This window comes from Cetorhinus maximus, chromosome 10, assembly GCF_964194155.1.
Source record: "Cetorhinus maximus chromosome 10, sCetMax3.hap1.1, whole genome shotgun sequence".
NCBI classification, from domain to species: Eukaryota; Metazoa; Chordata; class Chondrichthyes; order Lamniformes; family Cetorhinidae; genus Cetorhinus; species Cetorhinus maximus.
Window position 1 is genome coordinate 81,939,660 of NC_135888.1, and position 144,179 is coordinate 82,083,838.

Consider the following 144,179-nt stretch of genomic DNA (forward strand, 5'->3'; position numbering starts at 1 on the left):
TTAAAAAACATTTTTTAATGTCCCTCTGATTCTTCTCCAGGGCTGCACAGAGCAGAATCCTGGAGACACCAGGTCAATCCTGGAGGGTTGGTAACCCGATTTAGCACCTGCGCACGGGAGATAGTGTGTAAAAGACGCACTTAAACACACAGCCCCCAAAACACGACAGTAAAATAAAACCCAAATAATGCCAGAAACAAACGAAGTAAAAATAGCTCGAAAGACCGAGATGTGAATGAACAAGAACAAAAACAAAAACTGCTGGAAAAACTCAGCAGGTCTGACAGCATCTGTGGAGATGAAGACAGAGTTAACATTCCCAACCCGTCTTACCCTTCATCAGAACAACACGGCGCTGCGTGTGACGTAGCGCAAGGAGCTCGTGCGGGAGGGAGCGGGGCCTGGAGGGGGCGTGTCCACACAGGGATGGGGCGGGGCAGCTAATAGAGGATCCGTGAACGGGCACGCGGCACCGGGTATGGGGTGTGGCATAAGGGGAGGGGGCGGGGCCGCGGCCGCTAATGGAGGAGGAGTCGGGAGCGGGCGGCTCAGGGAAGGGGCGTGGCCTGGAGGGGGCGTGTACACGGGGTGGTGGATGGGGGCGGGGGCGTGTACACGGGGTGGTGGATGGGGGCGGGGCCGTTCATGGAGGAGAGGGGAGCCGTAGCCGGCGGCTCACGGAAAGGGGGGGGGGCCAAAGAAAGAGGAGGCGGGGCCGCCGTGTGGAGAGGGTGGGCCGGGCCCGTGTGGGGTGGGGAGGCACGGCGGGAGCGCGCGGACGTCTGAGTAAGTGAGTGCCGGCCGCGGGGACGCGCGGCTGAGTGTGAATGCCTGTGGGGGCGCGTCCGGAGGCGGGGACGCGCGGCTGAGCGAGCGAGTGCCTGCGGGGGCGCGCCCGAGTGAGTGAGTGAGTGCCTGCGAGGGCGCGCCCGGAGGCGGGGACGTGCGGCTGAGCGAGCGAATGCCTGCAGGGGCGCGCCCGGAGGCGGGGACGCGCAGCTGAGCGAGTGAGTGCCGGCCGGGGCTGCGGGCCGGGTCAGTTGGTTTGTTGTAAAAGTGACAGGCGCTCACCCATGGGAGGGTGTGTGGGCACTCAGCATGATTCCTCAGGCAGTTTAAACGAGAATTCAGACGGCACAGGGGGTAAGAGAAACCGCTGTCGTTTATTGAAGATCTCTCTTTCTCGCTTCTTCCTTACGGTTTTCAAGTTTTTTTTAATTATGTAATTGAGTTGGCTCGATGTTTCTGTCTGGCGGTGAGTGTTAAAGTCTGAGTGTGGGCCTCTCACTCACTCACTCACTCCAACCCCCCCGGGCCGGATGGCCGCCGAGCCCGGGGAGAATGCTGACTCGCATCATGGTGCCATTGCTGGGATGTCTCCTGTCTCTCATCCTCCCCGGCCTGTCTCCAGCTTGGTGTAAGAGCTGCAGCTGATGCTGGCAGGCAGAGGGATGCTTTCCTCCATCGAGGATGGGATGGCATTGGGTTCTGTCTCTGCAAGTCCAGGAGCTGCTGCTGCCTTTGTCTCTCACCGGCCCATATCTGAGCACTACTTTTCCTTGCCTCATTTGACCTAAACTCGACACATCTAAATAGCCGATCGAGATGTTGTCGCAGTATTTTAGAGATTGAGTTGAAGGTTTCATGATTTGGTGTAAAATTAACATGAGACGCCAGTCTTGATTTTTAAAAAAATACTGTATTCCCTTTGTTCTCCTTTGTTCCTTTCTATTAATTTTGATGTGTCTTGCAATGTTTACAGTTTGGTATGGATTTTAATTTCTTTAATTCTTGGTAACATATTTTCAAGCATGCGTATTGTTGTTAAATGCATTGTAAACAGTAAAGTTCGGTCGTAGAACCCCTGAGCAATCCAAACATTCTTCCAGCCCAAGCCTGACTTGATGATTTGGGCATCTTGTGAACTATATAATTCAACAGTGTAGCATGTGTCTTGAAGTTTGGAAACAAAAACAGGATTACTCTTTAATGGACGAGTACAAGAAAATTATTAAATAATGTAGAGGAGCCAGTATTGCATATAACTTAACCATCTTTACATTGTATATGTCTTTTGACTTAGTCAAGTTATCAGTCACCCAAAAAATGTCTGAAAATTCAGTTTATGTTGGTTGGGGGGCGGGGGGGGGGGGAGTGGTTATTAGTTGAAATGTCACCAGGATGACAAGACTATATTTTTCTTATTTTAAAGAAAGAAAGAATGGCAAACTATTTTTCATGAGTAGCAAAACTAGTCTGTAAATTTACCCTGAGAAGGGACTGTTTTGGTATGCTGCACAACTAACTGGAATTTTTAAATTGCAGACTTTTGATTTTAAAGGAAAGAAAAATATGATGAATAATTTTTAATGAAAGAGGCAATGGTGTACAGCTGCATTATTTTTACTCTTGTTTTCTAGGAAATAATATGCATATTGTAATAGTTTTCTATCATCTTTTACCACCAAACTAACCCCGCCCCCCCAAAAAAAAATCATTCTGGCACTCAGTGTAGCTTTAGCTGTAAGTGTGGCCTATTTTCTGTGAGGCTTGTTGATACTTTTCAGTGATGCACAGAATTGACCCAGGTTATTTTCCTCCTTACCTTCATGATTAAGAGTTCCACACTATAAAATGCTTCACCTCACAGCCTCGGTGAGAATTGGTCAAGCTTGTCTCACAAAAGTAACAGATCTTATATGAAAAGCATTGAGATCTGAACTCAATAGGGCCATGAATGAGAGCGCAGGCTGATATATTTGAATTGAATACAGAACCATTCCTAGTGCATATTTTTCTTTAGTGGTAATTAAAACTAATGTAGTGCGGTCATGTCACAGGTTCCTTTTGTTTAAAATGTTATTTCTGAAAAAGATACTTTTGCACTTGCAACTCCATTTGGTGAAGATTCTTATTTGGATGGATGAGAACTTCCATTATAAAAACTCATGCTGTAGTCAAGGCTTACATTCAGTGCAACATTGTCACATATTCTGTAACTCGTCAGGTGGAGCAGATGTTGAAGAAAGTTCATTATTCTAACTGCATGTGTGAAAGGCCAGAATTCCCACATAACCACCTTCTTAGTGGATAGATGGACAAAAATGACATTCAGCTTTTTTCTGGTGGTTAAGTTTCCATGCTTATTCTTCTTCTGACAGTAACAGAGCATTCCCATTTATGTACACCCAAAAAGGTCTAACATGTGTAGATGTTTTTGAAGAAAGACACACTTTGAAGAAATTCAAATGTCTTTCTTCAAAAAAGAATGTTATGGTAAGTGCTGTTAACATAGCTAGATTTAAATTATTGCTGTTACTGTGTTTGAATATAGCCGCAGGGAAGTATGAAGATGTAAGATGGGAGAGGAAGGAATTTTTGATTGACTGGAAGCTTGTCATAAAATCAGATGCTGAAGGCTTTATGGATGTGGTAGTTATTTTTTGTCATATTCAAATAAGGATTTCTACCTGTAATTATTAGGTTTGTTTTTGGAGACTTGATACAGCAAGTGAACACATTTAGTTTCAAAATAAATGTTTTATTCATTCATTAATTGAATTGAAATGTTGAGGAAGCATTTCCTGCATCTAAGGTATAATAAATTGAAGGGGATTGCTCTTTTTCCCCTTAAATGCAACAATTTATGGAGCAAGCACCTTAACTTTAACAATATCGTTTCTTATCCTGAGAGATTTTGATTTAGCAGTTCATTGATTGTGAAGGACTTCAAGATGTTATGAGGTATAACAGATGTTATGGACAAGCTGTATAAATGCAGCTTTCTTCTCTTGTCACTTTTGTTTCATCATGCTTATTGTTTGGTCATGTTGCCTGTAGTCCTACAGACTTAATTTTAAATGTTGATGATTCCATGCATGGGGAGGTAAATACAAATTTCAAATCCAGCATTCCAGTGACTTAGATTTGACTGTGCCACTTGACATTCTGATTGGATATTTTACTAAAGAGTTGAGGAGAATTTGGATTAGCACAGCTAAGCATATTGAATGTAGATGCAGTGGCAGACATGTCAATATTAATGCTGCAGACAATATAACAAACTAATTATAAAAAAAGTTAATATAATACAGTAGTGTAGTGCTAAAACAGTAAATATAAGTGCACATTAATCTACTGCAGCCAACTTAAATACAATGTTGTTTTGCTAACAATGTCTTTATTATCATACGGATATGTGTTTTGTGGGTGTGAAGTCGTGCCAACTTTAATAATGTGGAAGACTGACGCATTCGCAACCATCTTAAACCATAAATGTCAAGTGGATGATCCATTTAGCTTCCCCCTTGAGATCACCAGCATCCCAGATATAAGTTGTTGGCCAATTTGATTCAGTCTGTGTGATATCAAAAAACAGCTGAGCGCAGTAGGTACAGCAAGGGCCATGGGTCCCAACAACAGCTTGGCTGTAGCACAGAAGATTTGTACTCCAGAGCTTACCATATCTTGAGCCAAGCTGTTCCAGGACTGCGACAATACCGGCATTTTATCCAACAAAGCAGAAAATTTCCTGGGATAAATCTAATCCAGCCAGTCACCTCCACACCAGCCTAGTTGCAATCATCAGCAAAGTGATGGAAGGATTAAGTGCTGTCAAGCAACACTTACTCACCAATAACCTGCTCACGCTTGCATCTCATCTGGTCCTGGTGACTTACCAACTTCAGTACAGCCAATCTTTCTAATATATTCTGCCTATCAATTTTAGCTCATCCATTGTTTCAACAACCTTCTCTTTCACTATGACTTTGGCAACATCTCCTTTGGTAAAGACCGATGCCAAGTATTCATTTAGTACCTCTGCCTTTGTAAGTAAATTCCCTTTTTGGTACCTAATCACCCACTCCTCCTTTTATTACCCTGTTACAGCTTGCATGCCTGTCGAAGATTTTTGGATTCCCTTTTATATTAGCTGCCAGCCTCTTCCCATACTCTCATTTTGTTTCTCTTTTTTTTTCACTTCACCTCTGGACTTTCTATATTTAGCCTGATTCTCCCTTGTATTATCAACATGACATCTGTCATATGCAGCCTTTTTCTATGTCATCTTACTCTCTATCTCTTTCATCATACAGGGAGCTCTTGTTTTGTTTGTCCTACCTTTTTCCCTTATGGAGGATGTGCTGACCCATCTCCTATTTAAAAGCCATTCATTGTTCTGTTACAGTTTTGCTTGCCATTCTATGATTCCAATTTACCTGAGCCAGATTTGTTCTCACCCCATTGAAATTGATTCTTCCCCAGCTCAATATTTTTGCTTTGGATTGCTCTTTGTCCTTTTCCACTGCCAACCTAAATCTTATGATACTATGATCACTGTTTCCTCAATGTTTCCCTACAGACACTTGATCCACTTGACCCACCTCATTCCCCAGAACCAGATTTCCAGCAATGCTCCATTGCTCGTTGGACTGGAAACGTACTAATGTAGGAAATTCTCCTGTATGCAGTTCATAAACCGTTCCTTCTCCCTGCCTTTGCACTATTATTATCCCAATCTACATTAGGATAACTAAAGCCCCCATTATAACTGTTCTATAGCTTTTGCACCTCTTTGTAGTTTCCTTGCAAATTTGTTCCTCTATATCTTTCCCACTAGTTGGCTTATAGAATGACCCTAGTGTAATCATACCTATTGTTTCCTAGCTCTAACCAAATAGCTTCTGTTCGTGACCCCTATAGGACATCTTCTCCAACGTTTAATATCCTCCTTAATCAATATTTCCAATCCTCTTCCTTTCTTTCCTTCCCTATGTTTCCTGAGCACCTTGGGCAGGATTTTTCACTTGGCATGCGGCCGTGCGCCTGACACGCCCGTGCGTAAAATAGCACACAGTGACGTCATTGGGCACTCACGCGATATTTTGGTTGGCAGACACGCACGAGAGTTGGCAGCGTGTCCGTCCCCGTCTCTCTCCCCCCCCCCGCCTCACCGACAATTAAGAAGTCTTTTAAAGCCATTAATGTATTAACTAACCTCGATTTTTCACTGCCTGTTACAGTAAATTGGCCAGGCAGCCTTTGGATTTTTGAGGAAACCTCATCCAAGGGAGGAATGAAATTTCAGATATTAATTTAAAAAATTAAAATGTTTGGACAGAATTTTTATAATCTATATGTTTAGGTGAGTGAGTCTGACAAGTGGACAATTTTTTTGCATTTTAAAATCTTTATTTGATAGTTTTAAAATCTTCAGCTCCCTGAGGCAGCTCTTTGTCTTCAGGGAGCTATCAATGCTTGCTCCCTCACACCCGCGCTGACTTCAGCGCTCGCCCTTCTCCCCATCCCCACCCTGGAAGTGCTGAGCCTTTCAACGTGCCTTTCACGCTGGCTGGCCGTTAATTGGCCAGCTAGCATGACATCGTGATCGGGGTTTGATCGTGGGTGGTGGGCTGTATCCCAGCCACTCCCAGGCCTGTCCACCGCGCCCGCCCAGCGACCTCAAAATTCTGTCCCTTGTACCCAAGAACAAGTACCCAGGCCTGCTCTTTTATGAGCAAGGTTTCCATTAAGACTGCAATATGATATTCACACTTGGCTATATGCACCTGCAGCTCACCAAGTTTATTTACCATGCTCTGCATACATGCACTGTAAACCTAATTTAGACCTTATTGAATTCCCTCTTACTCTGACCCCACCTAACACCTTACTATTTCTTACTCTAGTGCTTTCTGTCTCTCCCAATTCTTTGTCCACCTTGTTTCTCCTCTCTTATGTTTCACCTTGTTTCCCATTGCCGCCCCCTCCCACCATCAACTTAGTTTATTGTGTATATCAATATGTATGATTAAATAATGCACTACATACACGTTAATCATATGGACACATGATAATTTGAATGTTGGTCCTGGTTAAATAATGAATTATTGCATGACAATAGTTGGAGGACTAAGATTTTCAGTGCAAAAACATACGTATTGCATGTCTTGTGACATAGGAACAGGAGTAGAGTAGGCCTTGAACCTATCACCTGCCATTCAATGAGGTCATGGCTGGTCTGCAGCCTAGCTCCATATACTTATCTTTGCCCATCTCCTTTATCACATTTGTCCAACAAAATGTATCAATCTCAGTTTTTAAATTAACAATTGATCTGGTATCGTTTGCCGTTGCAGAAGAGATGTCCAAGCTTTTAATGCTGTTTGCATGGCGAAGTGCTTCCTAATTTACCTCCTGAAAGGCCTAGCTCTAATTTTTTGAATAAGCCGCCTAGACCTAGGTTCATCTTGAAAACTTGTAACCTCTCCTGGTAACATTGGACTTATTAACACCTCCATAGAATGTGGTTTAATCTAAATGGGAAACCAAATTTAAAATGAATCAATTTTAAGTATTTTTTTTTTGTTGTTTGTTCATTGGCCTGCTGATAAATGTGCATGGCAGAATTACAAAGCGGAAGTCAAATGTTTCTTGTCATCATGAAATAGTTTGGTTAAAATACGCTGAGCCTATTTTGGGGTTCCAGCAATTCTTTTTACACAGGTCATATTGGTATTGTTGCCTTGTCCTGTTTTTAAAATTGATTCTTTGAAGGAAACTGCAGTCAAGATATATTTCTCAGAATGACATGTCCGTCATGTCTTAAAAAAAAGTTTTATTTGAAGGGTTGCAAATTAACATAATTAGTGGAAACTTGCCATGGTAATTAATTTTATCTATGTGGGGCCTAGTTCCAGCATAATGTTTTTAAACCATTGCAAAAGATCGCAGAAACTTGATTTGCACTACAGGAAGTCTGCACTTGAAACTCTACTCCAGGTTCTAAATGAGGTCTACTAAAGATTGCTACAAAGACAGGATAGTATTTGCTCTTTTGTACTTAATTGTCCTTGTGATACCCCCTAGCGTTCTTTGTTTTAGCAGTAGCCTCACGGCTAGTTCTCAGTCATTCATGTTCTATCATACCTACGTCTTTCTACTGCCTTAGGATTGCAACCCTTACTGAACATGGCGATTTGGCCAGTGCGTGTGCTCAAACTGCTGAACTCATGACATTGCATCATGATGTTGCTTCCAGGATGTGAGCTCCAGGCGCCTGATTAACACATGCTGGCAGCTGTTGAGAACATGCATTTAATTTTTAAAAATGATGACTTCTGGATTGCCAGAAAAGAAGGGAATTGGGCAAGTTTATGTTGCCACCAGCTGCACAATATGTATACTGCTGAATCAATGACTGCAGAGTAATATAAAAGTAGCTATTATAAGGAGAGCTTGTAAATATACAATGGAGTACAGCAAGGTGCATCTCCAACTCATTAATGCCTCTTGTAAATGTTGCTGTTGTAAGATGTTTGCTGTCTGCCTGTGTATGAGGTCAGTTATATGAAATTAGAAGCCATGGTATAAAGTCTTACTAAAGCCATCTTAATTTAAAGCGCACATAGCAGCTGAAAATCTGTGGGAGTGCATATTAATTGCAATCTGCATTTATCTGTACAAGGCCTTACAGCCATAGTTCAGGCCTTTTTTTCCCAAAACTATGGCGAGACATTGTTGTGTTCATAAACACATGGGTTCAAATTTACCCCTGCACTAAACTTAATAAATCCTAATTACAATATATCACTCATTGAGAATATATAAAATGTTTGCCACATTGTTTTATTCTATATGCAATTGGACAATGTGTTCACTTACAGGTGATATAATATACAGAAGCAAAATAGACAGCAAGGTAATAAAAGGTGCCATGACTAATCTTGCACAGTTTTGAAGTGGCCTGAATTTGATGATCAGGGGAGACCATCACTCTGCTTACTTGTGCTCCGCATTAAGATGGCATAGAAGAGTAATATAATCTGAGTAAGTCTGAGCATGATAAGTATTTTCATTTTGAAGATCAAATAATTTCATATCAGTTAAGCAGTTAAAATGTTAACCCTTTTTAAGCTCTTTGGAGGGGAAGTGATAGCTCAGGCTTCTAGGCATAGTAATGGTTTATTGTTGGTACCTGACAGCATTAAAAAGCACAACCCCCTATAGAACTGAAATAAGTGACATCAAATTTTGCTTTATAATGCTCCTGTGAAGTGCCTTGGAAGGTTTTATTACGTTAAGGGTGCTATATAAATACAACTCTAGATATTTTTAAATTCCCTCATTATAACTGTGTCATTTCACTGTTTCTATATTTAATTTTCAATTTCTAACAAGTGTACGCACTCAAACAGGTTACAATTTACAGGTTCTGTAAATTTTCAACCCTTAAGCTGAGCTGCATGTATGTGGAAAAATGTGTGTTGTTCCTTTTTAATTCTTCCAGTCAGCCTGTCTGCCAACTTGCCCTTGTGGCTTAACCCTGGATGTTTCCCCTGTTACCACCATGCAATATCTTTAGTTGGCACAATAAAGGCTTGCAAACTCTTTCCTAAATATTGGTTGGAAATTGAGTAATTTATTGAATCTCTTGGATTATTTTTCACTTGAAAGTGGTGATTTTTATCACTACTTCAAGCTCTGTTTGTATCTTTACTTGTTAGAGACCACTTATCTAATTAAGACTGTTGAGCAACTGATGAAGCTGGCAGTCTTTACACAATTTGGGAAAGCACTTCTCTTAATTCTTTCTTAGCTCTTATACTGTCTTTTAATCTTGATCCCAGGAGTCCACAACTGATAACTGGTTTCCAGTGTTTTTCCTGTTAAATCCATTTTCTGTATATTGGTGGGAGAGTTGTCGATCCAGTTATCTGGTCTACAAGTCTGCTGCCACCATGGAAAACTAACTTAACAGCATGAGTTCAAGAACAGTATCAAAGCAACTTCAGATATTTATGAATCTAGTGTAGTACCCCTGCACTAGAGCAGCATGTAGGGTAGATCTTAACATTAATGTTAGCCGAGAACAGTGCCTGGCCACTTTCATGTTGTCAGTTAATCACTGAAGGAGAACCATACAGAAACTTACCACCAAATTTGTTACACGCCTGTCTGTTTTAGGAACTTTTCTGCCTGTTAACTAGCTGAAGGCTGAAAACATTTTGGCCAGCCCCTATAAACTTTTTCAGTTGTTCACAAATTTATTTATAGTGGGTTTTGTTTACTGATTGGGTCAAGACTATTACTGGCATTGCAATTGATTTTGATTCTCTATACTGTCTCTTGGATTACCCAAGGGAGATAGACTTTGATCATATGATCTATATGTGGTTTACAAATGAGACCTGCTTGCACTAGCACTAGATAGGTTTGCCAGTGCAATTTTGAGTGATAGGGAGAATTCTTTAATGACCATGTCACTTTTTTTGAATATAATAGGTATTGTACACCATGGCTACTGATTCATCTTTGGGGTAGAATTTGCTTTTCCCTAGCCTCTTGAATATTACTTTGGAGATCTAACAGGAAAAATAGCGAATATTGAATTTGAGATTTCTTTTTACATTTCTTCGTACTCTTCCCCAACTCTTTGCTGGACTAGGGTTCCACTGAGAGGAGACTTGATAGAGGTATTCAAGATCCTGAGGGTGATTAGTGAGAAACTTTTCCCACTCGAGAGCTTCAAGAACTAGGGGGCACAGATTCAAAATAATTGGCAAAAGGCATAAAAGTGATGTGAGGAAAACTTTTTTCACCCAGAGAGAACGAACTTCCTGAGAGGGTGGTGGAGGCAGGTTCGATCGAGGTATTCGAAAGGGAACTGGATTGCTAAAGAAAAATGTGCAAGGTTACGAGGATAAGGCAGGGGAGTAGGACTAGATAGAATGCTCTTTCAGAGAACCAGTGCAGACTCGATGAGCCAAATGGTCATCTCCTGCATTGTAAAGATTCTGTGATTCTGTAACTGTGGCTGTACAGCCCAAATGGCTGTTAGTTGAGCCTCCACAACAATTTTTTTGATAGGCTATTTGACCAGGAAGTGACTTCAGAAGCTTGATCCTGATCTTCCAAAGACATACACACACTTGCAGCTTTACCGTGAGACACATGACAGCAGTTGGCAACAGGTCTGTCTTTCATTTTCTCTTTATCCTTCCTTCTCTCTCTCTCTCTCTCTCTCTCTCCGCCCCCCACCCCCCAAACCACCACCACCACCACACACACACACACAGACACAACTAACTCAGGGGTGCAAAATCTTACTGTGATCAGCTAACTCATCGTTGGATGTCAGTCATTTTCTCTTTGGGCAGTAGGCTAGCAAAATGTAACTTACTTAATTACCATTTCCACTGATTTCAAGCTGAAGGTATAAATTATCCCTATCGAATCTAAAACCTTCTAAGTGTATATTGCCTCACTGAAACTCTTTGTTCCTAATGTCCGTTGCTTAACTTTTTTTTGTAGGTAACTTCAATAAAGCAACTTTATTTTGAAAAGGTTTTGCTCTGACCCACATTATAATATTGCTTCTGTGTAATAAATGGATTTGTAAAATTGCTACAGTATTCATTGGGAGGGAAAAAATAAATGCTCTTACTTAAAAGATCATTTCAAAATGATCATGTTTCTACAATTCAGTCCTTTTTGTTCTCTCTTGCCCTTTTCTCTCTCTATCTCCCTCTCCCTCTGCCTCTCTCACACAGGGAGGGAGACTTGCATGAATGGAACAACTTCCTCACAAGACTTATTGACAGCATCTGAGACAACCCATGCAATTGTTCCTTTTTATGCTGTTAGCCATAAGCCCTGTCGCTGAAGAACTAATTCATTTGTCCCAAAATTTGAGCTTGAATTTGCCAACCTCTATAACTAACATCTATCAATTTACATGGTCTTATGTGTGATTACATTTTTTTTCTCCTGTAAATGACTTCTAATCTATTTCAAAAGTTTGCTTTTCTCCATTTTTGTTGCTTTCATTCAAAATACCTTGACACTATTCCAGGGTTTTGAGTAGATCTACCATGCTTGCTGTGTCATTGTGATGCAGAGGAATGAAACTTATAAACAGGAAGTCATGGTATTCTCTGTGAATAGTAATTCTTGTTATTTAGTCATTTAGGGAAAAAAAAACTTTTTTTTTTTGCCTTCCCTGAAAATGTTTTGCATACCTCAAAAAAAATTGATTATTCAAGAACTTCTGCAGCAGGAGGCTATAATTGCGGTAAGACTGCCGCTCTTGGAGCACGCCAAGATTTTTTTGTTTATAACTCCCATTACCACGTCTGCTAGAATAAGTAGAAATTGTTGCCCTGAGCTGTATGCTGAGAGTTGTACTCCACTACCTGATTGAGCTTGTTCATTCAGGGAATATTTAAGTACCATAATACTTTCTCTGGGAACTAAAGAAAAGTTCCAGCTTTCATAGAGAGAAGCTATCCTGTGTAGGGAATACTTCTTGTTTTATTGTACAATGGCTAGGTTCAGTTTTGTGCTTCAAAAAATAAGTCTTAGACGTTATGTGATAAGTTAATTTTTCCATGGTGCCCAGTGGAGGGGGAGGGAGAAAATAAAAAAATTTATGCTAAAAGCAGCATGTAAAATTGTATGGTTAATTGGTGACTTTGTGGTTGCTGCTTATTCATTTGACTTCTTTTAAATTTTATGTTAAATCTTTCAAAATATAGTTGATATTACCATTATCTATTTAATCAATAGTGACTGCAAACAAAATGGTGGGTATGTGGAATTTAATTAGAGTTCGCAGCAGAATATAACATCCTAGGTATACAGCAAAAACATATGACCATGACAAGTAACGAGTAACGGTCCAGATCAGGCAGGATGGCTGGCATGCGCAAACAGCTCTTTCCTTCTAATTTTTTCTTCTTTTCTTGGTGCCTCATGTCTTCACAACTTCTCAAACTACTCAAGATCTTAAGCAAGGATCTACCCATAAGAATTTCTCTCCACCGGTAACTACACTGAGGTCTCACAAAGTATCCTACTTTATACCCTTTTTCACAGGTGGACCTGGATGGACTATTGGCAAGGCCTATTTACCTTAGAAAGATTTATTTAATTTTGAAATATCCCTTCAAACGAGCTTGTCCAACCTATGACCACGGGCCACTATCCCAGCCCACCGACTCTCTGTTCAAACTACGGGTAAATTCAATGAAAGGTTCTACAAGGAACTGCTCCTTCAATTACAGGTCATTTCTGTCCCTTGTTTGCTACTGATTGGCTCACTGGTGAGTCCATCAGCAGGAAATTCAGGAGAGAAACAGCCTCAGATTGGAGGAGCAGATGGCAATGTGAAGATGAGTGGCTTCTCTTTTGTTTTCATAGTGCGCAATCTCGCTGCCTTTAGCCATGCTCTCTCTCTTGCGCCCTCCCACACAGGCCCCCTAAAGAAGCACAGGACACAAGATTGCAGAGTGGTGGAGGCCACGAGAATCAGCAGGGTTACAGCAATAGCATCCACCAGCCCCCACTCTCACCTGGGGCAGTTGGAGTCCCAAACAGGACATGTGAGGAAGTGCGTCCTTTCACAGCATCCTGAATACCTCCTTGGTAAGATGTCCAAACCTGGACCCAGATGGGGATTGAGTGAGTTTGTGTGAGTGGGTGAGAGCAAGAACCTGCTCTCAACCCCCACATTTGTGCCAACTCTGACTGTGTGTCACTAGAATCAAATGCAAGGTCAATGTTAGTTAAACCCAAACTGCTTAGCTCAGTCCCAGTCCTCACCCCTTCCCTGGTGACGAGGACTTGGGGCCTGGTCTGTCTCTCCAGCTCTAAGCGAAAATACAAAAAAGGTTTCACTGGTTAACTCTGCTGCTTGGCACTTTTTAATGGTCATTTTTATTATTTTTTAATTATCAATTTATTGCTTTGACATTTTTAAAAAATTCATGTTTAACGTTGGACTGCACCTTGCCGAAATTTGCTCATTGGCCCCTTGAATGAAAAAAAAAATTGAAATTTGGACCCCACGCGAAAATATTGGACAAGCCTGCTGTAAAATATTACATTCTTTGGCAAAACCTTGGGTTGAAAAGCCTACCTTTAACGTTATTCACCTGCTATTAACTTCTTGAATTTTTGCATGTACCTTCTGGCCTTGATCAATCCAACCTAAGCCTTGCATCATCCTTTCCTTATCACACCTCAAGCTGTCTATCTGACCAGTTTCATCCTTCCAAGAAATATTCCACCTCTGGTGTCAAACTAACTCACAAAAGTTTCATCCGTATTAATTCGACTATCAGTTTATGTCTAAGCTGTTCATAAAGCCTGTTAACAGGCTGTTATAATGCCATTCAGTGCAGATGGTCTTATTCCTTATTGAATAATAAGATTATTGAACCATGGGATTGTTCACCAAAGTAATGTCTATTCTACTTTCACACACTAGTGAACTTGGATATTTCAGCAAGGATCTTAATTTGAAAGGTGGACTGAAAAGCCTAACACAGCTTTGTATGATTGTTAGTTTTAAGTAGCTGCCAGTTGCTCTCTCACTAGGCCTTGTCTGACCATGGGCTCCTTTCTGAGCTGGGTTTGGCTGTCATTACCTAAGTGTAATCATTCCAGTAGTTTGTTTCTAGAGAAACAAAAATTTAGGCAGTTTCCAAGAAAATAGAATTTACAGCACTACTCTATCGTTTTCTTTATTCGTTCATGGGACGAGGGTATCATTGCCTAGGCCAGCATTTATTGCCCATCCCTATTTGCCTTTGAGAAGTTGGTGGTGAGCCACCTTCTTGAACTACTGCAGTCCTTGTGGTGTAGGTACACCCAGAGTGCTGTTAGGGAGGGAGTTCTGGGATTTTGACCCATTTCAAGCCCATTTTATTACAAATACACATATACATATATAACTTATTTCTAATTTCTAACTTTTTGATTGGTTCACTCAAATGTTCTATCCACTAAATATTTAACACATAGGCCTTGATTTTACAAAAATGGATTGGGCAGGCCCATGCTGCACATTTGCCTGTGATGGCAGCTTGCAAGGTGGAATGGACTACCAGATTTTCTGACAGGAATCATTTTTACTTGAACAGACTAATGGCACATGAAAAGTTTGCCCAGAGATCTCTTTAATGCACTTGTCTGTGAGCTCAAGACCTGAAAAGGCTGCGATTGTCATTAACAGGAAAGTAATGGTAGTGAGAGAAAAGTGGACTAATTGTTCAGTGGCTCAACTAAGGCTCCCGAAGAATTGGAGGTGCTGCTGCAGAAGTGTACCAAAAGATGCTGACCATATTTGGAACTGAAGCCCAACCCTTCCAATACAAGGATGGGTGCAAGCTTAAAAGAGGCAGGTTGCTGTCCAAGGTATTTTAGCCAGCCAGGTTCCTCACATCTGGCTGTGAATGGGGCAGAAACATGCTGGTATCAGGAGGGAGATGAAGCACTGTTTCCTATTGCACAGATTTCTTTTGGGATCTCTTACTGATGTCACTGATAACTCCCACATCTCTAGGAAATTACAAGTACCATTACAAACATTGTACACAAGCATTCCTTTTTACACACGCTGTACCAAAGCAGATTGAGATACTAGGCCAGATTGAGATACTATTTTGGAATAGCAAACAGATGGTCAGCCATCCAGCCTAGAGTTCTCTTCTTGCAGGGCGAGGCGAGCAGAGTTACTCAGTGGTATCATGGATGCAGAGATTAACTCAGCCACCTACCCGAAAAAAAATTCCAGAAATGTGAGCACCATGGAGTGCCACAATGTGGCTGCTTCCGGATAATGTCCATCGAGGAACGTAATGATGCTTTTATTATGAAACAAAAACTGAAAATGCTGGAAAAGCTCAGCAGGCCTAACAGCATCTACAGAGAGAAAAACAGAGTTAATGTTTCGAATCCATATGACTTCGTTTTTTTTTTTATGGAAACATCTGAAAATTACTTGTTAAAATCTTTCCTATCTTAGATTGATATGAGAAGCATTAACGCTCACATCTGCAACGTTCAGGGGAACTGTGCCGTTTAATGAAAGCTCAGCATCCAGTACAACTGATGTTTCTTTTCATAAGGAAAACAGAGTTTAACTGGGGCCGTCTGAGCGGCATGTGGAGGCTGGACACCCTTGATGTGTGTGGCCAGGAGCATTTTAACCTGCAGATCTCATCACCCTGTTACAACAAGGACTCCCACCTGTGAATGTGATCTAGCGCGGCAGGAGGTTGGTGCCAGAGACCCGAGGGAATGCTTCCCAGCATTAAGATAAGTAGTAGTTTGGTGGGGTGGGGGGAGATGGGGGGTAGTGGTGCTCCAGAGTCTAGGGCAGAGGAGGCTTAAGGTAGCTCTGTGGGTCTCGGAGGAACAGTCCTGCTCCCCCTGGTCCACAAGGAAACCGTGAAAAAAAATGTTGATCATAACTGGTTTCTTCTGGCCATGATCATGCCTGCCCCAGGCTTCAATAATAAATCTGACGCTGTGCGTCATGTTGCAGTTGGCAGTAAAATCATGTTGAGGTTTGAATGATGTCATCAAATACTGACTTTTAAGTATTTTCAACACCCCCCTACCTCCCGCCCCCCTTACTCAGGGTGGGTGATGCTGCTGAAAAACTAGCAATTAAAATATCAGTAGATGGAAACTTGGCTGGAATTAGCGCCCGGCCCCCCAGTTCTCACTGTGCAGGCAAGGTTAAAACATGCCTTTAAAGTTTGTCTCTTTTTTGATAGATATGCGCACTATATGTGTGATGCCTCCTCTGGGTAGCTTGAAAGCTGTGCTTTGGTAACTTTCACTTCCACAGGAAGAGCCATCTCCAGGACATTCACAGGTGATTGGTGCAGACAAACAGATTTGGGTGTCATTTGGCCTGTATTTGTTGGCACCTCATGAACTTCTGTTCCTCACATAAATCATGCAGCACATTCAGAAGCACCAAAGGAACCCCCATTGTCATCCAATAAAAGATCTGTTGAAAATTATTTAAAGTTTTTTAAGCTTAGCATCAAATTAAACTGTTTGTGCTTCACATTGGTTGCTTTCATGGTTCAAGTTCCAAATGGGATATTTTCCAATTGAACTGTATTTCAAAAATATGATTTACTGAGGTGCTTTTTATTTTTCACAATATGGTTTAGTTTTATAATTAGAATTGTTTTCAAATCCCTCCATGTTCTCACCCCTCCCTATCCCTGTAATCCCTCTGAGATATGTGCATTATCTTGAGCATCCCCAATTTTAATCACTTCATCATAGGTGGCTGTGCCTTCAGTTGCCAAAGCCCTAAGTTCTGGAATTCTGTCCCTTAAACCCTTCTATGCCTCTACCTCTCTTTTCTCCCTTATGCTGTTTAAAACCTACCTCCTTGACCAAGCTTTTGATCACTGATATCTCCTTATGTGACCCAGTGTCAAATGTTGTTTTATAATATTCTTGTGAAGCAACTTGGGACACTTTATTGCATTAAAGATGCTATATAGATAAAAGTTGTCATTTAATATGGAAGTATAGCAATGATTGTTTTAAAACAATAGGCCTGATTTTGCAGGGGTGGTGGGGTACGTGCTGGTGGCGAACTTTCGGTGTTCATCATCATTAACCCTCTAACTGTCGGTATCATCACTACTTCTCTGATACTGACCACAACTTGAGGACATCAGGCATGTGCACGGAAATGCTGCAGGCTGCATGTGGCCTCCCCTAGAGCCAACAATGGCTGAAATCAGTGAGAATTTCAACTCCCCTGTAACTACGTCGCCTTTTGATACCCCTTTAAAAGTTACGCCTTGTTCAGTCAAGTTTAACTGGATTTTTAATGGCAATGTGATTAATAAAATTTGAGTAGCAACAGAGCTGACCCTGAGAAACAATATAATTGTGGAGTGCTGTTAAGTGATTTAGATTATATAAGCTATTTTTTTCATATTTTTAATGTTTTTCAGAATATTTTTACTTCTATCTTCACCCATGGTTATGTGCCAGTCTTTAATTTGCTCTACGAAAAATATATTCAATGATTTTCTTTTTGTGAAAGGCCTTTAATTGGCTGTTTGGACAGCCAGATGACATCACTCTAGCTCCACGTTGTAGATGCTGAGTAAAAATGGTGCAGTCGATTCCACTGCATAACCCTAGAGCTAATTCTGCCCAGAGAGATCTCTTGGCAAAATTTACTTAATGGTCAGGAGCAAGTGCCCTTACTTCACTGCTAACTGAAAATCTGGTCCGATGTATGAGAGAAAGTGTTCCCCACGAAGTATCACTGATTTTATGGCAGTTATTATAGAGCCTGCTGTCTGTACATGGTAATTGTCATCAGAACGCTTCCATAGTGTTAAGATGTGCTCTGAAGTTACTGCAAAAAGCTTGCAAAATGCAGAATTGGTGAATGATTGACTGCTTTAAAGTCTGATTTATAGTGCTAAGACATATTGTAAGTACTAGGCTGCTTGCAGCAAAATCTTCCCCTTAATTTGATAGCTATATATAACTGTCATCTTTTCAAATACTTCAGGTCATGAAAAATTGGGATTAGCTAGCGAGACACAAAAAAGTCCTCTTGTTCCAGGTGACAGAGAAGCTCAAACAACAGATCAAGGACAGTGCAGTGCAGCTTTATTGAGGAAAGAAGTAAGCTCCAATTACCATAGAGTTGATAAAAGCAAAAAACTGCGGATGCTGAAGTTGTGTTCTACCAAGGCACTGTGATGCTTGTATCATCAAACAAACTGAAAGACTTATATAGCCTGTGAATTTACATTTTGAACAGTCCTTGCTGCTGAAACACAATGTTACCAAGATTGCCATCGACAGGGACTTCAACAGTGCATCCTGAGAAGGATCAGAGAATCATTGACAGTAACTTTTGGATTTCTGCATTTGTGCAGACACCAGGGGCAGAATTTTCTGCCTTCCGGGCGGGCAGGCCCGACCCAATCTCCGGCGGGCGAGGAGCCGATCCTCGCCGGAGAAGCGGGCCCTGCCGCCATTTTAAGTGGGTGGGCCAATTAAGGCCCGCCCAGCGTGACGTCCAGCAGGAAGCACTGTGCGCTTCCTGTGCGGGCGGTGGGGTGGGATTCCCCAAAAGCGAGAGTGCGCTCTTTCGCGCATGTGCACGAAAGAGCGCACATCTCTCTGAGGCTAAGTGCTGCCTCAGGGAGATCGCTAACAGTTCTAAAAACATTAAAAATAGAAAAAAAAAATCTTTAACATGTCCCCCACATGTGACAATGTCACATGAGATGGGACATGTTCATAATTTACACTAAAACTTTATCAAACTGTTTAAATCCCTACATGAAACCTCATCCCGCCGGTGGATGAGGTTTCATGTTTTTTCTATTCCTCCCGCCCCCCTGGGGCTCCTGGCCTGCCCACCAACTTTAAGGTTGGACAGGCAGGTCCTTTAATTGTTTTAATGATCCTGTCAATGACCTCAATTGGCCATTGACAGGTTGGCGGGCCCGCAGCTGGTCTCGCTGTGCCCCCGCCTTCCTGAAGACTTAAATGGGGCGAGATGACGTCGGGGATCCCTCCCCCCCCCGACGTCATCCTGCTTCATTTTACGCGTCGGCGAGCGGGCCCCGCCCCCTGCTCACCGACGGCAAAATTCAGTCCTAGAAGTTGTTGTCAGTTTCACAGCGTAATGCTGCAAATGCTGTAATTACATCTGCAAAATCCAGGCCAATATGTTTTCCGTTTTATCTATTCCACTTGTCAGTTAAAGCACAAAAGTTAGCAAATTGCCACTGCCTTCAGACATTTAAATTCTGGACATAACAAATATCAAAGTGTACAATTTTCGTTTAGCCCAAAAAAACAATTCACACTGATCTCTGTTCCTTTTTAAGAAAGCATGGTGCATACGGAAAGCATTTTACAAGATTAAAATCTTTATCCATGTCAGTTATCCCTGTTGTTCCTAGATAAAAACATCATGTGATTTACATTTACTGATCAGAGAGAGTGAAAAAGGTGCATATGACTCTTGACATTGGTGTGAAGCAATATCCTAATTGAATCAGGAGATTAAAATCATTTTTTTTAAAAGGCGAGGTTAAGTGGCTGTTCATTTTGTAAGTTGGAAAGGGCAGTTATGTAAATTTTGTTAGAATGAAGGATTATTTATTTTCTGGGGCAACCAGTTTGATTACTGCATACATATTCAATCTAATATTTTTGTAATTTCAAAAGACACGAGGAGACAACATAGTAAGCACTAAAACAAAAACAAAAAATGCTGGAAAATCTCAGCAGGCCTGATAGCATCTGTGGAGAGAAAGACAAAGTTAATGTTTCGAGTCCGTATGACTCATCTTCAGTCTTACGGACTGGAGACGTTAACTCTGTCTTTCTCTCCACAGATGCTGTCAGACCTTTTGAGTTTTTCCAGCATTTTTTGTTTTTGTTTCAGATTTCCAGCATACACAGTATTTTGCCTTTATCATAGTAAGCACTAATTTATGCTACTTTAATGTTAGTGGAAATATTGCTTTTATGCACCATGGTTAGACTTGTAGTGTAAAATTTGTGGCAAATCCTACCCTGGAACGAGACTCCCTGAAGTGAGCATACTCACCATAAGTTTATTTGGCATCACACAGAGTACAAGTCCAGTGTACTATAGAACTGGAAGCAAAAAATATCCTGGGTACTTTTAAGCCTGCCCATAATTAAATGTTTAGACAATGTAAATGCTGCTTATTCGGTCCACGCATTTAAAATTTAACTGCTTGGAGAGGGGTTCGCCTAGTCAGCAAGATCAAAGTTTCAGTCAACCAGTTTTGCTTGGCTGAAAATCAAACTCTATTTGCTGCTTCGACTGGTAGCTGCTATCTAAATGCACCTTTCAATACCATCCATCCTTGCTGTTTTTAGTTGCAAAATAGTTATAAATCTATGTCAGACTAGAGATAAAATGTCTGAATTTCTGCTTTGTTCACACAGCTGTTCAGGGTCATGGCTGAAGCTGGTTCTATTATTTTGAAGCTGGTTGATATTCCCAGGCTTGAACTGGTTGAGCTGCTGTAGTTTATATCTAGCCTGCTTTATGTCGTAGAGCAGATTCATTTTGGAAATAAAAATGAATTATTTGTAGAATTTGCACTATTTCCGACAGCAAGCTGGCATTACGTGTTCATAATGTATCATTTTAAAAATCTACAAAGCCAAATGGTTCGGTTGAAGTAGAAAAAAGTTAGCCATTTGAAGGGGCATTTATCTTAAATGAATTTTATTAACTTTTCTGCAAATTTTAATTTTAAAAATCAGATTTGTCATCGTGTCAAGAGCCTAGCATGAGTTAGCTTTGTGTGTTTCTGATGGTTTCTGTACAATATATGAACATTCTGAATTACTTCTCCCTTCCCAAAGAAGATTCCGATTTGACATTAAGACCATTTTAGAGCAGTTTTCCATGTTCTGTCAATGCATTGTTAAAAATTAGCTTTTTTGTTCTCAACAATCTTGCATTCATAGAAAAATGAGCCACAAATTAAAATGAACTGAAACTAGCAAACATCCTGAGTTGTTAATGAGATAGCATCTTATAGGGCAATTAACATTTTTGATATTCCACAACAGAGACTGCCGAAAGCAGATAGATTTGATTCAGGCGAGAGGTTAAAATTTTAAAAAACTGAAACAGGAATCTGTCCAGGAACCCATTCTTTTCTGGTTTTAACCTAGACCGATTGAGTGGCAGGTGATCAACCCATTCTTAGGAGGCGGGTTGGTCGTTGAAATCTTAAGCTTCGTGCCTCCATTTTTAACCGCTGTCACCCAGTTTTCCCAAACCTTGGGAAAACCATCAGGTAAAAGCAGGCGCAAAGGCATCATGTAAGTGCCTTTATAGCACTGCTTGTGGGCCAGGAAGTGTTTCTTCCAGGCCCAATCAACAAGCTAATCCTGATTGAAATTTTGCACACTTCTGCTAGTCTAAGAATCCCGTAGCAGGCAGTTAAGCCCTTCAGCTTGCTTTGGTTTTGAAATGAGCTTGCAGAAATGAAAAGACAAATATCCTTCCAATGCTGCAATGTGGAGCTCTGCTGATACCTAAACAATAGGAAAACTAATTATTTTCTCTTGCTAGCTTTGTAGAAAATTCAGATGTTTTCAATGAAAATTGCATTATTTAATGGGGCCAAAAGAAACTGATAGCTAACGGCATCTGAGCTATGAGGGGATGTGAAGAACCTCAGAACCTTCACTCTGGAGAAGAGAAAGCTTAGGGGTCGAGATGAAATTTAAGTATTTAAGATTGTTCATGGAATAGATGAATTAAATTCCGATAATATGTTTGAGATTGACACACACTCTGAAACCTGAGGAACACGATCTCCGTTTATAGAAGAGAGATGATGCTATGGCATTAGAGTTATTGCTATTTCTTTCTTATGGCTGATGTAGGTGTAGAGCAACAGCTATAATTTTATATTCAGGTGGGTAAGCCAGATAATTGCATCATGAGTAGCCGTGTGTATAGCTGTACATTGTGAATTGGGCATTGAGTAGTTATATTTTCCATGATCTGTTCCGGGTAATCGCAGTCTCCCACTGGAGGGTTTTTAATTTTCCATTTATGCATCAAGTATTCACATCTGCTATGGTTTTTGATAATATAGTTTAGTTTAGCATTAGCTTCGAAGAATACCAAAGCAAGGGATCTTCTGCATCAGGTGTTTCATAAGGTGTTTGCGACTTCTTTTGAACTCCATTCAGTTTTTCCAGTTTCATCAGTTTTGAAATCGCATTTTCTAAGGCTAAAGGGGAGTTTGTTTCCTTGATTTATTGGACTTCCCGGAGGGCTGTAGCATTGTGGTGACTGGATAAGGAAGTGATCTGCAACAACATGGTAGTAGGGGACAGTATAGTCAGGGGGATAGACACAGTTCTCTGCAGCCAAGAGCGTGAGCCCAGGAGGCTGTGTTGTCTGCCCAGTGCCAGGGTTCAGGGACATCTACTCTGGGCTGGAGAGGAACTTGCAGTGGGAAGGGGAGGACCCAGTTATCATGGTCCAAGTACCAATAACACGTGGAATTAGGAAGGGGGTTCTACTGAGGGAGTATGAGCACCTCGGGGCTAAATTAAAAAGCAGAACCTCAAAAGTAATTACCTCTGCATTACTACCTGAGCTACGAGCAAATTGGTGAAGGATAAATAAGATTAGAGAGTTAAATGTATGACTCAAAATTTGGTGTGTGAGAAATGGATTTCGATTCATGACACACTGACACCAGTACTGGAGAAAATGGGAGCTGTACGATTGGGACAGTCTTCACTTGATTTGTGCTGGAACCAATATTCTGGTGAGTCATATAACTAGGTCAGTAGAGAGGGCCTGAAACTAAATAGTGGGGATGAGGGATCAAGTTCAGGAAGATGTGATAAAAAAAAATTTCACTCGTGGGATGTGGGCATCACTGGCTAGGCCAACATTTATTGTCCATTCCTAATTGACCTTGAGAAGGTGGTGGTGAGCTGCCTTTTTGAACCACTGTAGCCCATGTGGTGTAGGTGCACCTACAGTGCTGTTAGGGAGGCAATTCCAGAATTTTGACCCACTGACAATGAAGGAATAACGATATATTTCCAAGTCAGGATGGTGTGGCTTGAAGGGGAACTTCCAGGTGGTGGTGTTCCCATGCATCTGCTGTCCTTGTCCTTCGAGATGGTAGTGGTCATGGGTTTGAATGGTGGTGTCTAAAGAGTCTTGAGTTCCTGCAGTGCTTCTGGTAGATAGTACACACTGTTGCCACTGCGCATCGGTGGCGGAGAGAGTGAATGTTTGTGGATAAGGTGCCAATCAAGCAGGCTGCTTTTCCTGGATGGTATCAAGCTTCGGATGTTGTTGGAGCTGCACTCATCCAGGCAAGTGGAGAGTATTCCATCACACTCCTGACTTGTGCCTTGTAGATGGTGGACAGAGGTGAGTTAATCACTGCTGGATTCCTAACCTCTGACCTGCACTTGTAGCCACAGTATTTGTATGGCTAGTCCAGTTCAGTTTCTGGTCAACAGTAACCAGGATGTTGATTGTGGGGATTCAGTGATGGCAATGCCATTGAATGTCAAGGGATGGTGGTTAGATTCTCTCTTGTTAGAGATGGTTATTGCCTGGCATTTGTGTGGCAAGAATGTTACTTATCACTTGTCAGCCCAATCCTGGATATTGTCAAGGTCTTGCTACATTTGGACATGGACTGCTTCAGTATCTGAGAAGTCACGAACTGTGTGGAACATTGTGCAATCATCAGTGAACATCCCCACTTCTGACCTTATCATGGAAGGAAGGTCATTGATGAAACAGCTGAACATGCCCTGCGGTGATGTCCTGGAAGTGAGTTGATTGACCTCCAACAACCATGACCATCTTCCTTTGTGCTGGGTATGACTCCAACCAGTGGAGAGTTTCCCCCTGATTCCTATTGACTCCAGTTTTGCTAGGGCTCCTTGATGCCGCACTCGGTCAAATGCTGCCTTGATGTCAAGGATAGTCACCCTCACCTCCCTTCCGGAGTTCAGCCCTTTTGTCCATGTTTGAACCAAGCCTGTAATGAGGTCTGGAGCTGAGTGACCCAGGGGGACCTAAACTGATGATCAGTGAGCAGGTTATTGCTAGGCAAGTGCTGCTTGATAGCATAGTTGATGACGCCTTCCTTTACTGATGATCGAGAGCAATTGGCTGGGTTGGATTTGTCCTGCTTTTTGTGTACAAGACATACCTGGGCAATTTTCCACATTGCTGGGTAGGTGCCAATGTTGTAGCTGTACTGGACCATCTTGGCTAGCGGCGTGGCAAGTTCTGTAGCACAATTGCTGGAATATTGTCTGGGCTTCACAGCCTTTTCAGTTTCCGGTGCCTTCAGCCATTTCCTGATATCACTTGGAGTGAATCGAATTGGCTGAAGACTGGCATCTGTGATGCTGGGGACCTCCGCTGGAGGCCGAGATGGATCATCCATTCGGCACTTCTGGCTGAAGATTGTTGCAAATGCTTCAACCTTATCTTTTGCACTGATGAGCTGGGCTCCCCCATCATTGAAGTTGGGGATATTTGTGGAGCCTACCCTTCTAGTGAGTTATTTAATTGTCCACCACCATTCACGACTGGATGTGGCAGGACTGCAGAGCTTAGATCTGATTTGTTGTTTGTGGGATCGCTTAGCTCTGCCTATCGCGTACTGCTTACGCTGTTTGTTGCGCAAGTTGTCCTGAGTTGTAGCTTCACCAGATTGACACCTAATTTTTAGGTATGCCTGCTGCTGCTCCAGGCATGCCCTCCTACACTCTTCATTGGACCAGGTTTGATCCCCTGGCTTGGTGGTAAGGGTAGAGTGGGGGAATATGCCGAGCCATGAGGTTACAGATTGTGGTTGAGTACAATTCTGCTGCTGCTGATGACCCACAACGCCTCGTGGATGCCTAGTCTTGAGTTATTAGATTTGTTTGACGTCTACAGCATTTAGCACAGTGGTAGTGCCACACAACACAATGGAAGATACCCTCAATGTGAAGACGGGACTTCATTTCCACAAGGAATCACAGAATCACAGAATTTTAACTGCATAGAAGGAGGCCATTCGGCCCATTGTGTCTGCACCAGCTCTCCAAATAAGCATTATGACCTTGTGCCATTGCCCTGCCTGTTCCCCGTACCCTTGCACATTGTTTCTATTCAAATATCATCCAATGCCCTATTGAATGCTTCGATTGAACTTGCATCCACCACACTTCCAGGCAGTGCATTCCAGACACGAAACACTCGTTGTGTGAAAAAGTTTTTCCTTGCATTACATTTGCTTCTTTTGCAAATCACTTTAAATCTGTGCCCACTCGTTCTTGATCCTTTTATGAGTGGAATCAGCTTCTCCCTATCTAGTCTATCCAGCCACCTCATGATGTTGAACATTTCTATTAACTCTCCTCTTAGCCTTCTCTCCAAGCCAAACAGTCCCACCCTCGCCAGTCTATCCTCATAGCTGAAGTTTCTCATCCCTGGAACCATTCTTGTAAAGCTCTTCTGCACTCTCTCCAATGTGTTCACATCCTTCCTAAAATGTGGCACCTAGAACTGTACACAATATTCCAGCTGAGGTCGAACGAGTGTCTTGTATAAATTCATCATAACCTCCCTGTTCTTGTACTCTATGTCCCTATTAATAAAGCCCAGGATACTATATGACTTATTAACTGCTGTCTCCACCTGTCCTGCCACCTTCAATGATCTATGCACATATACACTCAAGTCTTTCTGCTCCTGCACCCTCTTCAAAATTGCACCCCTTATTTTATATTGCCTGTCCATGTTCTTCCTACCAAAATACATCACCTCACACTTCTCCACATTGAACTTCATCTGCCACCTGTCTGCCTACTCCACCAAAATGTCTGCCCTTTTCAGGTTCTACACCATCGTCCTCGCAGTTCACAACACTCCCAAGCTTCGTATCATCCACAAACTTTGAAATTGTCCCCTGCACATCAAGATCAAGATCATTAATATATATCCGGAAATGCAAGGACCCCAATACTGACCCCTGGAGAACTCCACTACAAACCTTCCTCCAAGCCTGAAAAATATCCATTGACCATTACTCTCTGCTTCCTATTTTTCAATTTTGTAACCACGTTGCTACTGTCCCTTTTATTCCATGAGCAATAACTTTTCTCTCAGGTCTGTTGTGCCATTGTGTAAAATGCCTTTTGAAAGTCCATGTACACCACATCAACAGCACTACCCTCATCCACCTTTCCTGTTACCGCTTCAAAAACTCCAGCAAGTTAGTTAAACACGATTTCCTCTTGAGAAATCTGTGCTGGCTCTGCCTTATCAACCCATATTTTTCCACGTGACTGCTAATTCTATCCCGAATAATTGTTTCTAGAACCTTTCCCACCATTGAAGTTAAACTGACAGCTCTGTAATTGCTGGGCTTATCCTTTCAACCTTATTTGAACAATGCGTAATGTTTGCAATTCTCCAGTCCTCTGGCACCACCCCTGAATCTAAGGAAAACTGAGATTATGGCCAGTGCCCCTGCAATTTCTACTGTCACTTTCTTCAATATTCTTGGATGCACCTCATCCGGTCCAGGTGCTTTGTCAACTTTTAAGTACCGACGGTCTATTCAACAATTCCTCTTTGTCAATTTTGAACCCTTCTAGTGACAGAGTGTCCTCGTCTGTCACCATGGCCTGGGTAGCATTTACCTCCTTGGTAAAGATGGATGGAAGTATTCATTTAATACCTCAGCCATGGCCCGTTCATCCATATGTAAATTCCCTTTTAGGTTCTTAATCGGCTCTACTCCTCCTTTAACCACCCTTTTACTATTTATATATCTATAGAAGACTTTGGGATTCCCTTTTATGTTGGCTGCCAGTCTTTTCTCATAATCCCTCTTCGCTTCTCTAATATGCATTTTTACCTCCCCTCTGAACCTTCTTTATTCCTCTTGGTTCTCAGTTGTCTTTTCTACCTGACACTTGTCATAAGCGCACTTTTTCTCCTTTACCTTAATTTAAATTTCTTTTTTTCAACGAGGGAGCTCTGGATTTGTTTGCCCTACCTTTTCCTTTCGATGGAATATACCTTGACTGTGCTCAAACCAGTTCTTGTTTGAACGTAGCCCATTGTTTAGCTACAGTTTTTCCTGCCAATTTTTCGTTCCAGTCTATCTTGCCCCATCAAAATCAGCTCTTGTCCAGTTAATTATCCTTACTCCGGATTGCCTATCGTCCTTTTCTATCATCATCCTAAAACATACAATACAGTGATTACTGTATTCTAAATGTTCCCCCAATGACACTTGATCTACTTGGGCCACCTCATTTCCAAGGACTGTGCGGTGGTCACATTAACTAGAGAAGACAAGGCAGGAAAGCAAAGTACCAATAAGGGAAATGATGATCAGAGTGTGGCAGGAAGGGATTCATACAATTCTAAGAGTGTACCAGCAGATAAGGCTAGAAATACAGAAATAGTGAAAAAACAGAACTAAAGGCTTTGTGTCCGAATGTATGTAGCATTCTTAACAAAATAGATGAATTGACAGTGCTGATAGAAATAAATGTGTATGACCTGAAAGCCTTTACAGAAAACATGGCTGTAGGATGCAGTTATGAGCCAAATGCTGTGTTAGTGTATTGTAAGAGTGGGAACTATGGCAGTTATTATGTTTCAGTGGGTCACTGGTTGACACAGGCATCTTGATTGTATTGGTCACTGCACTGACAACTCTTCCAACATGTTTACCTGCCACTTGGTTATATTTTACTAATTTTGTTATATTGCGTACAATGTTAGTACAAAGCAACCCTTCGAAAATGTGTGACTTGGCCATTAGATTGGGCTAATTTTGTTTTTGCATTGAGTTGTGTGAGAATAAACAGTAAGTGCCTTGGGTTTCTGAATTAAATGAGTATGATGAAGGATATATGGATATAGTTAATTTTTTTGCTATTGAAATGGTGGATTGATGGTATTTTCAATATGTAGGCAGGTAATTTAATGATGTTAGCGGTTGGGAGGAGAATGGAAGAGCGTGATGTGTGAGGTAAGAACAAGACCTATGGGTACATTATCCTGGTACATAATCAGTTGATAATTAGAACTACTGATTTCTAGTTGCACGTTGCTCTTGGAATGTGGGAGCTTTGGGGTTGTGAAGTGTATGTCACTTCACTGACAGATTTACTGCATTGATCACAGGAAAGATGTGAAGGCATTGATCGCAGGAAAGATGTGAAGGCATTGGAGAGAGTGCAGAAAAGATCCATGTGAATGGTTCCAGGGATGAGGAGCTTCACATTTTGTTATGACGTGGCAGATGATGTGTGCCAGATGGATAAAATCCACGAGGGAAACTTGATCACACAGTCACAACTGTTTTGCAATTTGTATTTTTTTTTAGATGTGTGCCCTGAATTCAGAAGTAATAAGACTACCACGACTTCAGAAGTTTTTAGAAAACTAAATTAAACATTTATTAACAAAAGAAAAGATTTCAAGCATATACATAGGTCTACAAATTACTACTGTAATAACTCCTGAAACCCCTAATTAATCTGGCTCCCAGTTACACCTCCGTTAAGGCAACAGTAGAAAAACAAATAGATTAAAACAGACCCAGGACAAGCAACACGATACCCTGGACAGTGATATTCAAAGTGAGTTTTCTCAGCTTCGGTTCCTGTAGTCAGCAACTTGATGCACAGAGGCTGGAGGCTTTTCACACTTGTGTTAGATCTTAGTATGCCTTCTCCCCTGACACAGCCTCATCTCCTTTATACATGTATCTCCCTTTGTAATGCAAATTTCATTGTTCTGATATACCTTTGGAACTTTACCTTTCTCATAATATAAATCTTTTCATAGTGTTCATATTATCAGTAACTTTTGGGGAAAATAAACACACTGTTTGGCTTAGCTTCCTCTGGCTAGGTGTAACAGCTTGCCATCTCTTTGAAACTCAAACTACTCTGGTTTATCTAAAAGTGCAAATTTTCCTTATACCTCATTCTAAAACCAGCCATATTTACTTATTTAGCATTTCAAACCTATCTTCTTTTTGATAACTCAAAGCCTCCAAACCAGCTGTCTCAAATTCAATTAAATCCCACACACGCACACATACACACAGAGAAACTATCCAAACCCCACTATTAACCTACCGTTACAATAAATCGCAATACTATTATGAAAATTATTGTATTTTCATGACTGTTATGAAGATAGATTGTAGAAATTGAAACTGTTTTCCTTGGAGAAGAAAAAGCTGATAGAGGTATTCAAGATCATGAGGGGCCAGGACAGATTTGATAAGGAGAAACTATTCCCTCTCCCGAAAAGATCAAGAACGAAAGGACACAGATTTAATGTAATTAGCAAAAAAAGCAAAGGCAACATGAGGAAAATCTTTCTCGCACAGCAAGTGGTTAAGGTCTGGTATGCACTGCTTGAGAGTGTGGTTCAATCAAGACATTCAAAAGGATACAGTGGGCTGAATGGCCTCCTTCTGCACTGTAATGATTCTGTGAAGGATGGCATGGACTGGGACTTGAATATTCAATGGTACATAACATTTAGGAAGGTCAGGAAGCTAGGAAAAAGTGGAGGGGTATCTCTGTTCATTAGGGATGATATTGGTACAATAGCGAGAGTTAGAATTAGTTTGGCTGAAGATAAGTTGCTTTTGGAAGTGGTTTATAGTACCCCTATAGGTAACCACACTGTAGCGCAGGCTATACACGATGAAATAACGGGGGCTTGTGAGAAAGGTATGGCAATAATCATGGGTGATTTTAATCTCCATATGGATTGAACGAACCAGATTGGTAAAGGTAGCCTGGATGATGAATTCATAGTGTTTTCGGGGCAGTTTCTTAGAGCAGCGCATTCTAGAGCCAACCAGAGAGCCAGCTATACTAGATTTGGTATTGTACAATAAAATATGATTAATTAATGACCTCGTAGTGAAGGCACCCCTAAGTAGCAGTGATCATAATATAATTGAATTTCACATTCAATTTGAAGGAGAGAAGAATGGATCTAAGACTAGTGTTTTAAACTTAACTAAGAGCAATTATTACGGCATGAATCCAGCTGGTGAAAATGAACTGAGAAATTAGGTTAAGGGGTAGGTCGATAGCGATGCAGTGGCAGACATTCAAAGACATATTTCAGGATATTCAAAAGATATATTCCAGTGAGAAAGAAAGAATCTAAGGGAAGGATGCACCATCCATGGCTAACTAAGGAAACTAAATATGATAGCAAATTGAAAGATAATGCATGTAATTCCATAAAGATGAGGGGCAAGTCAGAAGATTGGACAGAATATAAAGAACAGCAACAAATGACTAAAAGATTAATAAGAAGGGAGAAATTAGCATATGAGAGAAATCTAGCTAGAAATATAAAACAGAATAAGAGTTTCTACAGGTATTTAAAAAGAAATAAAAAGTAAGTGAAGTGAGCGTTGTCTTCTAGGAGAGAATCTGGGGAATTAATAACGGAAAATAAGGAAATGGCAGATGAATTGATATTTTGCATTTGCCTTCACTATGGAGGATACAAATACCATCCCAGATATAATTATGAATCAGGAAGTGAAAGAGGGAACAATTACAGTCACCAGGGAAAGGATACTGAGAAAATTATTAGAACTGAAAGCTGACAAATACCCAGTTCCTGATGGACTTCATCCTAGGGTCTTAAAAGAAGTGGCTGCTGAGATAGTAGATGTATTTTTAATTTTTAATTTTAATTTTCAAAAATTCACTAGATTCTGGAAAGGTCCCATTAGGGATTGGAAAATAACGAATGTGACTTCTGTATTCAAGGAAGCTGGTTGACAAAAAACAGGAAATTACAGGCCAGTTAGCTTAACATCTGTCAAAGGGAAAATGCTGAAATCTATTATTAAGGAGGTTATAGCAGAGCACTGAAAAAAATCTCAATGCAATCAAGCAGAGTCAGCATGGTTTTGTGAAGGGGAAATCATGTTTGACTCATTTATTGGAGTTCCTTGAGGAAGTAACAAGCAACATGGATAAAGGGGAACCTGTGGACGTGCTGTACTTCGATTTCTAGAAGATATTTGACACATTCCCACATCAAAGGTTATTCCGCAAAATAAGAGCTCTCAGTGTAGTGGGTAACATATGAGCATGGATAGAGGATTGGTTAGATAACAAGAAATGAGAGTAGGCATAAATGGGTCATTTTCGGGTAGGCATGTGATGAGTGGAGTGCCACAGTGCTGAGTGCCTCAAATATTTACGATTTATATCAATGGCTTGGATGAAGGAACCGAATGTATGGTTACTAAATTTGCTGATGATACAAAGGTAGGTAGGAAATTAAGTTGTAAAGAGGACAAAAGGAGCCTGCAAAGGGATATTGAGAGGTTAAATGAGTGGGCAAAGATCTGGCAAATGAGGTATAATGTGGGAAAATGCGAACTTGTCCATTTTGGCAGGAAGAATAGAGAAGCAACATTTTATCTAAATGGAGAGAGATTGCAGAACTCCTGAGGTACAGAGGGATCTGGGTGTCCTTGCCCATTTCTGGACCAGGTTAACCCTTAGCTGTCTTTTTAAAAATTCTTTTGTGGAATGTTGACATCGCTGGCTACGCCAGCATTTATTGCCCATCGCTAATTGCTCTTGTGAAGCTGGTGATGCTGCAGGCCATGTGGTGTAGGTACGCCAACAATGCTGTTCAGAAGAGAGATCCAGGATTTTGACCCAGTGACTGTGAAGCAACAGTGATAGGATGATCTGTGGCTTGGAGGGAGCTGGCAGATGGTGGAGTTCCCATGCATCTGCTGCTCTTGTCCTTCTAGTTGATACATGTTGCAGGTTTGGAAGGTGCTGTCAAGGGGGCCTTCTTTCATCCCTCTTAGCAAAATAGGTCCTTCAATGTAGAGAACCACAAGTTGCTACCATACCAGTTTTTCAATAGTTAAAAATATGGTGAATGGTGCTGAGATGTGTTAAAGCTGTACTAGCTTTTCTGGAAACCATGGAAAGAAAATTGAATGAGCAAAACAATGTGCGACACTAGTAGAGGAAATAATTTGGAATTGCTATTTTATTTAGATACAGATTAGACAATATTTTATGTTAGTATTAAACATAGAAAGATTTATTGTGCAGAAGGAGACCATTCGACCTATCGCATCCACACTGGTCAAAAAGGAACTATCCAGCTTAATCTCACCTTCCAGCTCTTGGTCCATAGCACTGTAGGTTACAGCATAATCTAACTATTTATTATTCTGATTAGGGTTTCTGCATCTGCTACTCACACAGAGAGTGAGTTTGCTGACCTTCCCACCCTCAGGGTGAAGAAACTTCTCCTCTATTCTGCTCTAATCCTTCTACCAATTACTTTAAAATTATATCCCCTGGTTGAAGAGTCATACGGACTCAAAACGTTAACTGTGTTCCTCTCCGCAGATTCTGTCAGACCTGCTGAGTTTTTCCAGCTATTTTTGTTTTTGTTTCAGATTTCCAGCATCCACAGTATTTTTCTTTTATCCCTTGGTTATTGACTATCTGCTAACGAAACAGGTCTATCCTGTCCACTATGTCTAGGCCGCTCATAATTTTACATGCCTCAATTAAATCTCCCCTCAACCTGCTCTGTTTCAAAGAAAACAATCCCAGCCTTCTTCACCTTATCTACTACCTTCAGGGATCTGCAGACATAAACTTCAAGATCCCTCTGTTCCTTTCTACTTCTCAATAACCTGCTATTCATTGCGTACTGCCTTGCTTTGTTTGTTCCCCCAAATGAATTATCTCATACTTTTCTGACTGAATTCCATTTGCCACTCCTCTGCCCACCTGACCAGTCCATTAACATCAGCCTACAGTCCATAGCCTTCTTTCTCACTGTCAACCATATAGCCAATCTTCTGTCCATCATACCCCCCTATATTTGAGTCTAAATCATTGATATATGCCACAAACAGCAAGGGCTCCCATGGAAACCATGTTCCACCATTACCCTTTGCTTCCTGCCACTGAGCCAATTTTTGACCCAACTTGCCACTTTCTCTTGGGTCCCAAAAGCTTTTAATTTACGAACCAAAGTGCTGTGTAGGACCTTTTCAAAAGTCTTGTGAAAATTCATGTAGACTACGTCACAGGCCTTCCCTCATCGACCCACCTTGTTACTTCCTCAAATAATTCTATAAGTCAGCCAGATACAACCTTCCCTTAGCAATTTCATGCTGACTGTCCTTGATGAGTATGTGCCCCTCTAAATGATGCTTTAGATTTTGTCTCAATATTTTCCAATAATTTTCCCCCTCAAGGGTAAACTGACTGGCCTGTACTTATTCGGGCTATCCCTCCCTCTCTTTTTAAATGACAGTACAATGTTAGCAGCCCTCCTGTCTTCTGCCACCATGCCTGTAGCCAGAGAGGATTAGAAAATGATGGTCAGAGCCACATCATTGCTTTAAAAGAATGTGCATTTTGATGTGAAATAGCTCATACTTCAAAAGGACTCATTTCCCTCCCCCCCACCCCTTTCCCCCTTTATTTTTCTGTGCAAAAATGACCTTTCCGTTTACCACACCTGCCAACCTGAGATTTCCCTAAACATCTTGTTTGGGAGCACACAAGCCTTCACACAACACATCTACCCAACCCTTCGAGCACCACATGCCCCATATGTGGCAGAATCTGCAGATCGCGCATGGGACTTATCAGCCATTTTAGAACCCATCAAATCAGAGTGGAAGCAAGTCACCCTCGATTCTGAGGCATTGCCTACAAAGAAGGAGAACATCTTGTCTTAAATGTGAGCAGTTTTGTGTTTTGAATCCCTACCCACAAAATAATGAGTTGAAATTGCCTTTGGGATTGATTTTGAGTCAAGATCTTAGAACTGAAATTTGCGCATATCCACTGCAAAGTTAATCGCTTGTGACAACATGATCAATCGATAAACCATGCAAGTCAATGTGAGCCTGCATATAGGGCATTTAACATAGAACACACTAATGTGCTTCAAAGGCAAAAAATACTGCCTAAAAGTTATAAGAGGTTAAAAAAGCTAAGTTTTGAGAAGGCTTTTGAGGTTTGTGAGAGTAATAGCAAGTTTAGAAACAGTTGTTCAACCATCGGACAAGATAGCTGAAGGTTATGCAACTGAAGATGGAGAGAGGAATGCAAAGGAGACTAGAATTGGAAGAGCCAAGAACACCCTGGTGTATAGGGCTTGAGGTTATGGAGATAGAGGAAAGGAGAGTTCAGAGGGGTGTCAAGACATAGAGGCATTTGCCAGTGAGGATGAGGGTATTGAATTTAATACACTGAAGACAACAAACCACTCAAGGTGAACGAGGGTAATGTGCAGGATATAATGGCAAGTAATTGGTGATTTTATATGATGGAATCCAAGAGGGTGGCATGGTCAACGCTGGGGAAATCGAGCGTGGAGATGAAGAAGCTGTGGAAGAGAGTTTCAGTCACTATGGACAGAAAAGGGTGATCTAGACATGGAAATAATTCATTTTGGTGACGGATAATATATGTGGCTTAGAGCTGAGCTCAATGTCACAAGTGATATTGTGTTAAATTTGTGTCATTGAGTTAAATTTGAGAGGGCAGGCATGCAGATGGCATCGAGGCCTGGAGGGATCCAAACAGAATGGCCTCATTCAAAGTGACATTGAGCTGGGGGAAGGTTTTGCTAATGCAGAACTTGTTTTACAGCGAACAGTTGGACACTCAGTGCTGGGGGTAGTGACAATGAAGGAGAATTGACTGTCAGCTGCATACATGTGAAGACGGAATCTATAGGTACTGATGATGTTGTAAAGAGACCGAACACCGTTGACGGGATTTGGGGCACTCACGAGTTGACCTTACTAGGGATGGGGTAGGAGGTGAAGCCATTGCATGATGTATGCTGACTATATTGGAACAGGTGGCAGTGGAACCAAGCAAAGGTGGCGCTACAGAGGTAAACATATCTTGATCACAATCACAAAGGATATCATTGGTGATTTTGTCCTGAGTGGTCTAGGTGCTGCTGCATGCAGGAAAACCAAATTCAAACAGAATAGTGTAAGAGCATTGAATTAGTCAGAATGACAACCCAAGAACTCCATAGACTTGAACACATCCAAAACTCTATTGCCAAATCTTAACTTGCACCTAGTCCTGTTCACAATTGCCACTGCGTTTGCTGACTTACACTGGCTCTCAATCGTTTCAATTTGAAAATTCTCATCATTGAGTTCAAATCCCTCCATCGGTCCATCTGGTCCCTATCCCTGTAACCTCCTCCAACCCGACAACCTCTCCATGGGGGGTGGTGATGGTGTAGTGGTATTGTCGCTGGACTAGTAACCCAGAGACCCAGGGTAATGCTCTGGGAGCCTGGGTTCAAATCCTGCCATGGCACATGGTGGAATTTTAATTCAATAAAAATCTGGAATTAAAAGTCTAATGATGACCATGAAACCATTGTCGACTGTTGTAAAAACCCATTCGAGGAAATTTGCTGCCCTTACCTGATCTGGCCTACATGTGACTCCAGACCCACAGCAATGTGGTTGTCACTTAAATGCCTTCTGAAATGGCCTACCAAGCCACTCAGTTACAACAAGCCACTACAAAGTCACAAAAAATGAATGAAACCAGATGGACCACCCGGGTGGGCATCAACCTATGCACCGGAAATGACAACAACAATGGCAATCGCAGCCCTGTCGACCCTGCAAAGTCTTCCTCAGTAACATCTGGGGGCTAGTGCCAAAATTGGAAGAGCTGTCTCACAGACTAGTCAAGCAACATCCTGACATAATCATCCTCACGGAATTGTACCTTAAAGATAATGTCCCAGACACCACCAATACCATTCCTGGGTATGTCCTGTCCCACCAGTAGGACAGACCCAGCAGAAGTGGCAGCCCTCACAGTCGGGAGGGAGTTGCCCTGGGAGTCCTCAGCATCAACTCCGGACGCCATGAATTGTCATGGCATCAGGTCAAACATGGGCAAGGAAACCTCCTGCTGTATTCTACATACCGCCCTCCCTCCAGCTGATGAATCAGTGCTTCTCCATGTTGACCATCACTTGACAAGGGTGGCAAGGGCACAGAATGTACTCTGGGTGGGGGACTTCAATGTCCATCACCAAGACTGGCTCGGTAGCACCACTACTGACTGAGCTGGCCAAGTCCGAAATGACATAGCTGCTAGACTGGATCTGCGGCAGGTGGTGAGGGAACCAACAAGAGGGAAAAACATACTTGACCTCATCCTCACCAACCTGCCTCCGCAGACTCATTTGTCCATGACAGCATTGGAAGGAGTGACCACCGTACAGTCATTGTGGGGACGAAGTCCCGCCTTTACATTGAGGATACCCTCTATCGTGTTGTGTGGCACTATCACCATGCTAAATGGGATAGATTTCGAACAGCAACTCAAGACTGAGCATCCATGAGGCGCTGTGGGCTATCAGCAGCAGAATTGTACTCGAACACAACCCGTAGCCTCATGGCCTGGCATGTCCCCCACTCTACCATTACCATCAAGCCAGGGGAGCAACCCTGGTTCAATGAAGAGTGCAGGAGTGCACGCCAGGAGCAGCACCAGGAACACCTAAAAATGAGGTGTCGACCTGGTGAAGCTATAACACAGGACTACTTGCGTGCCAAACAGCATAAGCAGCAAGTGATAGACAGAGCTAAGCGATCCCACAACCAATGGATCAGATCTAAACTCTGCAGTCCTGCCACATCCAGTCGTGAATGGTGGTGGACAATTAAACAACTCACTGGAGGAGGAGGTTCCACAAATACCCGCATCCTCAATGATGGAGGAGCCCAGCATATCATTGCAAAAAATAAGTCTGAAGCACTCGCAACAATCTTCAGCCAGAATTGCCAAGTGGATGATCCATCTCAGCCTTCTCTGCAGGTCCTCCGTATCACAGGTGCCAGTATTCAGCCAATTCAATTCACTCCACGTGATATAAAGAAATGGCTGAAGGCTCTGGATACTACAAAGGCTATGGGGCCTGACAATATTCCGGCAATAGTACTGAAGAACTTGTGCTCCAGAACTTGCCGTGCCCCTAGCCAAGCTGTTCCAGTACAGCTACAACACTGGCATCTACCCGGCTATGTGGAAAAATGCCCAAGTATGTCCTGTACACAAAGCAGGACAGATCCAACCCAGTAATTACTGCCCCATCAGCCTACTCTCGATCATCAGTAAAGTAATGGAAGGGTTCATCAACAGTTCTATCAAGTAGCACTTGCTTAGCAATAACCTGCTCACTGATGCCCAGTTTGGGTTCCGCCAGGGCCCCTCAGCTTCTGACCTCATTACAGCCTTGGTTCAAACATGGACAAAAGAGCTGAACTCCTGCGGTGAGGTGTGAGTGACTGCCCTTGACATCAAGGCAGCATTTGATCGAGTGTGGCATCAAGGAGCCTGAGCAAAACTGGAGTCAATGGGAATCAGGGGGAAAACTCTCCACTGGTTGGAGTCATATCTAGCACAAAGGAAGATGGTTGTGGTTGTTGGAGGTCAGTCATCTCAGCTCCAGGACATCACTGCAAGAGTTCCTCAGGGTAGTGTCCTCGGCCCAACCATCTTCAGCTGCAACATCAATGACCTTCCATCATAAGGTAAGAGGTGGGGATGTTTGCTGATGATTGCACAATGTTCAGCACCATTTGCGACTCCTCAGATACTGAAGCAGTCCATGTCCAAATGCAGCAAGACCAGGCTTGGGTTGACAAGTGGCAAGTGACATTCGCGCTACACAAGTGTCAGGCAATGACCATCTCCAACAAGAGAGAATCCAACCATCGCCCCTTGATGTTCAATGCCATTACCATCACTGAATCCCCCACTACCAACATCCTGGGGGTTACCAATGACAAGGAACTAAACTGGACTAGCCATATAAATACTGTGGCTACAAGAGGAGGTCAGAGGCTAGGAATCCTGCGATAAGTAACTCACCTCTTGACTCCCCAAAGCCTGTCCACCATCTACAAGGCACAAGTCAGGAGTGTGATGGAATACTCCCCACTTGCCTGGATGAGTGTAGCTTCCACGATACTCAAGAAGCTTGACACCATCCAGGACAAAGCAGCCCGCTTGATTGGCACCACATCCACAAACACTCACTCCTTCCACCACCGACGCACAGTAGCAGCAGTGTGTACCATCTACAAGATGCACTGTAGAAATTCACCAAGGCTCCTTCGACAGCACCTTCCAAGCTCACGACCATTACCACTTAGAAGGACAAGGGCAGCAGATAGATGGGAACACTACCACCTGCAGGTTCCCTTTCAAGTAACGCACCATCCTGACTTGGAAATATATCACCATTCCTTCACTGTTGCTGGGTCAAAATCCTGGAACTCCCTTCCTACCAGCACTGTGGGTGTACCTACACCACATGAACTGCAGCGGTTCAAGAAGGTAGCTCACCAGCACCTTCTTAAGGGCAACTAGGGATGGGCAATAAATGCTGGCTAAGCCAGCGAAGTGCACATCTTGTGAATGAATAAAAAAACTCTGACCCCCTTCTTCATTCCATCATTGGCAGCCATGCCTTCAGCTGCCTGGACCCTAAACCTCTTCACCTCTCTAACTCTCCTCCTTTAATTCACTCCTGTTTGACCAAGCTTTTTGTCACCTAGCCTAATATCTCTTTGTGTCTTGGTAGCAATTTTTTGTCTGCTAACTTTCGCATGAAATGCCTTGGATCATTTAATATATAACTGTATATAAATGCAAGTTGTTAAGAAAGAAATTTGAGATTGGGATCATAATGAGGGAAAACAACGGCTGCAAATAGGTTTAGAAGGGGAATGGTCGGCAGTTGGCAGAATATGAAGAAAGGTAATTGTTGACTATGTTGCTGCCTATTTTATGGATGGTACCTTCTCAGCAACATCAAATTTAAACCTACGTGTGGAAGGTATTGATTAGATAATTCTAGTTCCATTGCAACCTCCCAAAAAGCACCTTGTAGAATTCTGAACTTCACATTTTAAAAAAACCTAAATATGTAGGTTACAATGACCTAATGATGCATGAAGTTACGATATTATGCATTGCAGTTAGACTTATGGATTATTCTCCCTTTTTAAAAATTGACACCATTCTTTCAAATTTTGTTTTATTAACTTTTTTGATTTTTCAATACAATACCCTGCAAAGAACAGGAGATGGTCTAATCTGGAGAAATTAGAAGACAGCCAGCTCCACTAGATTTCTCACTAACTGGCGGTATGACAGCCTTTTGAAGAATCCAAAATGCTTCTACTGTCCTTCACAAACATTAATTAGTGTAGAATTGGGAAGCAGCCAAGTTCCAAAGGACAATATAAATGGAGCTTAAATGTGCCAGCACACCTGAATTTTCATTTGGATTTGTGTGTCATTGGGGTGGGAATTGCTTTCTTTCTTTTGACACTGGAAATTTAAATAGTCTGTACGACAGTTAAATAAAACATAGAAACATAAAAAATAGGAACAGGAGTAGGTCACTTGGCCCTTCGAGCCTGCTCCGCCATTCAGTATATTGACGGCTGATCCTCTATCTCAACGCCATACTCCCATCTCTCCCTAATACCCATTGACGCCTTTAGAGTCTAGAAATCTATCTATTTCCTTCTTAAATATATTCAGTGACTTGCCCTCCACAGCCTTCTGTGGCAAAGAAGTTCATCTTAACCTGAAAATTTATAAATTTTGGAATCCTATTTCTTCCCCTCCCCTCTCCAAATAGCTAAGCTTTATCTTGTTCGCTTCCACTAAGCAGCACAGATCATGAAGCTCTTACTATGATACATGGGCAGTAATTTGCGGTAAGAGTGTTTTAAATGGTGCCTGTCATTAGTTAGGCTTGCAAGTTTAGGTTTTTAATTTTTTTTGCGTAGCAAGTCAATGAAAGTACGAGCTGATAATGTCACAACAAGGGAGAACAGAGTTTGGGACTGGGCAAGCAACTGCCTGTTTTCTTAACCAATGAGATTGAAGGATTATAAAATTAACAAGGAGACTGTGACAAAAGCGTAAATTAAAGTGGGTGAGTTAAATGCCAAATCAGACACAGAAAGAGAAAAAAAGAGAGGGAAAGGAAAAGTTTTTCCGAAAAAGGTTTTAATTTTACATTTATAAAATCCCCAACAGTTAAAACCTGAAGGAACAAGACCCCACACTTGAAATATTTAATTTCTAGTGCTAGAGAAGTTGGCTGGCAGTAATGGATACTTATCACATTAAGTGATACTTAGACTGAAATAGACAAGATTTAACATCCTGTGGCAAGTTTATTTCAGATCTACCATGCACATACAACAACTTCAAGCAATGTAATGCATTCCAAAGATGAGGCGGCCAGAGAAATGCTGATTTTTGTGAAGCTAACGCCAGATCGACACTAATCAGACAGCAACTGCAGTGTTTAGCAACCCTCTCTGCCTGAAGTTGCTGTAACATTGGTTTGCAAATAATGGCAAACACCATTAGTCTCAGGATTATTTTGACATTGAATTATGTGCTGTTATCTCTGCTGATTCAACCAATATAGTTGGGTACCACAATGACCTCTGTGCACCTGAACTGAGTAGGAGAAAACTGCCTCCAGCTTCTACTCCTTTTTGCTGTTTACTTATTCCTGTGGTTGTGGATGTCTGAGGGCTCAATCATTTAGTTGTAGCACTGCCACTCTTGCAAAGTCTGAGGTAGGTCACTTAAGATATTGTTTGACCTCTGGCTACCTGTGGAACTGTACTGAACTTAGACTCGTGCTGGAGAGGAAGAGTTAAGGGAAAACTCTGGAGTTATTTTACCCGTTTGCTGACCAATTTGTTGACATGAAGCAGGTGATCAAGCATAGACCCATGATCAGTGTAGCTGCATTAAAGGGGGTTTTCTTAAAATAGACAAACCTTGTTGAGTGAAAGTGACAGCACTGAATTAAGACTGGTTATAAAACAGGGGGAAGTTTAAGACTCTCTTGATGCTCGCTGTTAGATCATAATACGAAATACTAACTACTGTAATATTTGTTTGCCACTGAAGTTTTCAGTGTTTATTTTAGCTTCTGACATTTTATTTTCTGATAGTTCCAATTTTTTGTCTGTTTTCATCTAAAAGAGCAAAAAGCAGAGAATGTTTTAACTGTATTCACTTCCCTGAACTAACTGTCCATAATCCACTATAATTATCTGCCTTTGATTCTGGTGATTACAAATACTGGGATCAAAAGCAAGTAACTGTTATCCAGTTATATGTTTTAATCCCTTGTACTAGAGAACATAATGGGAGGGGAGAAGAAAAATCCTTTAATATCCATATTTACAAAAAAAATTACTGGAGAAGAAGATTGCTTGCAAACCCCTAGTTCAAAATTTGGAGAAATTTACCGTTGTTTAAAACTTCAAGTCTTAAGGTGATATAAAATTCTGACACATAAAAATTATATGTTGTCAGTTAGTGTCGATCAGAAGGCTGAATCAACAGCCTTTCTTGGGCTTTACATATAAGTTATCTCATCTGGCATGAGGACGGTTTAGTGTTCAAACTGTATCCAAGTTCCTTGCATGAAATGGTGTCTGAATGCCATCTGGCTCAAATCACCATTTTGTCTGCTCTGTTCCACGTGAATACAAAATGATTTGCAAGAAGTCACTTCTTTTGCTATGCTTATTTCATTAGATCATAAAATCTACTTAGTGTGTGCCTTAGGGAAGAATGGTTTTGGCTAAGGAAGGAGTGTAGATTTTTTTGATAAAATGATGAACCAGTTGGGAAGTAATTATATTTTCAGTATTTTGGTTAGTGGACCCACACTTTAAATTGCCATTGTTCAATGAATCAGGTACACCAAGCCACAAGAAATCCTTACCTATTTTTATTTTGACGATGACTGCCACAATTATATATTCTCATGAAATGCAACATGGTACTCTTAGAGCTGTCTTATTTTATCTATAAGTTAAGTTTAAATAAATGCAGATTTATTTTGATCAGTTGGAAAGATTCCACCGCTTGTCAGTTCTTTGTAAGGCACCCTCTATATTTAACTTCCCTTTCTTTCCCCCTTTACATGAACTTTCCAGCATCCACGCTGCCATCTGCCTAAATCATTTGCTCTGCATGTTTGTCCATGCAATGTCTTCTATAAATTTCTATTAGAAATATACTTCAGTTTATTTGTTGTGACTTCCCTTACCTTTTCTATTTTTTTTAAAAATCCCTCAGTCTTATTTATCTTGCTAACCTTGTTTTTTTAACACCCCCTCATGCAAGCATGAGTAACTGAAGGAAAAGAAAACTTCTGACCAAAGCATTAGAAACAAGCCAACACAAAAGTGCTATTCTTGGTCACAGGAACTAGAAACTAATTATAGTAGCTATTGGAATCCTCCCCTCTCCCAAAAACACTGGATTCCGTGATAGTATTGCTTTTCACATCCAGTTTTGCAGCTTTTAACAAATCTGAAGTAGCATTTCAGCAGAGCAGTGAAATTGGGAAAATGTCACTTTGGCATAATTAAATCTACCCGAAGTGCACCATCTGGGCTTCAAATGGAAAGTTCTAAATTCGGAGGAACTGTCAGAGCTAGTAATAGGTCTTTGCATGCAGCTGCTGCTGCCAACTTAAAACTGTACACAAATGCAGTCATAAGATTGTAGGAGCATATCAAATCCCATTCACAATGAGTAAGCTTGGGGGTGGGGAAGTGGACTATAGTGACTGTTGAATTTAAGTCTTTGTTGCAGCTGCCAAATCTGTACTAGAGTACTGACTTCTTTCATAAAATAGGTTGCATAGTTAAATATTTGATCATGATGAAAATGAGAGGGGACAGAATGTTGTACATTTTCTACGAGAAGGGAAACTTTAATGCTGGCAGATGTCAAACGCCCATAAAAACATGTGCTATTTCAATTTGTTTTATAAACCTGAAATAGTTGATTGACAGACCATGAGAAAGTTGTTATTTTGGTTAATGTTTGTTTCAGTGGCATTTGAAATCTATTTAATTAGAAGTATGGGTGACACCTAGAAGCATAGGAGAGGCTTATCTGTCTTTAACTAACATATAGCAATAGGTAAGAAGTCAAGGTTTCAATCAAGCCTTTATTATCAAATGGTACACTGTTTTGTGGTGGGATAACAGTACCAGATTTTAGTGGAATGTGAGTGATGACCCTGAGGCTGATAGTGACTACATACATTGTTCCAAACTGTCTTAAATTGTCTCAAGTTTTTTTCTTTATTCTTTCATGGGATGTGAGCGTCACTGGCAAGGCCAGCATTTGTTGCTCATCCCTAATTGCCCAGAACTGATTGCCTTGTTAGGCCATTGCAGAGGACAGTTAAGAATCAACCACATTGCTATGGATCTGGAGTCACATGTAGGCCAGACCAAGTAAGGAAGGCAGATCTTCCTCCCAAAAGGACATTTCTGAACCAGATGGGTTTTTGCAACAATCGATGATAGTTGTCATCGTCACAATTATTGAGATTAGCTTTATATTCCAGACTTGTTAATGTTATTTGCATTCCACCACCTGTCATGGCAAGGTTTGAACCCTTGTCCCCAGAGCCTCTGGATTACTAGTCCAATGACATTAACATTACACCATTGACTCCCTCAAGGTGTGGCATGGGGTTGCTTGATAGGGACTGATTTTTCTCTCTTTTATACAAATATTGTCAAAGCACTAGAGTCTGGTGCTATGTACTTTGTCCCAAAAGAATCAAAATAGAATTAATATGTTTTATGTCAGTAGCTGTCATGGAAAGGGCAGAATAGATTTATGCGAAATAAAAACCCACCTGTTTACAGTTAAAAATTGAGAGTGTTTTTTTGTTAATTTGTATAAGACATGACAATTTACAATACAGGCTGTAGTTTTCCAAAGTGGCCAATAGATGTTTACCATTGATATCCCAATAGCTTTTTATTTGGTAATCGGTAGAAATAATCACTGGCATTTCTCTGTTTCCTTTTGTTTTAAAGCCAGGTAGGTTTACTTAAGAATATTGTATTTTGACTTCAGTTGAAAGTTTTCTCCTTTATGCTGTTCTTGTACTTGCTCACTTTCTGCTAAATGTATATGTCGTGTTTCCTCCTGTCAAATGCTGATCAGAAGCTAAAGATAAGCTTTGTGTTGGAAGTTCTCTGAAACACATTTCAGAAATTATTCCCCCTCCTTTCCCTTTAATCTAACATTATCCCAACTGATATTTTAGTAATTAAAAGTCCCCTAATATCACCATTCAAAAGTTCTTAGGCATGTCATTACATTCCAAATAATGTACAGAATCAAAACAAAGAGACAGAAAGATGGGATTAAGCAAGATAAATTTAAAAAGACACAGAAAAGGTTTTTTAAAAATATTCTTTTCGTTAAAAATCTCCAATAATTAAAACTAGGAATGAGTGTTGGAATGAGACTCCACACTTGTAAAAGTTCATTTTCAATGGCAGACAGATTGTTTGGCAGTAATAAAGACTTATCACATGATTCAAAAATTGCTTACACTGAATAATTTACTAACAGGACTACCCCAAACCTTTTTTGGAGTACTAAGTGAGTGTCTATCCCCTAAGTATAGCAATTTCATGCAGCTCCATGTATTTTAATATTGAGTCTCTTGGTGAGATACCTGTTACAGTGAAGCTCGTGGAGGAACAGGACAATTTGGACAGAAACTTACTGATTTCCACATTTAACTGCACATTTGCAATCCTGTAAAATTTACATCTTAATAACGTTGACTGCTCATAGCCTTACTGTTAATTTTACAGCAAAATCTGAGCCAGTGAATTGAGAACATCTTCATCATATTAAGCAGGCAAAACAAAGTTCGCCATGTTTTATTGTAGGAATCCCAAAACATGGTTCCTCACTTATGCCAATATTAAACATTAAGCCAACCTGAAATAATGCCAACAAAACCAAAAATTGCTGGAAAAACTCAGCAGGTCTGACAGCATCTGTGGAGGGAAAGACAGAGTTAACGTTTCAAATCCGTATGACTCTTCATCAGAACAAAAGAGAAGTAAAAATGTGGTGAAATATATACTGTTTAAGGAGGGTGGGACAGGTGAAGCTGGATAGAAGGCCAGCGATAGGTGGAAGCAAAGGAGAGATTGCAAAAGATGTCACAAACAAAAGGTCAAAAGGGTGGTTCGTGGTGGTGATACTGGCTAAAGGAGGTGCTAATGGTGACATTAAGAGTAGAAAGCAGAATGAGCAAGTGTCAGATGGCCCCAGTGGGGTGGGGCGGGGGGGAGGGGACAGTGTGGGGGAAAAAAGATTGAAATAGACTAAAAGGTGGGGATAAAACAAGGAATGGAAATAAATTTTAAAAATAATAATAAAAATAGGTGGGAAAAAGAAGTATATATATAAAAATTTTAAAATAAATATTGGGGAAAAGGGGATCAAAAAGGGGTGAGGATGGAGGAGAGAGTTCATGATCTGAAATTGTTGAACTCAGTGTTAAGTTCGGAAGACTGTAAAGTGCCTAATCGGAAGGTGAGGTGCTGTTCCTGCAGTTTGCGTTGAGCTTCACTGGATCATTGCAGCAGACTAAGGACAGACATGTGGGCATGAGAGCAGGGTGGCATGTTGAAATGGCAAGCGACAGGAAGGTCTGGATCATGCTTGCAAACAGACCGAAGGTGTTCCGCAAAGCAGTCACCCAGTCTGCGTTTGGTCTCTCCAATGGAGAGGAGACTGCATTGGGAGCAGCGAATGCAAGGGAAGTGCAAGTGAAGCGCTGCTTGACTTGAAAGGAGTTTTGGGCCCTTGGACGGTGAGCAGGGGGCAAGTAAAGGGGCAGGTGCTGCACCTTCTGCATGGGAAAGTGCCATGGGATGGGGTTGAAGTGTAGGGGCTGATGGAGGAATGGACTAGGGTGTCCCGGAGGGAACGGTCCCTATGGAATGCTAAAGGGGGTGGGAGGGAAGGGAAGGGAAGATGTGTTTGGTGGTGGCATCATGCTGGATTTGGCGGAAATGGCGGAGGATGATCCTTGGAATGCGGAGGCTGGTGGGGTGAAAAGTGAGGACAGGGTGGTCCCTATCATGGTTCTGGGAAGGAGAGGAAGGTGTGAGGGCAGAGGCACGGGAGATGGGTCGGACAGGGTTGAGGGCCCGATCAACCACCGTGGGTGGGAAACCTCAGTTAAGGAAGAACAAAGACACATCAGAAGCATTGTTTTGGAAAGTCGTATCATCAGCACAGATGTGACGGAGGCAAAGGAACTGATAGAAAGGGATGGAGTCCTTACAGGAAGCAGGGTGTGAGAAGTTGTAGTCGAGGTAGCTGTGGGAGTCGGTGGGCTTGTAATGAAAATTGGTGGACAGTCTATCACCAGAAATTGAGACAGAGAGGTCAAGGTGGGGAAGTGTCAGTGATGGACTATGTAAAAGTGATGGAGGAGTGGAAGTTGGAAGCAAAATTAATAAATTTTTCCAGATCCAGGCAAGAGAATGAAGTGGCACCGAAACAGTCATCGATGTACCGGAGAAAGAGCTGTGGGAAGGGGCCCGAGTAGGACTGGAACAAGGAATGTTCCACATACCCCATAAAGAGACAGGCATAACTGGGGCCCATGCGGGTTATCATAGCCACACCTTTTATTTGGAGGAAGTGAGACGAGTTTAAGGAGAAATTGTTCAGTGAGAGAACAAGTTCAGCCAGACAGAGGAGAGTGGTGGTGGATGGGGATTGTTTGGGCCTCTGTTCAAGGAAGAAGCGGAGAGCCCTCAGACCATCCTGGTGGGGGATGGAGGTGTAGAGGGATTGGACGTCCATGGTGAAGAGGAAGCGGTTGGGGCCAGGGAACTGGAACATGTAGGGCATTGGAGGAATCGCGGATGTAGGTGGGAAGGGACTGGACAAGGGGAGAGAGAACGGAGTCAAGATAGAAAGAAATGAGTTTCATGGGGCAGGAACAGGCTGACATGCTCAGTCTACCAGGACAGTCCTGTTTGTGGATTTTGGGGAGGAGGTAGAAGTGGGCTGTCCTGTGTTGGGAGACTGAGGTTGGAAGCTGTGGAGGGAAGATCTCCCAAGGAGATGAGGTCAGTGACAGTCCTGGAAACAATGGCTTGATGTTTGGCGGTGGGGTCATGGTCCAGGGGGAGGTAGTAGGCAGTGTCTGCGAGTTGGCGCCCAGCCTCTGCGAGGTAGAGGTCAGCACATCAGACAACAACAGTACTGCACTTGTCGGCTGGTTTGATAACAAAGTCAGGGTTGGACCTGAGAGAACAGAGTGCGGCAAGTTCAGAAGGAGACAGGTTAGAGTGGGTGAGAGGAGCAGAGAAATTGAGACGGCCGATGTCACACCGACAGTTCTCAATGAAAAGATCAAGGGCAGGTAAGAGGCCAGAGGGAGGGGTCCAGGTGGAGGAAGAATACTGGGTGAAAGGATCCGTTGAACGGAGGACTCCTGCCCAAAGAAGTGAGCACGGAAACGAAGGTGACTGAAGAAGAGTCCAGCATCGTGCCAAGCCCAGAATTCATTGAGGTGAGGGCGTAAGGGTATGAAACTGAGTCCTTTGCTGAGTACTGAACGTTCAGCATCAGAGAGGGGAAGGTCAAGGGGCTATGGTGAATACACAGCCAGGGCTGGGATTAGAAGACAGGATGAGGTCAGAGGGATGGGAAGGGGTGGTGGGTCCTAGATGGGCATTGGTATCAATAAGTTGTTGGAGCTTGCGTTCCTTAGCACCTGAAAGAAAGATAAAGTTTCTTGTTAAGGTGTCAGATGAGATGAATAATAAAATTAAACTGAGGGCAAGGACAGCTTTGAGTTAGGGTGAGTCGGTGCTGCTGGAGGGAAAGGTCGAGTGTGTTCATATGGCGGCGCATGGCACTGAGTGTAGATCTCAAGATGCGGCAAGAACAGCTGCCTGCGGAGCATTGTATGTCCTGGAGATACCTGGAATCCTGGATGGATTCGAAACATGAGGGATGGAACTTCAGTTGGAATCCACATGGGGTAAGTCGGAGACGGAGACAGTCACTGAGGAAGAAAATTATGTCTGTGAAGGACTCCATCCCATGCTCTCAGTTGCTTCATCTCCGTCGCATCTGTCCCAATGATGCTGCTTTCCAAAACAGTGTTTCTGATATGTCTTCCTTCTTCCTTAACCGAGGTTTCCCACCCACGCTTGTTGACAGGGCCCTCAACCCTGTCCGACCCATCTCCCGTGCCTCTGCCCTCGCACCTTCCTTTCCTCCCAGAGCCATGATAGGGTCCCCCTTGTCCTCACTTTTCAACCCACCAGCCTCCGCATTCAAAGGATCATCCTCCGCCATTTCTGCCAACTCCAGCATGATGCCACCACCAAACACATCTTCCATTCATACCCCTCCCCCCGACAGCATTCCGTAGGGACCATTCCCTCCGGGACATCCTGATCCACTCCTCCATCACCCTAACACCTCAACCCCCTCCCACAGCACCTTCCCATGCAATCGCAGAAGGTGCAACACCTGCCCCTTTACTTGCCCCCTGCTCACCGTCCAAAGGCCCAAACACTCCTTTCAAGCCAAGCAGCGCTTCACTTGCACTTCCCTCAATTTAGTCTACTGCATTTGCTGCTCCCAATGCGGTTTCCTCTCCATTGGGGAGACCAAATGCAGACTCGGTGACTGCTTTGCGGAATACCTTCGGTCTGTCCGCAATCATGACCCAGACCTTCCTGTCGCTTGCCATTTCAACACAACACCCTGCTCTAATGTCCACATGTCTGTTCTTGGCCTGCTGCAATGTTCCAGTGAAGCTCAACGCAAACTGGAGGAACGGCACCTCATCTTCCAATTAGGCACTTTATAGCCTTCCGGACTTAACATTGAGTTCAACAGCATCAGATCATGAACTCTCTCCTCCATCCTCACCCCTTTTTTATCCCCCTTTTCAAGTATTTATTTTTTAATTTTTTTACATATTTTTCCCACCTATTTTCATTATAATTATTTTTTAAAATTTATTTCCATTCATTGTTTTATCCTTGCCTTTTAGCCTATTTCGATCATTTTACCCCACACCGTCCCCTCCCCCCACCCCACCCCCACTAGGGCCATCTGACACTTGCTAATTCTGCTTTCTACTCTTAATGTCACCATTGGCATTCCTTTAGCCAGTATCGCCACCATCAACACCCCTTCAACCTTTTGTTTATGACATCTTTTGCAATCTCTCCTTTGCCTCCACCTATCACTGGCCGCCTATCCAGCTTCACCTGTCCCACCCTCCCTTAAACAGTATATATTTCACCACATTTTTACTTCTCTTTAGTTCTGAAGAAGCGTCATACGGACTCGAAACGTTAACTCTATCTTTCTCTTCACAGATGCTGTCAGACCTGCTGAGTTTTTCCAGCAATTTTTGTTTTTGTTTCAGATTTCCAGCATCTGCAGTATCTTGCTTTTATCTGAAATAATGCCATCCTCCCATTTGATTTTTATCCACTGTTGCCTGGAATTACTTATTTATTGTATCCAGTTATTTTTGAAGACAAATTGACAAGGTTTATTGAAGGTAAAAAATTGAATATATGTCATTAAGAGCATTACAGGATATACAGATGGTCAATAAGTTTATTCACTGAGTAGAAAGGAAGGGTCAGCTTTGACTTTACTTTTATTCCCTCCAACCCCTTACCCCACTGGCCTTTTTTAATCTCTTGTTAATTGATTTCAACCAGAGCAGCAGTTGGGATGCAGGTTGTAGGTTTCAAGGCCCTGGATTATGGTGAAGAAAATCTGCGTTTCCTGCTGTTGTTTATCATCTAGCGACTTCTGTGCGAAGTATGTGTAATAGGTTTTGCATATATGTATGCATTGATGACAGATGTGTTGAAGACAGGATTGGACTGAGCTCTGATGCTCTACCCCAATGTTTCGATAGCTCACAATTTATCTGTTGTAATTTGACCAAAAATAACAGTCACTTGAGCAAGATACTAAAGGGTGACTGGTTCCATAATTCAGCTGAAGATTGTGCCTTTCAAGGAAGAGAATGGAGGAAAAGGGAGATGGGGAACTCCATGTACTGACTGCTCCCCAGTACCCTTGTGGAACATAAAATCAGGAGGAGGCCATTTAGCCCCATAAGTTTGTTCTGCCACTCGGTGATCATGGCTGATCAGCAACTTAATTCGATATACCCACCTTTGCTCTATATCCATTTAACACCTGTGGGTAACAGCAATGTATCAGTCTCAGGTTTGAAATTTACTATTTATCTCTCATCAATTGCCACTGATCCAGCTATTTATGGGTAAATCTGCAAGGTGGTATTGAGCTATTTAATCCAGATAGAACCCAAATTTGCATAATTTTAAGAGAGCCACCCTTTTAGGGTTGCTAATTGGAATCCAGTGAACCCTACTGGAAAGTGTACCTTGTGTGAGAACAAGATTGAGCTCAGTTGTGATGCCCTCTCCCCTGTGACCCACACCACCATCGCCCTCACCCAACTCACCTTGGTTGTCGCTTGTCAACATTCAGAATTGTACATAATGAAGGCCAGTTGAATATGCTATTGCATTTCTGCCCAGTATAGAGGTTTTCAAACTTGTTATCATGGGGAATCTTCCAAATATTAACACACTACAGGAGACTTCCTGCAAATAGTGATACCCTACCAGCTCTCAAAGAGTCTGTGATCTAAAAAAAGCAGCTAACTTTGCAGCTAATGCTTTATTATTGTACAGCAGAGATTCCCTCGCAGTCTCCTAGGATTTAACCACCAATGTTTGAATAGGTCGTGTGTGTTGTTGCCTTAGGAGAGGGAACGGCAGAAAATGCAGGATGCCAATCTTTGAATTATTTACAGATATAAAATGTCCTAATTTTCTTGAAGTATGATTAATTAATGAGAAATTTAATTACATACGAAAGGAACTAAATTGTGAGTTTTGAGACTTGATAGTGAAAGTTGCAAGTTTTGTAGTGTAATAAGTTAATAGAATAGATTTGCTAATAAGTGATGTAGATAATGGAACAATAACATCAGGCAGTCATGTGCTTGACTCTCGAGAGAGGATGGAACACACTGTACATTAGGAGCAACATACCTACTCTGTAATCTGATTATATACAGTATTAATAAACTAGTTTAAAGCAAATACCCAGAATAAGACTACAGTCTGTCTAGGGAAGATAGGTCATGCATACCAAGTACCACGCCAAGAGTCCACAGATCACGGTAGCAATACAAAGCATGGCAGCAGCAGCGGTGACACCAACCTAGCTAGAGGTTGGTGCCATCAACCTAACTGCAGCAAGAGTGAAGAAAAACTTGGTAGCACCTCGTACTTAAAACTCTAAAGAAGGAGGAGGCAGACTGGAGAGAGGTAACGATGTCTGTACCCGGTGAGCAGTCTCTGCCTCTACGCCACCTGTTAAAACGTCTCAAGGGCCCGCAGATGGGCCAAAAATGTGAGTTATGGAGGAAGCACTTCCTCCAATATCGAGCAGCATCGGGCCTTCATGCAAAGGAGCAGAAGTACCAAGTCAGTTTGTTTCTTTATGCTGTCGGCTCAATAGCAGACGACATTCTCATGAGGCAGAGGGTAGAGAAATCTACTGCGGACTTTAACACTGTTCTCAAAGCCTTTGATACATATTTTAGCCCAAAGCGAAACTCAGTGATTGAGCAAGCACATTTTAATCAAAGGTCCCAATGACCTGGGAAATCAGTTGAATTATTTCTCACCGACCTATATCGCCTAGCTAGTACTTGCAGATAAGGGGTGCTGAAGGATAGGCTCACCCACAACCACAAAGTCATGGGTGTCCAAGATGAAAAACTCTGACTTTCTACAGACCAAGGACAACCTCACTTTAGACCGAGAGGTTCAATACACGAGGTAGGCTAAACTCGGAGAAATAAACTGGGCGATAATTTAAGATGACTCTGCCAACAGGGTAGGCCCACAGGTATGGCCCCACCCACACAAATGCCTGTCAAAACTCGAGAAAGGCTGGGAAACACCAATGCAGCAGCCATTTTGAGATGCTTATGTTGTGCTGCAAAGAAACAACAGACAGCAGGACTGCCCAGCCAAGGGCACGGAATACTTCCAGTGTGGGAAGACTGGACATTTCAAGTGTTTCTACAAATCCAACAACTTTAATTGAGGTAGAAGACAAGAGAATATTTATGAAACACACTCCAGTCAAGTAATTGAAAATCAAGACAAAGACAAAGTTAGAGTTTCTAGGGGAAGTAAATGGTCTTAACCAAGACTGCTGGTCAGTTACAGTGCAAGTTAAAGGCTTCGATGCTACCTTTAAAATTGATACTGGGGCTAGCATTAACATACTAGCAGACTGTCTAGACTGGCTTCAGTCAGTATCCCTTCATCCATCAGATTGCAAGATGCAGGTGGCACAAACCTTCTAATAAAAGGCAGGATAATTGTTCCTGTTTGTTACAAGGGGCGACAGGTTGTTAATGCTATGTTGTTCACAATCAATGCACATCCTTATTGAGTGAAGATGTTAACGTACTTCTGGAAATTCTTGAAAAAACAGATGATGACCAGCATTTGAACAACTCGATGCCATTCGTGGAACAATCTTCCAAGTTTTATGTAGATCCAGTGGAACTTCAGTTTATTTGAGAGAAATGACTTGCTTGGCTCCATGCCAGAGTCCATAGAGGATAACACTGCCAAAGAGTTGGTAGCATCTACTTCCAGGGGATGAAAGTCAATGGATGCCATACTTCAGTCTCAGGTGCAAAATTTCTTCATACTAGAGCTGTTCTTCAGCACAGAAGCTGAGGCAGAATCTTCATTGCTTCTAAAACTGCAGAATCCTGCACAGAAAACTCCCCTACAGGAAACCCATTCATAGGATACCCATCCACAAAAAATTCACCTTCATATAATTTTAGAGATTCATCCCATTGTAAAAAAATAGTGTTGCCTTTATATCCTCAAAAATTCTTCCCATTGCCCACAGTAGAGCAGTCTCACACAGAGAATAGCGTGTCAATGTTACCACTGCCTACAGAAAGAGATTATTCTTTCTGAAATACCATCAGGACGTCATCTCTTTCTTTTCCTGACCTTGCCGAAAGGAACTGTTGTTTTTCTTGAAGTTCCGATTCGATAGAATCTCAGATCTCCAATACTCTTTTCATCTTCGATGCGGCTGTGAATGATATGGCAGTGGCAGTCTTCATTGAAGTAGGAGATGATTCATCTTCTCAGGTCTTTCCTCGGAGTGCTTCAAGGGAACAGAACATTCTGAAGAGTCCTAATTTCGTCTCTTCTAGTTCAAGAATGTCCAAAGGTTGATGTTCTTCAGTCTTCTCCCTTGCATCAGTCGTTGGTTGTGAAGGATCTATTGTTCTTGCAGTTCAGCAGTCCTGAAGTCTTAATTACCAGCACTGCTGCAAAGTTACTGTCCCATTTTGCTAATGATGATGTCCTCCAAGGAAAAGAAGAGAGCCCTGATGTCTCCAAGACATCCTCCCTTCAAGCCGAGAACACTGTGGGAGACTGAATCCCTCATAACAGTAACTTGGGGAGAGGGAAGATTAGGAGTTGGATAGAATCTGTAGCTGTGAAAGGGAGTTACAGAAATGCAAGGTAAACAATTAAAACATAGGGCGGAATCGTCCCACATTTACACTAAGGTACGGTAGTGGATGGGGAAAACTTTTTACCCGCCGGCCGCAATGGTGGCTTCCCATGTTGTATCGTCCCAAACCTGGCGCATTAATTATGCATTCCCTGAAAACACAGCGTTTAGATGGTGGGTGGGCTCTCATTCACCTGCCACGCCATCACCTTGCCACTTCATCACGCTGGGCACCATATTTAAAGTGCAGCCGCGCGCACACCTCTCAGTGCTTCAGCCTGGAACTGCTGCACAGAAGACAGGATAGCCCTGAAAGGCAGCTCCCTGGTTTAGTGACGTGCCTCTCGAGCGCCTTGGAGGCCAGCCGTGATGTCCTCTACGCCTCTCTGACCACAGGAGGGGCAGCGGCATCACCAATCTGGCATGGGAGGCAGTGGTTGCCTTGGTCAGTGCCAAGGTCCTGCAAAAGAGGATAGCCAGCTAGTGGTGCAAGAGAATGAATGATGATCTTCATTCCGCCAGGGTAAGTCACTCTTCTCACCACTGTCAACTCACACACTCTCAAACCCATCACACATCCACAGGGTCCTCACTGCCAGTTCAAGAGACATCTCCATTCACTCTCTCACCCACACCTTCATTGTCCTCATCCCATCCTTGGGACCACTTACCACCCACACATGCCAGACATACTTATCTTCTGGCCTAGCAGGTGTCCTGCTTACACTCTTTCCATCTCTATTTATGCAGGACAAACAGGCACAAAAGAGGGAGATGTCGCAGACTGAAGGAAGAACGCCTGAAATCAAGGTCCTCACGGACTTTGAAAATTGGCCGGTGAGAATCTGGATGGTTCCTGTGCTGACAACGATTGTGCTCTACCAAGTGAGGATCCAGCAGTGAAACATCTATCGGACAACCATGCTGTGTCCTGTTCCACAGTCCCCTTCCATGCACTAATTATCTCTCCTGGCTTTTGCAGGCACATCTGGGAAACAGCCAATGGAATCCACAACCCAGAGCCTCTAATCGAGCCCCGAAGAAACCACAGAAGAGGAATCTGAAGGCACCCTCATTGAAGATCTGTCACAGCGTGCAGAGATACACACCTTGGTAGGACCTAGCCTTAGAGTAGCCTCGGGATCACAGTCTGGTGAGCACGTCACACTGTCTGATCTACAGCAGGTGGCAACAGGGTCTTCCCAGGTCCCGAGTATCCGGAGGACTGCTGGATGCTAGAAATTTGCTAAGTCCGAGTCAGACGATGAGCCTCTGGACTTGGTCATGTCTCAGTTGCTGGAGCTGCAAAGGCAAGCTCGAGAACATCAGGAAGGGATGTCCACTGCACTCCTCATATTGCAGGACACAATGGAGAAGTCTGTCTGCCTTCGGGCTGTGGTGATGGTGCCAGCATTGCAATGCACTGAGGTCAACACTGGTAGGATGGCAGCCGCCATGGAGACCTTGGTCACTCCTACACTGCTGCGTGGGCTGTACTCCATCACTGATGCCATAGTTGGCCTCCAACTGTGTGTACGTGAGAGGGGTGCAGGGCGGCTCAATCTCACTCCAGCTTCCCCTTCTCCTCAAGGAGTTAGCCAGGGGCCTTTGGGCACCTATAGGAAGGAGGATCAGCAGATACACACCCGGGGACATCCAAGTGACTCCAGGAGTGTCCAGCCCATCTAAATCCCCTCTTCCTGTGACCCCAGCTGCTCCAGCTCCACAGGTCGCGGAGGGTGCCACTGCCACACAACAGGACCCAGAAAGCAGGCCAGAGCCCCCCAGGTCTTGGCCCTCCAGAGGACGCCTGTCAGGGTTGTCCCAGACGGGGCATAGCAGTCAGCAGGCTACATCCTCCTCCACTGTGGATGTCCGGGGAGCACCAAGACCTAGTGGCAGGGTTAGGAAAGTTAAGAAGATATAGTTGGGCACGGGTGTTAATCACTTGTGCATAATGTTCACTAATTTAAATAAACTCTCAAAATGTCTCCCTGCCTATGGCTCCTTGTTCCGATGAGCAGTGTTCGTGCCACTCAGATGTGAAACCTTTCTGCACAAGAGAAAGGCAGGTGTCTCAGCCCAGGGCCTCTTCGCTGTGCTTTGTGCAGCCTTGAGACCAAAGCGATGATCCGGCCTCACTCCCTGAACACATTAGTGATGCCTGCACCTTGATGGTACTTGTCATTGCTGCTAGAATGTCATGTGCAGGTGTCACCAAGTTCCATCATTCTCTGTGTGACCAGTGATGCTGTGCTCCTGAAGGGTTCGGGTGCTGAAGGCGGACAATGGATCAGGTGCTTTTAAAGTTTCATGGCTGCGTCTACATGATACGACCCTGACCACAGCGCAAGCGAGCTGCACTCGGCCAGGCAGGAGTCAGACATTCTCAGAGGCTTTGTGAAGATCTATGGAGTGTCCTCACTGCATGTCGTCATCATCCTCCTGCAATCAAGTGACGATCAGGGTCTCCACTGCGTCTCCGTAGCAGGAGCATTATCTCTGTACACCACAAGGCATAAAGCCAGTTCACCAGGCTCCATGCTCCTGATGTACTCCTGCAGGATGAAAGAGAGAGACGCATGGGTTAGCTTGGGTGTTCCAAGCACCTCTCTTGGCTAAGTCTGAAAGCCCATTAATGCATCCCAGAGAATGCTGGCCACTACTTGGATGACCAGAGTTTAGTGCACTGCATGTCTGCCCAAAACCCCACCCTCCCCCACACCAGTCCACCTGACTGATTGATGGCAGTTTTGCCCAGTGGACTGCATGCTGTGCTTTCAGCTCAGGTGCAGGCATTCTCCTAATCCACACTGCAAGGCTGCGCTGTCAGCTTGAACCATGGCAGGAGACCAGTCCAAACTGTGATGATGACTTTGCAAGGGGCTGTGAGCACCTCCACCAGTGACTGCTCCATGGTCAGCTTTCATAAGGAGATTGTACAATGTGCCCAGTCGTCCAACTGTTCTGCAGTCCACTAAAATGCTCATTAGTTTGCAGTCTGTGCCCGAGGGGTGAAAAGCTCTGGAGTGCTTGGTAGGCAGATAAGCTGGAGGCCCGACTCCAGACATGTCAATGTGGCTGCATCTGAACAGTCTCGGCTGCGGAGGAATGGTCACTTTATACAATATTTCCCTCATGCTTGGCCGCTTCCCTCCCCTCCACCCCGCACGTGCTTGTGCACTACCTTTAACTGCAGGGCAGCCCTTGCCACCTCCCCAAGTCGCCTCAACCGTAAGGTCCAAAAGGCAGCCCTTGCGAGCACTGTGCAACGTTACTGTGCACTCACCTCCATGCTCCCCTCCAAGTGCAGGCCACCAAGTGCACGCCTTATATATGCTGTTGTGAAGCACGCCGGCGTGTTTTCCTGCTGACGTCGGAGGACGATCCGGGTGTTGGCGGAGGGGGGATGGTTCCAGCAGGTTGGCCTTATAATGATATGCAGATGTATTACAATGAGGTTTCCGTAGTCCAATGGCGGGAAATGCAGCCAACATCAACTGACTGAGCGGACAATTGCAAACTGGTTTCACAGCCACAGAATTAGCCCAACTCCAGCGGGCATGGAAAATTCCACCCGTAGTTTCAGTTTTGTTAAGTTGATAGAGTACATGTTGGGGAGGTGTGGGGTAATGGATTAATGGAGTAGATATGCTAATGAGTGATGTAGATGATATATTAATGACATCAGGTAGTCATATGCTAGACTCGGCGAGAGAGAGGATGGAATGCACTGTACTCAGGTGCAACATACCTGTTCTGTAACCTGTTTATACACAGTGTTAATAAACTAGTTTAAAGCAAGTACCAGAGTAAGACTACAGTCTGTCTCGGGAAGATCGGTCATGCATACCACACCAAGAGATCACAGCTCATGTGGCAGTACAAAGCAAATTCCTTACCCCAGTTTTCTACACTTACCCACTGAAGGTTGCTGATTTAGATTGTGATTCATTGCCAGCAGTACAATGCTTCATTTAAACTGGGTTGGTCAGTGTTGGCAGGCTATTCAACATGGTTTGGAGAATACCAACAAGGGCCACTGGATAATGATTAAGAGTGGTGGGAGTCCTTGCATTTTTTTATGGCATTCACCACCATGGAATTACTGGAATAAAATGCTGTGCCCTACCAGTCACCTCAGTTAAAACTCGCTAACTCAGCAGTGGCCATAAATCCAATAAGGGACTTTTCTGATCAGTATGGCTCATGTTGAGCATTTTTTCCAGTGAGGAAATACAAAACAATTCAACCAGAAGCATTACTGTATAGCTTCAATTGTTCTTCAGCTGATGAGTGCAAGTTGTACAGCTAAATATTAAAAAATTTCCTTCGATATTACTCCTTATGTTAGAAATTATACTGTTGTAAAGGGGGTGCAGGTTATGGGGTGTGGAAGTGGGGGAGGCAAGTACACCTCCACTGAAAGCATTTGGAAAGGCATTGAATATATCTCCCTATCTATATTAATTTATATAGCATTTCACGTCTTGAGGATACCTCAAAATGTTGTACAGCCAATTACTTATTTGGGAAGTACAGTCACTGTTGTTTTGTAGGCAGCCAATTTACGCACAGCAAGTTTCCACAAACAACAGTGAGATGAAGAATGAGTTAATCATATATGTCACCCTTTTTACTGGGGAAAACGTTTGAATTTCTTAATCTTAAATTTGCAGATCTTTTAAGTTGAAACAATGGCCTCCTATTCTTAAATGTTCATGTATGAAAATCCTGTGTGAATTCACATATCTTAGCCCTTCATTATCTCATATACTCCTGTCACATAACTCCTTAGTGTTTTCAGGAGACCAAAATCTCAGGACAGCTAACCTTTACTCATAGATCTTGGCTCTTAGTTCTAGGTTAAATCTGGTAATCCTGTTTAGTTTTCCTTCAAATAACTTTATCTTTATTCAAAAGGGGAATTAAAACTCCACTTATGGTGGTCCCACCAAGTACAGATACAATTTTAGCATATTCCAGCTACGTATCGGAAATTATGTTTAATTTCTTTCTGCCTGTGAATTCTATACCAACTTGTCCACCGAAACCCCAATATCTTTTCCCCAGAGTGATAACGCAGTCATGTTTCCATGAGTACATAATTTGCACTATCCTTGTCTGTGCCAAGTTACATTAAAGCTTTCTGTATTAAGTTCCATCTGGCACTTCTCTGATCAATGTTCTACCTTGGCTAGATCTTATAGGATTTGTTCACATTGATTTTGTTCATTTGCTACTACTCCTATTGTTGCACCATCTGCAAATTCCACCACCTTAATCATTGCAAAAATTAGAAATATTAGTTGTCCAAACAGTAACCAACTCACCACTGTCTACCAAACCTCTAATCCAATCCAGTATATTCCCGAGAGCCAAACCCGGTGCATTATAATACATCACAATTATGTCAGACAGTGTGAAATATCTTTGCGAAATTTAATGATGAAACATCTACTATTTCTAGTCAAGTCAACATTAATTTAATTTTTTTGACTTTTCGCCTAATTTCATTTGAGAATACAGTTACAAAATAGTCGGATAGTATTTCAACATCTTTCCAATCCTTAGAGTTCACCTTTGCATTGTAATTCTGAGTACCCTGATGCTTCTTTGTACTCTTTGTTTGCTTCCGATTTGTTTGAAGAAGTCTTTGTTGTTATTTTGCAAGTATATTTTCATATTCACTCTTGCGGTCTCTTTAATTTCTTTATTTCTCAGTTTGTTGTAATTAATTTTCCTATCCTGTTCCTTTTACCAACATTTCAGGTTTTGAATGCTTTCCCTTTCTTTCCAAAGTCTTACCTTACTTTGGCTGCCCATGTTGGTTTCTTTTATTTTCCATGACGTTTTTCAAGGATAAATTGTTGTCTGCATCTTAAAATATCCCTTTTAAATTTTTAATATTAGATTTTCTGGCCTTGTTATTCTTGTACGTAAGTTCTATTACTTCAGTTTGTTCACGGCACCTTGAGCCACTGCTTTAATCTGTTCTGAAGTAACAGAATTAATCGTGCATTACACTGAAGAGCTCAATATTTTTAACCACTTGAAGTTTCTAGTATCTGTTGAGTTGGTTGAAGCTCCCCCATTTCTCACCCTTTCAATGTTATCATTAGTTAAACGGTTGTTTGGCCTAGCAATTCCTAGCAAAGTGTGAAGGTTGTGACCTGTTTTTCATTCATCATACCTAACTACAGAATTTCCCTGTGATTAACTGTGATAATTTTCCAGTCACCTTCACAAAAAAGGCAACATCTCCGGCCTTTATGTTTCCCACACACCAATCTTTCCTAAATGTCCTGTGTCTTTGTAACTTTTATTAATTTCTATTATCCTAGAGATGAGGTATTTTTATATTTTTTACTGTATTTTTAATTTTAAAGAATTACTTCATTTAAGTTAAAAATATTAATTGACAGTACACAAAGTAATATTTAGGGAGTCGTTTTCCAAGCACATTTGATGGCCAGTTCCTTGCCTGTAGCCAGTGCTTATCATAAATCATACTCAAAATTATTTCCCACTCCATATCTACAATGTACTACAAACCAAGGCCAAATCTGTCCAATGGTGAGAGCTGAATCTCAATACTCTTTGAAAAGTACTATAGTATGATGTTTTGATTGATATATAAATTGTATATTTTCACCAAAAATAGGAACATAGGACTTGGGAGTAGACGTAGGCAATTCGGCCCTTCGAGCCTGCTTTGCCATTTAAAAGATCATTGCTGATCTAGAAATAGGATAATGGAGAAAATGGTAATTTATCATGTGTTTTCACAAGCATTAGTTTCAGAGTCCAGATCAGAATATTAAGGCTACCTATATATTACAGTAGTGTCTGTATGGCTAAAGTGCAATTTGCCTCAAAACTGTTTACATACAAACTAGGAGCAGGAGTAGGCCACTCAGCCCTTCGAGCCTGCTCTGCCATTCAATAAGATAGTGGCTGATCTGACTGTAACCTCCCGCCTGCCTCCAGTGACCCTTCACCCCCTTGTTTATCAAGAATCTATCTACTTCTGCCTTGAAAACATTCAAACACTCTGCTTCCACTGCCTTTTGAGGAAGGGAGCTCCAAAAACACTCTACCCTCTGAGAGAAAAAAATTCTCTTCATCTCTGTCTTAAATGGGCAACCTCTTATGTTTAAACAGTGACCCTTAGTTCTAGATTCCCCCACAAGAGGGAACACCCCTTCCACATTAACCCTGTTAAGACCCCTCAGGATCTTATATGTTTCAGTCAAATCACCTCTTACTCTTCTGAATTCCAACGGATACAAGCCTAGCCTGTCCAGTCTTTCCTCGTGGGGTAACCTGCCCATTCCTGGTATTAGTTTAGTAAACTTTCTCCAAAATGCTTCTAATGCATTTATATCCTTCCTTAAGTAAGGAGACCAATACTATACACAGTATTCCAGATGTGGTATCACCTGTGTCCTGTACGACTGAAGCATAATCTCCCCACTTTTGTATTCAATTCCCCTTGCAATAAACAATAACATTCTATGAGCTCTCCTAATTACTTGCTGTAGCTGCATACTAGCCTTTTATGATTCATGCACTAGGACACCCAGATCCCTCTGAACCTCAGAACTCTGCAATTTCTCACCATTTAGATAATATGCTTTTTTATTCTCCCTGCCAAGATGGAGAATTTCACATTTTCCCACGTTATACCATTTGCCAGATTTTTTAAAAGTTGAGGGCCCAGCACTGATCCCTGTGGCACACTACTAGTTACATGCTGCCAATCAGAAAAAGACCCATTTATGGCTACCCTCAGTTTCCTGTTAGCTAGCCAATCTTCTATCCATGTCAATATGTTACCCCCTACACCATGAGCTTTTATTTTCCGCAGTAATCTTTGATGTGGTACCTTATCAAATGCCTTCTGGAAATCTAAGTACAGTACATTCACTGGATCCCCTTTATCCACAACGCATGTAACTCCTTCAAAAAAACTCCAATAAATTGGTTAAACACGATTTCCCTTTCACAAAACCATGTTGACTCTGCCTGATTGCCTTGAATTTTCCTACGTGCCCTGCCATAATATCTTTAATAATAGCTTCCAACATTTCCCCTATGACAGATATTAAGCTAACTGGCCAGCCGTTTCCTGCTTTCTGTCTCCCCGCCTTTTTGAATAGTAGAGTTACATTTGCTATTTTCCAATCTAATAGCACCTTCCCCAAATCCTGGGAATTTTGGAAAAGAAAAGTAACGCATCAACTATCTCACTAGTAGCCCCTCAGTTCTGATGTGAACAACCTGTTACTCCAGGCTGTTGCTGCCATCAGGACTTTGATGCTATGTGGACACGTTTATCAAAAACCATCTGGTTTAAACATTGCAATGAAGTGATTGAGAGAACTGAGGGGATAGTGCGCTGCAATATCAAGCCCCACTGCTTCCTGAGCCATGATAAATGTGAAAAGTTTGATCAACCCACCTAACTGTTTATTTTAGGTTAACAGAATACAAGCACCAAGTTTGTAAACTTAATAAGTAAATAACTGTTTATTGAGCAAATTACCTTTAACCAGTGGCAAAAGAAAGAAATATGAACTGTTAATTTCTAACTCTGTAACCTAAACTCTATCTCTTCTCAAATCCCTATACACACACATACAAGACACACAAAATACACAAAAACATGGATTTTAAGGGTGGGATAGAACAGTTCAATAGCACAAATTCCGGAGTACAGGATTCGATGGGTTGATTTTGATCGATGTCTTCCAAGTTCCTTTCAGTTCTTGATGACACAAGGTGGTTTTCCAGCACTTTCAGTCTTTAGTTCACTGGTTGAACACTTGTGTTTCAATGTCTCTAACAGTGATTTTCTCCTTTTCCTCTTGACAGGAGTTTTCAGAGAGAGAGCAGGTTATAGAGATATGAGGGAAAGAAGCCAGCTGGCTATTAATGTAGGATTACTGGAATGTTACACACATAGCAGACGCAGGTTTTTCCTTTCAGGCTAGGAGCTATTCTGCTGCACTGCTCTCACACAAACCCTGGTCACCTGGTCAGGAGCCAATTAAAACGATGTTGCCAGGCAGTTCCCCATTAGACCAGACTCCTCCTCAACACCATCCTGTCTTTCATGGCACACACTGTTCCGGGACAGCAACATTGTATATATATCCCTCATACTGTTCCAGTAAATATGTCCTACAAACTGCAGCCATTATAATTTTAACCCACAGCCCAACAGAAATAAAAAGGTATGTTCTTTACACTAGCCACTTCCTTTCGGCCCCTAGGATGAAATCCATCAGGACCTGGGGATTTGTCAGCTCGCAGCTCCAACAGTTTTCTAAGCACCACTTCCCTGGTGATTGTAATTTTCCTGAATTCCTCCCTCCCTTCCAGTTCCTGATTTACATGAATTTCTGGGGTGTTACTTGTATCCTCTGTAGTGAAGACCAGTGCAAAATACCTGTTCAATTCATCTGCCATCTCCTTATTTTCCATTATTAATTCCCCAGGCTCACTTTCTATAGGAGCAACGCTCATTTTGTTAAAACTCTTTTCTTATTTAAGTATCTGTAGAATTTCTAACTATCTATCTTTATGTTTCTAGCTAGCTTTCTCTCATACTCTAATTTTCCCCTCCTTATTGATCTTTTTATCATTCTTTGCTGTTCGTTATATTCTGTCCAATCTTCTAACCTGCCACCTGTCTTTGCACAATTATATGCTTTTTCTTTAAATTTGATGCTATCTTTAATTTTTTTTAGTTAACCAATATATTGTTTGTTTTGTTACAGTGGCTTTGGGTCGCAATCAGCCCCTGAAGAAAGAAAAACCAAAATGGAAGAGTGATTACCCAATGACAGATGGACAGTTACGCAGTAAGAGAGATGAATTCTGGGACACTGCACCTGCTTTTGAAGGTCGGAAGGAGATTTGGGATGCCCTCAAGGCTGCAGCACATGCTTTTGAAAGTAATGATCATGAACTTGCCCAGGCAATCATTGATGGTGCAAGTATTACATTACCACATGGTAGGTTGCCTCATATTGTATATGTTGCACACATCTAACTTAACTCTGGCTTGGAATTGGCTCCTATCTTAATTACTGTTCAGATTAGATTATATTGTTTTTACACGTGAACCAGAAATTTGTCTACTAAATCTTTGAGCTTCCTTATGAAAGTATTGCATGTTATGGTCTCATATGGCATCTTCTATGTGGTTTACAAATATACTAGTATGAATAGTGTGGATGAAATAGCAGTGCAATATTTGTAACCAGTCATCTAAGTTTTATTTTAATGAAAATGTTTATCTATTAAGGATAAATGCACTAATATCTTTATTAAAATAAAATATAAAGTAATTTCACATTGCATTAGTTAATGTTGCACAGTGAAATCTTAACACTACAGTGACCCCCATAAGTTATCTTTGAGTAGTAAAATTAATATTGTGTGTATTCTAGCAGGTTTGAATCAGGTATAACCCTGGTCAAGTTCACTGTGTTTTGCACTAATGTGTGATGTGAGTTCTCTTGACAACTTGAATGTGTTTTCAGATTGTGCTGTGTTATAACTCTTTAGTTGTTTGCTGTGAGTGTAAAATCTATTGTTACAGTAATAAAAATTTGAAGTGACTGATACTAAAGTATCAATCTAATATTTCAACTTATTTTAATCAGAAGATTAAACTTTTATCATTCTGAATTCTCTGCTGTTGTCTTTATAGTCAGAATTAGAAGCTTACAGCTTTAATAGTTACAGGAGGTTCCCAGAAGACTAAAACCTACATTGCAACTCCCATATCTCATCATTATTAAAATTTCCCCACACTCCCCCGGCCACCCCTGCAAACCCAAAACCTTTCCCCTTTGTTGACAAATAGTGAAAGCCCAAAGGTTGATAATGGAAATGGAGAGAGTGGGAGGTTGTTCAGGGTAGGGAATGCTATAAAGTCTCTCCTCACGTTGTGCTACTGCCAGATCCCTTGGTTTTGTCTCTTCCGTTGTCTGCTAGCAAACCCAGAATGAAGACTCCTATCCAGTTCTACCAATTTCTCATGCTACCCCTCGGTAACATCTTTGGAAAATACAATGTCATTTTCCAAAATGTAAGCTGACGACGCACCATTCTATTCAATCCTTCCACTATCTCTAAATTGTCAGACTCTTGTGGTGGCAATGGGGCCCTTATTACCTAATCACACCTTGGACTGTTCCCCTACTCCTCTAGTCCTTTCTCCTCTGTCAAGTGCCTCATCTTATTCCACCCCTTTCCTTTAAAAATCCTTATTATCTCCAGTCCTCCAAAGCTCACCGTAAGGTTCTTATCAAGATACCCTTCTTCAGTCTCTGCACTGAATGACTACTGATCCTTGATAATAATCTTCTCGCTCCCCTTTCCTGCTTTTTTTTCTTCTGAGTTGACTGACCTCTTCCATCATATAAGCTCTTCTACCGATATTCATGGCCACCCCTCAACCTTGCTATCTCTTTTCTGCTCCGTTAGTCTCAATCAAACAACACTAGCTTCAACCATATTCTTGTATTCATCACTACACAGCCACCAACGCCAGCCCCACCCCCACCCCCAACCCTTCCCTTCCAACCTGTTATTTGTCTATTTCTGGGTGGGGGGAAAACTCCACTGCCAAAATCATTTAAAATTGCACTTTCTAAATCCCAATTATCTAGCCGTTGACCCTCCATTCACTAATATTTCTGCAGCTGTTGGTCTTCTTAATTACTCCCACACATCTATTTTTGCCCTTGCTGGCAGTACAACCTTAACTTTTCAATCTTGCTGAATGTTCTGGTATGCCCCACATCTTCAGTCTGGAGAAACAAACTCTATTTGATAGCTATACTCAGTTACTACACACTTTTTTACATGTGATTTCATGCAATTATTATTCTGCAGGAATGTGGTTCAAAGTCCAAGAAATGTTAGCAATTATACAACTTTAAACTCATGTTGCACCAGACTTCTTTTTTTGTTCATGACACCAGATTTAGCTCCTCCCTCAGTAGGGATGACTGACAAGTTGAACTATTTAGTAACAAAATAAAAAAATTATTTTGCTTGCTGCAGAGGAGGAAGGAGCTGCTGCTTTTTGCCTCCAATATTTGTAAAAGGATGGGGCTACAAGGAATATTGGAAGAGCAATAGTGATAGGTGATTCGATAGAGGAATTGATAAAAGCTTTCTGCAGCGGCAGGCTTGAATCCAGGATGATGTGTTGCCTCCCTGGTACCAAGGCCAATGATGTCACTGAGCTACTGCAGAGCACCCTGACTGGGGAGGATGAGCAGCCAGCAGCCATACCACATTGGTACAAATGACATAGGCAGAAAGAAGGATGTGGCCCCGCAGCCAGAATTTAGGGAGCTAGATAGGAAAATAGCAAGCAGAACCTCAAAAGTATTAATCTCCAGATTGCTTCCAGTACCATACGCAAGTGAGTTTAGAAATAGCAGGATAAAGCAGATGATTGTATAGCTCGAAAGACAGTGCAGTAATGGGAGGGCTTTAGACTCTTGGGGCATTGGGACCAGCTCTGGGGAGATGGGAACTGTGCAGGCTGGACCAGTTGCACCTAAACAGAGCCGGGACTGAGTTCCTTGCAGGGTGTTTTCCTACTGCTATTGGGGAGGGTTTAAACTAACCTGGCAGGGATGTGGGAACCAGAAGATAATATCAGAGAGGAATAACAAGATGCACAGAATACTGGGAGAGATGGATAACATTAGAATAGGGAATAATAAGTTAATAGGTGAGGTCAGAGTAAGGGAGCGAGTAGTAAAGTCTAAATCTGGGTTACTGTGCATGTATGAGAATGCAAGGAGTGTGACAAATTAGATTGGTGAATAACATGCACACATTACTATGTAAAAATATGATGTGGCTATAACAGAGACCTAACTCAAAGAAGGGCAGGGCTGCGTGTTAAATATTCCTGGATACAAGGTGTTCAGGAAATATAGAAAAGGAAGGGTATTAGTTAAGGAGCGCATTGCAGTGCTGGAGAAAAAGGGTGTCCCAGAGGGGTCAAGGACAGAATCTACTTGGCTAGAGCCAAGGAAAAAAAAAGTTATGATTGCATTGCTTGGTCTAGCCTATAGGTCACAAACTAGTGGGAAGGATGTAGAAGAACAAATTTACAAAGAAATTACAGAGAAATGCTAAAATTATAGAGTAGTTATAATGCAGGACAGAGAGGGGAAAGAGTCCCTACACTGTTTAGGAGAATTTTCTACAGCAGTATGTTTCCAGTCTAGTGAGAAACAAGGCACTGCTAGATTGCAAGTTCTTGGGAATGAGGTGGGCTAAGTGGATCAAGTGTCAGTGGGAGAACATTTAGGGGAATTTAGTGACCATTATGTCATAAGGTTTAGGTTGGCTATGGAAAAGGAGAAAGAACAATCCAGAGTAAGAACAATCCAGAGTAAGAATAATTAACTTCAGTGGAGTAAGAATTGATCTGGACCGAATAAACTGCAGTCAAAGGTTGGCAGAAAAATCGGCAGCTGAACAATGGACTACCTTCAAAGAAGGGATAGTTCAGGCACAGTTAAAGTATATTCCCTTGAAAAGGAAAGGTAGGGCAAACAAATCCAGAGCTCCCTGGATGACAAAAGAGTTAGAAATTAAGATTAAGAAGAAAAAGTATGCTTATAACAGATGTCAAGTAGAAAATACAATTGAGAACCAGGCTGAATATAGAAGGTTCAGAGGGGAGATGCAAAAGGAAAGAGGAAGTATGAACAGAAACTGGCAGCTAACATAAAAAGTAATCCCAAAGTCTTCTATAGGCATATAATTAGTAAAACAGTAGTAAAAGGAGGAGTCGGTGATTAGCGACTAAAAAGGGGATTTAGGCATGGAGGCAGGGGGCATAGCTAAGTTATTAACTAAATAGTTTGCATCTGTGTTTACCAAGGAAGAAGATGATACCCAGGCCATGGTGAAAGAGGAGGTAATTCAGACACTAAGAAGAGTTTAAAATTGATAAAGTGGAGGCATTGGAAAGGCTATCTGTACTTCAAGTTGATAAAGGCATAAGGACCAGATGAGATGCATCCAAAGATACTGGGGGAAGAGAAAGTGGAAATTGCAGAGGCACTGGCCATAATTTTTCAGTCTTCCTTAGACTCATAGTGGTTCCAGAAGACTGGAAAATGGCCAATGTTACACGCTCATTCAAATAGGGTGTAAAGATGAGTCCAGCAACTGCAGACCGGTCAGTCCAACTTCAGTGGTGGGAAAACTTGTAGAAACAATAATTCGGGACATAATTAAGTCACATGACAAATGCAGGTTAATTAAGGAAAGCCAGCAATGATTTCTTAAGGGAAAATTGTGTTTAACTAAGTTGCTGGAGTTTTTTTGAAGAGGTAACAGAGAGATTTGATGAGGGCAATGCTGTTGATGTAATGTACATGGACTTCCAAAAGGCATTTGATACAGTGCCGCACAACATACTTGTGAACAAAGTTATAGCTCCCCAGGGGTCAGCATTGGGACTCTTGCTTTTTCTGATATATAGTGACCTAGACCTTGATGTGCAGGACACGATTTCAAAATTTGTGAGTGATACAAAACTTGGAAGCATTGCAGACTGTGAGGAGGATAGTATAGAAGGACATTGACAAGTTGATGGAATAGGGGGAACAGGTGGCCAATGAAGTTTAATGTGGAGAAACGTAAAGTGATTTATTTTATTAAGAATAATGCAGAGACACAGTATGAAATAGAGGGTACAACTTTAAAGGGGATGCAGGTGCAGTGGGACCTGGATATGTATGTGCATAAGTTGAAGGTGGGAGGACAAGTTGAGAGAGCAGTGAATAAAGCATACAGTATCCTAGACTTTATTAATAGGGGTATAGAGAGGGGTATAGAGTACAAGAGCAAGGAGGTTACATTGAACTTGTATAGGACAATAGTTCGACCTCAGCTGGAGTATTCAGTCCAGTTCTGGGAGCCACACTTTAGGAAGGATATGAAGGCATTGGGGAAAGTACTGAAAAGATGCATGAAAATGATTCCAGGGATGAGGAACTTCAGAAGGTAGATTGGAGAAGTTAGGATGTTTTCCTTAGAGAAGAGAAGGCTGAGAGGAGATTTGATAGAGGTATTCAAAATCATGAGGGGTCTGGACAGAGTAGAGAGGAGAAACTGTTCCCACTTGTGAAAGGATCGAGAATGAGAGGGCACAGATTTAAAGTAATTTGCAAAAGAAGCAAAAGTGATATGAGAAAAAACTTTTTCATGCAGCAAGTGCTTAAGGTCTGGAATACACTGCCTGGGAGTGTGGTGGAGGCAGGTTCAATCGAGGCATTCAAAAGGGAAGTAGACTGTTATTTGAAAGGAGGAATGTGCAGGGTTACGGGGCAATGGCACGAAGTGAATTGCTCATTCAGAGAGCCGGTGCAGACACAATGGGCTGGATGGCCTCCTTCTGCACTGTAAAAATTCTGTGATTCTTTGGGAAGGAGGTGCTGCTTTTTGTTTCCAACTTAAGGCAATAAGTACTTAAAACTTTGTAGTGTTTTAGTACTTAGAGCAAGTTAAACTTGTTGTGTAAACTTAACAAACTAAAATGTAGATATAAATAATCTAGACTAAGAAATGGCAGAGCAGGTTACGTGTCTGAACCACAATATGTGAGAGTTTGTAGACATTGAGGCTGTCCTGAGCAGACACATCTACAGGAGATGTCTCTATTTCAAATCTTTCCAATTCAGAGTCATTGAACTGGAGTGAGTTGGAGGCACCATGATGCAAGGGAGAGGGGGCAGTATCTGGTCAGTTTGCTCCAGACTTTGATCACACCACGTAGAGTGGTGCAGGTTCAGAACGGGGTTGGTGTGACCGATAGTGTGACCCTCAGAAGCTGATCTTATTCAACAGGTACACTGCACTTTATACCTGTCAGCATAAGGAGGAAGTACTGCCAGAATGCAGATCATGGCATCTTGAAGAAGGAGGTGGGGAGAAGAGGAAAAGCAATGTAGTGGTGGTAAGGGATCCCTAATTAGGGAGAAAGTCAACATTCATTATAAACAAGATCAAGAGTCCTCTATGGGATGTTGCCTACCAGGTGCCAACATGAGGGGCATCTTGAACTGGCTTGAAAGGTTAATGGAGAGGGAGGAAGAGGATCCAGTCCTTGTGATGCATGTTGGAACCAACAACACAGAGAAAAATAGGCAAGAGGTCCTTGGAGAGCACCAGGGACTAGGAGCTAACTTAAAGAACACTACCTCAAAGGTTATAATCTCTGGATTATCACCCAACCCATGTGCAAATTGGCATTGGGATAAACAGATTAGGGAGGTAGACACACGGCTGAAGGAGTGGTGTAGGAAAGTGGGATTCCATTTTATGGGACCCTGTCAGCAGTAGTCGGATAGGAAGGAAATGTACCATTGGGATGGGTTCCATTTAAACTGGGATAGACCAGGGTATTGGAGGAAAAGATAAGTAGGGAAGTCACAAGGATTTTAAACTAGAAAATGGGATGAGGGGATTGGGGGGCAGGGAGGGTAGGGATGTGAGGGTGGAGGGCTCAGATGGAATAGGTTGTATAAATAATAGTTCCAGAAACACAAGGGAAGAGAGTAGAATAACAGTCAGAAATTGTGCTTTAGGCTTTATAGATAAAAGGAAAACCAAAAGATGTAAAGCGATTAAACAAGGAGAGAGAAACAAGGAACATGTGAATAAAACATTAGAACAGAATGACAGTTTGGGATTTGTGACCCAAATAAGCAGTCTTTATGCAAACATACAAAGTATAAGAAACAAGTTGAATGAATTGCTGTTGCAAATTATTTGGAGGATGTGACATGATAGCCATTACTGAGACATGGCTGTTAAATGCTCAGAACTAAGGACTAAATCTACCAAGTAGTAAGGTCTACAGGAAAGGTAGAGAAAATGATACAGTGGGAGGAGTAGCCTGAGTGATTAAAGATTAAATAACTTCAATGATAAGAAAGGATGTAATAAAAGATAAACAAGCATTGGAAACTTTGTTTAGAATTAGGAAATACAAAAGGATTTAAGACTTGTTATAAAACCCAAACCTTACCTTGTTGGAGAGCATGGAGGTTGGGAACTTCAGCCTGGGAGCATTTGTGCATGCGCAGACCTGGAGTGGGCTGCACATGTGCATATTGGCATTTTTATGTTTTCTTTTGGCTCAGTGCGTCTGTGCATAAGAAAACAATGTGAAAACCCAGGTCAGGTGACAGGGTGAGGAGCACCATTGCTGGTAGTTGTCCCAGGCAGGGTCAAGGGAGAGGGGACAGGGAGAGGTCCCAGTTTAGCTAAAAAGAGAGGAGCAGAGTAAAAAGGCTCTAAATAAGAAAAGGGTTGTGGGTAGCTCAATGAAAGCCCTGGTAATCGACACGGACTCTGTAGAAGCCCTGAAGATACTAGAAGGCAGCCAAAGATTGGTGACTCTGCCCTGTGAGCGGTTGGAGCGAAGGTACCCCTTGGGAGCAGTAGTGTTCTGCTCAGCGCAGCCGAAGAGCTGAAGATGTGCTTGTGAGTTTGTGTTTTAGTGAGTACTCCGGAATCCAGGGGAACGGAATCTTGGGAGATGAGATTGAAATCCTGCGAGGTGGGCCGTCGTTGACGCTGTCCAAGTTAGAACGACTCATGGAGAGAATTTCAAGACAAGATCTTCAAAGATGAAGATTGAAATCCTTCATGAGGGAGACAGAGTTTCACTGAGGATTGGTTGACTCACAGTGTTATTGACATCTGGGTAGATTGTTGAGAAATCCAGGCTCTCTGTCTTGATCACATCTGCCATTTATTGTGTAGTGTGGTGCATTTGACCACAGTCGGCTTGTTAATTCACATGTACTTCATACTTACCCTGACTGTTAGAGTATAAGATAGATATTGTAAATTGTTTTATCCTTCTGACCTTGTATAGTAAAGCTTATTTTTGTTTGTTCAAAACCCGTGGAATCTCGTGGCTTTCTTCACTTAGCAATATATTTAATTTCAAACTTTGTCTACTTAAACAAAATGTTATTGGTCCCCAACTGGATTGCACCAACAACTTGGGGCTCTGGCCAAGGATCATAACAGACTGTAGTGGGAGTTGTTTATAGGCTCCTTAGCAGCAACTGTGAAGTGGTAGGTTACATGAATGCACAGATTAGACAAGCATGTAGAATGATGGGATGGTTTTAATGGGAGATTTTAACTTGCATATGGCTTAGGATAAACAAATCTACACATGCCAAAAAGGTATTGAGTTTCTTGAGTGTGTTTAGGATAATTTTCTATAAATATTAAGTCCTAGAACCAACAAGGGCTCATGCCATATTGAATTTAGTAATGAGTAGTGAGCCAAATTTAGTTAACAGCCTAACAGTGCATGAACATTTATCTAATATTGATCATAATATGAATGAGTTCAACATAGGCCCAAATTTTCGATCCCGAGTTAGATGCACAGAATCAAAAAATGTTCCGACCCTTAAACAGACTGAGGAGAAACTCCCGAATCGCCAGATTTTTATTCCAGAGTTGGAGGGGGGCAGGGTGGGGGGAGACGCGGGGCGGATTCCAACTAGAGTCGGGCCCACTGACCCTGGAAACAGTGCAGAGGCAGCCTAATGGGCTGCCAAGTACACAGACGACTGGTTAAAAGGTCCTGGGACTTTCGCCCACTTGTAATAAAAACAATAAAACAAAAAAAAGCCCTCACCCTTCACACTCCCTCACTTTCCACACATTCCTCAATTCATGCCACCTCATGCCTTCCCCTCTACCCACCCCCTGGCCGCTCATGGCCTCCACAGCAACCTATGCCAATACCTGCCAACCATGGCCTTTATAGCTCCATGCCAACTTAGTGCCAAATCATACCAAGCCATGACCGCCACTACCACCCTTTGTCTTTACAACCTCCATGCCAACTCACCCAGTATCCACCATGGTCAGACCTCAGGAGCCATGCTGAGATGAACAAAGTGAAGTTATAAGTACCTATCATAGACTTCACCATATTTAAAAAATAAAGCCTGCTGATTTTATCTCATTGATAAAAGCCCGTTCAATACATTTAAATCCCCTCATATCTCCTATTAAAAAAAGTATTTATATTCATAGCCCCACATCAAAGGCAGCTAATCTCTTTATAATGACTTGGAGCTGTCATTCGAACTATGAACTTAGTTGCCCGCACTGTGATAATGATAGGTTGTGGAAGCAATCAAGTGAAAATAATATAATGACAACCCTCAGGCTTATGTTAACAAACACCTATCGAAATTGCAAGCAGCGATTTTTGTATTTCAACTACAGGCTTTTTTTTAAAATGTAAAGAGTAGGGGACTTAAATGACTTCACAGTTCCATAGACTTCATCCACTTTTTACACACATTCATGTCGACTGTTAACAATCCCAAAGGGGCTACCTGACCTCTTCAAATAACTCCGGTAGTTTCGACTTTTCAATGACATTCACAAAGCTCACGAGTTGTGTATCAGAAACCTGAGTGACCAAAATTGTCTCCGTTTATAGGCAGCTGCATTAACGTGCCCTGCCTCAGTGAACCACAGGTGTGTGAAATATGTCCCAAACTAATTTCTTCCCCCAAAGCAAAAATGGTGGGTGCCAGGTATGGGGGGTGGGATTCCCGATTCTGGGCTCCAGCGCCATTTTGGCTAAAGCGTGGAGCTCTTCTGTCTCTGCAAAAATTCAGGTGATACTGTTTGAAAGGAAGTAAAATGGCTATCAAGATTCTAGACACATGCTAAACATTTTACTTTGTGGCAGTATGTACAGTAGAGCCAACATGCCAGACATCCCAAGGAAACTAATATTGATTCAGGGATGAGGTCTCAGCAAAATTAATGTTAAAAAAAAACAACGGTAATGAAGAAGATAGTGGCACTAAACAGTGACAAATCTCCAAGACCAGATGGTTTCCTTCCCAGAGTTTTAAAGGAAGTGAGGACATTGTAGATGCCCAGACCATAAGCTTTCAAGGTTCCCTCTATTCAAGAGTAGTTCCTTTAGGTTGGAAATTATACTATTTAAGAAAGATGAAAGAAGGAAACCAGGGAATTATAGATCAGTTAGGCTAGCATCTGTTGTCAGGAAATTACTAGAGCCTGTTCTTAAGCATAAAATGACTGAACACCTGAAAAATTTTTCAGTGGATCCAAGATGGCCAGCACAAATTTTTGAAAGGTATGTCATGCTTGACAAACCTGATGGAATTTTTTGAAACATTGGCTAAAGTAGTCGAGAGGGCAGTGTCTATGGATGTTATTTATATGGCTCTCCATGAGACATTTGATAAAGCCCCTCATAACAGACCTCAGCTAAAGTTGAAGCCCATGGAATTCATTGTTGACCTGGGTTGGAAATTTGGCTGTGTGGCTAGAGACAGAGAATAGGGATAATGAGTAGATACTCTAAGCAGGTGTTCTGATTGGCAGAATGTGACTAATGGTGTCCCACAAGGATCTGTGTTTGGGGTCTCAACTATTCACTGCATTTATTAATGATGTGGGTGATTGGGTAGAAAACCACACAACCAAATTTGCCAATGGCACAAAGCTAGGTGGCATTATAAATAGTGTAAATGGAAGTGTACAATTACATAGAGATACTGATAAATTAAGTGAATGGTCAAAACTGTGGCAAATGGATTTCAATGTAGGCAAATATGAGATCATCTACTTTTGACTTAAAAAGGATAGAGCCAGGGTACTTTCTAAATGGTGGAAAAATCCAAAGAGACATGGGAGTCTATACTACATAAGTAATTCAAATGTCATGAACAGGTTCAGAAAATAATCAAAAAGGCAATGGAATTCTGGCCTTTATATCAAGAGATGAGGATACAAGGGGATACAAGTGCTGCTTCAGCTATACCAAGTCCTGATTAAGCACATCTGGAGTATTGTGAGCAGTTCTGGACACCACACCTTTGGAAGGATTTATTGGCATTGGAGGGAATGTAGCTTAGATTTACTAGAATGATACCTGGAATCCAAGGATTATATTACAAGAAGAGATTGCACAAACAAGGGTTGTGCTCCCTGGAACTTAGAAGGAAAACAGATTGAGTAGACAGAGAGAAATTATTTCTGCTAGTTGGGAAGCCTAGAACTACAGAGCATAGTCTAAAAAATTAGAGCCATACCTTTTAGCAGTGAAATTAGAAAACATTTCTACACATAACGGGTGGTAGAAGCTTGGAACTCTGTTCTGCAAACAGTAATTGATGCTAGATCAGTTGTTAATTTTAAATCTGAGATGGAAAGATTTTTGTTAACCAAAGACATTGAGGAATATGAAGGAAAAATGTATATGTAGATTTAGGTCACAGATTAGCCATGATCTCACGAAATAGTGGAACAGGCTGGAGGCGCTGAATGGCCCGCTCCTATTTCTGTGGAATTGGACACTAACCATGGGGGCTGAAGCTTCTTACTCTCTCTTTTGCAACCCTTGCAACTGATAGAAGGAGAATTTTTCACCCCACTTAGCATGAGCTAGCTAACTACACTACTTGGTCACAAACTAGCAAATGTTTTCAAAGTTTGTTATAACTGCCTTTTCCTTTTGTCGATTGTTAATATTTCTCTGGAAGCAGAAGTTCTCAGTTTCATGAAGTATACATCCTAACTCTAACAGATGTGCATAGGCAGATTTGATAAGGGAGCTTAAAGTGACGGAACCCTTAAGAGGAAGTGAGCCTAATATGATAGAATTTACCCTGCAATTTGAGAGGAAAAAGCTGGAATCAGATGTAACGGTATTACAGTTGAATAAAGGCAACCACAGAAGCATGAGGGAGGAGCTGGCCAGAATTGACTGGGAGATGAGCCTAGCAGGAAACACAGTGGAACAGCAATGGCAGGAGTTTCTGGGAGTAATTTGGGAGACACAGCAAAAATTCATCCATAGGAAGAAGAAGTATACTAAAGGGAGGACGAGGCAACCATGGCTGACAAGGGAAGTCAGGGACAGCATAAAAGCTAAACAGAAAGCATACAATGCGGTGAAGAGCAGTGGGAAACCAGGGGATTGGGAAGCCTACAAAGACCAACAGAGGACAACTAAAAAAGAAATAAGGAGGGAGAAGATTAAATATGAGGGTAAACTAGCCAGTAATATAAAAGAAGATTGCAAGAGTTTTTTTAGATATATAAAGGGTAAGAGAGAGGCAAAAGTGGACATTGGGCCGCTGGAAAATGACGCTGGAGAAGAAGTAGTGGGGAACAAAGAAATGGCGGAGGAACTGAATAGGTACTTTGCATCAGTCTTCACAGTGGAAGACACGAGTGACATCCCCAAAGTTCAAGAGAGTCGGGGGGCAGAGGTGAGTATGGTGGCCATTACCAAGGAGAAGGTGCTAGGAAAACTGAAAGGTCTGAAGGTGGATAAATCACCTGGACCAGATGGAGTACACCCCAGAGTTCTGAAGGAAATAGCTGAAGAGATAGTGGAGGCGTTAGTGGCGATCTTTCAGGAATCACTGGAGTCAGGGAGGGTCCCAGAGGACTGGAAAATCGCTAATGTAACCCCCCTCTTTAAGAAGGGAGTGAGGCAAAAGATGGGAAATTACAGGCCAATTAGCCTGACCTCGGTCGTTGGTAAGATTTTAGAGTCCATTATTAAGGATGAGATTTCAGAATACTTGGAAGTGCATGGTAAAATCGGGCAAAGTCAGCATGGTTTCATCAAGGGGAGGTCATGCCTGACAAATCTGTTAGAATTCTTTGAGAAGGTAACGAGTAGGTTAGACAAAGGAGAGCCAATGGATGTTATCTACTTGGACTTCCAGAAGGCCTTTGACAAGGTGCCACACAGGAAGCTGCTCAGTAAGATAAGAGCCCATGGTGTTAGAGGCAAGGTACTAGCATGGATAGAAGATTGGCTGTCTGGCAGGAGGCAGAGAGTGGGGATAAGGGGGGTCCTTCTCAGGATGGCGGCCGGTGACTAGTGGAGTTCCGCAGGGGTCAGTGTTGGGACCACAACTTTTCACTTTATACATTAATGATCTAGATGAAGGAACTGAGGGCATCCTGGTTAAGTTTGCAGATGATACAAAGATAGGTGGAGGGACAGGTAGTATTGAGGAGGTAGGGAGGCTGCAGAAGGATTAGGGAGGCTGTAGAAGGTTAGGAGAATGGGCAAAGAAGTGGCAGATGGAATACAATGTGGGGAAGTGTGAGGTCATGCACTTTGGTAGGAAGAAGAGGCATAGACTATGTTCTAAATGGGGAGAGAATTCAGAAATCTGGAGTGCAAAGGGACTTGGGAGTCCTAGTCCAGGATTCTCTTAAGGTTAACTTGCAGGTTGAGTCAGTAGTTAGGAAGGCAAATGCAATGTTGGCATTTATTTCGAGAGGACTAGAATATAAAAGCAGGGATGTGCTGCGGAGGCTTTATAAGGCTCTGGTCAGACCACATTTAGAATACTGTGAGCAATTTTGGGCCCCATATCTCAGGAAGGATGTGCTGGCCCTGGAGAGGGTCCAGAGGAGGTCCACGAGAATGATCCCAGGAATGAAAGGCTTAACATATGAGGAACGTTTGAGGACTCTGGGTCTATACTCGATGGAGTTTAGAAGGATGAGGTGGGATCTGACTGAAACTTACAGAATACTGAAAGGCCTGGATAGAGTGGACATGGGGAAGATGTTTCCATTAGTAGGAGAGACTAGGACCCAAGGGCACAGCCTCAGAGTAAAGGGAAGACCTTTTAGAACAGAGATGAGGAGAAACTTCTTTAGCCAGAGAGTGGTGAATCTATGGAATTCCTTGCCACAGAAGGCTGTGGAGGCCTGGTCATTGAGTGTATTTAAGACGGAGATAGATAGGTTATTGATTAGTAAGGGGATCAAAGGTTACGGGGAGAAGGTGGGAGAATGGGGTTGAGAAACTTATCAGCCATGATTGAATGACGGAGCAGACTCGATGGGCCGATTGGCCTAATTTCTGCTCCTATGTCTTATGGTCTTATGACCTGCTGCTTAATTATACTCCCCAACTAACTAATTATCTGGTCTTCAATTACAGAAGAAAAAATTATTGCAATTAAGAGCAAGACGCCTGCCACGGGTAGTTAATTTAGTGTGAGTGAATGAGTAAATTAAATGGTTGAATTTTATTTAGAAGTACTCTGAATATACTCTTATACATAATGTCTGTAAACATGTTTTCTAACACACCTTTATTTAAAAATGTCAGAGATTTTGTAAATAATCTTGATTACAAATTTCAAGCAGCATATTTCAGACCAGCTACAACCGTTCAGTAGTTATGTTACAAGTGCGTGAAATCTGAATGCTCTACAGGCAGCTCAAAATATTTGAGTAGCACCAAAAATTAAACTGTTTAGAATTGGTTGCATTGAGGAAGTTTATCAAACACTAAAGGAAATGTTTTACCATGAGAAAAGTCTTGAGTGTTTCTTTAGAAATCAATCCTGTGAAATTATTAATGAATACAGATAAGCGCTGACCAAAGCCTGGGGACTCAGCCAACAAATTACATTGTTTTCCAAGTTTTTTTTTATGTTGCCTGACTGCTGCCTAGGAGGAGCTGGTAATAATTTGCTGTGTGAATTTTTGATGGTGTTTCTGCCTCACTTTCCTATTATGTAGTCTTGTTGGCTTGCGGTGACTGTGGCTGATCCGATCAGCAGCAGATCATCCGAAAGTTGAGGAGGATGGGCTCTGGGTTAACACTCTGGTTCAGCAGTATTAATTCAAATTTTTTTGGACCCCTAATTTTATATTCCCTTAAGTATTTTGCTGAATGTGAAATGAAAATTTTTATTTTTCTCTTTTCTATCCTCTCTCTCTTTCTTTCACTCTTTCCCCTAACAGCCTATAATCTTGCCTTTTTCAGAAATGGCATGCTGTAAAACTTTCCCTTGCAATGTGAAACTTTTCCTTCTGTTTACTAGTAAACACTCTTAGTTCAATATTTTTTGGATTCTAGACTAATATTGTATTCATTATGAATTGAAGAAAATAAAACTATCCAAGGTATTTGAATTAGGGATCAACGGGTGATTTTTAAATAATTCATGGTCCTATTCTATAGGATAGCTTGAAATAATTCCAGCCTTGTTTTGATAAATGGAAGTGTCCCATTCATGGTATTTTTTAGATGTTACTTTGTAAACCCTACTGACTATTCTGAGCTACCTAATCATTTGATATATTAACAGCATACTCCTGCTTAAATCATACTTCAAATTTTGCTATAAAGCACATTTCAGTTTCATAAAGGTGAGTCTTTCTGAATTTCAGGTAGATGATTTGCATTATGCCTGCATTGAGAGGATGCAGCAACTAATAACAGCAGTGCTTTGTGCTGTTGAGTCACTTCGCTTTTAAACCTCAATATTTCCGAAATTGAGTTTACTTCCTTCTTTTGATGGTGTGCATGTTGGGATGATATTTTTCATTTTTTTTTAATACAGGTGCCCACTTAAAATCAAATTTTCAATCTGTGACAAGAAATGTTCATAATATATAACTGAATTTAAGAAAACTTATTTTCTGTTTGCTCCCACACACAGGAGTCCTTACAGAATGTTATGATGAGCTGGGAAATAGATATCAACTTCCAGTCTACTGCCTTGCACCTCCAATCAACATGATTGAAGAAAAAAGTGACTTAGAGACACTAGACATCCCAGAACCACCACCTAATTCTGGACAAGAATGTCAGCTCCGGCTGCGTCTCTCCACAGGCAAAGACCTAAAGCTTATTGTCCGCAGCACAGATACAGTTTATCATATGAAACGGCGTTTGCACACAACGGAGGGAGTAGAGCCCCCTAGCCAGAGATGGTTCTTTTCTGGCCGACCACTGACAGATAAAATGAAATTGGAAGAACTGAAAATCCCCAAAGACTATGTGGTGCAGGTCATCATCAGCCAACCTCTGCAGACCCCTACACCTGTGGAAAACTGACTGGCCTTTTTTGAGTCCCTTTATTAGGCTTTTACTCCTTTCTACACAAGAACATTCATTTAATGTCACCTGTGTGGTCCCATCTGTGATGAGGACTTGCAGAATGTGTTCCGATAGATCCATTTAAGTGTAGAACACAGCAGTTTCTACCAAGAAAGCAACTCAGGAGAGGCTCCAGTTCAATCAGATCCTTCAGGGATTTGTTTTTTTTTACTGGAAGACTTTGTTTCATGCATATCTGGCCTGAATAGATTCCTTTCAATAAAGGGGCAGTGTTATGTTCTATGAAAAGAAATTCATTAATAGAAGTGTGGCTACCATTTTACACATTATTTAGTTGCAGTGCTGCAGTTTTCTGTTTTAAATCATACATGGCTATATTTAAATGGTACTTACTGTCAGTGTGTAAGACCATACACTATCATGGCCATAGAAGGTTTTCCTTCAAGGATAATTTCAGTGAGACTGAATCAGTTGAAGTTATTCAGGTTTTTAATCACAGTTGGCAAAATAACTTTACTGTGTTACTTCCAACATGCGCAAACTTGGGGAATCAAATTTCTGGCTTAATGGCATATTAATTTATTGAAAAGTTAGGAATATGCAGTAATACACAAGTTTCTGCTCTATTTTTATTTTATGGGAAAGCAGTCTTGACCCTGTGCTGAGTTATCTGATCTTGGGTGGGGGAATCATTTTGGGGTGTTAAAATTAGCCTGGGTACCTTCAGGTAAAGAAGGATAAAAGCCACAATTCTCACTTCTAATTGTCATTCACTGACTCCTGCTAGAAAGTGCACGTGTGGATGTTGGTGAGACATGATTGGACATGATAGTGATATCCCATATGGTCAGATAGTTTGTTGACTATCTTATGAATAATTGGATAAGATACAAGATAGTTACTGTGTCTGTAAAGCTGCATTCCAGTATAAATTGATACATTCAGAAAAAAAAGGAAGAAAATTGGGTTTAAAAAGTCATCAATTAGCTGTATAGAAAGTAATTAGTTATTTCTATTTGACCAACTCATCAACAGCTGTGATACTTGTTAATTGGTACTTTGTTTTGAAAGCTAGTTATTATTTAGGACCATAACTCTTTAAGCATTGCAAAGACTTCAGCGTACAATTCTATGTAAAGGTACTGGCAGCTGAAGCCCTAACTTATGTATGCATTAATTTGGTTCTATATTACCAGGGCCATCATCTGAATGTTGCAAATCTTTACAATGACAATGTTGTAAGAAAGAAGAAAGAATTGAAAACCATGCTTTTTACTTTTTTGCACCCTCTGATGGAAAGCAAAGTTATTCAGTAACATCCAATATGTAAAATCGAAGTTGCAACCACCTTAAAAACAATCTTTGGTTTTTATTTGATTTAACGCTTTCCTTGGAGAGTATGGTTTAGAGCATTGGATGACTAATATTTGCATGATTAAAATTACAGGGCTTACACTGCAAGATCTATCTGCCATTGTTGGGATAAATATTGATGTTAAATTGAATTAACTGCAGTTGCAAAATATTGTAATTTTAAGCGAGGAAACCTTGTTCTGAGTGGCATTATCATTTGCAAAATAGAGTGGTTCATTGCAGTTGCTTTATGGTTGCGCTGGGATATATGGAAATGGTCCAGGAGCTAGGATAGAAAATCAGGGGAGTGAAATAAACCAAGCCACAAAGGGTCAGTCTTTCCAGATTTGTGTTCCTGTTATGGAGCATATTTCACCTGATAGGTATATAAAGCAAACATCTGTTGGATCAGCTCGTTTTGAATTTTGAAACCACAGATTTGTCCCAAGCTGAGCAGCTATGGGACTGTTTACAACTTTTTTTTGGGGGCACTGCAAAACAATTGGCTCATATCTATACAAGAGAGCCTGGTGGGTAATGGAAGTTCCATACCTTTTGTATCCATTTATTACTTCCCATAAACTCCATATTTTTGATCATGAATTTGGTGTGATACGAATTGTTCAAGAGATCTTTATGTAGTGTGATGTAAAAGACTAATTGAAACACAAAAAGTATCAGAACAATATAAATTCCATGTAGAGTTTGTAGATTAATTATCTATATATATATATATACACACCATCTTAAATTATATTGGCTCGTATTTTGCTGTTGTTGTGAGGCAGATGGCTCTTGCCATTATTACTGGGTAAAACTGACAGCAACTTCTGGCATACACAGATGTGTCATTAAATGTGAGAATGTGGAAGTTGATGTTACCGATACCCTGCTCCTTGGCAGGATGCACTGTTAAAGTCCTTTGCTGATGATGTTTGCACAGTGATCATTGTAATTGTGTGAGCTAAGGCAAATTACCTACTCTTCTCACAATAAAGACAGATGAAAATTTAGGGGTTGTAGTATCATGAGTAACTGAGTTTTAATGGCATAATAAGTGATAATTACTGCTGCACAACCTCATTGGCCCTGAAAGGTTAATGTTACAAATGGAGAGGAGTCTCATTCTCTTGGAAGAAAATTAATGTTGCAGATTTAAAAAATTTTTTTAGTTATTCTATTTTTCTCTTTAATATCTTTCCCGTAATCCTCGCACATATGTCTAAATATTTATTTGTCTTCCTGTATAAAGTTTTGAATGTAATTTATATTTCCTGTATTTTATTTCCTGCTTTGCAGTCTGTGTTTCAGTAAGGATTCATTGGTCTGATTGGTTGAAGAACCTTACTGCTGCTTGGCCTACTAACAGATGGCACAGATCCCCTAAAAACTAGAAAATTCCACTGACAAGTCAGCGAAAAGTCCCTAAGCAAATATATGTAAGGCATATGGTGAAAGCCGTTCCTTCGCTGCTCACAGCAAAATCTGAGCCCTGAACTGTTTTTGATTCCTTTCAGCATTAAGCTTGGTTGATTGCCTTAAGTAATTCTCCAGACCACTAGATGTTAAGTTTGTGACACTCTGATCAGGTTAACTTTGTATGAGCAAATAGCCTGTTAGTGGTTTTCACATGCAGCCTGGTTAACCTCAACAAACCTCAGTCAGTCTGTTTGGAGAAATAACTTTTCAGCATCAAATATTAATTTCATAAAATTCTGGAATTGAAGTTTTATTGAAAACTGCAAGCAAAATTGGATTAAATATTTTTTGAATTCAAAGAACATCCCTTCATTTTCAACACTTAACGTGCTTGAATTGAAAACTAATTTGTATATGTGTTCATCAGATCTGCGCCTGCACACTGAAAACAGAAAAGCGGAAATGTTGTTTTTCACCAAAGTTTTTTTTTAAACTGAAATGACTGATATGCTTTAAGAAAAACTCAATCATGGCATCGCGAAACAGAAAAGCTTTTCCTCCTATTATGTAAATTTCAAATTGTTCATTTTATAATTTGATCTATTTCATGTCTGTTTCCTCAGTTTGAAAACCAAGCAGCCACTGAATTGCTTACATGGGAGCCTTAAGTACAATATTGTGTCAGTAAGTGAATTCTGTAACTCCACTGAAGCATAAAAGGAATGATCATTTGGAATCAATTTCAAACCATGAACTTATGTACGTGAACATAGGCCTGTATTGTGCCTGAGGCATGGAATACTGTTTTAATACCAAAAGCTTTATATTTATTATCTTTTGTAAGAAAATTACAGAGATACTACTTTGTGCATTACTGTCCAATGAAAAAGTCTCTTGAAATGCTATTAATCTTTTGGCCTTCATGTTAAACTTGGAGGTTAATTTTAATAGATCTATAATTTATATCACATTGGAAAGGAATGTTGTCCAACAAAAGGCTGATCAACACAGAGTTGGCCTTCATTTATGCATTATCTTTTAGCTATTAGAAGCATTAAACATTCTGGATAAACTATTATCTATATGCAGAGTGCATTGAACAAATGTAAACTCCTGTATAATACTGGAGTATTGACTGGCATGCTATTAGCGACAGGTCAGATATTGTTTTCTAAGCCGATTATCTAAAAGATTCAGTCTCCCGAAAATTATTCCTAAAAACATTTGTGACATCATTTAAGATTTTCTTTGCAGAATTTATTCCATTAATGTTTCAGCTATTTAAGATCGTGTATTTGTTGAACAGGAGAGAACACAGCTGTTACCCCTTGAGAATAAAGCACAACATTTTACTGTTGTATGTCATAATGTTTTTAAATGTTGAAATGTTTTAAGTATGTCATAATAGTTCTGGGGCTTTTCAATTGGTTTTTATTGTAAATGCAAATTTGCAAAAGAAAAGTCTTAATAAAATGAGTTTTCAATCATGCTTTTAAACTGCCATACTGCAGGCTAGCACTGTTCCCTCTTTAAGGAACAGTAGTTTTTTATGTTTTGTAACTGTACATTTAAATTTTCACAGATGAAGTTGGGACAGTGTCCACTGATGCTTTATACACTTTCCAATACAGTTTGTGCTCTTAATGTGCAGTGCACTGTTGTAAGATCTATACATTGTAATAAATGATTATTTGTCATAAAAGACCAATGAATGTTTGGTAATGAATGCTTTATAATGGATGAATAAATAAACCAAATTGTTGTAATTGCACCCCATCAATCAGTTTTCTGAATTGCAGTTAAACTCCTGTCCCATTTAATTATTTGATTATCCTAAGGAATGCTGTTATTATAAAATGTTTTCCTTTGGGGAAAGATCAAGAAAAAGGGTAACCCATGATAATAAACTATAACTTACCCTTCCACTATTTTGTGTGTGTGTGTTTTTAAACCACTCTTATAGTTAAGTTTTCTTTAACTTTACTTTCTAAACATTCATTTACATTGCCTGCTCACTGTATTTAAATGTAGAGTTACAACCTCTACTGTCTATTCTTAACTGTTGTCAAGAAATTGGAACGGGCAAATTTTCTGCTAAAAATCTCGATCGTTATCCAGTACGAATAAATCTAACCCTTCTGATAGTGTGGCAAATTGAAATGATAAACTATGGGCAAGGATTGTTCTGGTCGATATATTCAGAAAAATCATAAACCTATCTTTTGGAACATATTCACACTGTGATTACGTATAATGATTAAAGCAATACATCCCCCAATATATTTAGCTTAACTGAGCCTTAACAATGAAGCTCTGTGTATAGAATATTATTGCAACTTTGATTAGTTTTAGCAGTAACTTGAAATATTATTATGGGTAACATTAATGTTTAATGCTGTCTGCAGAGAGTATAAAATATCTTTGAAGTAAAATGGTCTATGCTATTCTGAAACTGTGTGTGGGGTGAAGGTGGGAGGAGAATTGTTGTACAGCTTTTTACAAGGTGCCCTGTCAATGGCAAGTGAACAAATCTGATAATGGCTTCCTATAATGCCTGTAATATTAAACAATACATTTGTTCTTTTTGGATCATGGGAGAGCATTTTCAATGCTAACACCAGCTCCCTTATCAGATTCACAAAAATGCGGTCTATGATGCTGTCACCCACATAAAAACTGTTTTAGCGGTATAAACACATGCAGCCAATGCTTAAGTGATGCTCTTCCATAATTCAAACTTATATCAGTTTCAATGTAAAAATGCCTGAAGACTACACCAATGAGAAAAATAAATTACTTTTGTTAATTTTAACTGCTATAGTCAACCATCACTCAATTTATTTGAAAAATAATCTGTGAAACTAACATGAATGTATTCTATACAATTGCCTTAATTAGCTTTTGATGGCCACTTACTGGACGCTAATTGATTATTGCCCTGTTTAGGACCAATGATGAGTGGTATGCCAACGATTCATACAGATTTTTTTTTTAATATCCAGTTGAGCTAAACATTCCTGATGTAGCAGTTGAAGGACAATGAGGTAAGTAAGTTTATTCCAAAATTACTTATCTGACAAAGAGTATTTTGCAACCTTTATGCTGGTCATGGTCTAAGCTCTCTTATCTTTTAATATCTGGCTTCATACCATCAACACTGAAAGATGATAGAAGTGCTGGTGTTGGCAATAAACAGTGTAAAAGCCTTGCTAAAGTTGTATTAAAGCTCGAGTAGAGTCATTACAACACAATGCCATTCAGCCCATTGAGTCCATGCTGGCTCGCTAGAGCAATCCAATCAATTCAGTTCCCCTTCTCTATCCCCGTAAGCTACAAATTTAATTCCTTCAAGTGCTCATCCAATTTCCTTTTGAAATCATTGATCGTCACCTCTTCCACCAGCAAGTTCCAGGTCATTACCACTTGCTGCATTTTTTTTTAGAAAAGTTCTTCCTCGCATCCCTGCTGTATCTCTTGTCCAAAACTTTAAATCTGTGTCCCCTAGTCCTTATACCATCAGTAATGGGAACAGCTTTCTTTGTCTACCTTATCTAAACCTGTCACAATCTATCACATCTCCCCTCAACCTCCTTTGCTCCAAGGAGAACAACCACAGCTTTTCCAACCTAACCTTCCCACGTCTCTAGAACCCCTGCACCCTCTCAAGGATCCATACATCCTTCCTAAAATGTGGTAACCGGATGCAATACTCTAGTTGTGACCTGGCCAGTACTATATAAAAGTTCTTCATAATTTCCCTGCTTCTATACTCGATACCTTTATTTATGAAGCCTCAGATCCCATATGCTTTGCTAACTGCTCTCGCAATATGTACTGCCAATTTCAAATATTTATATTCGTGACTCCCGCCGCTCCCCCCCACCACCCCCCCTGCCCACACCACTTGTCTGCCTATTCTGCTAGCCTATCTATGCCCTGTTGCAATCAATTGGTATCATCCTCACTGTTTGCCACTCCTCCAAAATTGGTATCACAGGCAATTTTTGAACTTTTACTTCATGTTCCAATATCCATAGATATCAAAGAAATGGTCCTAGCACTGACCCTTGGGAAACTCTGCTGCCTGCCATCTTCCAGCCTGTAAAGCAACCATTTACCATGACTCAGTTCTGATGAAAAGTCGTATGGACTCGAAACGTCAACTGTATCCCTCTCCGCAGGTGCTGGCAGACCTGCTGAGTTTTTCCAGGTATTTTTGTTTTTGTTCTAGATTTACCATGACTCGCTGTTTTTGGTCCTTAAGCAAATTTTTTATCCAAGTTGACGCCTCCTATTCCATGACCCTCAGTTTTGTTAATCAGCTTTTATGTGGTATTTTGTCAAAATCTTTCTTAAAATTCATGTAAACAACATCCACTGCATTCTTCTCATCAATCTCCTCTGCTACTTCATCAAAATATTCAATTCGATTAGTCAAGTGTGATCCATCTTTTACAAGTCATTGCTGGCTGTCCTTAATTAACTCAAACCTCTCTAAGTACCTGTTAATTTTTCTCTGATTATTGTTTCCAAAAGCCCTCCAAATTCCTCACTGTAGTTCTTGCACATCTGCAGATTTGCTCCTCTATCTCTCACTATTTGAAGTCTTATGGAATACCCCGTAACATGATCATACTCCTGCTTTCCAACTATAACCGAATCAATTCTGTCCTTGTCTCCTCAAGAACATCCTCTCCAACACTACAATGTCGTCTCTAATTAGAACGGCCACCTCACCTCGCTTTTTTCCTTCCCTATTTTTTCTGAACATTTTTTGTATCCGAATATTAAGCATCCACTCTTCATTTTTAAGCCACGTTTCCATTATTGCAATGACATCATATTCCCACATGGCTATTTATGCTTGGAACTCACCAATCTTATTCACCCAGCCCTGTCTTTATTTTCTTCATAGTACTTCTTAGTCTGTTCCTATCTAATACTATTAATACTACTTCCTTCTCTAGTACTATCCAACGGGCTCACTCCTTTATGCACCTTATTCCTTGTTCCTGCTTCTTTATGCTGATGCCCACCCCCCTGTCAATTTAGTTTAAACCTCCCCAATCACACTAGGAAACATCCCCATGAGGATATTGGTCCCAGGCCTGTTGAGGTGCAAACCATCCCCTTTGAACCAGTGCCTTCTACCCAGAACTGGGCCCAATATCCCAAGAATCTGAAGAGGTCCCACCTGAACCATGCCTCAGGCCATGCATTATTCTCCCTATCCTTATCCTCTCGCTGATGCATGGCACTGCCAGAGATTACTATGTTTGAGGTCCTTTTTAAATTCCTGTCTAGCTCCTGAAAGTCTGACTGTAGGACTTCAAACCTGCCCTTTCTGTCATTGGTACTGAAATGTACCACAGCTTATGGCTCACTGCCTTCCCCCTGCAGAATATTCTGCACCCTCGCTGTGATATCCTTTACCCTGGCACCAGGGAGGTGCCTCCTCCTGGAACCAGTAAAATCTCAGTATCCCTGATGCTCCATAGTGACTCCAGCTGCTCCGCAATGTTGGAAGCCCTGAGTTCAAGCTCAAGAATCTGGAGATACTTTCTACATGAGGTTCCCCATGACACATGAAGTGTCCTGAAGTTCCCACATGGCATAGGAATTGCAATGGCACAGATCTCAGCTTTCATCAATGATCTAAACACAATCTCTATTTCCTCTTTTAGAATGGTTAGTACCTTATTTGAGTATTAAGTATAATTAATATCTTTGGACCTGCTCTATGCTAATATTCTCAACATTAATTGACTTACTGTTTTAGTTACTTGATTAAAATTGTTATTTCCTAGCTTCTAGTTTAAACCAATGTTCAGAGAGAGAAAAAAGAGAAACACTCAACAACTAATCAGTTAACTGCTTTCCTGTGGCACACACTTCGATTTTCTTGAATGCAGTCCATCCACTCACATCTACTTCTTTATGCCCTTACTGGTCTCACTCTGCTCTGGTTCCGGCTCTGGCTGTTGTTCATATTGAACTAAAACACAAATCATGAATTGTGTAGAACTCTTGCCTCAGAGCTAGAAGGTTGTGGGTGTGGTTCATTGGCAGTGAACTGCTTTTGAAAGTCCTGAGGGTGTGAAAAGTGGTATACAAATACAAGTTTTTTTATTTGATTAATAGTAAACTGAAATTTTAGTTAGAAGTATCTAATCTTTTAGACCTCAATCTATTCCACACAAAATTCAGCAGGACCTGTTGCAATATCCTTTACAATTTTGATTTCACCTAAATTTCATGCCCTCCTACTGCTGGTATAGGTCCAGATACCCAGGGCCTTCACTCTCAGAAGGAAAAAATGAAAGTTGCCATAGTCCCAGAGGGCATAGGCTGCTCTCTCATCAGAGGGAGACGACTGGTGGTGAGTTTAACCTGAGGGTCACCACACTACAGGCGAGGGAGAAGGTTGAGGTCATCTTCAAAGATGACCTCAGTGGGGCCTTGGTGGTAACTACTCCTAAATGGTTGGAATTGATTATCAGGAGTTTTGACTGCATCAGTCCTTGTATTCCACCACCAGCATTGCCATCATCTCACACTATTTGGGCTGCTCCCCCAATTCTTTTTGACTGTTCAGCCTGGGAATCCTGCCTTGGAGGTAGCCCTTATTTGAACGGGATCTGGACGTCAGAATCTGCCCATGAAAAAGAAAATTATTTATTGTATCTCTGAGAGCCACCATTTTATCCTACCTGATATCACAATTTCATCAGTCTCCAATGTTGTAGGCAGGGTACTCAGAGTAAAAACATTGGAGAGAGAAACAGAGTTAACATTTCAGATCAAGGGCCTTTCTTCGGTCCTGAAAAAGGTCCTCGACCTGACAAATTAATTCTACTTTCTCTCTGCACAGATACTGTCAGACCTGCTGAGTGTTTCCAGCATTTTGTTTTTATTTCAGATTTCCAGCATCCACAGTATTTTGCTTTTGTGTAAAAACATTACCCATATCCATATGCTGTATTCTTACCTTTGCACATCTCCTTTCAGACACTGATTACTCATATTCTTTCCATTTGTGGTATCTTTTAGGGAAAGCTGAATTGATGATCTACAGAAATACAAAAACAAAATACTGCGGATGCTGGAAATCTGAAATTTTAAAAAACCACAAAATCCTGGAAAAGCTCAACAGAACTTTCATCTGTTCTGATGAAAGGTCACTCGACCTGAAATGTTAACTCTGTTTCTCTCCACAGATGCTGCAAGGCCTGCTGAGTTTTTGCAGCATTTTTTGTTTTTGTTTTGATGATTTACAAGTTCTGATTAATACACAGGCAGTCATGTGGATGACATTCCCATCTCATGATATGAAATTAAATGGAATGTCATCCTTTTGTGACTTTCCCCTGACAAGTTTTGATTTTTGGCTCTTTCCAGCAGTATTTGGAAGATGTTACAGATTCAAACAATAAATGTGGCCTTATGTGGTAGGTGTAACTCTGATTTTCCAATATTATTGTAAATTGGAGCCATAGTCCAACAAAAATTGTTTAATTTGCATTCTAGCAGAATAGGATTCTGCTAGTAATTTGCAGATCCCTAAGAACGAGAATGTATAGAAGCTTTTTGTCATGTTCCAAATCCCATAAATGTCTATAATATTTTCACTGAAAGCCTTAAAAAAAGATATGCAATATGAAAAGTTTTGATAATTAATTGATTCAGCTATAAAGTGAGCACCTTGTCCCCATGGACATTGAGAATAAATTTCTTAATTTTTCAGTACCAGTATAGAAACTGCATGAATGTTGAAAGTATAAATAGATCTTTATTCTATACAGTTCAGTTGCTTTAGAATATGGTTCAAAAATAACATGGAAAAGGTGATTTAATTCCATGACCATATGATTTGTAAGACTACTTCATGTCAGAGTCTGGATTTCCTTCTTTAGGATTTCAAGAGGATCTTCCCAAGCAAGTGAATGGTGTAATGATGTTGAAATACTATTCTGCAAATAGGTCTGCATTTGGACCCAACCCAAATTGATGAAATGATTGTCTCTGATTGTTGGTCTCTTTCAATAAATGCTTCACTCTGTACCTATACTCGAGTTATTTAACCAATCCAAAACTAGTTCAATTTGAATGTTAAGAGTTCTTAGAGTCTCCATTTCCTGCAGGCTGGATCCAAACAACGACTTGAGTTTATAGACCCAAGGCACTTCACAATAGAGTTAATAATCTAAACACTTATCTTGCTTAGGAAGGTAGAAATGTTTTAGATACACTGTTTTAATGAAATAATAGTCCTTTAGTGCTGCTCTTTATTTTATCTCAATCAACCAGCTCCAGATTGTTAGGATTGCTTTGCAATTGACCCAGTACATCTTGTGACACAGGGTAAAACCAATAATTTGGCTTTTTCACCTAAATTACAGTATTTAATTCTAATCAGAGAATCTTACAGATGAACAAGTTACAAATTAAATATTTTATCCACGAAAGTTTAAAACTGAAGACTTTTTATGGATTAAATAAAATATTTTTTATTGGAATTTTTTCTTTTTAAAATGTACAATATTACCTTAGCCAAATGGGGGCACTATTTAGTAATTGAACTGCTACTTAACTTAAAATTGAGAAGATTAGTATGAACTTGAAATTTCTCTGCCTGCTCCTGTTGTCGGCTCTACTTCACCATGCCTCTCTTGCTAATTTGACCATTTATGTTCAGCCTGCATTGTGTCAGTAAACAAATCTGTGGTGTGATTTACTCAAAGTTTAAATACTCTATTTGTAGGGTGGCAAATTAGACAAATAGCCAGTTTTGGTTGTAGGATGTACATTGGCTAGCATGCAGAAAGAACTTCCCAATCTTTGTCTAGTGTTATGGAACATTTCTCATCTACCCAAGTATCATCCAAAAGACAATACCTCCAACACTTCTGCTTTTCCTCAGTATTCTATTTAAGTGTCGGCACTGATTAAAAGGTGAGATCCTGGAGTGGGTGTCTCTGAGCCTTACAGGCCAGGGATGTTCCCCAGATTCAATGCCTGGTCTGTATTGAGCTAATGGATTTCAGCAAAGTAATGACAATAGTACTGCAATTGGTTGGGTTAAGGGAGGAAAAATAGATCAGAGCTCCATTCCTAATTGCTATATTGTGACACTCCACTGGATGTGCAGACATGGGGGTCATCAGATGAGGACAGAATTGTGCCCATCTGTGAAATCCTCATCATCTGGCATTCCCTGCAAAGACTTTCGAAAGAGTAGTGGCAATTGATTGAGGAGCAATTTAGTAACCACTACAAAAGGAGCGAATCAATAACTTCAAGGGAGAAAGGAAGAGAGTTTTTAAACTGAGGGGGCAAGGAAGATTGGATATTTCTAATATGAAGGAAACACTTTCAAAGATTAGTTTCTCTTGCGCTATTAACCTGATTCTATTTAATTTTGTTTATCTTTCCACAATTCACATTGAAACTTAATATTGTTCAATTTATTTTAATTGTCATGAACAAGTTAAAAAGCGAAGTGTTTACTGTGGGTATTAGTTTCATATTGCTATAATTTGATAAATTACTTAAAACAGGAGCTGTGTATAAATAGGTAATCATGAATAATCTGGCCTAGAAAGATGTCAAGGAATGTCATCTTCGCAAATCAGTTAAGGGCAATTACAAATATTACTCGGTTAATGAGTGAATGTGGTGTGTAAATAGAAAGTAATTTATGGCTCTCTCCTGCAAAGGTTGGGAGGGGGACAGTATCCTATGATGAGGTCTCTAAACAAGTCTGTCCTTGCAAAAACACATACACCAAATGAATCTGCAAGACTGAATACATGCCCTCTGTTCTTCTCATTGCCTAGCTGAATGGGTGAATCCAGATCCTTACACACAAGTGTGGCAAATACAATTTTTTTCAAGTAATTTGAAAATATATGCATGGAAGTAATGAAGGTGTATATATAATTACTATTTCTGTAATTCCTAATTACAGGCATGATAATTGTCTTTCCTCTTAGTGCAAATTTTTATGTTTGTAAAATGTCACTTCAATGTTTAAAAAGAATTGGCTTTACAATCCAATGCTACAGCTTTTCGCAGTAGGGTATTGGCCAGGAAATTCCTCAGATTAGTTCCTGCTGTGCTAACATCATTCCATATAAATGGGGTTTCTCTTGAGTGTAACACCAGCTCTCTAAAGAACCGCCTGGTCATTATATTTATTAAGTGAACCAGAGGCAGAAAGTTGTCAATCTCAATTGTAGCAGGATCAGCACATGGTGAGTCACAGATTAATATGTACATGATAATTATCTGATTGAAGAAATTGTTGCTTAAGATCAATGTTTTCTTGATGTAAATAGTTGTGATAAAACAGTTTGTGTATTGTTGAAAAAAAGAGACATGTCTAAGCTTTTCATCTTGCACTCATCAGGACACTCACAAGAATACCAATATAGGGAGAAAACAGCAATTTATACTGTATGTGAAGAGTGCTGATTGGTTGGCAAGTGGCATTGCCATGGAGAATGCACTGCTGATGGTGACTGACAATTAACTGCCAGGCATTATTTGAAATTTAAACCAGGCAACTTGACCCTGATTGGTCAAGGCATTACCCTGAGGAATGAGTCAGAAAATGGCTGTCACTTATTTTGTTTGGCAGAAACAGGTGCAATGCATGTACATGTTCTTTCAGTGTTCATGGCTGAATCAATGTCTCCTATTGAAAGAGCTCAACTAAGTACAGATGTGTCTGAAGTACCAACTGTACCTGAAGGAGTCGAAGAAACAGATTTGCAGGTACCTACTGGAAAACCAGATGCTCAGGCGACTACAGTGAGGGAGGTTCCGGATCAAACATCAGAAGCTGTAGAGCTGAGGTGTTCTACATGCTTAAGGAAACTCCCAAAAAGACTGACTTTGTAAATTATTTATCTGTATGAATAATTTGATATTTTGAGAAAAAAATGTAAAATGTATTTCTGAGTGAAGGAGAGGGATGTAGTAATCTGATGTGTAACATACCTTGAAGACAATGTAATGTAAGATCACATGATCTTGATACCCCATAGCAGAGTAGCGCGGGGTAGCTTTGTAGTCAGTAGTATTGAGTCTGTAGAGTAAAGGCAGAGTTTTGAGTTATAAACATACAAGTGTAGCTGTTGAGTTCCTTTTGTAAATAAACAGAATGTGTTTCTTCTAACAACAGTCTATTGATCTTCCCTGTCTTGGTAATAACTCGATCACCCCGAAACAAGCGTGTAACCCAGATCCTTTAGTCTCAACAAAGCAGGGCACTGGATCCAACAACCATGTAAAGCAGGACAAAACCAATCTGACCAGTTAATACCTCATCAGCCTAGTCACAATCATCAGCAAAGTGACGAAAGTGGCATCAACAGTGCTGTGAAATGGCACTAACTCAGCAGTATCCTGTTCACAAATGTTCAGTCTGAGTTCTGCCAGAACCACACAGCTCCAAGCATCATTAAAGTCTTGGTCCAACCATATGATGGAAGAGCTGAATTCCAGAGATGAGGTGAGAGTGACTACCTTTGGCATCAAGACAGCATTTGAGTTGAGTGTGGCATCAAGGAGTCCATTAAAATTGAAGTCAATGGGAATCAGGAGGAAAACACTCTACTGGACAGAGTCATACCTAGCGCAAATTAAGTTAGTCATGGTTGTTGGAGCCCCAGAACATTGGTATAGGAACTTCTTAGGGCAGTGTCCTAGGCCCAGCCATCTTCAGCTACTTCCCTAATGATCACCTTGCCATTGTAAGGTCAGAAATGAGGATGTCACCAATGATTGCACGGCTTTCTGTTTCATTTACAACTCCTCCAATAATGAAGCAGTCCATGCCAGGCTGCAGCAAGACCTAGACAACATTCATGTTTGGGCTGATAAGTTACAAATAACATTTGTGCCACAGAAGTACCAGGCAATGACCATCTCTCACAATTGGCCCTTGATGTTCAATAGCATTACCATCACTGAATCCCCCACCATCAACATCCTGGGAGTTACTATTTACCAGAAACCTAACTGGACTGGCCATATAAATACTGTGATAACAAGAGTAGGTGAGAAATTGTGTATTCTGTGGGGAGTGATTCACTTCCCCACACATTTTCCATCATCTACAAGGCGCAAGTCAGGAGTGTGATTGAATACTCTCCACTTGCCTGGATGAGTGCAACTCCAACAACACTCAAGAAGCTTGACACCATTCACCACTTGATTGGCACCCCCATCCGACACCTTAAACATATACTCCCTCCATCAGCTTTGCACAGTGCCAGCAATATATACTGTCAAAAGATGCACTGCAACAACTCACCAAGGCTTCTTCAGTTGCACCTACCAAACCTGTGACCTCTACACCTAGAGGAACAAGTGCAGCAGATGCATAGGAACACCACCAGCAGTAAGTTTCCTTCCAAGTCACTCACCATCCTGACTTGGAAATATATCATCATTCCTTCATTGTTGCTGGGTCAAAATCCTGGAATTCCTTCCCTAACAGCACTGTGGGTGTACCTACACTGCGCAAACTGCAGCAGTTCAAGAAGGCAGCTCACCACAACCTTTTCAAGGGCAATTAGGGATGACCAGTAAATAATGATGTTACCAACAATGCCCACATCCTGTGAATGATATTTTTTAAATGCACTTTGTGGTTTAGGCTTCTTATTTCTGATTTTTTATTCACTAATCCCTGTTAGAGGTGTTTGTGCATGGATGCCAAACAAGGCAAGGATTGATCAAAAATAGCTGGAAAAACTCAGCAGGTCTGACTGCATCTGCAGAGAGGAACACAGTTAACGTTTCGAGTCTGTATGACTCTTCATCAGAACTTTGATAAAGAGTCATACAGACTCGAAACGTTAACTGTATTCCTCTCCACAGATGCTGTCAGACCTGCTGAGTTTATCCAGCTATTTTTGTTTTTGTTTCAGATTTCCCGCATCTGCAGTATTTTGCTTTTGTCCAAGGATTGATCAATTTGGTTATACACTAGCTTCCTCTTCTGTAGCACCAAGTCATTGGAGTAGGAGGAGACTCATGTGGAATGTAAGCGCTGGAATAAACTGGTTGGACTGAAGAGTTTGTTTCAATGCTGGAGATTCTATGTAACTTGATAAATCCAGTGATAAGGTTATTTCATTGTAATCACTCCTATTTATTCATTAAACAGACTTGTGTTGTAAATAACAATTGTTGGACACCGCAGTGAATTTAGAATCGGCAATGGATTACTGGGAAATAACAGCTCTAAAAATTCTTGAGATTTAGATTGAGTTCCGTTTTAAACTTTAGTCAATGCCTGTGCTATCTAGGATTGTCTTATACTGACTTGAAGATTGCAGAAATATTTTTGCACAAAAGTAAAACAAAATGAAAGTGTTTACTTCAATTTGGCATGAACTATTATTCTGTATATTTTACATTTCAAACGCAAAGTATAGCATTGCATAAACCCAGGATGCCTGTGCCGATGAATTGTTCACCTGGAGCTAGTTATTTTCCTCCCTAACCTTTGTTATATCCTTCCTTTAGAAACTCTTAACCATTATAGAAATTTTCATAAAGTAATGGTTACAAGTGCCTCATAACAAAGGGGAAAATCCTGCCTCTGGTCCCATTGAGGTTGGCAACACACAAATTTTGTGCTGCCTGTTTATCTAAATGACTGTAGCGAAACACACTGTAGACTGGCTGCATGCCCAGCAGGGCACCCAGGCCAGCACGACGCACAGCTAGCCTGCACCTCTTAGTGGGGAGCTGCACTCCTGCTACGGGAGCTGCTTGAACTGTCTCAGTAAGGCTTTGAAAAAAGGCAGAGGGTTAAAAAATGGAACAACAAGCCAGAGAGAGGGTTCCCAGGTTTTCCGACCTGATGCTGGAGGCCAAAAGAAGAAGAGATACAGTGTTTCCATAAGGGGCCCTCAAGGCGCCTCCTGCAAAAGAAATGGGAGCAGGTTGCCAGGGAGGTCAATACCTGCAATCTGACCCTGAGAAACTGGCTGCAGTGCTGGTAAATGTTCAATAAACTCACATGGAAGATCATGAATGCATCTTCAAAGGTCATCTCCCACCAACTGCACCACCAAACTCAATGCACCACAATCCATCACTCATCCATCAGCAATTGGGACTCCGACATAACATTCAGAAACTTGACGGCACCCTCACACCAACTTCTTACTGTTTCCACATTCTTCCAGTTATTCAGCAATGTCAGGTACACAATGCAAATGCATTGCAACAAAATTCACTGACATTCATCTCTCTCTCTTGCAGGACAAGGCCACACATAACTGCAGGAAGCAGCAGACAACCAGTGGGAAATGGACACGCCTGCATCTCCTGAGTCTTTGGAGGAGTCAATGCTCCATGTCACGGGACCAGCTGTGACCAAAGCTGTTAAATCCAGTGTCACTGTAAACATTCAGGATGACGATATGTATGCCCCCGCTCAAATACCACTTCACCCTCATTCTGCTGTCTGACATGAAGTGCAAGCTGCAGATGGCATGACCAAGGATCTCTTGCTTTTCCCAAACCCTCTTCACTCACCCCAACCCTCCCCATCTTCATTTTTGTTTTCAGATGCCCAGGATTTGCTGCCTGGCCAACCACTGCAGCCCCAGGACAAAGGCCAAGACCAACACAAGAACTCTGATGGCTTGATCTGACAATCACACCACCAGCTCCGATAATAGTATTGGGCATACTTTGGAGGGTAGTATTGAGTCAGGATCAGCATGTGGTGAGTCATTGGGCACAAGTGGTCTGCAGCCATTTCAGATAGAAAGGATTGTTCATGTGCCAGCTCACTGAAAGGGGAGGTCATAAATGAATTCCACTGCAGAGAATTCAGATAAGGACTTTGGGGCAGCATGAAGGAAAATGTTGATAGGCATGCTTGGTGCATTGATAGGCCTGCCTTAGGCCCTCTCATCACTGTCAAGGAGCATGTAGGAGTCCAACTCCAACTTGGCACAGGGCTTCGTGCAGAGCCCATCTTTGGTCAACTCCATGGCAAAACTTGTAGACCCAACCGCGATGCAGCATCAGGTGGCCAGTGCTTCATCTTCCATTAATTGCATATATCAACTTTTTGAATGCTGGAGTGAAAGCTCAAGATGAGATCATTGTTGCCATATAAAGCCCAGGTGCCATCATGTTCAAAGGGGCATCCAGGCTCTCACAGCAGTCCAGCCATCTGTCCTTCAACAGATTATTGGGATTGCAGAGGCATTGCCCCGGGAGAGTGGCAGTGGCTCTGTGGTGCACGAACCTGTTGTCCTGTTTCAGGATGACAGTATTAGTTCTCCCATCACTGCCACTTTGCCAGTGCCCTTGCTGTTGCCTTTCAGCCAGCACAACCCAGTCTGCTGCCATCCATGTTGAGGTGGAACTGTCTGAAGTTGGGCTCTTAAGGCCCAGAGCTCATCCTGCATTTTCCCACAGTGAAAGTCAGCAGTTTTCCATCTGCCATGCTGCAGCTGCTGGGGTAGCACTTTGTAGGAGCACTAAGCCAGGCAAGGGTACCTGCAAGACAGGCGCGAAGGGAATGCGTTAGGGTGAATAGTTCAGTTTGTATGTTGTGTTAGAAGAGTTCTTGGATAAAGTTGGTCTGGATTGGATTTTTTGGCGGTGTCTTTTAGTTTAGAATTTTGGCAAAGAGGACACTCTAATAGATTAAAATTTGGGGAATTGTGGAGCAACAGTGATGTTGAGATGAGATCTGAAGAGAACCAGAACCTAAGATCTCATCCCCACATCACAGAGATTGCCTCATTAGGGAAAGGTTGTGGATGATGCAACAGACCACCATGAACATGGAGAGTACTCGAGGGATGACCCCCAAGAGGCCCGAGTGGCTGAACTATTGTTTCAAGATGCCAATGGTTTGCTCTATGATGGTTCTGGTGGCTGCTTAGCTCTCATTGTAGGTTCTCATTGCACTTTCATGCAGTAGGCTTGGCAGAGGACAATCATGAGCAAGTTTTAGAGTGGGTATTACTCAGCAGCCAGCTGCCTTGTGGTGGACCAAAGATGGTGGGCACAGGATGAATGCCTCATGGCTGCTACCAGAATAGTAGGTATTCATTGACCAGATCTTCTGGGCATATTGCACACCAACTGCACTCTGCAGTCATTTATTTATATGTATGGCCCACAGAGCTACATTTTTTTTTTTAATTCATTCATGACCATTCCTAATTGCCCTTGTTCAGAAGAGTCAACCACAGGTAAGGACAGCAGATTTCCTTCGTGAACCAGATGGGTTTTTACAACAACTTGCAATGGTTTTATGGTCATCATCAGACTTTTAATTCCAGATTTTTATTGAATTCAAATTCCACCATCTGCCATGGCGGGATTCAAACCCGGATCCCTAGAGCATTACCCTGGGTCTCTGGATTACTCGTCCAGCGACAATACCACCATTGCCATATGTGCAGTCAGTGGTACCATGCACCTTTGGGAATCCTGCTAGCCTGGCAAAGCCATGTGCTTTTGTCCTCCTGTCTCTCTGTCTGGTAATTGAGAAGACAATGAAGTCCCATTTCCTTCTGTACAGGATTCTTGTCATCAGCCTGATGCTACAATGTAAAACAAACTGAAATGTTGATAATGTCACCTGCTTCCAACTGGATGGATCCACTGGCATGATCATTTAGGGCAACAGTAATCTTCATGACCAATGGCAGTGTTGTCTTTGCCCTACTCTGCAGCTACAGGTCCAGTTGTAGGAGGTGACATAGTTCAGTCACTACCTCCTTGGTGAAACATAGGAACCTCGCAGACACTGCTGCTGGCTGAGGCAAAGGTAGGAGAAATGTTCCTTGTTAGGTAGGGCCTTCTCCTAAGAGCTCTCCTCCTCCTCCCTCTCTGCTGCCTGACCTCCATGTCCAAATCATGCTGCAGTCCAAGAGGAACTGCAACTATAGCCTCCATTCCTGAAAGTAGGCTTTCCCCTGGCCTTCCAATATCCTCTGACGACCTTGTCTAAGTCCAGCATCATACTCTTTAAATCCAAATAGTTTTCAAATAGCACTCAATACAGTACCTCCACTTACTCTGCAACTGCAAAAGAAAGTTGCACCTCACCTGGAAGTCCCATGGTGCTCCCCTTTAAGTGTGGGGAGGGGCCCTCCTGCAGCTGAACACTTGTCCAACTGGGAGTATTTAAGAGATGGTACTAATGGGAGCTGCACAGTCCAAATGGCAGTTTGTGCACAAATCCCAGTTTGTGCACAAATCCCACTTCTTAAACCAGTCGAATTAGGAACATGATAATTAAATGTGATTGGCATTTGAAGTTCTAGAGAACAGTAATGTTTGAATAATTTCATTTCGCATGGGAATAGGGAAAAAAAACGTAATTGGGTATGAATAACTTGATTGTAGAATGTTCCTGGCCAGTGAATTTGTAAAGAATTGTGAGTAATTTCTTTTCAGCAATATGCAGCTGAATTCGAAAAACAGCACATCCATTCAACAGAAGAGGTAAAGCTCACTCTGTTACTAAAGGCAGTACAGTACAATAAAACGTGAATGTGGATCACATTAAAAACTTTGAGTTTCTAATCTGGAGATGATTAATGTTATTCATCCTGAAAGATGGGATAAGAAAACATGCTGGCAATATGCACCAGGCCTATCAGCATCTGGAAGTAACAAAAAAAAACTGATATTGTAACTGGAAAAACAAGAAACTGAAAAGTCTTTCTCTTTTCTGGTATATTTTCAGCCTTTTCTGTTTTTAATTTATCAGTGCTAGCAGTTTTTATTTTAACTTTTGAAAAGTAAGATATAATACACAAACAGCATCAAGGAACAACCTGTTAATTTGAGTTGAGTTCTACTGTATAATTGTAAAATCATTCACCTATTATATTCTCTTATGAAACAAGTGACAGTATTATTCCATAGCGATTACATCACATTATCCCCTCAGAGTCCACAATATAATTTCAGGACTAGTCCATTGAACTTTCAGTAGGCGCTCTATTAATCATACTGAGATTCTAGTCACGATGTCTCTAGCAGGAAATTGCGGAAATGTCAGGAACAGTATTTAACAGTATAAGACCTGATCAGAATTTTTTTCAATTCCCTTTCCTGCCCTGCATTGGATAGATAGATTGAAGACAGCCCAGGATTACATAGGATATACCATCCAACCAGTCCATAGCAGTGTTTATGCTCCATTCAAGCCACCTCCCATCTTTCCTCATCTAAATCTATCAGCACAACCTTCTATTCCCTTCTCCCTCAATTGCTTTTCTATATCCTCCTTAAATGCAGCTATAATATTCACTTCAACCGCTCCCTATAATATTCAATTCCACATTCTCACCGCTCTTTGGGTAAAGACATTTCTTCTGAATTCCCTATTGGATTTTTTGGTAACTATCTTATATCAAAGGCCTCTAATTATGCTCTTCCTCGCAAGAGGAAACATTCTGTATTCACTCTATCAAAACCTTTCGTAATTTTAAAGAACTCTATTGGGTCAACTCTCTGCCTTCTTTTCTCAAGAGACAAGAGACTGAGCCAGTTCATCATTTCCTGATATGAATACTCACATATTTCTAGCTGGCTGGCTGCCTGCAGCAGAAGGCCATAGTGAGGGGCCATTGGAGACAGTCCCCAACAATCAAAAGAAGCTCAAGGGTTGGTGAGAGGTCTCGGAGTGCAGCAACAAGGAGGAAGGGAGAGATTGCAGAGAGGATGGGATGGTGGAAAAGGAGGGATTGTGGCAGAAGAATTGCTTAAGGGGCCAAGGGAAGCAGTCCTGCTCCTCTTGGCCCTCAAGCAATGGTGGAAAAGCACTTAGCTGCTGGATCCAATAGCTCCTGCCTCCCTTTAGCCACTGGGTTTCCATTAACTTCAAATACATCCCAAATCTGAGGAACAGAACTTGATTTAAATATTATAATTACTGACCCGCCTCGCCAGAGTAGATTACTCAGCCGGCCACAAACCCACTACAGTTAAACCTGAAGTAGGTACATTTGTGGGGGAGTTGTGTTTTGGCTTCACAATTTTACCAATTTAACATTCTCACCATCCCTCACCCATCATGGAGGAGTTAACATTGTGCCCTATGGATTATATATGGTAAAAAGTGAATTACAAGGTGTCAATTTTATCTTGGATAGCAGAGGACATTCAGAAACTGTTAAGCATTATACTTATGGCTCATGAATCTCATGAATAAACTATAGCTTTGTTCGTGTGTTTCTAATTTTAGACTTATCATACTTGTTTGGATATTTCCTTTTCCACTCTTCCCACAATTGCTGCATCACAATGATTTGGTTGTGTCATCTTACAAATTGTTGGGATAGTCACTGTTTTTCCTCAGTTTTGTTTTGGAGCCCTGACACATCCTGCAAAGCAAATTTAACAAAGTATGAAGCAGAGAAATTGCTCCGTAGATAAAGGTTTGGGGTATCATGTTTTGCAAGGAATATCATTTAATCCTGCACTGTGTACTTAGGTTCACCCATCTTACTGCTACCATGGCTGAGAATGACAACTAACTCTGGGATCAGGAATGGGATAAAACAGACAAGCTTCCTGCTCCCAATGCAGCAACTCCTGTCAGAAAGAGTATATATTTCAACATGGCTAAGTACAAGTTCAGGCTATGGTTAAATATTTCAGGTACAGTTACTATGTTTGCTGTATAATTTTAAAGTATTTATCCACATTTTATTTTTGTCTAAATTTTCTTTACTGGAGACCTCGAGGCAATGTATCATTCTGCCTTTATGGTACAAGGGAGGAAACTTATTCAAAGCCGTGGCTGATGTACCTTAGAGTCTGTCACCACTAGGAGGTGCATGATGTCACTGTTTTTTCACTTAGTCCACATGGAGAGGTGATTAATGTCAAATTAGTGCCTAATCCTTCCTGTTATGAATCATGATACACCATGGTTATGCTAGTCTTTATATTACTGGGTCTAGAGACCTGGACTAATAATCCAGAGAACAGAACTTCAAATCGCCACTATGACAGTTTGAGAATCGGCCCCCCAACTAACTGTTTTGCCACAATCTTCCCACAATCCCACCCACCCTGCAATCTCTCCTGGTTTGTTGCTGTGCTCCGAGTCCCCTCACCAACCCCTGATCTCCTCCAATTGCTGGGAACCAATGCCAACAGTCCAGCTATGGCCTTTTGCTGCAGGCAGGCAGCCAGCCAGAAATGACTGGGTGTACATAGCAGGAAAGGATGAACAGTTTGGGTCTCTTCCATCTTGAAAATTCTGAGTGATGACCAAAAAAAGGATCTTAAAATTTTAAAACATTTTGATAGAGTAGATACAGAGGGAGTGTTTCCCCTTGAGGGGAAGAGCATAATTTGAGGCCATCAATATAGGATAGTTACCATGAAATTCATGGGGATTCAGAAGAAACTTCTTTACCCAAAGAGTGGTGAGAATGTGGAACTCACTACCACAGGGAGTGGTTGAAGCGAATCGTATTGATGCATTTAAGGGGATGATAGACAATCCTATGAGGGAGAAGGGAATAGAGGGTTATGATAATTGATTTAGCAGAGGAAAGATGGGAAGAGGCTTAAGGAAGAGGAGCATCAACACACAGCATGGATTGGTTGGGCACTATGCAGACTTATGTTGATTCACCATGGGCAGGCAGCGCTGTGGGCCACTACCTGCATGATGCACCTCATCGATATCATTGAAAGAAGCCGCATGTCACCCCCAGGATCGATGTAGCCTGTAGTGCTGCTTGAAGTGGTACTGCATAGACAAATCTTTCCCCCATCGGTGTGTCTTTAAAAAAAAATCTCAGATGGATCATCACTGTTCTTAATGAAAGGAAAACTGCCATCCACGCTTAGCCTGGCCTATAATGCGACACTAGCCCCATTGTATTTAATTGTTATCTGCCCTCTGAAGTGGCCTAGAAAGTCATTCAGTTGTATTAATTTCAGGGTAATTAGGGGATGTTATGAGAATGATTTTTTTTAATGCTCAATTTGATTCCTTCCTCTCTTACTGTTTCAATGCAGTTATTGTATCGCACATAAACATTGGCAAATTAAACTCATTATGGTCGACTTTGGTGAAGCTTAGCTGGCTGACTAAATGTGCTGACTATAACACAAAACTTCCTATTTTTGGCTAATTTCTGAAAAGAAAACAAGCAATCTGAATCAGTGTGATAATGCACATACCTTCTGTAGTGCATAACAGTCATAACTGTCGTCGTCTGTACCATTACCCCATTCAGCAAAGATGTTTGCCAGGATTATGAAGTAGTGGCTATTTCCTTCAAACATTCTTCCTGAGAAATAGTATCATGCTTATTCTCCATTGACCTCATAAACAGGGTTTTTATGTTCCATATGAATGTAGAAAGTATCCTATCTGGATGCTCATGTTGAAATATTGTATCTGAATCAAATTTGCAAGCTTTCAAGTTCTGATGAAGCACCTACACCTGTTTACGTTTCTCCATCTACCCTTTCAGCTGGATAAAAAAGATACCATGGCATGATTTTGAAGAAAAGCAGAGAAGTCCTTGCCAATATTTATCTATCAACTAACAACATTAAAAGAGAGGATCTGGTCCTTAAATAAGCACATTGCTGTTTGTGGGATCTTGCTATGTGCATATTGCTGCATTTTAAAATTTTATCAGAAGTATTTAATTAGCTGTAAAGCGCTTTGGCACATGCTGAGATCATGAAAGATGCTGTATAAATGAAAGTCTTTATATTATTTATGTTTATATTAGGGTGATCTATTTTTAAGAGTGAAGCCTGGTATTTACAGCAACATACATTGACATAAACTATTTAACAATTCAAAGGATAAAGAATTTTTACAAGAAACATCTCGTTAAAATGTATTTATTTTAAAACTTTAATACTAAACACATTAGGTGCGATGCCATGGAGCAAGTAAGATTTTTTTTCCAAATATCATTTAAATGTTTCTAATTCCTCTTTGAAGAGTTCCAGTTTTGTTTCAATAGTACAAGTTTACAATGGTAACAGAGAATTTGTTTGATTGAATAATTCCTTTATTGGCTGTTTCTGTTTCTTTTTCTTTTTATCTTCTTTCGTGCTTTCCTGTTTATCTATTAAGGCCATGATGAACATTTTGAATTCATTGTAGGTGAGGTTCTAGCTCAAATAAATAAACAATGCCATATTAGTTTGACAAAACAATATTGTTTTCTTTTATTTTCTTTTTTGCATCTTTCTACTCCTAAAGATTATCAGATGGAATTAAAATTTGCAATGACGAAATGAGCCCATACTTGCAAATTAATGATTTACTATTCTGGCTGGTTTAAAAGCATTTTCTTTGTCGTTTAAATTTTTCTCGTGTAATTCACTTTTCAACTCCTCAGTGCAACCTTTTTTTAGGAGGAGAAAAGGCAAAAAAAGGAGGTAACTTTTCAGTTTCGAAACGTGTTGAGTGCCTTCAAATTACTTCACCATTATTTCAAGCTGCAGTTCAATTTGTGCCTGACTTTCTCACTCCCCTCTTACAGCAGTGTGGAGAGTTCGCAGCTATCACAGACTGAATGTGACTGTTATCCACAATGAATAAGTGCCAAGATTATATGTGTGTTTTCTTCCCAGCATACATAAGCTGTGTGAGACTTGTGTTCCCACATACCAACACTGTTGATAAATATTGAAACAACTTACAAATATAATCTGGAGCAACAGGAAGTGAAGCAAATGACTTAACTGTTATCTTCCTAAGCCTTCCACAAGTTCTCATAGCTTTTCTAATAATCAAATAAAAGAGGTAAGCATCGCTATAATAATTTGTGCCTTGGATGAAATAATTCTTCAGGGTGTGGTCATGAGTGCGGAGTTTGTCAATAGACAATTTCATGGTAAAGCAACATTACAATTCCACTGGCAAACTACTCACCCATTTGGAATAGCTCACCGTTCGGAGAGTGCCAAAAATCTAGCATCTCTACCGAGGAGTCCAACCAGTCCAAGTAAAGTAAGCGAGAAGCCAGTAGTGAAGGAGGGTTACATATCGCAAGGATAAATTTATGTGAGGCCAACAGGAGCATTAATGCTCCTCCTGAGCTCACAATCATAACTTGCAAACCTCTTTTCCCCTTTTCCTGAGCTGTCTGCAACAATCTCTTTTGGGAGCACCGGTGAGACCATTCAACAGAAAGTACCAATGGCCAGAATGTGTGTGGTGCATGCTTTGCCTATTGATACTTCATACCCACATCAAGGCCCTATTGATCTAATATCATCTACAGTTGCATGACCTAATGAGATTCCCACTTGTTTCCAGCAGGGGCAGGAAGCAACCATTTCACAAACATTTTCAAATGGTGGAAAACTGGAAGTTGGTGGGAACATGATGTTAAGCAGGCTTTTTCACTCATGCTGCTACAAATTCCACTCCCAGCAAAGGGAATGTAAATTGATATCATTCTGTGACTTTTGTCTTCATTTATTTCCTGATATATGCCTAGCAAAAAGGTCAGATTTAGAGGATCCTATTGTGCATGTCATATATTTTCTACATCTTATGTCAAGGAGCAGGTAAGCTTGCTTTATTACCATAGTCAATTTAGTGGCTAACATGTACACAAATGAGAGGGGAAATATTAAAGAGGATTGGAACTCCTACTCTAGCTACACTCGTACATAATGTTTTAGTTTTCACTCCATTAAGTCTTCTCACTATGTTTTTCACTGCTGTCATCTTAACAACTGTGCTGCAAACAAAAGATTGACATTCGCTGACCTGTGAAAGGATAGTCTTGCCTCAAAATATCCCAGCACAAAAATAGTGAACATTATATTGATTTTAAATAGAATGCTCAAAGCTAACAAGAAAGAACGCATCTTGAAACATTTCAAAGCACTGGGATGAAAGGTGACATTGTCAGATCATATTTAGTGGTGACGGAGAAATTAGGAGAATGGAATAAAGTCCTTATAGGAAGAGGGCAAGGAGGGAATGTAGTCAAGATAGCTGTGGGAGGACTTGTAATGAATATTGGTCTCTAATCTATCCACAGAAATGGAAAGAGAGAAGTAAAGGAAGGGAAGAGTTGAAGATGAACACATGAGGTGAGGGAAGGGTAGAAATTGAAAAACCATCCCTTTACTGATCTTTCCTGTACCCACCCCTCCCAACCACCCACGTCGCCATCTCTGTGCTTGGTTAAAATCTGTTACATCTGTAACTTTTCTGAGTTCTGGTGAAAGATTATTGACATGAGCCATTATCTCTGTTTCTCTTTCCATTGGTGTCGCCTGGCCTGCTGAGTATTTCCAGCATGTTCTGTTTTCATTTCAGAGTTCCAGCATCTGGAGTATTTTGCTTTGAATTGAAACCAGGTTGATGAATAAAAACCATGTCTCTCTGCTAGCTGGGTGGGTGTTATATGAAATCATTAACATAATTTGCTTCAATCAGCTAGTGGGCCAAGGCACAAGCATTTTGGGTGGGGTGGGGTTGAGGGTTAAGTTCTCTTCCCAACAATCACCCCATCACCCATCACCCATCCCCCGCCCCTCGCCCCATGCCATTTCTTTTGACATGGGATGTACCACCCCCCTTTACCAGCTTAAATCTCAGAATCATGGATAAAAGTCAATTCTATCTCTGCCAGTGGGTGAAAACTTGTAGCACAAAAGAGGCTGGTTAGTTAAGATTGAATTGAGAAGTTTCTTCACACAGACCATTTGTGAATCTTTGGATTCTCTATCCCAGAGAGCTGTGGATGTTCAATCGATGAGTATATTCAGGGCTGAGAATGATTGATTATTGGAAACCAAGGCAACCAAGGAATATGGGGTAGGATGGAAAGTGAATTTGATGTAAAATTCTGCCATGATCTTATTGGGTGTCAAAGCAGGCTCGATGGGATCGAGGACCTACTCCTGCCCTTATTTCTTATGCATTTATGTTCTTAAAAACTGTCCTTTCAACATTAATTTGTATTATTACTCAGAAGGACTAATGTTTGGAATAAAAAATTAAGATTTCCTTGCACATCTTCATGAATAGTCAAAATATAGTTGATGTAAAATTAAATCATATGGAAGTATGAAAATTGGGTTTCCTAATTGTTACATGGGTAAATACACCAGGTCAGGAAGATCCCAGACTCTTCTTTGATTTAACTGGCCTGGAGGCAGGGACACTACAGTTGGCTTCAGTCCACACACCCCCCATTTTCAGAAGGAAAATATCATCCAGGGTGCATGGTGGGGAGGGAGGTGGATGAGTGGAGAGGGAGGTGAAGGAGGGAAGAGTTCCGCTATTCAGTTTAAAAGCGTTCCAAGAATCTGGTGAGGACAGGATTAGGTTGGGTGCAAAGTACCTTATAGTTGATTTCTTGCTGACGCTCACTGGGCTTAAACCATGAACCCTGCCCACCTAGGTAAAGTACTAAGTGCCACATGAGCCATGGACCTATATCCAGCAAGTGCCAATGTTTTCAGGGCAGATGAGCAAATTGGCAGCAAGGGAAGTTCATTGCCACAATTTTGCCATCTTACCTCACCGCCACTTCCACTGTAATCTTGAAACATCTGCAAATGAGTACGTCCTTTGATGTTGAAGAGAAATCCAGCAGCATAAAATTCTGCTGGAGTGATGGTGTGCCCCCCATCCATGTCAATTAGGTCAAAGATGGACCGGGAGTGACGATAAAGAAACAGCTGCTCCATTTTATCCTGTAATATTTAAAACAAATAATGGCTGTTTGTACGTGTGGCAACTATCAGAAACAAGCAGTAATTTGACACTAAACCATGTTTAGCCTTGCAGAACTGGATTACAATGAAATGAAAGCAAGTCTACAAAATAGAATTTAACTTTGCTGAGAGAGAATTAACGATTTAATATAATGGATACAACTTTCTGAGAGCTAAAACAAAAACAGAATTACCTGGAAAAACTCAGCAGGTCTGGCAGCATCGGCGGAGAAGAAAAGAGTTGACATTTCCAGTCCTCATGACCCTTCAACAGAACTGAGTAATATTAGGAGAGGGGTGAAATATTTCACCCCTCTCCTAATATTACTCAGTTCTTTTGAAGGGTCATAAGGTCTCGAAACATCAACTCTTTTCTTCTCCGCCGATGCTGCCAGACCTGCTGAGTTTTTCCAGGTAATTGTGTTTTTGTTTTGGATTTCCAGCATCCGCAGTTTTTTGTTTTTATTTCTGAGAGCTAGCCTAAGGTTCTGATGACAGGACAGCCATTCTTGCCTCACCAGTTGGCTGGTTTTGTTCTCAAGCAAATCCATGTCATGATAAAAAATACATTGAAGAATGTTTTTGGTCCTCTTTTTCAATTGTAATTAATGTAGCTCAGAAATTTTACAATTGAAATCTGATTGGGGAACATGGGAGATTGAGGCAGTTGTCAAACATCAGTATTCCACTGGTTTTGCAGGGGACCAGAAATTTTGTTTGGTGGGTTAAGAAGCTCCCCCAACCCACCCCCGCCCTGTAGTGAAATGATTATGTCATTTATCAGAAATCCAAGTATTTCTGCCATTAATGTTTTACCTTATACCTGCATTAAGCAGCTTTGAGTGCCAGTATTAATAGATCTGAATGGAAGCAATTGTCTAGGCTGTTTTGGAATTCCTCCAAATTTTTGAATATCTCTGGACTTGCTGGAATGATTAAGGAGCATTTCTGTAAACTGCCTTTGACATGATCTACCACCAACAATTTTTATTTAACTTCAGATCACGGTCCCCTAACCCCAGGATTATTTCTGGGTGGTACTCTTTCTTCTCTAGTAATGGCTGAAAACCCGCAGGTGGAAGAAGGTTTGATGGGGTACACCATATAAGGCTGCTCCAGAGTTAGATGAGAGCCACTTGGCTGTTCTGTTCCCATTTGCTCCAGCTGGTGAGCTATTCTAGCTGACAGTGTCAACAGTGGGAACCAAATGAGCAAAAGCTTATTTAAACACTCCAAAATTAATTTCATAGGAACAGGAGTTGACCATTTAGCCTCTTGAGCTTGTTCTGCTATTCAATGAGATCATGGCTGATCTAACTCCATATTCCCACCTTCACCCCATGTCCCTCAATACCTCCGGTTAACAAAAACCCATCAAACTCAGATTTAAAATTCACAAATCATTCAGCATCAATTGCTGTTTCTGGAAAAGTTCTCATGTTTCCTAATTTCACTCCTGAAAGGTCTTGTACTAATTTTTTCCTATGCCCCCTAATCCTGGACACCCAACCAGTGAAAATAGTTTCTCCCAATCTACTCTATCTGTGCCCCTTAAGACCTTGAAAACTTTCATCAAATCACCCCTAACCTTCTCAATTCCAAGAAATACAATCCCAGGTTGTGTGACCCCTTCTTGTAATTTAACACTTGGGGCTGAATTTTCATGTCCTCCCCAGAGGCGGGAGGAGGTGGGGGTCCCTGAAAATACTGCCGCTAGGTGGTGTGTCAATTTCAAGACCCTGATTCCGGTGCCAGCAATAATGAGCAGTGCGGGGGATAGCTAGACAGGAACCTTGCTCTGAATAGCTGAAGCAGGACTTCTACCCCCTTGTATTCTCGTCCTCTAGACATAAAGGCTAGCGTTCCATTAGCTTTCTTGATTATTTCAGTACCTGTTTGTGACATTTTAATGATCTATGTACCTGCATCCCCAAGTCTTTTTGGGCCTCCACTGCTTCTAGTTTTTCAGCATTTAGAAAGTACCCTGGTCTATCCTTTTTATGTCCAAAATGTGTGATGTGTGGTGTTCCACAAGAAAGTAGTGGGGGTGCAATTCAACTTTGGTGATTAACATCAATAGAAAGAGGAATCAGGTGGTGGCCAATCCATTACTGGCAGCTTTCTGGTTTTGCCAAAGTTGAATTTCAGCCCCTACCCTCCTGTCCACTCCCCATACATTTGATGGTTTTGGAAACAGAGTAGTTACTATTTAAAAAAAGCTACTGCTCTTCATGGGTCTTCTAATCTGAAGGGACTGTCCTGCAACCTTTAGTGCTCACTTTTCATGGACAGTCTAGACAGAATCCTTGTCACAGGAGACATTAAGACATCACTCCCATTATTTTCAATTAATTTAATTGAATTCTCCTGTCTTCATATTAAAACTGTGGGTTACTGCTGGCTACCACTTGCCCCCCTCCCCCCCGCCATGTCTCTTTCACCCCCACCAAACCCCGCCCCCCAAACTAGACACAAAGTGACCAGTGCAGGTCCATCACCTGTGCAGCCAGTGGACTACTACTTAGAGTATAGCTGGCATCCCCAGCATGCCAGGTCTGTCCGATTGATACAATCAGCAGTTTCAGCATAGCAGTTTGTATCGGGCATGAATAAATATCTAGGCTTAGCAGTCCTGGGAAAACAAGGCTATCTTTCTGATGGTCATGCTTGTAGCTACTCATTTTCTTGTGAGCATGTCTTTGCAATATCAAGTTCATTCAACATTTTAGCTCTGTACATTTGTGGTTTGGGTTGTTGGGCATGTGAGCGGGCAGTGAGTTGTCCAGGGAATTGTTGGTATTTTAAAAAATAATTTCTAAAGTGTCTAATTTAGGTTCATACCTTGTTAGCAATTATGATGCAAACCAACATGTAAAACTCTTCAAATCCGATCTCCCCAGAGGCTCTCCAATCAAACATATTGAAAGTTGTCTTTATCTGCGCTTTGCTCATGTCCGTGACACAGCGAAGAAAATAAAAAAATTGGACATCTATAAGATAATAGTGAAGAACAATAAAACATAGTCTGAAGTATGCTAAAATGTTTCTAGTTTGAAAATCTCTTATTTGTATGTATTTAAATCTCCATTATCCACCACAACCCTTCTCCCAGCCTCAAAAGGTGGTGAGTAGGAATTGGCAGGTAATAGAGAGGACATAAGTTTGTTCTTACACATGTAGTATAACAATCTTCTGAGCAAGGAATGAAGACAAAAATAATCTAAACTTGTATCATTTATATATATATATATAAATTGAATTTAATCTCATCTTTCTCATCTGTGAGTGTGATGGGCAACAAATGCTGGCTTAATCAGTGACACCAATATCCTGTGAAAGAAAAAACATTATATCAGAAACATTAATGTTAATGGATAGCACGATGAAGCACTTTCTCAAGCAAAGCTTTATCCCATGAAAATTCTGCAGATCATTGGAGTGCTAGATATGATGTATAGAAATCAATTTAAAACACCATCCTTCTGGAAGAGTTTGGACTTTAGGAATAAAACTTGGCAATGTAAATTTAATAATGAACCCATGCACTTACAATCATATTACAGCTGCGTAATGGTGGACTCCTTCTTAGTAAGTATCCTACTGAGAGCTGGGTTGCATATGGAATGATTTCTGACACCTGTCAAAGCAGCAGGTACAGGAGGAAGTTCTGTCCTGCCATGACACTGCCAATGGGAGGATAATCCCAGCTTGTACCTTAGACAATGTGTAACACTTCCTCAGTACTGTGCTAAAGTGTCTGTGAGGAAGAGATATTAATGTATATAATGTTATTGGAATTTTTTTTAATAGAGGTTTAGTCTGTGTATGTGTTAACTGTATTAAAGCCAGCTAGTCTGTGTGCTTTGATGTATAGTGGCACCAAGCAATGTTTATATCATTAATAAAATTGGTACTATGAATGGGGTTCAAAGGGCCTGGTGATACAATGGGCTGCATTTTGCCGTCGGTGAGCAGGGGGCGGGGCCCGCTCGCCAACACGCAAAATGACGCAGGATGATGTCGGGCGGAACCCCCGACGTCATCCTGCCCCATTTAAATCTTCAGGAAGGCGGGGGCACAGCGAAATCAGCTGTCCGCCCGCCAACCTGTCAATGACCAATTGAGGCCATTAACAGGATAATTAAAACAATTAAAGGACCTGCCCATCCAACCTTAAGGCTGGCGAGCCCCGGCAGACTTCTGAAAAAACATGAAACCTCATCCACCAGCGGGATGAGGTTTCATGTAGGGTTTAAATAATTTTAATACAGTTTTAGTGAAATTTATTAACATGACCCATCTCATGTGACATTGTCACAAGAGGGGGACATGTTAAGGATTTTTTTATTTTTCTATTTTTAATGTTTGAACAACTTTCAGCGATCTCCCTGAGGCAGCACTTAGCCTCAGGGAGATATGCGCTCTTTCGTGCGCATGCGCAAAAAAGCGCACTCTCGCATATGGGGAATCCCCCCCCCGCCCGCACAGGAAGCGCATAGTGCTTCCCGCCGGGCGTCATGCTGGGCGGGCCTTAATTGGCCCGCCATTTAAAATGGCGGCGGGGCCCGCTTCTCCGGCAGGGATCGGCACTCCGCCTGCCGGAGATTGGGTCGGGCCTGCCCGCCCAGTGGGCAGAAAACTCTGCCTAATGAGAATTTACATTCAAAGGGGAAGGCTGGGTATAACAGAAAGGCTCTTGTGTGTGCAAGTCAGAGGCATGTAAGATCTAAGCCTGTAAGCCAACAACTGTCTGCAAAGGAACACATTGAAAGGAACCTCATTTTGAATTTAGAAGGTGAAAATGCTTTGCCTGGTGTCTGGTCAAGTCTATTGGTTATTGTTGCCTTAGTGGAGATTAATTTGGGAATTTGTTAAAAGTTATGACAGTAGTAATTTGTAGCCATGTGTATGTGTTTAATTTGTTGTATTCAATAAATGCCTCATTTAGTTTGATATAAAAACCCCTCGAGAACTGATGGTCTTATTCCTGAATTTAGAACTGCAACTCAAAACATACCAATTGAAAATATAGGTTATGACAGTTTAAAGTTTCCCTCTGGGTTTTTAAATAACTCAGCCTTTACAAACTACTGTGTCATAACAGTGTCCATCTAGATTGCATGCTTCAATCCATAGAAAGATTGACCCACAATTTCAGACTCAAAGGTGAGAGTACTCCCAACTGAGACAAGATAAGTCTGTTTAAGAAAACTCTGTCAGAACATCATTCAATTATTCTTCTTCTACTGACCATATTTAACACTCGAGTTAATTTTTCTTTCAGAAATTTCCATCTTACCATTTAAAGTATTGCTATCATGAACATCCAAGAGTTTAAAATACTCCAAAAGCACTGTGGTATTTCTGACAGACAGTAAAATATGAACTCTGTCAAGATACAAAAAATTAAAAATACATCCAGGTCTCAATTTCATTTTGGAAGTAGTGCTGAAAGGTTTAATTGCAGGAGTGCAAATTATAATTTCGCTGCTGTCAAAGTTAGTAGTCCAGACAAGTTTGGGACAATCAGAAATAACGAACACTGTATGGTTGTGATGTCATGCTTTGTGATGTGATAAATTAGATTATTTTCTAAAGTGGATTCTATTTTGTCACAAAGTATGACTTTAGAATGGAGCTGTTCATTGTATTCCTATTACATTTAAAACGATCTCACATTTACAGAAAATAGGACTGGGTTTCTGCTCATTGTGTGATTTGTATTGAAATTGGGGAAGTGGGGAAATCTATTGAGGATTACTTTTTGTTGGTATAAATTTATCCTTAAACATCAAAGCCTCACTAGTTCCATCATTCCACCCATGGCTAAAGCAATGAAAGGCAAAATACATAAGGGAGAGCTTCTTGTTATTACCTTATTAGCTTCTTGTTAATAGCTGCTGAAGCCAAGTCACGGACAAATTCAAAAAGATAGTTATTTACTTGCAGCTATATCTGGTTAGAGCTTGTGATCAGTCGGTGAACTATATTGCATTTTTTACACAGTTCAAACTGATTAACAGCAATAAATGATTATTGGTATCAATTTTGATCTAATAAATTATGACAAGTCAATGGAGGAAACTGCAGCAAGAGAATGTTAAGGGTATAGAAATATGAATACTGTGCTAACCAACAATACCAGAATTTGATACTTCTTCAGATGAGGTGAGAGTGATTGCCCTTGGCATCTAGGCAGCATTTGACAGAGTGTGGCATCAAGAAGCCCTAGCAAAATTGGAGTCAATGGGAATCAGGGGAAAAGTCTCCACTGGCTATCACAAAGGAAGATGATTGTGGTTGTTGGAGGTCAATTATCTCAGTTCTAGGACATCACTGCAGGAGTTCCTCAGGGCATTGTGCTAGGCCCAACCATCCTCAGCCATCCTCACCATCATCAATGACCTTCCCTCCATCATAAGGTCAGAAGTGGGGATGTTCATTGATGATTGCACAATGTTCAGCACCATTCATGACTCCTCAGATACTGAAGTAGTCCATGTCCAAATGCAGCAAAACCTGGACAACATCCAGGCTTAGGCTGACGAGTGGCAAGTAACATTTGCGCCACACAAGTGCCAGGCAATGACCATCTCCAACAAGAGAGAATCTGCCCTCGACATTCAATGGCATTACCATCTCTGAATCCCCACTATCAACATCCTTGGGGGTTACCATTGACCAGAAACTGAACTAGACTAGCCATATTAAGAGCAGGTCAGAGGCTAGGAGTCCTGTGATGCGTAACTCACCTCTTGACTCCTCAAAGCCTGTCCACCATCTACATGGCACAAGTCAGGAGTGTAATGAAATACTCTCCATTTGCCTGGATGAGTGCAGCTCCACCAACACCCAAGAAGCTTGATACCATCCACGACAAAGCAGCCCACTTGATTGGCATCCCTTCCACAAACATTCATATCCTGCACCACCGACAAATATTGGCAGTAGTGCGTACTATCTACAAGATACACTTCAGAAACTCAGGAAGGCTCCTTAGGCAGCACCTTCTAAACCTATGACCGCTACCGCTAGAAGGACAAGGGCAGCAGATACATGGGAACACCAGCACCTGGAAGTTCCCCTCCAAGCCACTCACCATGCTGACTTGGAAATATATCACTGTTCCTGCACTATCACTGGGTCAAAATCCTGGAACTCCCTTCCTAACAGCACTGTGGGTGTACCTACACAACAGGCACTGCAGTGGTTCAAGAAGGCAGCTCACCACCACCTTCTGAACTGCAATTAGTGATGGGCAATAAATGCTGGCCTAGCCACCAACGCACGCATCCTGTAAATGAATTTTTAAAAATAAAAATGTTTTTCTTGCATTGACTACATCCAATAAAACAAATTTTAAAAAGTGAAAAATTTTATTATCCACTTGCGATGGAACACCAATTGTTCCTATTTTATGGCTTCTTGGAGCTGAAACTATTTTTGATTTAACAATTGCCAGATTTACTTTTTTACCCTACAGTTAGTTAGATTCCATTTTCTTTTCAATAAAAACACAATGCACACAGTGAAAATTATATTCTTTTATTTATATTTTATGTGAATGTAGCATCAAAGCTCTTGCAATTTCTAAGTATACGTTGTATTTGCACAGTGCAATTTGTCACTGTGAGAATCAAATATGGCATGTGTGTACTTAATGCTCTTATTGTTTATATCACCTAAAAAGAGAAAAACAACCTTTCGAGGTTATGCATGAATATGCACTAACTAACTTTTTTGTATTCATAACACCTATATCATCTTTTAACTTTGACTATTGCAGACAATTCTAATTTTCAATTATGATATGAGTGGAACAGTGCATGTAAAATCTAATTTGTTGACTCACATGATGTGAAATTTTGAGAGATTGGCACATTTTTAGAAATTAATATTAACAAGAATAGTGATGTAATAAATGTCACCGTAAGTTTGATCAGTGACAAAAAAATGTCAGTACATAAAATCACAACCTTTCTCAACCCAGATAACCTGGTGCTGTAGGGTGGTGGTTAGGTGACTAGTCTAGTGATCCAGTTGACTAATGATCCAAAGAATTCCAATTCAAATGCAATCAGGGCAGCATGAAAATTTGAATGCAGTTTTCATAAAGCTGCTAGCACTGTTCCCATTGGTGGAAGAGTTGAGGATCAGTGGGCACCTGACCAAATCTCAGAATTTAGATTATGTTAATATTTTGATGAAGATTTTATAATCACAAGAAGTTGACACACAAGGGCCCTCACAGTGCTGAACACGGCATGAAACACATTCAAGTGTTCATAAAGAGTTACAGTACACAACATGTGCTGTGCGAAATGTCCAGCATTGTTTTCTTTCCACTGATGGATTGTGAAGAGAGAGACAGACCAGAAATCACGCTGAGACTTTATGAAACTGTTGTTGAATCTCATTTTTATCAAACATTTCATGACCTCTCTGCTGAGGAATTCAGTGCTGGAGACTGCCTGTGAGATCAGCCTAAATCTGAAAACCACAACTGCCCCGCAGTGGACTTGAACATATGACCCTGAGATTAAGAGTCTCATGCTCTACCAACTGAGCTCGCTAGCGAATAGAAAACATCCTCCTCAAAGAACACCACTGGCTAACAGTTAACAAAGCACTCCCATTGACACAGAAACTCTAAAAAAACACACACACACATTTTAAATCTCTCAGTTCCTACTGGAGCACATTCCACACCTACAAACTGACGACAGCCCCACCTCTCACTGGCACACCTCATGGTTGACTGCAAACATCACCAACTGCAACCTAGTAACTGACTTGAGTGGTGAAGCCCCAGGTTTCAACCTTCCACAGAAAGTCTGGAAAACCCTGAACTGCTTGAGGGTGGGCTGGGGAAGATGAGGCCACTTGCTCCACAAGTGGAACATGAAGAACAGCTCAAATTATGATTGTGGCCATCCAAGTCAGACCATGACCCATATATTGAACTTTTGCCCTGAGAAATTCATGATGGTATCACAACCATTCACATTGCATTAGCTGAAGTTGCTGAATGGATTATTGAACTCAACATCGAACTCTAACTGCTTCTCCAGCCATAGGAATAAAAAAAAGATTTGAACTGATTGAAAAAGAAACAAAAGGCAAACATGAAGAGAAACTTCTTTTAACACAAAGAGTGGTTACGACCTGGAATCCACTGCCTGAATGGATGGTGCAGGCAGATTCAATCATGGCTTTCAAAGGGGAATTGGATAAACAAGTGGAGTGAAAGGGGTATAGGGGAAGGGCTGGGGATGGGTGGGACTATCTACATTTTGCTGTTGCTGTCACTGGCTTGAATGGCCTGTTTCTGTACTGTAACAACTCTACGGTTTTATGATGGAAGTAAAAGTGGCCATGAAGTTGTTGGATTATTTTAAAATCCCAACTGGTTCACTAATGTCCTTTAAGAAAGAAAATCTATCGCCCTTACCTGTTCTGGCCTATATGTGACTCCAGTACCACATTTATGTGGTTAACTCTTAACTGGCCTAGCAAGCCATTCACCTACACCAAATTCAGGTTTGGAAGAGTTAGACAATAATTTCTGGCTTTGCCACTGATGTCACAGTCTGAAAACAAATAATAAAAAACTGCAAGAATTCTCAACGATCCCAAGAGGAAACAGGCCTCTAGACCACACTGAAAAATACACACATTAACAATGAGGATTAGCTGTTTTAGCAATATTGATTTTTATAATGCATTAAAGGGACACTGAATTGATGGAAAATGTGGGCTCAGATCTGGCATTCTGATTAGCTGCTGAACTGGAAGTAGTCAAAGGGAGTTTGTGTGCCTTAGTTATTTTAGCTTGTTTCTTTTCCCTTTCTGAACAGGACTAATGGAATTACAGCAACTCTGAAAGCTCGATAATTAGCAACATCTGCAGTGAAAAGACTCTGCCATGTGTACTTTTAAAGGCCCTTTGATAAATAAGCGATTGGATGTAGTTTGTCCAAAACAGAAAACTGGCAAAAATATTTAGTGCATTTTGATTCTGCCCTTGATAAATCTGTGTGTGGCATTTTTTCCCCCTCCATTGTTGCACATTTATTGAATTTGACTTTGTTTGTAATAACTTTGAGTGAAATATCCAGTTTCCAGCCTCTCAGCTCTGCGATAGTTTATGAGGAGGTGTACCTATCTCTTCTACTGCAAAACCCATGAACTACCGTAAAGGGATGAAGAAGGTTAGGGTTTCAATAGCTGAAACCTCCAAAAGTTTAGTGAAACCAAATGTGAGAAAAGTAACTAGTTGAGCCTTGTTGGAAACTCCATTAAGATATCTGTTGATAATATACTGTGCAGAGGAAAGTCATTTAGTAGAGCTATTATGTTTTCTTGGAGCCAAGACAAGGGTTATAGATAGCAATCTGGATGATTTGTTGAAGGGAAAGTAAGGGGAATGATTATTAATCATCATGTTAATTTTTGCCCCAGCCTTTCCAATGGAAATAGGGCAGGTATTTAGAATGGCAGTCAGAGGATTCAAAATGTGGTCCTGCCCAATAACATATAAATCAACAACATTTCAGCATAAGTGTGCCGTTTGTCATGCAAGTCAGAACCAATTTAACATGCTAAAGTCACAACCCAGTGATAAGCATCATATGCTGCAACTTTATTTTTAATTCATGGAAACGGGAGGCTGAAAGCTGGTGGACAGCAGTCGCGTAACCAGAAAATACCAAGGTAACGATTTTTTGAACTTTTGGTGAGGGTTCCTTATGGTTAAGGAGAAACAGGAAAACTCACCTTGTGTTTGAAGAAATGCCTTTGTGCACTGTTGCCTTTTGAGCACTGTCGTTTGCCATAGTCATGTGACCTCTGAGGTCATCTTTGGTAAAACAAAGGATTAAGACAGAAGCCATTTTAGCCATCACATGGAACATAATGTTAGGAGTGCGCAGCTGAATTTGAGTGGATTTTGACAGCTGTAAGCAAGCCAGCCACTGTAAGAAACAGAGAATAATTAAAACTTCAGTCTGCAATTTTATACAGGTCAACAATAGCTGGGGAATCAGTATGGCTTTGAATATTCCAGTACCTGCTCCTATAGAAATGAAGGGAGAATTGAAAATGAATTCGAAATTCTGCCAGTCTCAATGTCAGAACTATCAAATTGCCAGTTAAACAAGAAACCTAAACAATTAAGAGTAACAACTCTGTTACCAGTGCCCAGGAACGAGTGCTACAAGCTATGTTGCATCCTTTACCTCACTGAGGAGCAGAAAGCCAATCTTGTGAAATTTTGGGGGCCTTGACGACCCACTTTGATCCCTCTACTAATGTTATTTATGAATGTTACGTGTTCAACACCAGAGCTTAGGAAGAGGGGAAAAATATTGATCGGTATGTGACTGCACTGAGACATTTAGCTGAATTTTAAGAGTTTGGGTAACTGAAGAATAATCTGACCAGAGATAGGATCGTCTTCAGAACAAGAGATCCTGCCATTTGAGTATGCTTGTTGAGAGAAGAGAAACTTGCTGTTAAGAAAGCCATTGACATACCATTGACATATGCAGAAGCTCTGAAGTTGTTAATCATTAGCCTAAAAGTATTGATGGGGGAACTGACGAGGCTTTGCATTATGCTGAGAGGCAGTTCAGGCCTGCCAAACACAAGGCCATGGAGAAAAGGAAAGACTGTTTGCAGAAGGGTCAGCATAAAGATGAAGACCAGAGTACTGGATGTAAATATTGTGGAGGACACCACACCAAATAAAAGAAAGCATGTCTAGCTTCAGGAAAGCAACTGCAAGAAGCTGAATCATTTTGCATGCAAATGTTTGCTGGAATGAAGAAAAGCAAGCCTATAAAGCTGGTCACTGGAGAGGTGTCGGATGATGATTCTGATGAATCACTCTACACCCTAGAAAAGGTTGGCATTGTCAAGTCTCAACGTAAAAAATGGTTTGTGACTGTTGGAATGATGATGGAAGAAGGACAACACAAAGTTAATGTGGTGTCAGATAGACACCAGTACTACAGGTGCTGACAACAAAAGGACTTTGCCCTGATCCTGATAAGGTGTAACCTGTGGCAGAGATGCAACAACCAGCAGATTTGAAAAGGGTGCAATGATTTGTTGGACATGTGACCTACCTAGCAAAGTTCTTATCATGTTAGTGTAAATCTCTACACAAACTCACTGCAAAGGATCTTCAGTGGAATTGGGACACAGAAAAAGAGCAGCTTTTGCTCACATCAAAACAACTAGTGATGACAATGCCAGTACTAAGGTATTATGATGTCAACAATGAAGTCACCCTGCAGTGACTTGGAGCAACCCTCATGCAGCAAGCCAACCAGTTGTGTTCGCATCCAGAGCGTTAACACAAACTGAAAGACTCTTGGCACAGATTGAGAAAGAGCGGCTGGCTATTGTCTTTGCTTGTGAGCATTTTAATCATTACCCGTTTGGGAGAGAAAAAGTGAAGTCTGACCACAAGCCACTTCAAAGTACCTTTCTAAAACCACTTTTATCTGCTTCAAAGTGCCTGTAAAGGATGTTAATTCATTTGCAGAGTGGAATATTTGAAAGTGAAGTACAAGCAAGGGAAGCAGATGTACAACACCAACATGATGTCCAGAGCTGCACTCCCTTTGAAGGAAGTTGATGATGCCAGCACAGAGTGTGAAATCTTCCAGATTCAACAAGAAGCAACAGCATGACATGTCCTGGAAGTCATCAAGCCAGCAGAGACATCAAACCTAACAGACATGTGTTTTGTTCAGATCAAGCTAACTACATAATGAGATGCAACTCTCCAAGTGCTACAGGAAGTTGTGATGAAAATATGGCCTGAAAGCATCGAGGACACACCTGTTGCTATAAGAGAGTATTGGGCAGACAGTTGAAATGATTGCCCAAGAAGGCATCTTGTACAAAGGAACTAGAGTCACTATCCCTAAACAGATGAGAAGAAAGATGCTGAAGCGTATCCATGCAAGCTATCAAGGAATTGACTCTACTCTGAGGAAGGCAAGAGAACTGCTCTACTGGCCAAACATGAGCAATGAGATTAAGGACTACATCAGCCAATGCAGTGCTTGTAAGGAACATCAAGTTAAGCAAGCTAAAGAGCTGCTCATGACATCCCAGAAAAGACTAGAAAGAACAAACAGATTTTTGTTCATGGACACGGATAACTTGTAACTGCAAATGATGGTGCAAGCAATTTATTTTTTTTCTTTTTATGCACTGTTGCCTTTTCAGTACTGTGGCTTGCCACAGTCATGTAACCACTGAGGTCAACTTTGGTTAAACAAAGGATTGAGGCAGAAGCCATTGTAGCCATCACAAGGAACACTTTGGGGTTCAAGGATTCCTTAGGCTCCCATGCCCCAAACCTCCTGCTCCCTTGCACCTCGTAGATTTCTCTCCCAGCATATGGCAATGACCATCCCTTGGGTTCTTGGTAGCATCAAGCTGCCATCTGAAATCCTGCTTCTGCCCACCAGCTGTGACACCACTTACACTAGTTTCATGTGGAACACAGTTCTTTACAATTAAAATAGGGCCCAGAAGCAAAAATGTCTTGGGCATTATGTTCAACTCATCGTGGGAGGTTTCTCCAACCTTGCCACCAACAATGCACTCCCACCCCCCAACACCCCCATCTGCCACATACATACCCAATATCGAGGCTTGGGTATGCAGGGTAATGATATAATGTATCGAAATTCTGATCTTTTCAATAGGAGAATTATAACAATGATAAATAGTACATTTCAAAATAAATAGGTTAGGAATGTATTTTCTGGTTTGAACCTTGTCCAGGCTCATTAACAAGAATATTAGAATCTTTGGTCACAATGATTTGACCAACAATATTTAGCAAGAAAGCAAACCTAGTCTTTGTAGACAACTGGAAAATATTTTTTTGAAGATGGTAAGATATCTCTGAATGGCCAATGGGCTATTGGGACTTGAATTAATATAATTTGATCAGTGTGCAGTTTCTCTGGGTCTAGGAAACAAATGACAATTGAGGAAGAAAAATTTCAGGAATGTTAACTATGAGGAACAAAATAGTTTAAGGGGAACGATGTAAGATATATATGGAATTCTTTGAAATGTTTTCATACTAATTTTAGATTAAAGTAATATATTGGAATTGCATGCAAATGAAAACTTGGTACAGGGTCAAGGGCTTAGGACATAGTTGAGGTCTTCAGAACTGATGTTTGACCCAGTCAAGTTTGGATAGGTTATTTGACATTTGAGGACTAGAAGGAATGCATTTTAAAAAAAAAAGAGAAACTTAATAGGTTGTTGAGTGAAGATGGCATTTCTGTTTGTAGAGGGTAAGATTCTGGTCAATCTGAAGCTTCCCCTGAATGTGTTATTTTTTTCCCCTTTTTTTCTCCTCTCATGGGACATTACATGTTTGGGAGCAGCACCATCTTGATGGACCTTATGTTGCTCCCCCACCCTTCTTTACATATATTAATATGCTCTGCTAGCTGCATCATGTAATATATGAATAAAAATTAACAGGAACTAAGAGAAAAAAGAGAAAAATAATATGCAAGGAATGAGGAAAACACATCCATCCAAAAAGAACAGTTTCAATCACAGCATCTAAGTAATGCTTTAAAATTCCACCATCACTCTGAACTTCTCTTTCACCTCTGGAGCATGAATTCTATTACAGCCCAGACTAATGAGATAAATGTCTCCTTTTTCTTTTAGCTGTAGAGTTTTTTTCTTTGACTGGGGTTGGAAATTTTGTTAAGCCCATCTAAACTTATTTAACATTATACTGACAGCTAGAAAAGAGAGAAGATCTAAAATGAATGAATTTGGGCCATTTCAATCCAATTCAAATAAGGTTCAGTAGAACTGTCCATAATTTGGGAGAAATTGCCACTCACTCAAGGTTATAAGAATAATTGTAATTGGAAGTATCACACTGGTACAGTAAAAGATACCAAGAAAGTTTCTGCACCTGGTTAAATTGACCCTGATCTGGGAATACTTAATGCTGACACCACTTGCAAAACATGTGTTACAGACAGGAGGGAGTTTAATTTAAAACTGCCCTGATTTCTTTTCTCACCGCCTGTCCGTAAACAGAAAGGTGTTTTGGACTTTTGATTTCCCCCTTTATAAGTGGTGCCCAATCCCTCAGTTTGGAATGATCCAATCCTCTATTCATAACCCTACAGCAAACTCGAGATAGGGTAGAATCAGAGGGTTAGTTTATTTTCCACACACTCAAAACACAGGAAGGGAATGTTGCTACGTAACCCTGGTACATTCACACAATTAAGGAGGGATAAGGGAAAGAAAAATGTACAGGGCAAAGACCACAGGAAAAATAAGAAATATTGGGCACAATTTTATGCCTCATGGGTGGGCGCAAAATTGCACGAGATGACGTCGAGTGAGTGTCCCGACATCATCCCGCAGCTGCACTCGCCATCAATTAAAAGGCCACTTAAAGCCATTAAAAACCCAATTAATCCCGATTTTACGTTGCCCGTGTGATTTCGCACTCATTGAACTGGCAAAATGGGCAGGCGGGCAGCCCACCTTTTGCAAAACCTCATCCAAGGGCAGGATAAAAAGGGTCAGCAGCATTGCCATTGTGAGTAGTGAGGAGTTTAGGAGATGGTTTGCTGCTGGTTGCATATTTGAACTTGACAGCTTCATCTCTGTTCTCAGCTTCATTCTTAGCAGTTCCGGGTTTTATTTCGGACTTATTGGTGTCTCCATGGTCCTCGGAGGATTTTGACCATGTGACCCTTCCAGGTATCAGACAGCCTTCTGTATCCTTGGTAATGGGGATTGTGCTCTCCGCTGGTGGCACCTCCTCTGAGGAGGAAGAGAGGGGCAGATAAGAGACAAGGCCAGGTATCCTAATTTAGCATCCAGGGAAGCGACCTGTGGGAGGAGAGGTGCAGGCACAAGGGGCACAGGGCCAGCAGATAGTCCAAAGTGGAAGGGGCCGCAGAAGATGCCACTATCCTGCTGCGGGGGTTTACCGGCAGCGATGCAGCTACCTCAACATGTCCAAGGTGCAATGCCGAAGGAGGCTCCGCCTCTGCAGGAAGACTGTGACCTCCATTTTTCATATGATTGGGCCTGAGATCAGCTCCGATGTGTGGGTGGACATCCCATGCCAGTGGCTCTGAAGGTCACAGTGGTCCTCAACTTCTATGCCTCTGGCTCTTTCCAGGGGTCAGTGGGGGATCTTTGTGAAGTCTCCCAATCAGCTGTCCACAGTTGTGTCAAATTGGTGACAGAAGCTCTGTTCAGGTGGGTAATGACATTTATTCATTTCTGTACAGACAAGGCCAGCCAGACACAGCGAGCAAGAGGCTTTGCAGCAATTGCTAGGTTCCCCCACGTCCAGGGTGCAATCGACTGCACACATGTGGCCATCAAGGTCAGCTGGGTGCCTTCTTCAACAGGAAGGGATTCTGCTCCCTGAATGTCCAGATAGTGTTTGACCATAAGATGCAGATCCTGCAAGTGTGTGCAAGGTACCCTAGCAGTTCCCATGATGCTTATATTCTGAGACACTCGCAGATGCTAAGGCTGTTCAGTGCTCCAGCTCGACTGGATGGATGGCTGCTGGGTGACAAGGGTTATTCATTGAAAAGGTGGCTTATGACTGCTCTCTGCCACCCAAAAACAGAGGCAGAGCATCGTTATAATAGAAGTCATGCCTCCACAAAGACGATGATAGAGAGGACCATAAGTCTTCTGAAGATGCACTTCCAATGCCTGGACATTCAGGTGGTACAATACAATACCCCTAAGAGCAGCTGTCATTGATACTGGTTGCATGCTGCGCTCTCCACCATCTGACACTAGCAAGGGGAGACCACTGGAGGAAGAGGATCTTGATGGGGCTCCACAGGCCACAAAGGATGAATCTAGTGGCGAGTCAGAAGAGGAGCACAGTGAGGAGAATGCTGAATGCTGGGGGCGTGGAGCCAGCCCTCTGTATCCTTCAGGAAGGCAGGGACGCCTTGCTCCAACGCTCCTTCAGTTCGGCTATCAAAGACCTCCTTCCACCTCATTCCAGGGCTGCTGCCTCCATCCCGGGTTCTGAAATGACCTTTTTGTTTGAACCCAAAGTCCGCTCAGTGCCTGTGCAATAAAATTTAGAGCCACTCACATCCAGCATTACATACGGTGTGCCCTACACCAAAAAAGTGAGTCAGGCCATTACGACAAAAGCAAAATTTATATAATTTTCACACTCAAAACAAATGAACATTACCATCTCTGGTGTTCATTTCCACACCAGTAAACATATTAACCAAACATTACAGATCAGAAGATCACCTGTGAACAGCTCCTTCTGTGCACCTGGTGCCTTAAAGTTTCATTTACGAGTGCTGCTTCTTGGTGCCCTGCACCCCCTCCCCACTTGCTGGCAGCAGCATTGGAGACAGCCTGCTGACTCTGCTGTCTTGTTGGCCTTGATGACTTTGGCGGGTGTCCTCTGGCCAGTGGAGCTGGTGCTGGCACCACCTTGGAGGGAGTGGCCAGTGCCACGGCTGGCATCTCCCCAGTCATCGCAGCCTCGTCAGATGCCACGGTCATTGGCAGAGGGGCGGAGGAGCTGCTGCTGTCAACCAGAGTGCCCTGAGAGGAGCCCGCAAAGACGACAGGTAGCTTGTGCACCAACATGAGGTTGCTCTGGACCTCTCTGCTCGCCATTGATGGATGGGCACCTAGCTGGGGTACTGCACGCCTCATCCACACTGACACTGACCACTTGAGGACATTGCCTGTTTGAGCACTTGCAGGTCTGAGCACAATCCCAGGAACCCCTGATTTTGTCCCTAGATTGGCCTCTCCGTGAGAGTCACCACTCTCTCCATGGAGAAGGCATTGTGCTCGGCCATGAGGGTCAACACAGTGCTTATCCGCCACATGGACTTCTCCATGCGGAGGAGACAATGGCACACATACCCTCATTGATCTCTGCCAGATACTCCCGCACATCCCACTGGACATCCAGCATCTGCCGCCTAATGGACAACTCATCATCTGCCTTCGACTCAGCATCATCCTGCTCTCCAGCAGTCCTCTGACTGCCAATGCCCTGGGCACTCTTTGCCTCCGCCTGCACCCTCAAGCGAGTGTGAAGTGCCCTCACCACTGTGCACTGACATTCTAGCTGAAGATCTAATGCCCACCGAGGTGCTGGTATCTGCGCTGATGCCTGGTCCAGAGAGCGGGTGTGACGCAGGTGCATGTGAAGCCTGGCGGACCTCTGGAGTCACAGGTGGCTCTTCGGAGTCCTGCAAACAAGTGCCTGCTGGAGAATCTAAGGGAGAACAATGACATGTCATTAGTTTGAGTCATCACGCTGTCCATGTGCATGCCAGGCACCCTAGTGAGACAATGGAGATCTGCATCATGGTGCCCTCGTCTTTCAATGATCAATGGGGACTCCAGTTTTGAGGCTCCCATCAATGAAAAGACTACACAAGAATGTTTGCACAATTTGAAACTCTCACCTCTATGCACTGCACTCTTACCTTTGTCTCACACCCCAGCCTCTCCATGACAGGCTGAATGAGGTGCATGGCAGCTCACCAGCTCCTAAGCATCCTGCTCAAATCTGGTGTATATTAGGAGATTTGGGGGCCCCCGCCTGTTCTTGACCTCTCAAAGTGGTTATGGCTCATCTTCTCCTGAAAGGCAGAGGAGCATTCATTAGTCCATTCTCTACCTGCAGCGCCATTGCAGCCTGGCCAACCCCACCTGAGGTACACCGTGCAGGGCACATCCGAGTCTTGGCCTTAGAGTCGCAAGGCACTCAGTCCACTCAAAGCAGCCAGGGTTCACCCCCTTGGCTAGCTCTGGCATCATTGACAGTTTACACTCAGACTCTAAGACCCCTGAGCTCCACGGGTTGACAGCCAGCCCTTAACACTTCTCCATACTGATCCATGCCAATGCGGTACTCACCCTTGCTGAGCGCAACAGGTTGTTGAACCTTTTGTGGCACTGTACCCATGTGCGCTGCACAACATAGTGGCTGCTGACCTCGGCTGCCATCTCCTTCCAAGCTTTTTTAGTCTGGTACAGTGGCCACCTCCTCCATCTCTGAGAACACAGGTGTCTCTCCTGGCAGCCACCTCTTCCATGAGCACTGCGGGGCACTCGTCTGAAAACCGGCCCAAGTGTCCACCTGACCTGCCCTCCCGCCTGGAGTCTCCAGCCACTGTTAAGGCCATAGCTTGAGTCTCCACACCAAAGAATATGATTCTTCCCTGGTAGCCTTCAAGGAGCTGCCTCTGCCATTTTTAAACCACCCGTTGGGTCGTCATTGGACCTGACGCCCGACAGGCCCCCAACACCCCCACCCCTGGCCCTTCCCAACCATTCGGGAGACGTGTTTCATGCTGGGCGTGAGACATATCTCCCACTTCCAATGACATTCCGGTCATGAGACATGTCTCCCACTTTTTCTTCTTGGTTTGGACAAAGGATGTATGTTCCTGGTCTGGATTCTTGAGATAGTTAATGTTTTGTCCATTATTAAATTTCAGAGATTTCAGAGTCCCTTTGTCTTTGCAGACATATCGGCTCCATTGGCCAGAGCTCTGCCTTAGTCTTTGTGCATTTCCTTGGAATTTGATTTCTGCAGTCACAGGGGGCATTAGCATCTCTTTAAAGATAATGGGGTTCTGTTGAAGGGTCATGTGGACTCGAAATGTCGACTCTTTTCTTCTCCACCGATGCTGCCAGACCTGCTGAGTTTTTCCAGGTAATTCTGTTTTTATAAAGGGGTCCCTGTTGTTTTCTGAAAGCTGGAAATTCATTTTGTGTGAATAGTAGCTAGTCAGGCTTCAATCAGTGTAAAGCCTTTGTCCATTTAAAACAATATATATAAAGTAGTCAAGATAATATAGATATATATGTTTTCCTTAATGTCTTCCGGGCATGACACATGTTTTTTATCTTGATAGGCAGAAAACCTCAACAGAGAAAATATAAAATTTTAGGTAAATAACCAAGAGTTTCTCTATCCTAAACACAAAACCTGCTCTGAAACAATAGCTCAAATATAGCTTATGTTATGCTGCGGAATTATACACAAACCTGGGTATATTATTCACCAAATAAGAAACTGAAAGTTATTCTTTGGGTATATTATTCATAAGGCAGGGGAAGCAGTTACAGTTCGATGTTGAAGTTAACAATCCAGCCAATGGCTTCATCTGTCACAGTGTGAATGGTTGTGATGCCATCAGGAATGGATCTCTCAGAAGTTCAATATGTGGGCGATGGTCCGACTTGGGTGGTCACAGTCACAATTTGAGCTTTTCCTCAAGTTCCCCTTGGGAAGCAAGTGGCCACATCATCCCCAGCCCATCCTCAAGCGGTTCAGGGTTGTCCAGATTTTCGATGGAAGGTTCCATGGAACTGATCCACTTGGGTCAGTTACCAGATTGCAGTTGCTGATGTTTGCAGTCAACCGGGAGGGCGCCGTAGAGAGGTGGGGCTGTTGTCAGGTTGTACGGTGTGGAGAGTGTTCCAGCGGGTGCTACAGAATTTCAGAAAGATGTGAGAGAGCTTTTTGAGGCCCTGTATAATTTGTAAATAATGCAGGCCTCAAAAAGGAGTGGAAGCTATCTATGTCAACAATCCTGGGTAATTCCAGGCAGGACTATTTTCTCACTTACCTGGGCCCAAGGAGACCTAAGCTTAAAATTTGCTGTTTTTGTAGTGAGCTCACAAAACTACTGGGCGCAGCTGTACTGCCATTTTCACATTAATGTGAAACACTTTTGATGTTTTTCCGGTGTCGCCTCTTCAGGCGTAAACCTTGCTGGGGTGTCCAGTTTTCTTGGGCAGCAGCACAGCCTGGATGTTGGGCAGGACCCTACCCTGGGCTATGGTGACCCCGCCCAGCAGCTTGTTGAGGTCCTCGTCGTTGCGGATGGCGAGCTGCAGGTGGCGGGGGATGATGCGGGTCTTCTTGTTGTCCCAGGCCGCGTTGCCGGCCAGTGAAACACTTTTGCATGTACATTGTTAGTTTAACTGGCAATTTAATTCAGGAGCTAACTGGATAATTTAATTGCTCTAAAGCAGGAGATTTAATTTCATCTTAAATAGGTAGGCTGTTACTACTTGTACCCAAAAACTCTTTCGAGTTATCAACAGTCACAGATTGCAACTCTTTCGAGTACAATCATAGTTCTTGGTTTTCCGGGAGTGGGACATGAACCCACAACCCTCTGATTCAAAGGCGAGGGTGCTATGAACTGAGCCACAGCTGACACCTCCACTACTTGTACCCAATGTGAGTGCCTATGAAAAGTGGAGTCAATGGGAATCAGGCGGAAAATTCTCCACTGCTTGGAGTCATGCCTAGCACAAAGAAAGATGGTTATGGTTGTTGGAGGTCAGTCATCTCATTCCCAGGACGCCTACTGCAGGAGTTCCTCGGGGTAGTATCCTAGGCCCAACCATCTTCAGCTGTTTCATCACTGACCTTCCTTCCATGTAAGGTCAGAAGTAGGGATGTTCTACTGATAATTACACAATGTTCAGCACCATTTGCGACTCCTCAGATACTGAAGCAGTCCATATCCATATGCAGCAATATCTGGACAGCATTCAGGCTTGGGATGCTAAGTGGCAAGTAATAGTAGCACCACACAAATGCTAGGCAATGACCATCATCAACAAGAGAGAATCGAACCATCTCCTTTTAACATTCAAAGGCATTACCATCACTGAATCCCTTTCTATCAACATCCTGGGGATTACCATTGACCAGAAACTAAACTGGGCCAGCTATATAAATACTATGGCCACAAGAGTAGGACAGAGGCTGGGAATCCTGTGACGAGTAACTCACCACATGACTCCCCAAAGCCTGTCACCATGTACAAGGCATAAATCAGGAGTGTGATGAAATACTCTCTACTTACCTGGATGAGTAGAGCTCCAACAACATTCAAGAATCTGTACACCACCCAGGACAAAGCAGCCCGTTTGATTGGCACCCCATCCACCACTTTAAACACTCACTTCGTCCACCACCAATGTACAATGACAGCAGTGTGTGCCATCTACAAGATGTACTGTAGCAACTTGCCAAACCTCTTTTGACAGAACTATCCAAACCTGTGACCTCTACCATCTAGGAGGGCAAGGGCAGCAGACACATGGGAACACCACCACATGCAAGTTCCCCTCCAAGCCAAACAAAATCCTGACTTGGAACTAAATCGCCGTTCCTTCACTGTTGCTGGGTCAAAATCCTGGAACTCTTTTCCTAACAGCACTTTGGGTGTACCTACACCACATGGACTGCAGACGTTCAAGTAGGCAGTTCACCACAACCTTCTCAAGGGCAATTAGAAATGGGCAATAAATGCTGGCCTAGACAATGATGCCCACACGCCATAAGAATAAAGAAAAGAAAGTGGATGCTTCTACCCATTAACTCATAATATTAAAAATTAACCACCTGGTGAGGTTCAGCGTGAGATGAAATCAGTAGAATGACTAAACATAACAAGCTACATTGCATCCTAAATCTGGAGGACAAAAACTATACAAGCATTGTTAAGTATACATATTTTTATTTTGCGCTGTAAGTTTGTGTATAGACTATTTTACCATAGGGGCTATTTGTTCAATTACTGATATATGGTTTATATATACTTTCCATTGGCTTTCATTGAGACAGCAAAAGGAACTGATGATCACAAATTGAAATTAGAAGAAATTTTGAATTTTACAACAGAATCCTGCTCACTTTGGTTGATTTTTTTTAAAAACTGCAAAGCAAATGGAAATGGAAATGTTAATCAAAATTTGTTTAAAAATGCAACTGGTGGAATGAACTGTGAGAAAGTTCCTGTGGAGGAAGAAATAAGACAGAACAAAGGAATTATGTCAAAATTCTTGACATAAAACAAACTGTTTGGAATTACAAACCAATATTCTTCATACTCAGTGAAATGCCTTTTCTGCTACAGAATGTAATTCTATTCACTGAAGATACTTGTGTTTCAGTCTAGTGCAGCCTAGTGTCTCTGGATCCTCTGAAATTCTGCTTAAATTCTAGAGTTCTATTCTAATTTGGTGTTGCTGCACAGATCATGAGAGCAATCAACAATTTGCTTAGCTTGTCAATTCAGCTGTGGCATTGCTATTAATGTTGCAGAACGGATGATTCTCATAACACCCATGACTGGGACTGGTTAGTATCACAGAGAATGAAGCTTTATTTTTGCTGAAAAACTGTCTAGATTCAGTTGAGTACATGTGAGACGTGTCTAAATACTGAGGCAAGATCAACAACGGACATTGTCACAGTAACTCACTGATTAAAACAGAACTAGCTGATAAAGTGCTCATTCTTCTGAGGCTGGGTTTATGATCCATTGTTGCACAAAGTCCAGGCAGCTTTATAACTAAATCATATGTTTAAATAGTGTCCTTATATAATTGTCTCAAGCAATTTCACAGTGACATCTGATAGGGAAATAAGCCCTGGAGAGAAACTGGAAAGGTAAAAAAAAGTGTAATTGAGAAATGGACTTTGAGTAGGTTTTGAAAGGTGAAGAGATAAATGGAAAAATTTAGTGAGCAATTTCTGGAAAGTAGAGCAGAAACAGCTGAAGACTGCCACAAATGTGCAGAAAAGGAAGCCAGCAATGCAAAACATGACAAAACCAGAGGACCAAAGGATGGGGGAATGTTGGTAGGGTTATCAAGATGGAGGAGGTTCCAGAGGTAGACTAGAATAAGGCTATGAAGGGTTTTGAAGGTAAAGTTTCTAAATTTAATATGTTGGGGGACAGGGAGCCAATGTAAGCTTGTCAGGATAGGCACTGGGTAAGTGAGCCACTGTACAATAGGATAGAGTCAGCCGAATTTTGAACAAGATGGAGTTTATGGTTTATTGAAGGGGAAAGGATGGCAAAGCAGGCAAAATAACAGTTGAATATAGAGGTAACAAAAGAGCTTCCTTGCCTCTATGATGCTCCTGAAGTAATAATGTTTTGGCTAGGCAGAGCGAAATGCTCAAATAGTCAAACCCCCCCCAGATCTGATGACAAATGACAAGAGCAATTGTGCACCATGTGCATTTGCGTTTTCACCCCTGGTCATGAGGACAAAATGATCGGGATTATATTGGCAGGAACAGCAGGGTCTGGGAATGGGAATGGATATTTGGTAGAAATGAGTGCATCTGACACAGAGACAAGGGCATATTTAGCTGAAATCAGAGGTGTCATATGTGGAGATCTCCTATCAAAGAACTAGGCATCACTGTTTAAAAATAAGGGGTCGTCCATTTAAAACAGAGATGAGACGAAAATTTTTCTCCCAGAGGGTCGTGAGTCTTTGGAACCCTCTTCCTGAAAAGGTGGTGGAAGCAAAGCCTTTGAATATTTTTAAGGCAGAGGTGAATAGATTCTTGGTAAGCAAAGGGGTGATCAGTTATCAGGGGCAGGTAGGATGCAGATTTCAGGCTACTATCAGATCAGGCATGATATTAAATGGCAGAGCAGGCTTGAGAGGCTGACTGGCCTATTTCTGCTCCTTGTTCATATGTTCAAATTTGGGAGTAAATTAAGTGAAGGAGTTTGAAGGGAAGGGGTAGAAAGTTTTTTTTTCTCCCCCATGGGCAGATGAAGATTGTGTGAAGGTAGGGGAATATGAGTAGAAGGGGAGACAAAAGTGGTTGAAGATTGTCTTGTTTGTGATTGAGACTTTGGAATCAGAGATACTGAGAGATGACAAAATTGAGGAAGTGAATCAGAATTTTACTTGGGTTGAGTGAAGTTCGGAGGAAAGAGCATGTGTAGGAGAGAGGGCTAAGGGAGTTTAAAGGTGGACTGATATCACTGAAGATGTAGAACAGCGCAAAGGCTAAGGGTCAAGGAAAGGAGAACTAGGTAAGGGAGCTAGGGTGGTGTTTGAGGACAGTATAGTGAAAGATTTTCAATGAATCAGGGAGGGATGGAAGAATATGAGATGCTCAAAGGAGATGGTACCAGGGCAATAGCTGTAGAGTCCAAGGGGAAATGGCATTGAGTAACACCATGGTGTTAGGGGCAGGGAAATGATGAAATTTCTACCCAGGTGAGGAACATTCAGTGAACAGAAAGGAATTGCTTCCAGCAAGCTAGGTTTCTGTCAGTATCAGAATGCCAAATGGTTCATCCACAATAAACTCATTGAAAGCAAAGATTTTGCTTGTGAGGGGATTGGCGGGCAATATAGAGCAGAGTGGGGGTGATCTACCAGCAGAGTCAGAAGAAAACTAACAGCATGGGGATCGTGTTAGAAATATTGATCCTGAGATATCTAAAATGTATTTTGCTTTCAGTGCATTCTGACACTGACAGAAACCTAGTTTACTGGAAGCAATTCCTTTCTGCTCACTGAAAGTTCCTCACCTGGGTAGAAATTTCATCATTTCCCTGCCCATAACACCATGGGGTCACTCAGTGCCATTTCCCAACTTGGCCTCTATAGCTATTGTTCTGGTACCATCTCCTTTGAGCATCTTATATTCTTCCATCTCTCCCCAAGTTCATTGAAAATCTTTCACTATGCTGCCCTCAATAAATCCCATATGAAATAGGTTTGTACTGGCTTGTATTATGTTTATATTTTATTGCAAGAATGAAAATTTCAGAATAAATCCAGTGTTTTAACTCAAGCTGAAAAAATGGACAGAGGAATGCTGAAAATCTGTCAAACATTCATTTCACTAATATTGCTAACAATAGTTTTCTAGAATTAAATGAACAAAATTGAGTGCTAATGTTGTCATAGAATGGTGAAATACTGATCATCTTACTATACTGTACTGAATTCTCTGGCTTAGCCAGGAAACTTCCCACAGGAAAGAAAGGCAAATAATAGCCCAATTATACCTATAAGACTCAGGCAGCTGTAATATGAATGAAATTTGTTTACATTCAGGCCACTCAAATCAGCATGGCTTTGCTAAAGTGCCAAGATAGGGAGGAAAAGTTGGTTGGGGAGCCAATAATAAGCAGTACCAATTGAACTTTAGTACTGTTCCAGGCATGACGCCCAGCAGGACAATCAAACAATTTCGATTCATTTTCATTTTCACTTAATTGTCCACATGGAAATTCATTTTGAATAAATTGCTTGTTCATTAAAAAAAACATATAAATGATAGCAACAAAAGAAAGAAAATTACCCTATCACAGAAATCTAACTTTAATTAAACCATGCATTTAAAAAACTATTCCAACGCATTAAAATAATCAGCTAGTGTGTCCACTCTGACTGCATATCCTCTTCCATACATCAAACTCCTGTTAAAACTTCTTATAGAGAAGGGCACAAATGAGTTCAGGAAGTGATTTGCCCTACTTCTGAGGAATTGGAGCTTTTTGCCTAAATGGAACCAGCAATGATACTGAAACAAGGTGTGATTATCATTGCTCATGACGTTCTTTATTTTCGTGAAAATTCTTCGAAAACAGATTTCCTCAAGAAAGATTACTCATGAAATACCCTCTCTGTACCCTTAAAGAATCTGCTTTCCTAAGACAACAGTATCAGGTGAGACATTCAAAAATGATAGCACTCTGAACTACAGCCATATAGAAGAGTTTTATGATTACAGGATTTACTCAAAAGGATTTTAATTTTCTGAGGTAGTATAATTGTGTATGTCCCTTGATCACAACATCTGTAAACTGTTCCCTCCAATTCAACTTATCATCTAGTTTGACACCTTGATAATTGTAGTAACAATTTCAATGTCTACATCATGAACCTTCACATGAACAATATCATGTTTCCTAAAGTCTATAACTAGTTCTTTGTCTTGTCTTCATTCAGTTAAAGAGAATTGTTATCGCACCATTTTACAAACTTCTCCAGCGAGTTCCTATAGTTTCCTTCATTATTCCTAATGAGTCCCACAAGTACCATATAGAATCATAGAAATTTACAGCATGGAAAGAGGTCATTCAGCCCATCGTGTCCACAGCGGCCAACAAGTAGCCACCCAGCGTAATTCCATGTTCCATCCTTTGGTCCATAGTCTTGTAGATTGCAGTGCTTCAAGTGCATATCGAAGTACTTCTTAAATGTTATGAGGGTTTCTGCCTCTACCACACTTTCAGGCTGAGAATTTCACATCTCCAACACATCATCTGCATACTTTAGGATTGTGTTGCCATACTCTGATCGACAATCATTCATATAGAGGATGAAAAGTAAAGGTGACAGTACACAGCCCTGAGGAAATCCATTATTTGTTAATATGTGCGCCGAATGAATCCCAAGAACTAACACTCGGGTCCTTTTGTGAAGGAAATCACTGATCCAAAGTAGGGGAGTAAGATTGCCATCAATGTTTTTCAATAAGCTTAAATTGTTGCATGGTATTAAAAGCTGAAGAAAAATCAATAATGGCAGTGCAAGCGTGAGGAAGGGATGGATGGATTAAATGTGCACCACAATAGCGAAAGATTTCCGGAATAGAAAAAAGAATAAAAGTATAAAATGCCTTACGAGGACATCTACAAAAGAAAGGATAAGGTTCCTTGCCATCAGATAGATAAGAATGTAGTTCCACAGAGCGGGATGATGTGAGGTGTCAGAGGAGGATGGCATGGCCACCTGTGTCATAAGCTGCAGACAGGCCGACAAAAATGGGGAGTAATAATTTGCCTTTGTCACAGTCACATCGAAGGCACAAATGAAATTCTATAAAAACCATTTCAATACTTTGGCAGGGTGGAAACCGGATTGGAAGATTAAAACATGGGGCAGAATCTTCTGTTTGGCGTGCGGGGGTGGGCGCATCATTCCGATCTTTCGTTTGGTGGGCACTCACCGAAGTCGGCTGCTATTTGAAGTAAAATCATAGACCTTTTCTTTATTAATGTACAATAAAAAATGCCGTGAATGCTGGAAATCTGAAATAAGAACAGAAAATGCTGGAAATACTCAGAAACAGAGTTAACAAGCCAGGTCATCCAGGATGACGGCGGAGTGGGGGTGAGGTCATTGACCTGGAGCATTGGCTCTGTATCCCCCTCCATAAATACTGCCTGAGTAGCTGAGTATTTTCTCTCATTCTTTATTGATGTATTTGGTTTCACTACAAGTATCAAAGTGAAAGAAGCTTGTGATGGAAATTGAATCTATTCAGACAACATGAGATTGTTTGCAATGTTGAATGATGCAACAGGCATTGGAATTGTCACATTAAGAAAGACAACATTTGGTGGAATAGGCTACTGACTCACATAAGCTGCTTTAACTTGCTCATCTGTTCTCACGCTATGAGCTGGTCAGTACTAGTCTTCTATTTCCTGTGTCTCAAAGGGCAAGAAAGAAAATGCTGTTTTGTGAAAAAAAACATATAGACAGATCAAATAATAAAGCTGGCAACAATGTCACATGAAAGATGCAAGCTAGCTTGACATCAATCACTTTCTCTCACTTCATCTGGGTACGGCCCTTGACTCCACTTGGTACTGGTTTAACCATAAACTTCGGGTGGAATTGTCCGATCCCATTGGCGTCGGGCATCATGGTGGGCGGGGGATGACAATATGCCGAGAAGGCCAAAACTCAGTTTCACGCAGGCATGAAAGCACAGCGGGATCATCCAATGGAGTCCTCCAGCTACTGGACCCTGGAGGAACACATGCATCGCATGCTGGGTGGATTTTCATGGACATGGCTCCACCATGAATCAGCTCACAGAGGATGGGAGGTCTCCATTGATGTCTGGGGTCTGCTTCAGAACATCATGGTCTTGGCCAGGGGCTGCTACGGATGATTGTCTAAGTGGGGGGGCGGGGGGTGGTGGGGGGGTTGCGGAGAGGTAAGTGTACATGGGGGAGGAGATACAAGAGGAAGGTCTAGGTTTAAGTGGGAGAGAAAGGTGTACTGGGGGGTGGGGGAGGAAGAGGGGCGGGGTGAGAATGGGAAGTGGGGACGAAGGTGTCGGGGGTGAAGTTGGGAAGGGGAGGATGAAGGTGTTGGGGAGTGAGGTGGGGGTGAGGAGGGAGGAGGGTGTAATGGGAGAGAATGTGTTAGCTGGAGAGGTAGGTGTAAAGGGGAGGGAGGCATAAGGGAAGGAGTTCGGAGGAGAGAAGCATTTTGGAGGGGGGAAGGAGTCGGGGGGAGGAAGGAGTTTAGAGGGGGAAGGAGTCCAAGGGGATGAAGGAATAGGGGTGAAGGAGGGAGTAAGGGTGGGAGACGGAGTAAGGGGGCGATGTCCAGGTGAATGTGCAAGGGAGGGGTTGTGGAGTCAATGACTGCCTCCTGGGAAGCGTGTGTAGGAGGGAATGGTGAGTACGAGAGGGGGCAGAGTGAACTGTAAGGGTGGGAGGGTAAGGGTGCGATGGTAGCGGTGGAAGGGATGGCGAGGGTGGTTGGTGGGGACTTGGAGGCAGATATGGACCTTTGGGGTGGGAAGAAGGAGATTGGGGAGGTCAATGTGGATGGGTGTGGGATTCTCAAGAAGATAGGGAACGTTCATGTTCACCTGGACATCCCCAAAAGAAAAAGGTTCTGGCTGGTAGGTGACGGTGGGGAGGTGGAACGGGATGCTAGGGAGGTCAACAGTGATGGAGGAAAGGACGTGGGTGACTGGGAGAGGGGAAAAAGGTTGGGGAGCTGAGCAGAAACATGACTACGACCATGTTTTTCGAATCAAACGTGAGCGGAGCCTCATGTTGGACGGGCACAGGTGCTGTATGAAAGTGCAATCAGTGGCTGGGTGGAGATGCAGGTCAGCTCAGATGGACAACTGAAAGAGAAGCCCAGCAGACAGCATTAAAAATTCTTGGGACATTGAGATGAGTGTGGTGGATGAAGACTCCATGTGTGTGGAAGAATGCTTGCATGAGGCCTTGCCATACACACACTTCTCCCTCCAGAATCACTCATGGTCTGGCTATGTGCAGCTGAACTGCTAGTGAGGGGCGTGCAGGGTGAGGACTCGCGAAGCTTGTAAATTAAGCTGAAAGACACCATTACACATTATTCAGTGAAAGTGAAAATATTTACAGATTATAAAATGACAAAATGTGTTCACCAGTGCAACCACTTGTGATCAGAAATTCTTATTTTTTCTAGTACAAAATCCACCACATTTCTACTTCTCTTTAGCTCTGAAGAAGTCATACGGGCTCGAAACATTAACTCCGTTTCTCTCTCCACAGATGCTGCCAGACCTGCTGAGTTTTTCCAGCATTTTTTTGTTTTTATTTCAGATTTTCAGCAACCACATTATTTTGCTTTTAACTTTCCTAGGCTTACCACTTCTTCTAGGTGCTGCCCTGACATCCGCAGGAAGGGCGGAGACAGTCCTGCAGTGGTTGGTCCTGTTGCCTCTGATGATTTTGGCGTGTGTCCTCTGGAGAGCTAATGCCTTGAGGACCCCGGCTTGCTTTTGCTAACCTCCTGTGGATGAGCTGCTCCCTCTGTGGTGACAGAGTACTAGGTTGAGGGGGTCACAGGCAAAGGGGACTCAGACGGAGAGGACAGTCGCAGAGATCCCTGAGTGGATGACCCATGGGTGTCCAGCTGCCACTCCTCCTCCTACCATCGGGTGCCCGAGGGCCCCGGCCTGGCTCCTTCAGGGAAAAGAGTACCTGGAGGGATGCTGAAGTGCCCTGTTTCTCTCTTGCATTGTCATTGCAGGAACTCATCCATGGCTACCGTGATGGAGTACAGGTCTGCGTGCATTTCCGCATTCTTCTGGGCAAGTGTCTCCATGGCATCCGCCATCTTTCCCATGGAGACCTCCATGTGCGCACATATGGGCACCACTTCATCAGAGAGCAGGCAAATACACTCCTCTGACTTCTGCGCCACTGTGTTGAGGGATTCCATCAGCTCTGCATGATGTTTCCCCGTCTTCTGCTGACTCTCCATGATGAGTTGGAAGGCCAAATCCAGAGGCTCATCATCGTGATGCGGACCTCACAGATGCCTCTTCCCCAGCAGTCCTCCGAGTGCTGGGAGCTCGGCTGAACCTGTCCCCATCTGCTGCGTACATGTGTCCGTGTGGTGACCACCAGACTGTGAACCCGAGCCTGCTCTAGATCTAGGCCTCATCGAGGTGTGTGTCTCTGCGCTGGTGCAGGGTGTGCTCTGCGCTGGTGCAGGGTGTGGGTAAGCACTGTGACGGGTCTTCCAGGCTGCTTATTTCCAGCTCTTCAATGGAGGAAGTGTCCTCTTGGCTGGAGGTGAAGGCTCGGATGGAGCTGAGGGGCTGTCTGAGGATATTGGTAGCTTGGCAGAGCTCCCTGTGAACCAAAATAGAGATAATTAATGCATAGCAGCAGAGTCAAAAGCAGGAGAGAGAGAGCATTAACAGTTGCATTGAGAGAGGCATGATGTGGTGCAGGATCCTGATGTGGGTATTCGCTGCCAGCCTCATCATCACTGTAGGCACAGTTCCATGTCCTCACCAATCAGCGCAATCGCACGCTTCTCAAAGTGAGTGAGTGGCCTAAAGTGGGCCACTCCACCCTTGGTCTGGGACCTCCTCCTGCTGTTGTAAGCCAGCTTCTCCTGCATGAAACAGATGGAGAGAGTGTGAGCAGGATGCATGGCACTGCGTGGAATGTTGGTGTGGTGACTGGAGCCATGGATGGGATGAGGACGCGAGCTCCAGAGGATATGAGCCTGATGGAGATGTGAGGGTGTATGTGAGAGTTCGTGTTGTTGTCCCTTGATGTGCGAGATCCCTGTGTGTGTGTGATGGGTTTGTGAGTGTGTGAGTTGAGAGTGATGAGGTGGTTGACTTACCTTGGCGGAACAGATGGGAACATTCATCTTCTTCTTGCACTGGATGGCTGACCTCCTCTGTGTTCCACTGGCATTGACCACCTCTCCACCACCTCCCAGGCTGGATTGGTGACTCTGGTGGACCTCTTGTGGCCAGAGCAGGGGCAGAGAACATCGCGGCAGGCTTCCACTGCGTCCAGCAGGTGCCCCAGAGAGACGCCACTAAGTTTGGAGGCTGCCGTCTTCTTTGCTTTCGGGGCCATCTGTCACCTGGAGCAGTCCTGGTCTGTAGGTATGAAGTAGGCTGCACTCTGGTGCGCTTTAAATATGGAGCCTGGGGCAAGGAAGTGCTGAAGCCAAGGCGTGGCAGGCAAATCTGAACATGTCCACCAGCAATCCAGCATGTTCCCCATGAATGCATAATTAATGAGGTGGGACGTGTCGGGAATCGGATGATATGTTGAGAAAAGCCACCATTGCGGCTGGTGAGTAAAACATCCTTTTTCTCACCCACTACCACATTTTGTGAAAATCTGGGATGATTCTGCCTTTAGTGCAAGGAAACCAAATGTGTGCACATTCAACTATACCTTTAGAGTATTGTTAAACCAGCCGAATGGCTGATCTGTTGAGCTGCTAAAATAAACAAAAATATCCTTTCAGGTTTACCTCTCCCAGATCTACAGGGTTCTATCTTTAAATATTCACACTTGCAATCAGAAAATTATTCTCGAGTACAAGTTCTCAATAAACTTAAAAAAATGTCTTTTAGTGTACAAATTTTGGTCATCTTCATAAGGCTGCATTATAATTAAGGGAGTTGTGTTAAAAAATTGTAATGATGTAAAAAAGGCATGTAAGGTATTAATCGCCATTTCAGGAGCTAGAATTCTCATTCTGTTTCCACGACAGAGACCTGTTAATATTTGTTCTTTATGTGGGGGAGGGGTGGTGGTGGTGGGAGGTGATGAGGATTGGGGGTGGGGTAGGAACCTATCAGCAGTCTTATTGCTGATTGTTATCCAGTGACCCGTGCTAGAAGTGTTTGTGGAAGTCCAGCAAGGACAGAGTTGGCTAATGTTAATGCTGTTACCTAAAATTGAACAGACAGCCAACATTCTCTATCATTGCTCACATGAAAAAATGGTCACTTGGGCAACATAACAGAGGATGTTCCATCAGCAAGTAATCAACTCCTTTGAGAGAAAAGCAGAGAAATTCAGCAAGGTCTAACAGAAACAGTCTTATCATCACAAGACATAGGTTTGAATCCAGCCCAGATTCAAGAGGAAGTCTTCCCTCTAATTGTGGAATAAGTGATCCAATGATCTTCTCCTGTGTTACAATTTTACTACCAAAGAAATGCAGAATAGTCTGTTTGAATCTGCCTCCAGAATTGCCGTCCAGTTAGGGATGGTGAGCATATTGTGGAGGCTGGAAAGGAAGTCAGTAGCCAACCCCTCCCAGAGATAGGTATTTAAATATTATAATAAGGCTGGGCGCCTCTGATTTAACTTCCCTTACTGATTTAACCATTTCCAGATCTTGAAAAATTCAACAGCTCAGGGAAAGCAAGGATAGCTTAGAGAAAAATGTAAGTGCCCTACAGTACTGCTTGACAAACAGGAAAAGCAGGCATGCTTCTACTTGGAAACACAAGTTTACCTGTTTCCATGGGACCACACCCTCCCACATCAAGTTTCCGCCAACCAAAGGCCGCTCCCTTAAGCAGGAATCAGATTCTCCACCCAAGGCTGTGGATCAGATCTCCCTGGTCCCTGAGAGATTAGATCCACTGCATGCTCCCACAGCAGATTGAGGCTCCGTACTTCTGGCTGTGGCCTGCTCCAGAGCACTCCTCCACTGACTGTTACCCAGCCCATCAGCCAGGCTGACTTCTGGGCATGGATTTTGTCAGAAAAATTTGCACATTGTGGAGTTGAAACTTCTCAGCATGCGAGGAAACTCATATTAAAGGATTTCCTGACTGAAACTCCAGCCACGACACCTACCACCACCCGGCTTGGAAAACCCGCCCTTGTCAATAACAGTCATTGCTTCCATTTATGACAGAGAGTAAAATTAGGGGGCAAATATATAAAATGGAAACTAACAACTCTAATACAGAATTCAGGAGAAATTTCTTTCTCCATAGTGTAGTTAGAATATGGCTCTCACCTCCACAAGTTGATGCGGCAAGCAAGGAAGCATTTAAGGGAACATTAGACTAACACACAAGGGAGAAAGGAATAGAAAGATATGTTGATGGGGTTGGTTAACAATGGGAGGAGGCTCTTATGGACTAAAAACACTGGCATGGACCTGTTGGGCTAAATGGTCTGTTTCTTTGTGGTGTATAATATGTGATGCAAGATTTGCTTGGGTCACCTATGTTGTGTGATACCTCTCCATTCACATCCATTAACATTGGCACAATCAGCTCACAGCAACACACTTACCAGAGGCCAAATGGCATTGGAATAGTATGCAGCTCATCTGTGTATAGGAAGGAAAAGACTGTAACAGGCTAGCATACTCAGTCAATGGATGGAAACTAGCATTACGCCATGCTTGATCACTATTTGATCTGCGTCTCCCTGTTCGAAATTGCAATTGGCAGGCACATGTCACTTGGCATTTTTACATGCAGGTGTGTTTATCCATAGAATACAAAAGAAACAGGTCTTATGGCGCATTGGGTAGCGTTCCTGCTTGAGTCAGAAGTTTTGGGTTCAAGGCCCACTCCAGGACCAGGATTTTCCCCTTGGCGATTTGGGGGGCGGGGCCCACTCGCTGAGGGGAAAATGACACGGGATGACATCTGGAGGAATCCCCAACGTCATCCCGGGCAATTTAAATCTTAAGGAAGGCGGGCAGACAGCAAAATCAGCTGTCCGCCCGCCGACCTGTCAATGGCCAATTAAGGCCACTGACAGGCTCATTAAGATAGTTAAATGCCCTGCCCGTCCAACCTTAAGGTTGGCGGGCAGGCCAGGAGCCCCAGCGGCCTGTAGATTATTAATGAAACTTCATCCACTGGCAGGATGAAGTTTCATTACCATTTTGTAAAAATTTAATAAATTTTATGAGTTTGTTCTCAACATGTCCCACCTCGTGTGACATTGTCACATGAGGAGGACATGTTAATAATTTTAAAGTGTCTCTATTTTTTGACTTTACTTACCCTTCACTAAACTCCCTGAGACAGGACTTTGCCTCAGGGAGCGCACTTTGACAGTTGTGGATTCCCTCCCCTTGGAACAGGAAGCGCATAGCGCTTCCTGTCGAGCAGGCCGCTGGACGGGCCTTAATTGGCCCGCCCACTCAAAATGGCGGCAGGCCCCGTTTTGGCGGCAGGGTTTGGCTGCCCACCCACCGCCGAGCCGGTGGGGCCCGCCCGCCAGCCAAGGGCTAAATTCTGCCCCAGGACTTGATGGGCAAGGTAGGTACGTTCATAACATGGCCAAACAGATTGACTATCAACTTGTAAATCCTTCCAACATAGGTGAATAGCAAATGGTAAGACTGGGAGAGATTCCTGGTCAGCCATGTGATGGAAAGAAATTGAAGCCTCTGTCATCACTATCCAAAGCTCCAGACTACAACATTTTTTTTTTGAAAAATATACTTTATTAATAAAATATCTGGAAGAACATTACAAAACATTTTAAAATCGCCATCACAAAAAGTACAATCATTTTCAACTTTTACACGTGGATCACGAGGTGCATCAATACAATCAATGAATATTACAATAATTTCAATATGGTCGTTACAGACAATCAAACAATGGTATTGGAGTTATCAACATACATCATGTTGCACTCTGAGGTGCTTCAATACAATTATAATACAATTAGTATTCAATGCATACATTCATTGTGAGCTGTACAGCCCGAGGGGCTCTCAACAGTTCCCAGCCCCTCGGTGCACT

General features: G+C 41.8%; 2 protein-coding genes across 3 annotated transcripts; one reads left to right on the forward strand and one right to left on the reverse strand.

Annotated features, from left to right (window-relative positions):
• The first annotated feature begins 802 nt into the window (after positions 1-802).
• Positions 803-84,651, forward strand: ubtd2 (ubiquitin domain containing 2). Of its 2 annotated transcripts, none has more exons than XM_078550688.1 (3): positions 803-1,143; positions 63,762-63,998; positions 79,554-84,651. In XM_078550688.1, the coding sequence occupies exons 1-3, from the start codon at positions 1,074-1,076 to the stop codon at positions 79,949-79,951; spliced, it is 705 nt and encodes a 234-aa protein (XP_078406814.1). In that variant the 5' UTR covers positions 803-1,073; the 3' UTR covers positions 79,952-84,651. The 2 variants fall into 2 exon arrangements, with proteins under 2 accessions (XP_078406814.1, XP_078406815.1); XM_078550689.1 differs by lacking the exon at positions 803-1,143 and adding an exon at positions 8,694-8,829.
• A 20,095-nt stretch (positions 84,652-104,746) lies between these two features.
• On the reverse strand, positions 104,747-113,901 carry LOC144685336 (EF-hand calcium-binding domain-containing protein 9-like). Its single transcript, XM_078549743.1, has 4 exons — positions 113,766-113,901; positions 111,308-111,456; positions 108,269-108,445; positions 104,747-104,890 (listed from the first exon to the last, which is right to left on the reverse strand). Exons 1-4 carry the CDS (start codon positions 113,899-113,901, stop codon positions 104,747-104,749), a joined length of 606 nt encoding a protein of 201 aa, XP_078405869.1.
• Between the last annotated feature and the right edge of the window lie 30,278 nt (positions 113,902-144,179).

Coding starts and splice junctions, on each gene's coding strand:
- LOC144685336 (XM_078549743.1), bottom strand. CDS start 113,901: ATGAAATTGAGACCTGGATGTATTTTTAATTTTTTGTATCTTGACAGA. Junction 111,457..113,765: donor TGATAGCAATACTTTAAATG/GTAAGATGGAAA, acceptor ATTATCTTATAG/ATGTCCAATTTTTTTATTTT. Junction 108,446..111,307: donor GCATCATAATTGCTAACAAG/GTATGAACCTAA, acceptor TAAATATTACAG/GATAAAATGGAGCAGCTGTT.
- ubtd2 (XM_078550688.1), top strand. CDS start 1,074: ATGGGAGGGTGTGTGGGCACTCAGCATGATTCCTCAGGCAGTTTAAAC. Junction 1,144..63,761: donor GAATTCAGACGGCACAGGGG/GTAAGAGAAACC, acceptor GTTTTGTTACAG/TGGCTTTGGGTCGCAATCAG. Junction 63,999..79,553: donor AAGTATTACATTACCACATG/GTAGGTTGCCTC, acceptor TCCCACACACAG/GAGTCCTTACAGAATGTTAT.